The sequence below is a fragment of the Lacerta agilis genome, chromosome 14 (genome assembly GCF_009819535.1).
Source record: "Lacerta agilis isolate rLacAgi1 chromosome 14, rLacAgi1.pri, whole genome shotgun sequence".
Lineage (NCBI taxonomy): Eukaryota > Metazoa > Chordata > Lepidosauria > Squamata > Lacertidae > Lacerta > Lacerta agilis.
In genome coordinates, this window is record NC_046325.1 from 23,480,268 (window position 1) to 23,585,455 (window position 105,188).

Below are 105,188 nucleotides of genomic sequence, written 5' to 3' on the forward strand. Positions count from 1 at the left end.
TAACCACACTACTGATATTCATTATGACGTGAAGTTTTAGGTAAGAATAACTTTGTGAAGTAATGAGACATTTGGGAGCATGCCTAAAGGGAATAAGAAAGCAAAGAGTGTTTCTTTTTTTCTTTTTAAAAAATCACATACGAGACAAAGTTTTCTCAGATAAAAACTCTTGTTGATGAGGAAATAGTTATTTCTCCATCCATTTATATTGATGCTTGTAAGGGAATTACACTGCAGCATCTTACTTGCACTTTTTCCTTAGCCATTAGTACACAATTCTATATTTAAATTTACATCTGATTAAAGCACATTTTTATTAAGTAGGAAACTATTTCAAAGCAGGGCTTCTGACATTTGAAACACATTTATATTGGCTTAGGGGACATTTTTCATGATTTTTTAATTTTAAAATCAACTTGCTACAATTCAGATTAGAGATAAGAGTTATACCAATTAAGATAAGAATTCAAAAGACAGTTGGATATTGTCAGCCTAAAGGATGGTGATTTCTGCTGTGAAAAGGGCTTAAAAAGGCAAGTAGTGAATTTTCTTACTCATTACTGACCTCATTGCGATTATCTTTATTTTTTAATGAAGATATGTTTGAATTAATAAATTTTCATTAATTCCCCCTGTATGATTTATGCAAACATCTATTTTCCCTCCTCCCAGTTCTACATTAAAAACCCTGTATGGTCAGCCTGTTCAGTACAGCACCAGTTTCCATTTTGAAATCTAATACAGAGGGTTGAGAAAGCTTTGAGATACTGTGTAACAGAAGGTGGTGCAGGGGGCTGCTAGGGGTGTGAAAGTTGCCCCCCAAAAACAGCCTTCTTCCCTGTTTCACTAGCAAAAGTAATTTTCTTAATTTATCTTACAGTAGTTTATTAGTTTTTAATGGGCATTTTGCAGGAAACGCTTGGTTGATGTTTTTCTCATGCTAGAATAAGTGCAATCTAACTTTGGTCCACAATGATAAATATTATATAGATTTCCTCATGACACCCTTCTCGCTAGTCATGCCTTCCCTGTGGAATGCCTTCACATCAGATGTTAAGGAAATAAACATCTATTTTACTTTTAGAAGACATATTAAGGCTACCCTGTACTGGGAGGTTTTAAATGTTTCTTGGGTGTTTTTTAAATATTTTAATAGAAGCTGCCCAGAGTGGGTGGGGCAGTGCATTCAGATGAGGGGCATATAATTGTTGTTGTTGTTGTTGTCATAAGAGATATAAGTTGAGTTAACAAAAGCTATTTATTGAAATGCTTAAATATTTAATCGAAGAACTCGTAGAAACTGTTTTCCAATGCTGGAATCCTGTGATTTTTTTACCAGTGAGTAAGCAAGCTACAATGAAAACAATAGGATTTACTTCTGAGTAGATATGTGCTAGCTCATAATGTTTGTGTGGAGCAGAGGCATAACATAAAGAGAGGATTCATTTTCTTCTTTCCCCATCACCTGTTATTCTATATGCACCTATCTGAATTTTGCAGTGAAAACCTCAGTGTACAACCAAAAACTGTCTATAAAAATGCTATTACTGGGGAAAAGTATGCCTGAAAATGGACTCATTTGGGAAAATAGCATATTTGCACATTTGGCAAATGTGCATTCAATGTGCATTATAGAAGAATTCATACCAAATTGCTGATGAGTTTTTGTGAGGACTTTTGTTGCGAACTCCTAAAGCTGATGGGGGGGGCGGGGCATGAGAAACTTGGAACTGTTTCAGCCAGGCTCTTCTAATGTTCATATGACACACACATGGTAAATATTGGAAATGGTCCTTGAGCAGTTCATGCTAACTTGATGCAAGGAAGATTTCACATTTGCACTCTGGTGCCATTTTAGGAAGTTTAGCATACGTTCCATTTTGGTTGTGTGAGAGTCTGTCACACAAACGTTTTGCAAACTTCCATACCTATAAACTTGCATACCTTCCAAAGGAAAGCAAAATATATAGATCCTACCTGCTTCTCTACTATTCTCATCTATGAAAATCCCAGTGCACCTATATTTATTTTTTGGGGATGTGTTTGTGTGTTAATAAAGGCATGTAATTCTATGTGAGATTACAGTGTTAATAGTATTGTATGAAATTTATTGTATTTCAAATTTGAGGTTCAGGTAGAACTCTCCTCTCTGACACCACAATTTCTAAATGCATGGTGCTTTCTCTATATCCAACGATGTTCTCTGAAGTGATAGAGTCCTGGAAACATTTTGCAACCTCATCAGCTGTTTATGTGAACCCCGACTCCAAAGGAGACCAAAAGTACAACAACAGCAGCAGCAGCAGCAGCAGCAGCAGCAGCAACAACAACAACAACAACAACAACAACATATGGGTGGCATACATTGTTGTTATTATTTTCAAATTATTCACATTGTATTTTTCTTTTGCTACATTCCAGGTCAGCCTTTATGCAGGAAGTAGGTGAAAATGAGACAGCTGTGACTGAATTTATCCTCATCGGCTGGTCAGGTCGACCCAAGTCAAGGATGGTTTTAATGACAGTTTTTATAATTTCCTACTTCATAACAGTTCTTGGGAATGGACTTATTGTTGTGGTAGTCATATGCGACCCACGGCTCCACAACCCCATGTATTTTTTCCTCTGCAATTTGTCCATTATTGACCTCTGCCTCACAACAACATCACTCCCACAATCTATAGCCAACTGCTTAGTGGACAGGCCTGTAATGTCTCTTGCTGCATGCTATGCACAAATGTATTCTATTCTCTTATTTGGTACAACCGAATGTTTCTTCCTGGCTGTCATGGCTTATGACCGATACATTGCCATCTCCAATCCACTGCGCTACACACTCATCATTAATAGGACAGTGTGCATCTTGTTGGCCACTTCCACATGGATGGCAGCATTTCTTATAACAGTAGCCCCTTGTCTTGCTAAGCCAGCGAGGTTTTGTGGAAATAATGAGGTAGACCATATAGGATGTGAATTCAAATCTATGTTTAAGCTAATTTGTACGGATACCTCTATGAGCCAAATAAGCGTATACTTCACCAGTACTTTGTCACTAATTCTTCCCCTTAGTTTTATCCTTTTCTCCTATATGCGCATTCTAGCAGCCATTGTAAGAATGCACTCAGAAGGAGGCAGAATGAAGGCTTTCTCTACATGTGGGTCTCACCTGGCAGTAGTAACTATGTACTATGGCACAGCCATATTTGTCTACCTTTTCCCTCAGAATGAGAACACTCATGAGATGGAAAAAGTACTTGCAGCATTCAGTGCAGTGCTTACACCCATGTTTAACCCTTTAGTTTACACACTCAGAAACCAGGAAGTTTTGGGAGCACTGAAGAGACTTTTAGGTAACAAAAAGCCAGGCATCACATACTAAACTTGTTTATGCAGCTGTTTTAGTTGCATTGTTCCCTCGCAATGTGAAGCAACATTTCCCTGATTGTCCCATAGTGTCACTTCCTTTTACTGTTTTTGGCAATGAAACGGAAATACACTGCAAATGTAACAGGAATGTAAAATTAACATTCATGTTATGGCATATCTTATCCAAAAATATAATTACCTACAGAATGTGAACTTAGCTGTGGTGTTATTTTTATTCTCCCTGTCTTATAAACATATCAACAGCTTGATCTCTGGCTCAGTGGAGTCACAATATTGGTGGCCCATTCTTAAATGTAGAATGCCCAGAAATCTCAATTAATGGTCCTGTGATAAGAACACTTATTCCATCTTGGGTGCTTCACAAGTTGGACATAATGGTATAAACACTTGCTAGTTCAAGAACTGAAACTCAAAAATATACTTTTGGGGAAAATAGTGATTGCATCTCAGCAGCAGACGGACAGGCTGTTACCTGCTTTTGGCTCCCTCATAAGACTGGCTTCCTTTCATTTTAGTTGATAGGTACTATCAACTTGGGTGGGGAGCAGACATTTTGGCTGAATCCACAAAGTGAAATAATAGAGGAGAAATATGATTTTCGAGGGAGAAGGAGGGGGAATTACAATTGTCACAAAAAGATTTTGCAACAGTCATGCCTCATGATGGAAACATTGTTGCGTGGCAATGTCCGGCCGTCCCTATGGGAAATAAATGACATATGATACATAATATAAGGTTAAATGGGCAGGAAAAGGCCACAACTTTATTGGTTATAGATGCTGAGCGGTATTGGCTTAGGCATTGGACCCTAACCGACTATATCCGACCCCAGCCCGTGTGCTGGAAATCTGTGAAGGGTTAACCACCAGTAAAGGAGCCCCCGTGATGCGTATTGACTAGGAACTCCCCCTGGGGCCACTGATAGGGGCGTGCCTTTGGCCCTAAACTCCTTAGGCTTTGGACAGGGCCACGCCCCCGGAAACCTTTAACGGAATACCCTTCAAATTGAGGGCAGGTGATGGCTCAACCTCCCCACCACCCTTCTACAGAGATATTCCAATGCCTAACTGCCAAACCAAGAGTTGTGACGAATTGCTACGAGGTAGGCGAAAAACCAAATGGCTGGTGCCAATTTGCCAAGTGGAAAAAATCCCTACCAGGCCCCTCAATGGCACCCAACCAAGGTCCATAGCAAGGTCATAAGGGAAAACCTAAAGGGTGGGTGGGTGGGAAAACTGGTGCAGCTGGGGAGCAGGAACAAACAGGAAGGATTCCTGGCCGCATCCAGCTTAAGTAGCGCTGGTCACGCCCCCAGGGTGACCGGATTGGTCGACCTGGTGAGTGACGTGGCTGGGAATCCCCCTATCATACACGTGGCAGGGGCATGAATGCCTGCAATTCCACCTCCTCTTCAAGGGCGGAAGTGGTTTTGTCACCAATCCATGAGTACTATACAGATCATTAACAGGGTGGTTTGCATCATGTTGGTCACTGTTACTTGGATTTTCATAATTATTGTAATTCATGTCTTAATAAGACAGATAAATTGCTTGGAAAGAATGAGATTGACCGTGTAGGATATGAATTCAATCTATCTGCAAACGTATTTGTATGGATACCTTCTCAGAGTGACAAAAATTGTTCTGACATGGTTTCTGTTCTTTATCCCTATTACATACTTTTGGAAATGTAATGTTGACTGCCCTATTTTCGTTCAGCGTCATGCTCAGTCAATTAATTTATTGTACATAGCCAAAGGCCTTCACAATGAACAACAGAGGGCAACAGCAAGTCATTTCTCTAAAATCACACAGCATAAACCTTTAAAGTGTAAAAGCCTACAGCATAAAAATTTACAGCATAAAAATTTAGAATTACAATGCACTAACACAACTGGAGCAAAGCTTCTTATCTTCCAGACGAAATTTGGATACCAGTTTGTAGATATTTATTGGCTAAGCGTTAAACTATCACTTGGGGGGGGGGAGTAGATTGACCTGAAAATCAATAAAGAATACAAGATTAAAAAAAAATCTCTGAGCACTATTTATAAATTTATAAAAACAATGAACAGTACATTATATCCTCAACCTGATTACACCCATAAATGCATTTCCATTCCATATGAGCTATTCCAATGTATTTCCCCTCTAAATATGCTGAAGGCATCTGTTAAAACCTAAGTTCAACAAAGGCCCTATATAATTGTGAACCAGTCAGCCTTTCAAGGTAGTGAGGCCTTGAATTGTGATTCTTAATTTGAGGGTATCAAATAGAATAACAGGCAGCAAAAATGGATTTTTTTTTTAAAAAATGGGTTAACACCATAGTTGAAGTTCCAAGTTCTAAGTTCACATAAACTAAGCGATAAATATTTATTCATTTGGAGATTATAAAGCCTAAGATTGTCTTGACACTTCTCTGCCGAACTTCCTGTCCTTAGTTTCTCCAACCAGCAGAGCATGGTAAGAATATGGTCTTCAAAGGTCTACATCATTTAGGCTAGATCAATTACAGCTGCTAGCAAGGGAAGACACAACTCAGTTCTAAGATGAGCTGGCGGGGTCCCATGAGGTGACTGTAGGAGGCCCTGCAGGAGCCTGTTCATGACACTTAGCATGTGGTGGTGATCAAAACCTTGGGATTTACATGTTGAATGCTTAAAGTTTTAATTTTTAAATGTAAAACAAATTAGTCAATGGAGATTAGTTCATGTGGGAACCCACAAAGAAGAAATACAAGTCAGAACTAATAAAGTCATCTTCATCTTTACCTATTTGTGGAAATGACTGTGATTTACTTGTATTTATTTACTCACATGTAAACCTGAATCTATATTCTATAAATAAAAGCAGTCACATAAAACTATAGAAACATCAGACCAAGGGGAGGCAGGAACCATAATTGATGTAGCTAATCTCAGGCATTCATTGTGAGACTTTTATTTGAAGAGGATTTTTAAATGTATTGATAGATGAGCTAAGATAAGAACTGCTCAGAATTTTAGGGACATTTGTAAAGTACTAGTTTTTAACATGAGAAGAACTTCACTATCTCTTCAAATGTTCTGCCTTCCAAAACCTTTGGGTCATTTTGCAGATTTTTGCTAAATGGAACAGCATCCTTGACGTGGCTTTCTTTCTTTCTTTCTTTCTTTCTTTCTTTCTTTCTTTCTTTCTTTTTGCAGGGGAGGGCGAGAAATGCACAATGCTCTGAAGGATCTTTTCCGTGATTCCCCCTCCAATCTTCAGTGAGTAAAAAAAAAAACCCAACAATAAATAATAAGCTATTTTGTTTATTTTTTATGCATTTTTTAAATATTTGTGGTCACTTCATGGGGCTTACATTAATAAGTTTTTCACTGTTCCTGTATGAACTAGCATGTTTGTGCCATGAAGTATTCCAAATTACATCTTACACATTTATACATTTTAAAAGTCCATTTTTATTTTTATCAGAAATGTTAAGCACATTTCTAAATATTGACACAAAAGTCAGTGGGACCTTGTGTTTAACTATGGAAAATGCATGCAAGTTTGGATTGTTTTTTTTTAATATAATGAGAACACTTTTTTTACACAAATAATTTGTATTTTGGCAATTCACAGTGCTCTTTCTCTTAAGATCACCATTTCAGGGAAGCAGGTTAAATTATCTAAATTCAGAATGAGGGGGGATCAATTAAACAGCAGCCAGAAATGCTTTCAATCAATTGCAAATATTTCATTCTACATTCCTTGGAAATCTGTTGGTGGAAGGAAATAAATTTATCCCCCCCCCAAGTGAATTCAATATCCGTCCCATCCCCCCGCCATTAATGTGCTAGTGAAAGCAAATAAATCCACTAAATAATGGTGTGGAAGCATCCAGATATAATAATGAAATAAATGAATGCCATTCTATATTTTTCTACTTAGAAGTCCCTTTAAATTCAATGCTTGCTTGTAGAAAAGTTGATATAGTATTGGAGTCAGATAAAAAGTCCAGTTGTAAAGGTACTATTTAGTAGAATTAGACTGAATCAAACCTAAGATCATAGAATCATAGAGTTAGTCACATTTAGGTTTTGTTGAAATTCATGGCTGATGGCTAATTTTCCCCACTGAATTCAAAGTAACCCAAGTACTACTAACATATTCGACCTGACCAGGTTTTAATGATTTTATAACGGCTATAGAAATCCAAATGGCGTTTGATTTCTTTTGCTTCAGGTGACATCCTGATGCCAGAACTAGGAGAACTGAATAATACTGAGATAACTGAATTTGTCCTCATTGGATTCTCGGGGAAACCCAAGACAAGGATGGGTTTAATGAGCTTTCTTATCTTAGCCTACCTAGTGACAATAATCGGAAATGGACTCATTCTCTTTGTATACGTCGCTGAGCCCCGGCTTCATAATCCAATGTATTTTTTCCTTTGCAATTTGTCCGTACTAGATGTCTGTTACACTACAACTTCAGTCCCTCAAGCTATTGCCAACTGCTTGGTGGACAGACCGGTCATGTCCTTTAACATGTGCTACCTTCAAATGTACACTGGCTTATACCTTGGATCAACAGAATGCTTCCTGCTTGCTGTCATGGCTTATGACCGATATATTGCCATCTCCAATCCCTTACGTTATATGGTCATCATGAACTGGAAAGTTTGCATTTCTTTGGCAGTTGTCTCCTGGGTAGGTGCCTTCATGTTATCTATAGTTCCTTGTCTTGCTAACCCAGCACATTTTTGTGGACACAATGAAGTGGATCAGATAACATGTGAGCTCACAGCCCTCATGAAATTAATTTGCTCAGATAACGCTTTGGGTCAACTTGTTATGTATTTTACAAGCAGCTTCACTCTCCTCTTCCCCTTCTCTTTCATCCTCTTTTCCTATTTACGTATTATTGTGGCCATCCTAAGGATTCATTCATCAGGTGGGAGGTGGAAAGCTTTCTCCACCTGTGGATCCCACTTGACTGTAGTGTGCATCTACTATGGAACGTGCATATTCACCTATCTGAAACCTCAGTCTAAGGTGATGGAAGAAAAAGACAAAGTTATAACTGTGATTTATGGAACAGTTGTTCCTCTGTTAAACCCGCTAATCTACACACTGCGAAACCAAGAAGTGAAAGGTGCACTTAAAAGACTGATGGCTGGGAAGAAACAGAGATCTCAGCATTGAGTCTGAATTTACTTATGAGTGTGTATATATATATATATATATATATATATATATATATATATATAGTGCTTTTTCTAAAAATAAATAAATGGGGGTAGTCTCATTTTCTTACTCATATTGAAATACTGCCCCTCAATAAGGCCAAACTTAGATTCACAAAATGTTTAGGGGTATGCATATACCCGTGTCCACCCAGAAAAAAACACTGTATGTATATATTGTGTCCAATGTGGTTTCCGCTTTAGAAATACTATGTGGGATTTCAGCCTAAAGGTCATGAAAATGCCTGTCTTTTGTATTTCCTTAGGGCCAACATAGACCAGATGGGGTTGGCCATATTTATCGTTCTTGTGTCTGTCTTATTAGCAAACAAGGTGGGGGTGTGAAGTTTATTTTATGTGTGTTCTTGGTTTTATAGAGCTGAACCTTCCTCACCTTAGTTAACTTGACACACCAATTCTATTGCTTCGTACAAATCTCACTTCCAGTACATCAGCAATTTACTGGTGGAATCATAGGATGAATTATGGGGAGTGAGTGTGTGCGAGATGAGAAGGCTCAGTTCCATACTTCCATTCAATAGGTTTTAAACAGCCTCACTTTATATGATAATGAGCCAGACATGTACCAATTCACTTCACTCTTCTTCTATCTGCATTGGCCCTATTTCACATGATAATTTTGTCCTCAAAATAATATTTATTATTTCTCCCAAAATATATCAGCATCATGAGCATCATTATTGTAAAATTAGGAAAACTTATTTAAACATGATTTTCTGTATATATCTAAGTATTTTACTTTATTGGGTCTTGTGATATTATAGAATACTACTACTAAGCTGATAGAAATATAACTTTTCTCTGTCTTGATACACCAAAATGTAAGGAAGAAACAAACAAACAAACAAACAAACAAACAAACAAACAAACTGTAAGGAGCATTAACAGTCCCCCAATTATTATTATTATTGCATAGTTTCCAGGTACATGTATATATCTGCATATGTAATAAAATTATAACCTATCAAAAGTAACTTTGTTGAAATGAGTTTATCACAATCATATTTACACTTTGGGTTGGGGGACAGCAATCTAAGAACTAGTAATTGATTAAAGTAAAATATAGTATGAAATGTTTTTGTAACACCAGTCAGTCCTGAGTACAATACCAGTCAGTTGTTTTTTAAACTAATTGGGGTGGGAGACTCCTCCCCTCTCTTGGCCAATGTTAGGTGAAGCTGAAGTTCTCTCAGTCCCTCTGTGTCTGGGGCCGTTGCCTATAATGGATTGTGCCAAATCACCTTGATATTGTCATGATTGACTGTTGGTAATCACTGGTTATTCACTCTGCCACAAAAATCACATATTAATCACAGCTTTCAATAGTAGGTAGTAAACACACACTTCAAGCCTGCAACCTACACTACCACTCCTATGTGTCTTAACCAATGGTTAGAGATAATGAAGCAGTCCATAACTATAATATATAGTTACTGACTCACACTTGCATGAACAAAAGGGTTAACCTGCACCCTGAGTGACCCTGAGATTTCTATTGAGTGCATGCAAAGATCGTGTAATTCTTTTGTAAGGAAACAAAGTTACTTCTTTTTAGATGAATGATTAGCTCAGTTGGCAGAGCATGAGATTCTTAATCTCAAGGTTATGTGTTCGATCACCATGTTGGGTGAAATATTCCTGGGTGGAAGTTTCTGTCCTTAAACCAAGAAGGGAGTGCATGGGCCATAGAGATTCCAATGGTGTCCTACGGTATCAACTACATCTTGGAGTGGCCTTTAACTCAGGCATGACCATGTTCAAGCTTTCAGACAGGAGGCTGATTCAGGGTACACACTCCTTAATCCACAGTCTACCTACACCTGTAATCAATAAAGCTGTGGCCACTTTCAATTCCACAACATTGTTATGTCAATCATTTACCTATTACCGCCTCACCCCTACCCATTGGCAGAGAAACACTGTGTCTGGGGCACCCAGCTCAAGGATACCAAAGTGTGCTTCTGGTCTGAAAATCAGGCAGTGGTCTGGGTCATCTCCAAGCAATCAGCATGTTCAGAGCGCGTCATTCGGATCCGCTGCATCTTTGTCCAAGAATGCTTACAGCCACAATATTGTGGATGCTTTCTCTCACTTCCAGATGGACCGCTTCTGCAGCCTTGCTCCAGAAGTTGCCCAGCTACCAGGTTCCCTGCTGGACAACCTGTGGAAGGTTGGTCAAGAACAGTGGCACAAGGAGTATTAGAGGCACTAGCCTCAGCTACCCTTCAGGACTACACTAAGGTGTGGGTGGCCTTTGAGGCCTTTAGAGTAAATTCGGGGTCAAGCACCAGGCACCCAGCCTCCTGCAAGGCGATGTCCTGCAATATCTAGTTTTCATGAAGCGTAGGTGTCAGGCTGGAGCCAGCAAACGAGCAACAGCAGCTGCCAGACAAAGGGAGAATTGTTATGGGAAGACCAGAGGAAAGTACAGGGAAACACAGCCCAGAGAAACTCAGGAATTATCAGACAATAGCTTGTCTGAGCCAGTTTCCAAGCCTTTCAGCATGCAGGAACGCAGGAGAGGAGAGGTGCAAGAAAAGGGGAAATTGACATCACAGAAGCGATGGAAGAGATTCATTTTCATTCATTGTTTCCAGAGGAAGAGGAACAACGCTGAGGATTTAGTTGAGTCATCATCAGGGTAGCCATAAGTCACGGGGGCAGAGAGCTCCGGACAAGTGGCATGTTTTTTAATTGACTGTACGTGTTTACGTCTTGCTGCTGCTACAGTAGGATTTTTTCTATAAGAACGATTTGAGTAAATGTTTGTGGCTGCCTGATCCATGTAGCAGTTTTCATGTCAAGAAGCTGCTTGAAGGCTGGCGTAGGGTACATCCTCCTCCCCGCTGGACAGGAGAAGGCCTATCATGCTTGACGTGCTCCAGTCCATCTTGTCACGACTTTCTGAAGTATGTTGGTCTAGTTATGAGGTCTTGCTATTCCAAGCTGCTTATTCTCTCATCTTCTTTGTTGCTTTATGTATCAGGGAATGTGTTGCGGGTCCTGCATCAGCTCCTCACTCAGGATTGTGATATTCTGATGTACGCTAGGTTTCAAGTTCATTAAGAGTCAAAATTTGGTCATCAAAGACTGACCAATTGTGTAAGGGCACTCTGGTGACCCTGGATCCATCTGATCAGTCAGGCCCTTGTCTCGTTCATGACACTAGGAAGTTCTTAGCTGTATGACTGGACCACTGCAGCCTCTTCCTCATACACTCTAATAGGCTACCCTCGTCTAGGTGTCAATTTACAGCCATTCTGAGGAAGGTCATTACAGGATGCGGTGGTGACCCTGTTTACTTCTCTGGTCACTCATTCTGTACTGGGGCAGCAACTTCTGCTGCAACCTGGGGCCCGGATCCTGACCACATCAGGGTCATGGGCCAGTGGCATTCTGCAGCATACAGAGCATATGGCTGCCTGGGGTATCAGTCCTTTAAAAAAAAAAAAAAAGCAAGTTGAGTGCAAAGTGAATGTTTGGAAATTTAAATAGATCACAATGATTTGCATTTATTTATTTATTTATTTATTTATTTATTTATTTATTTATTTATGACAAACATTTGTAAACCTTTTACTAAGAAAAAGAAAAGGTGGTTTTCAAGAAACTCTTTAAAAATCGGTTAAAATGCCAATGAAAAGCCAAATATTGAAAAACAGGTTCTGTTAAACGAAATATAATTACAAATAAAAGAAGTATTTTTAGAACTCTTACACCTACTAAAATAACAGGACTACATAGGCTTTTTGGAACAAAAGCATTTTCAGCAAACACTAAAAATAAGTGTAGATGCTGCCATTTATATTTTATATGACTGAATTCATGAGGGGAAATCAAAGCAATCTTTGATTGCATTCTAGTGAACTAAGTGGAATTCATTTTGATTAAATGGGTGAGGGCTATTCTCTCTGTTTGAAACGTAGATGGTTTTGTGATCATTACTTCTGTTTTATATGTTGAATAGTTATCGGCATTTCTTCAGCAAATTAATCAGTAGAGATTATATCATGTGGGAATGAAGAAGGTTAAAGCAGAAATCAAGAACTAATATACGGTTACTCCTGTTTACCTGAAAGTAACAATGCTTCAAGATGCATTTTCACTCACATATAGATAGATGCAGCTGTTCAAGAATGGAAGATATGTTTCCTACATAGCTATGGTTATTGGGTGCCCAGATAACATATGAAAAATAACTTGTAAAGTAAATATGTTGTAGCTAGTTTGATACCTTCATTGCATAACTTTATTTTTAATTCGATAATAGTGGATCAAAAAGGATCAATAAAATGGATTCTTAAAATATATTGATATGAGTGCACTAGATTTGGAATAACTTTAAGGAGGAATTTAAAATATTTCTTTTTAATCTGTAAAAAAACTCCAACATAGCTTCAAAAGCTCTTTCTCTCATCTTTCCCAAGTCTCTTGAAATGATTTTTGCATCATCCTGCTGAAACTCTGAAAAAAGGGGAACTACTACATTGCACCAATTTTTTTTTCTAAGCATACAGTCTCAACTGAGTAGATTATTCTCAATATTTGGAAGAGGTTTTTTAAGGTAACTTTCTCTTTTAATTGAGCTTATTACTTGTATTCCACATATTATTGGGTGCCTAATTTTACATTAGGCGCTGAACCTCAGTTCAATAAAACCTCATTAGAAGAGTTTATGTTGTTTTTTATATTTATTTTATAAATTTTGTGTTGTTATGTTGCAAATCTCAGAAATCTTGGATGAAGGTAAGATGATGATGATGATGATAATAATAATAATAATAATAATAATAATAATAATAATAATAATAATAATAATAATATGCCCTACTTACATCTCTCTCACTGAAATCAATTGGACTTTTAAGTTTTTAACTTACACAAAGTCTTACCCAGTGAAATGATTTGGAAATAAAATAATATTGTGTCATTTTTCTGTATATGCATGCTTGTGCAATCTACAGTGTCATTTAGCTTGTAATTTTGCAGAAGTGGATAAGGAATCAACAACCTGCATCTGAAAAGGATAATAATCAACAAAATAATAAAGAGGGATACTAAAATAGAATACCAGTCAATTCAAAACAAAATATTGCTCATCTACTCTTAAAGATGTCTTAGAAGCCTGAAAATGTAACAAATTTAAAATGGGCACCTACGTAATTTGATTATCATGAACTGGTAAATTTGCATTGCATTGATGTTTGCTCCATGGTTTGTTGGTTGTTCCATGGATTTCCTATGTTCCCTTTTCCCAGCCTTGCCTAAGCCAGCAGGATGACTTGGAAACAATAGAATGCATCATGCAGTTTGTGATGTCAAAGCTTGCATTAAATGGGTGTGCTCAGCTGGTGCTATGGGTCACTTGGTTATGAAATACATTTACTGCTTTTCCCCCTTAGCAGGTAATATTGTGGCCATTCTGCAAAACTTTTCATCACATGGCAGGTGGGAAGCTCTCTCCCACTTGAACCCCACTTAGTTGTAGTGTGCATCTCTATGAAACTTGTGCATTCAAATATCTGAAAACCCAGTCTAATATCACACAAGACAGGCCTCAAAATTGCATTTTACTGACCAGTGATTTGTAGGTTAAACAACTTAATTGACATACTGCCATTTTTAAATTTATTTTTAAGTTTGAGAACTTTCCCCAAGTATGAGTCTTTTAGAAAGTTGAAAAAAAATAAAAGCAAAACTGACCATAAATTACATGTGGGTTATTGCCGTGGTGGTGGTGGTGGTGGTGGTGGTGAAATCTATTTAATGAGCTTAGAGTCCTTAGGGGCCAAAGAAAGAAAGGATGATTCCATACCTGTTTGCTTATTTCATTTGTAAGCAAGGAAGAACATGGCCGAGGAACTCCCTTGGCCTGTGGATGATTATGGTTGTGACTCAAGAGCATTTGAAAACTTTAATTACTTTTCTGTGGTATAATAAGGTCCATGTTTTGTAACCCTGTCTGGTTTAACCATTATGTCTGTGCTATAAATAATTCCAGTTACTATGTTCCACATATTCAGATACCTGTGGTTTATTTTATTTGGTTTTATTTTATTTCTGATTTCGTTTGACAGTGATCTATAATTGTATATGGACTATGTTTATTGTTGCCAACCCGTTTGATAATACTGTATTTTGCTGAATTTTGTATAACATTTATTTTTAAAATAAAATAAAAATAAAAATACAGGCTTTTTTCCTTTAATATATGTGATGCATAGAAATAACTGTTGACCTATTTCTCATTGAATAATTTACATATTTTTCCAACTTGGTTTTCTTTTATTCTGTACTGACCATTGGTTATAAAACTAAAAATTGATTTAATTTGACCTATGTAACCTGTTTGTGTGTGTCTATAATTCAGATTACAAACATTTTAATCTAATTATAAAATTATCAATTTCAATATCACGTTTCTACTTTTTTAAATAAATGCCTATATTATATGTAGCCAATACTTTCTCAAATATTACGCATTTTCTGTTTCTTCCCTTGATCACCAAAAGCAAATTCCTTATGCAGAAACTAGAAGAAATGAATGAGACTGACATCACTGAATTTGTCCTCATTGGATTTTCCGGACATCCCAAAATAAGAACAGGATTAGCAGCTTTAATGACCATCATCTATTTAGGAAATGTTGTTGGAAACGGACTCATTGTCTTCGTGGTCACAGCTGATCCTCGGCTTCACAATCCAATGTATTTTTTCCTTTGCAATCTGTCCATCATTGATATTGGTCTTTGTACTTTTTCAGTTCCACAATCTATTGCCAACTGTTTGGTGGACAGACCCGTCATGCCTTTTGCTAAATGTTACATTCAAATGTTTGCTGGCATATACCTAGGAGGAACGGAATGTTTCCTGTTAGCAGTCATGGCTTATGACCGGTATGTTGCCATCTCCAGTCCACTGCGTTATATGATTATCATGAACTGGAGAGTTTGCATTGTTTTGGCTATTGCATCATGGACAATGGCTTTCTTGCTAGCTATCGTTCCCTGTCTTGCAAAACCAGCCCACTTCTGTGGACACAATGAGGTGGATCATTTTGCGTGTGAGCTCACAGCCCTCATGAAGTTGATGTGTTCAGACATGGCTGTGAGCCAACTGATCATGTACTTTACCAGCACCTTCACAGTACTTTTCCCTTTCTGCTTGATCCTTTTTTCCTACGCACGTATAATTGTGACCATTTTGAGAATAGATTCATCTGGTGGCAGAAAGAAAGCTTTCTCTACTTGTGGATCTCACCTGGCTGTGGTGGTGGTTTTCTTTGGAAATGCTATAGTCCAATACATCAAGCCGCAATCTAAGGACAATCAGGATAGTGATAAAATTATTTTTGTCTTTAATGCAGCAATAATACCTATGTTAAACCCTTTAATCTATATACTGAGAAACCAAGATGTGCTCGGGGCACTTAAAAGACTGACATGGAGGAAAATGTAATCATATTGTTGACTGAACCTTAGGGTTTCTTTTAATACTTGAGAGTATGTTAAACTGAAATGATGCTTTAATCTTTGCATTTTCCTCAGGCCAAAGAGATGTGAAGGGGCCACATATATATTTATACAGTGCTCTCTTTTTATGTAGCCCTTTTAATGGGTTGTTAGTTGTGTTAATTAAGAATATGGAGATGTCTATCTTTTTTCTGAAAAAAACACAAAATTAATAATAATAATAATAAACACAAAATATGAAAATAAAGGAAATGTGCAGTTTCCCCTTCACATAATATATCTGCTGTATATAAGTACCTTAGCTGTGGCATATGAAGGCATCCAGTTTTGCTGCAACAGATGCGTCATGGCTTTTCTTCTCACTTCGCTCCTCCTTGTAGCCATTCCTCCTTTGGTCACTGCTATGGCAACACAACTTGTCTGTCTCTAGGCACTGTGGTGGTATACAAGGATTGATGTTCCCAGCCTTCAGGTCATGTATGCAGACATCTTTGTAACACAGAGTTAGTCTGCCAAAAGGCCTGGTGCCAGAAGCCAATCTCCACATAGAGCATGTCCTTGGGGATCCTGACATATTCTATACTGTGGACTTGGCCAAGCCAGTATAGGTATCACTGAGACAAGCATGTGAACCTAGTCAGATAATAAAAAATAAACATAATTATAAATTACTAATTAATTAATCAATCAATCAATCAATCCAAGAGGTTAGTCAGTTAACGACTCTATACAACATGAGTTCTGTTCAGTTAAGTATGCATCCTTTAATCAGGCTGTGTCAGGGACTGTTTGGATGAGGAGTGCGAGGAGCCTCCCACCCAGGAGCTCCCCAAGGAAGATGAGGACTTAGACCCCTGGTCCTGGTGGTGGGACAATGGGGTGGGTGGTGGTGGAAGCAGGAGAGTGGAGTGATCAAGGGGGGTTAGAAGGCCTTTCCAGGACAGGGCTGGAGGTTGAGCATTTTGATGTGAGTGCAGACACAGACAGGGAGGAATCAGAGAGTACACCTTCCATACCACAGCAGGGTAGTCTCAGTCCTGTTGGCTCTCCTTCTCTCTCGCACCCCTTTAGTAGAGTCCTACAAGTTGCCTAGCAATGAGCCAGACAGACCCAGAGGAGGAGGTCATCCCCACATCATAGTCTCTGTCTGTTGGGGAGGGCTCCAGAGTGACAGGCTAGAGGAGAATGGCAGGGCCAGAGCTCAAGTTTCCTGTAATGTCTCAAGCTGAAGGCGTTGAGCCCGGGAAAACTCACTGTGTTACTTTCTGTGAATAAAAAGTCAAGTGCATTCCAAGCCTCTGGCCTCTTTCTTATTGACCTGCGGGGCCCTGGCACTTCCCTGTTAGCCCTCATGACAGGCTGTAAGGCTAGTTAGAGAATGCAACATGGACACATTAATGGCAAAATGTGATATTGAATCAGCCTTTCACCTGCTACCTAGACATGTGGATGATTTCTACAGGTTAGGGTTACAGGTTTGGCCTTCAGGGAAGTGGTCACTATCTAGATGATTATGTATTAATGTGGCCAGCTTTATCGCAGGCTGTTTGGAAACTCATGGAGGAGTTCACCACTTTGACAGGGGAACTGTGCGTTGCGCGGTCAGGCGAAGTCCCCCCGCACCCCGGGGCAGCCCCTGAGGGAAATAAAGACTCATGACAACGTTCTATGGGATTAAATTGGCCACAACTTTATTAATATTTCAGATGTAGGAAGACCTTGGCTCAGGCATTGGGCGTTTATCCTTCCCAGCCCCCCAGCCGGGGTTCTGGGTACCTTCAGGGTTATCCAGCATGATTGGGAAGTGGGCTAGTCTGGAGAACATATGTTCAAGCAGATAGCCCACCCCCCTATGTTCGCTGCCGCTGGAAGGGGAGGGCATTGACGACCCTGGGCGTTTGGTCAATGCCTCCCCCTGAGACCCCTTTAACGGGAACCCTGTTATCGCCGCCACAATGGGGGCTGGGGTCACCGCCCCACGCCCCCCCAATCCTGGAAATGACTAAAGGATTCCGCCCAAGGCCTGCAACCGCCAAAGTTGTGACGAATTGCTACGGGAAAGGCGAAACCTGCCAATGCAGGAAAATTCCTTTCCGGCCCTTCAACAGCGACCTTGTCATAGCAGCGCCTGCGTGCCTGTGTGCCTGTGGAAAAAAGGTGGTTAAACCTGCAAAGTAAGCATCAGTTGAGGGAGTGGGGGGTGGGGAAGCTCTGATTCCAACGGCTGCTTCCCAGGTATGACTCAAAATCTATTGTGTGTAGTGCATAATCCCTCCCTCTACCTGGCCAATCCCCCTTTGGCAACACCTCCCAGCCGGGATTGGGCGGCTGCTAGCATAGGTGGAGTCCACAGGTATCCCAACCTGGGAAGGTGAAGCCAATCCAACTGCCAGGAGCTGCCTCCGTGATTCAAAGGGACCCCTCGCAACCCCGCAACATGCGCACCCAGTTTTGATGTGGGGAACGCTCATTCCACTGGCCACAGATAAGACCGGCGGTCCAGCCACCACACTTACCTATTTAGGGATATAATAAGATTCAGTGGCCCAGACTGAAAAGTTAGTCTGTAAGGTCTGATTGCTCAATTACTACAGCCAAAGAAGGCCACATCAAGGCAGGTGCAATCCCATCTCAGTCACCTGAACTTAACTTGCCAGGTTATAGCCCCAGGCAGAGCCTTTTGCATTTATCTAGCCCAACACTTCATGAGAAGAGAAGACTCCCTGGAAAAGACCCTGATGTTGGGAAAGATGGAGGGCACAAGGAGAAGGGGACGACAGAGGATGAGATAGTTGGACAGTGTTCTCGGAGTGACTTTGGCCAAACTGCGGGAGGCAATGGAGGATAAAGGTGCCTGGCATGCTCTGGTCCATGGGGTCACAAAGAGTCGGACACGAATGAACGACTGAACAACAACAACAATGAGCCCAACTCTAGCCCTCCTGCATATTGGCTCTCCATCATCATGTCAGTCTCACAAAAGCTTTCAAAGCTTATGTATTGGTTTGGCTAAAGTTCCTCCAGGATGATAGTACGGTGGTGATACTGGCCTAATATTTCTGGGCAGGAAGTTGCAAAGTGCCACCAGCACTTTAGAAGACTCTACAATTTTCTAGTAAACTTGGTGTGATTCCTTTTCATTAAATGGTTGAGGCCTAAACACTCTTTGTTAAACATACAGTGGTACCTTGGTTGTTGAATGGCTTGGCTCCCAAACAAATCGGCTCCCAAACACTGCAAACCCGGAAGTGAGTGTTCTGGTTTGCGAATGTTTTTCAGAAGCTGAATGTCTGACATAGCTTCAGCAGCTTCCGATTGAGTGCAGGAAGCTCCTGCAGCCAATCAGAAGCCACACCTTGGTTTTCGAACAGTTCCGGGAGTCGAACAGACTTCAGGAATGGATCAAGTTCAACAACCAAGATATTACTGTAAATAGTTTTGTGATGATAACTATATATTTATAAGACTAGTTATAGTTGATCCTTGAAAGCTTGCAAGTAAATTAGTCAATAGGGATTATTTCATATGGGAATGCAGACGGATATAGCTGAAATCAAGAATATAACATTATATATTTTTATCCAGATGAGACAATGCTTCAGTATATTTTTTCATTGAAATATAAATATACCTGATTAAGAACCAAATCTGTGTTACCTATACAAAGATAGCTATTGAAGGACCAGAGAGCATATGAAAAAGAATTCAGAAAGTACATGCCATATAGCCAGCTTTGAGACTTTAATTGTATTAGTTCATTTTTAATTTGATAAAGCTACTAAATCAAAAGGAATCAGTAAAAAGAATTCTGCAAACATATTGATATTAATGTGCTTGATCCAGAACAGTTCTGAATTTAAGGGATAATTAAAATATTACTTTTTAATTTGCAAAGAACTCCATCTGTAAAAATCCCCACTTTCTTTCCCAAAGTCTATTGAAATTGTTGTTGTGTTATCCTACCAAAACTATGGGTAAAATATTTGGAAATAACCAGAACACACTGAATGTTTTTAGAAAAAGCCTATTGTCACAACTGCATAGATTTCTCACCATAGTATGAAGACTATTTAAAAGGTAAGCTTTCATTTTTAATTAACTTCATGTATTTCACTTTATTATTCTTGGATATGCCAGCTTGTACATTAAATAGTACACCTCTGTTCTATAAAGCTTCATTAGAGGAGTTACATGCATAATTACATCTCTACCACTGACATGAATGGAAAAGTACATAAATTTTTCAAAGTCTTACCTGGTGTCCTGATCTAGAAATAAAATTATATTATATGGGATTCATATATTCAAATGTTTGAAATTTAACTTTAATATTGCACAAGAAATAGACAAAAATATTTTGCATTCTACTGACCTGTTATTTTTATGTTAAACCATTTTTTAGAGAATACACTTAGAAATCTTTTAAAAATGTGTTTTAGATGTTTTCCCAGATGTGGTGTGAAAACGCAGGAACATAGGAAAGAAAAAAAGGGAAACATCTAATAAGATATCAGGCTATTTCAATAAATTACCTGTGATGCATATAAATATTAGTTGATCTGTCTATCCAGGGAGTTTCTATAATTTTGATCCTACATATTTTTATCTAATCATAGCATTATCAATTTCAAGGTTTTCAACATTGATAGAAATGTCTAGTTTATATATAGTCAATTCTTTTACTTTCTCAAATATTAAGCAACTTTTATTTCTCCCCTGATCACCAAAGACAAAATCTTTATACAGGACTTAGAGGATATGAATGAGTCTGAAATCACTGAATTTGTCCTCATTGGATTTTCTGGACATCCCAAAACAAAGATAGGATTGGCGGCTTTAATGACCATCATCTACTTGGCAAACATAATTGGAAATGGACTCATTGTGTTTGTAGTCACAGCTGATCCTCGCCTCCATAATCCAATGTACTTCTTCCTTTGCAATCTGTCCATCATTGATATCTGTCTTTGTACATCTTCAGTTCCACAATCTATTGCCAACTGTTTGGTGGAAAGACCCGTCATGTCTTTTGCTAAATGTTACATTCAGATGTACACTGGTATATACCTTGGATCAACAGAATGTTTCCTGCTGGCAGTCATGGCTTACGACCGGTATGTTGCCATCTCCAATCCACTCCGTTATATGCTTATCATGAACTGGAAAGTTTGCATTGTTTTGGCTATTGTATCATGGACAGTGGCCTTTTTACTTGCTATTGTTCCCTGTCTTGCAAATCCTGCCCACTTCTGTGGACACAATGAGGTGGATCATTTTGCATGTGAGCTCACAGCCCTCATGAAATTGATTTGTTCTGACATGGCTGTGGGACAACTGACAATGTACTTCACCAGCACCTGCACAGTTCTTTTCCCCTTCTGTTTCATCCTTTTTTCCTATGCACGTATCCTTGTGGCCATTTTGAGAATCCATTCATCTGGAAGCAGACTGAAAGCTTTCTCTACTTGTGGATCTCACCTAGCTGTGGTGCTGGTGTTCTTTGGAAATGCTATAGCACTATACATCAAACCTCAGTCTAAAGACACTCAGGCTAGTGACAAAATTATTTATATCTTTAATCAAGCACTGGTACCCATGTTAAACCCTTTAATCTACACACTGAGAAACCAGGATGTGTTAGGAGCACTTAAAAAGCTGGTGGGGAAGAACCTGCATTCATAATCTTGGATGAATCTTGTGAGTTTTGATGGTGTTTTAAATTATCATAACAATGTCATATTTTAATAAGCTTTTAAAATGTTTTTTCCTTGTAAAGAACTTTATATTTCTGAAATGTGCAATAAAAAGAAATGAAAACATAATAATAAGAACCTAAAGCACAGGCTCTGTTGTCATAAAGTATGCACTCTATTTAAGTACCTCTTTATCTATCATCTCTCTGTATCTATCTATCCAGTTGTTCTGTAAGTCAGATCTTTGGACGATCCTACACAAAGGATTTAGTCTGTTCAATATATAAGAAAGATAAGCTATTTTTTTACTGATAAAGCAGAAATGGTGAATTGGTGGTCCTACAAATAATGTTTTATTCCTTCTCTCAGCAGCCTGAGCAACCATAATAAGTACTCAGGTATGATAGAAGCTTTAGTCCTGCAATATTTAGAAGTCCACAGGTACCTCATCCCTATGATAAAGCAAATAATTTGGAAACAAAAGGCCCAGTGATCAGATGAAATCTTCCTATAACCTACCAGTGGATCACCTCTGGTTTCTGGAACTAAATAAGCCCAGCAGAGATCTTATTTTGCTCTGCAAAGTCATGTTTTCTAAGTCAAGCCATGCCCCCCCACACCTGATGTAAAAAAATAAATAACTTCTGAGAAGTTATTTTGAATGTATAAAAATGTTCCAAATACTGGCCGAAAGTGTCAAGAAAAATGAAGGGACATTTTATCATGCTTGTCAAATACATATGCTGACACAGAGGATTTTGGAGATCAAGTTTCAATTGAAACTACAATTCTTCCTACTGGGACTAATGGACATAGAATTATAAAAAAGACTATGGAACTTTATTTCAATATGTAATTATAGCAGCAATACATTTATATGCACAGATACCTACAGCTGAGGAATAGTTATTAAAATTACTGGACTTAGCAGAGATGGTGAAATCAAAGTGCTTAATCAGAATTTTGTTGTTGTCGTTTAGTCGTGTCCGACTCTTCGTGACCCCATGGACCAGAGCATGCCAGGCACTCCTGTTTTCCACTGCCTCCCGCAGTTTGGTCAAACTCATGTTGGTAGCTTCAAGAACATTGTCCAACCATCTTGTCCTCTGTCATCCCCTTCTTGTGCCCTCCATCTTTCCCAACATCAGGGTCTTTTCCAGGGAGGCGGCCAAAGTATTGGAGCCTCAGCTTCAGGATCTGTCCTTCCAGTGAGCACTCAGGGCTGATTTGCTTAAGAATGGATAGGTTTGATCTTCTTGTAGTCCATGGGACTCTCAAGAGTCTCCTCCAGTACAATAATTCAAAATATTTACTAAAGATTGGAAACTTCTTATAGACTTTTTGCATGGAAAAGAAAATGAACTTGTAATATCTGACTTTGAAAACTGACGATAATGTTGGTTTATAGAAGGTGGATTTGCTGTTGGGTGTTATCTTGGAGTGGGTGTGTTGAATAATTTTCTATGTAGCTGGCAGATGAAGAATCAGAAGTTCTCTTTATTTTATTTTTATTCCCCCCTTTTCTCATTCATTTCCCCCTTCTTATCTCTATTTCTGCCCTGTGTTTTTATTTAGATTAACATTTTAGTCTTGATAAAAAGATATCTGATAGTCATATTTGTACCCCACCCCCAATTTCAATAACATTTACTCAAAAAAGAAAAATAAATAGGTAACTTTTAAAAATTAACAGATACAACTGCAATGTGATTTTTTTAGGCCAATGTACACCCTTGCCATATTTCCAGTTATTTCTTTGGACAAATGGGATACAGCATAATATAGACAACATTTATATGTTATGTAATAGAACAGAAGACCTATAAACATTTTACATGTCTAATATATTCTTTCAGAATACCAATGCAATGCAAAATAAACATTAATTTCAGGTGTTTGTGTGGGGGGGCATGTGTTTGTGTAAACTAGCATGTATAAAATCTGTATATATATATATATATATATATATATATATATATATATATATATATATATATATATATATTTTAAATAACACAACTTCTGGAGCACAAGAGTTAATAGCAGGCACCTAAACAATGCCATAATGTTGTCTGCCTAATATCTGTTGGTAGAAAGTTCTAAAGTGCCACCTACACTTTTTAAGACCAGACTCAGTCGATGCAGGAGGGGATCAGAATAATCCTTGAGTGTGTTCAAGTAATCTCAGTGGGATTAATTTTGCTCAAGTGGTTGAGGTCTACAGTTTTGTTGTGAAACTTAATTTTCTGATGATAACTTCAGATTTATAAACTGGATAGTTGTAGATATATTTTCAATGCTCTCAAACAAAGTAGTCAGTGGGGATTGTGTCATATGGGAATGCGGAAGGGCAAATCAGAAATCAAGAACTACCGTAATATAGCACTGTGTATCTTTAGCTGGATGTAACAATGCACACACACAAACACACCTACCTGTCTGTTTAGGAATTAACCTTATGCTACTTATATAAGGATAATTACTGAAGGCGTGGATAATATAAGAAAAATAATTAAGAAAGTAAAAGTGCTATACCCAGCTTTCAGACCTTCATTACTTTCCTTTCTTTTTAATATGATGAACATAGTGAGTCAAAAGGAATCAGTAACATGGATTCTGAAAATGTGTTGTTAGTAATATACTAGATCCAGAACTGTTTTGAATTTAAGGGAGAACGAAATATGTTTTTAATTTGCAAAGAATGCCACAATAGCTCCAAACTTCTTCCTCTTATTCTTGCATTATGTTACCAAATTTATATTTGCATTATGTTACCAAAATTGTGGGGGGGAAATCTACCACAATGAGCTGATGTTTAAAAAAGCATACTGTCACAACTGAGTAGATTTTTCAGCCTAGTTTGAAGAATTTTTTAAAAAGGTAAGCTCTTTTTTAATTGACCTGATTATATGGATTCCACTATTTGATTTGTATTGTAAACAACTCTGTGATCCTTGGATAAGGAGCAATATATGAATTTAATAATAATTATGAAAATAATATACCTCTGTTCTATAAAGCTTCATTAAAAGTGTCACAATGCATCCACCCAGCTGAAATCCCTGGAATGTTTAAAGATTTAACTTTGATGAAGCCTTACCCATTTTTAACCTGCATCTGAAAGGGACAAGAATCAATGAAATAATATTCAGGGATGCTTCCAGCCAACTGAAAACAGTCCCCTACCACCCTTCCTATTGCAACTGTTAAAAATGTTTTAGTAATGTGTTGGGGAATTTTAAAATATGCCTTAAATGAAAACATGTTTTTGTTTTTTATTAGTGTGCATTTGAACGTGTAGAAACCATCACATAGTTCTAGATAAAATGGAAGATAACATAACAAGAGAAAATAGCTTTAATAACCCCATTTCACATGTAAATTATAATTAGATAGCATAGCATAGTTACCTTATACTGAGTCATACCGTTAGGCCATTTAGCTCATTAGCTTCTAAACCGACTGACAGTGACTCTTTGGGGTTTCAGAAAGGGAGCGTTTTTGTCCCTATTTGAAGATGCCAGAGATTGAATCAAGATTATCTACACACAAAGCAGATACTCTTCCATTGAGCTGCAGCCCTCCTTCCTAAATTATCAGATATTTTGACATTAGGCATATGCAAATGAAATGGATGCCTATTGGTATCAATCGTTTTGGCTGAATAGTGTTTGTGTATTTGGTCTACTGCCTCTAGCACATTTTACTAACTTATTCCAAATGGAACTTTGCCACATTGTAGAAGCATTAACCATGTTGGACCAATTGTCCATGTAACTTTTTGTTTTGTTCTTCAAATGACGCATATTAAGCTACTGCTTGAGCTTTTGCAAGCAGGCATGATAGAGCCACCAATCCTCCTTCATTAGGTCCCAACACCCAGTGTTTACATACATAGTGTCTGTGTATTGTACCTCTTTCAAAGATGCTTAATAGCAGAGGCAGATTGACCATCATTTGGAGCAAGAAATCCATTGTATTTGGTGAAGTCCCAAGATGATATTTATTCATCTTCGGGTTTTTCAGTTTAGTCTGGTAGATCTATTGTACTGCTATTGTTAGAGTCAAATTTTAATTTTTAATTATCTCTAATAAATCCCTGTACAAAACCAGGTGCCATATGTAACTGAATTGGTTTCCTTTCTATTGAACAATTCAACAGTTGGAATTAGGAGAATTATACAGAAATATTTGTGTTTCACTGGATATTGGATATATTAAATTAACTGTATTGCTTTGGAATCAAGGCCAGAATGGGCTTCATGAATTTTCTGATCTTAGCCTCCTTGGTGACTATAATTATAAATGGACTCATGGTCTTAAGTAGTTGCTGAGTTGAATGCACATTTTCCATTTTCCCATAAATGACAGATTGTTTTACCACCACGTCATTCTCATAAGCTATTGCTGATTAGTGGACAGACCTATCATGTCATTAACCAGGTGTATGTAGCAATCTCCAGTTCCATACATTATATGATCATAAAGAAATAATATGTTTGCATTGCAATGCATGTCTCATGTACATCAACTTGCCTGGTGGCTGTGCCCTGTATTGTCTCATGCACTTCATATTTCCTACTGTTCCAAGCTTTGCTGAATCAGCAAATTAATTTGGACACAGTGATACATAATATGTAGCATATGAGTTTTCATTAAATGGATCTACTCAGCTAGCATATTGGACAAACTGGTTATGTATTTTATTTCTCCAGTCTCTTTTCCAACAATATCACTGGTTTATGTATATCAGTTATGTGATGCATATTATTATTATTATTATTATTATTATTATTATTATTATTATTATTATTCTACCTTATACCTGGAGGTCTCAGGGCGGTTCACAAAATAAAATCAAAATATAAAACCACAAAATACATAATCAAAACAAAAGCAACAGAAACCCAAAAAACCCACCCCAAAACCCCCACTTAACATACTTAGCTATCAGTTTCTATAGTTCAGAACCTTAAAATTGCTGGTGTGATTTAATGGTATCAATATCTTGGTTTGTAACATTCATATAAATTTTTAGATTATATATGGTTAATTATCGAGCTTTCTCAAATATTGAATATCTTTAATATCTTCCCTTGATCACCCCAAAAAATATTTCTGCAGAACGTATAAATGAATGAGACTGACATCACTGAATTTGTCCTTATTGGATTTTCTGGACATCCCAAAACAAAGATAGGATTGGCGGCTTTAATGACCATCATCTACTTGGCAAACATAATTGGAAATGGACTCATTGTGTTTGTAGTCACAGCTGATCCTCACCTCCATAATCCAATGTACTTCTTCCTTTGCAATCTGTCCATCATTGATATCTGTCTTTGTACATCTTCAGTTCCACAATCTATTGCCAACTGTTTGGTGGACAGACCCGTCATGTCTTTTGCTAAATGTTACATACAGATGTACACTGGTATATACCTTGGATCAACAGAATGTTTCCTGCTGGCAGTCATGGCTTACGACCGGTATGTTGCCATCTCCAATCCACTCCGTTATATGCTAATCATGAACTGGAAAGTTTGCATTGTTTTGGCTATTGTATCATGGACAGTGGCCTTCTTACTTGCTATTGTTCCCTGTCTTGCAAATCCTGCCCAATTCTGTGGACACAATGAGGTGGATCATTTTGCGTGTGAGCTCACAGCCCTCATGAAATTGATTTGTTCTGACATGGCTGTGGGACAACTGACAATGTACTTCACCAGCACCTGCACAGTTCTTTTCCCCTTCTGTTTCATCCTTTTTTCCTATGCACGTATCCTTGTGGCCATTTTGAGAATCCATTCATCTGGAAGCAGACTGAAAGCTTTCTCTACTTGTGGATCTCATCTGGTTGTAGTGCTGGTGTTCTTTGGAAATTCAATAATCACATATATCAAACCTCAATCTAAGGACAGTCATGCTATTGACAAAATTATTTATATCTTTAACGCAGCACTGATACCTATGTTAAACCCTTTAATCTACACACTGAGAAACCAGGATGTGTTAGGAGCACTTAAAAGGCTGGCAGAGAAGAACCTGTAGTCATAGTGTTGATTGAATCTAGTGTATTTAGACATTATTTTAAACTGTAATGACACTTATATTTTCAGTTTTCTTTGGGTGAAAGGGAGGGGGTAATGGATCTGCATTAATATTTTTTCTGAATAGAGTCAATAATATTGATAATAATAATAATAAGAAACAAAAATAAAAACATAGGTTTCATTTATATAACATTTCCACTGTATATACTCAAATTATTTATCTATCCAGTGGTTCTATAAATCAGATCTGTGGGCTATCCTACTCCAAGGATTTAATCTGATATATCCTGAGAGCAGAATATATTCAAATAATGAACAAATTCTCCACAGCAAATTAAGCACTGGGGAGAATGCACAATATTAACCTATGAGGACTTTTAAAAGAAAAATACATTCCAATACATAGGGATGAGAAAAATGTTTCAAAGGATATCCTCATGGGTAAAGCGTTCATTCTAGTCAACTTTATCTGTGCAAAAGCACTTACAGAACATAAATGAAGCAGCCCATAGGCAGGGCTTTTTCAGCTGGAACTCACCAGAACCCAGTTCCAGCACCTCTCAGGTGGGTACCATTGCCATTCTAGGAAGGTGTTCATGCTGAGTTCCGACACCTCTTTTTCTTAAAAAAAAATTAAAAAAATGGCACTGCCCATGGGCATGACCTTATCAATATACCAGCAGTGATTCAATTTGAAACCCTGCAGTCAGAAATCATCTGGATGCACAGGGGAGCAGGCAGAAATCAGATTCAGTCTCACATCAGGTGCATCAGGACCTGATCAACTTCACTGTGATAAAAAGAGGCACACCACACTGAGCATAATTTATGTGGGATTACATCATTCACAGACACCCCCGCCCCCCATCTAGGATATGACAGATTGTGAATTAACTTGCCCAGAGCCTTTTTGGGTATGATGACCAAAGTATGCACCTGAAAATCCCCTAGGGGTGGGTCCATGCAGGGGTCGACAATCCTGTCTGTGGCTCTCTCTCTCTCAGCAACAATGTTAGGATGCTCCCTGACTAAACTCTGGTTAGAGGCCTCATGGGAACTGTGCTCACCCATCACTGGGATCCTCAAACCTTTGGTGAAACCCTCCAAGATATATTGAGTGGCTTGATGGTTCACATTAAGTTAACACAGAGGGTATACAGACACTAACTTGATAGGTATGGGGGCTATACACTGGTCCTGAAAGACCTACATTGGCTCCCAGTACGTTTCTGAGCACAATTCAAAAGTGTTGGTACTGACTTTTAAAGACATAAAAGGCCTTGCTTCAGTATACCTGAAGGAGCGTCTCCACCCACATCATACAGCCGGACACTGAGATCCAGCTCCGACGGCCTTCTGGAGGTTCCCTCCCTGTGAGAAGTGAGGTTACAGGGCCTTCTTGGTAGCGGTGTCCACCCTGGTAGCGGTGTCCATCAGATGTCAAGGAAATACACAGCTATCTTACTTTTAGTTGATATGGATGGTGAGCTCCATGTGGGGGGCAGGAAGTGGGAAGAAGGTCACCATATATCAAACCCCAATCTAAGGACATTCATGCTAGTGACAAAATTATTTATATATTTAACATGGCACTGATACCCTTGCTGAATCCTTTAATTTATACACTAAGAAACCAAGAAGTCATAGGGGCACTTAAGCGACTGATGGGGGGAAACTGAACTACACACAGAGAGTGAATAAAAATAGTTTGCATTTGTGTTGCTTAACATATCTTGCTTTCTGTGGGAATTTGGGGAAAATAATCTTGCAAGGTGAAGATTATGTTGTTTCACCAGATCATGGTCTGCACTTAATTCAAAACTCATGCTACTCAGCTTTGAAAAGAAATCACTACAGTCTGGTTGTGATTGATGGAAATACCTGTATAGATGGGTGAGTGAGAAGCATAGAAGCATAGAGTTGCAGGGATGCCAAGAATCACAGAGTACACCCCCCCCCCACAATGCAGCAATCTCAATGAAAGCATCCATGACAGATGACCATCCAACCACTGCTTAAAAACCTCCATAGAAGGACCGCCCACCTGCTGAGGAAGTCTGTTCCACTGTTGAACAGCTCTTACATTCAGAAAGTTCTTCCTAATGTTTAGCCAGAATCTCCTTTTCTTTCCCTCCATTGCAGCTGTTCCAGCTTGTCAATATCCTTCTTAAACCGTGGTGCCCAGAACTGGACACAGTATTCCAGGTGTGGTCTGGCCAAGACAGAACAGAGCAGTACTATTTCTTCCCTTGATTGGGACACAATACTTTTGTTGATGCAGCTTAGAATGGCTCTCTCTCTCTCTCTCTCTCTCTCTCTCTCTTGCTGCTGCATCACACTGTTTAGCAATGTTATGCTTGTGGTCTACTAAGACACCTAGATCCTGTTCCTGTTGGTTATTGCTACCTAACCTAAGATATGTGATCTAATTTCTTCTAAATATCTGTGGATTTTTATGTACCCAAAGCAGCATTATCCACACATATTATACACAGAGGTATAAGTAGGCTTGAAGCAACCTTGTTTAGAGGAAACCTTGTTCTTTCTTTCTTTCTTTCTTCTTCTTCTTCTTCTTCTTCTTCTTCTTCTTCTTCTTCTTCTTCTTCTTCTTCTTCTTCGAAGTGTAGAAGGCAGGGTCTAACAGAGGGATACCAAAACACAGCCCTATGCTTAGTAGCTGCAGAATGTTGAGTGTCTGGTGGTGATTAATGGAATGGAGCTGAGGAAAGGGAATGGATTTGGGGAAAGGGGATGGTTAGTTGGTTGGAACCCTAACCTGGAGCACCCGGTATTACAGCTTATTCTTATAGGTGTCATTTGTATATTACTAGCAGAAGTGTTACACGAAAAACACACTTCTGCATACATGCATATGTATTTGAACCATTCCTGTCTCTCTGCTTTTTTCAAACACTACCAAGGAGCATGGAAGGCACTTGGGGTGGACTTTGGCTAAAGTTTGCTCCCATGCCCTCCATATATGTGCTAGGTTACACAGCTGAATACACTTGAATATACTTGTTGACTAGTTGCTACAGCTTTAAAATGCTGACATCATCATTTCCATTGGATGCACATGTTCAAGCTACACAATGCCTGCTGAATTCCTAAGCAGCCAAACTGCTCATTATTTCACATGATGTTGCTTGGGAGATTGCAAAGTGCATGCATGTTTGCAGTCTTAACCCCAGACAGCAGGTGGTATAATGGTTCTCATATCCATTTACCGGTATATGGAGAGCATTTAACATACATACAGTGGTACCCCGGGTTGCATACGTAATTGGTTCCGGGTTACAGTTCGTAACCTGAAAAGTACACAACCCAAACAAGCGTGCTATTTTCATTGGAGAAATGTTGGAGGGTATGGAGTTAACTGACTCCTGAGACATCTGAAGGCAACGTTGTATAGGGAAGGTTTTTTCCAAATGTTTAATGTTTTATTATGTTTATATATATGTTGGAAGCTGCCAAGAGTAGCTGGGGCAACCCAGTAAGATGTGTGGGGTATAAATATTAAAATTATCATTATGGAATGGGGCATCCCTATTTTAATTGGAGAAATGTTGGAGGGTATGCTGTTGCTTCCACACACATCCCATTGCCCCATCCTCAGCTGGCTCCACCCCACACTGCCCATGCACTGCAGAAATGTGTGCAACAGAGAAAGTGAGTTCACTCTAAGCTGGAAACTTGTTCATGCACAATCCTGTGTCATATGATGACCCTACATTTGAAGTGCAGACTCCATGTTTGTTTGTTTGTTTGTTTGTTTGTTTGTTTGTTTGTTTTTATTATTTAGCAAAATGTTTATACCACACTTCCTTAAAATTCCTGGGAGTCCATCTTAGTGAAGATCTTACTTGGAAGGTCAATACAGGCCAGGTGGTTAGAAAGGCCCAACAGAGACTTCATTTCCTTAGGGTCTTGCGAAAGAACAATGTTAGACAACAACTGATGATTTCCTTCTATCAGTCCACAATAGAAAGTGTTCTCTCATACTGTATTATGGTGTGGTACGCTGGTTTGACAGCCGTGGACAGAAAGTCCCTAGAGAGGGTGGTGAAGACAGCACACAACATCATGGGCTGTCCCCTGAGTCCACTAGATGTCATCTCAGGAGACCATTGCCTCAGAATAGCGAGGAACATTCTCAAGGATGACTCACACCCTGGCCAGCACCTTTTTAATCTCCTGCCTTTGGGCAGGAGATATAGAAGCCTGATAAGCCGCACCAACAGGTTAAATAACAGTTTCTACACATGTGCCATGAGCCTGCTGAATGGAAGACGGCAACATTGCAGCTGACATTTGGGGTCGGTGGTCATACAAAAGCACATAGAGTATAACAAGGACTGAGAGATTGGGGGGAGGGGGGCTCATTTAATCTCACTGTAGACAAGTGGTACAGTGACAATAAAGTATTTCTATTCAACAGAAGACTTCTAGGCAGTTTACAAGGAACAATCGAAACGATTCATTAAAAATATTGATACAACCAAACTTTAAAAAGGATCATTTACATTTTAAAATATAAACACACACACACACACACACACACACACACATAACCAATCTTTCACAATAAAATGGCATGTTGAAATTACATGCCTGGGGAGGCTTGTGGAAACAAAGAAAAAAAAGAGGTTTTCAGGAGGTGCCAAAAACAAGACTATGAAGGTGCTTGCCTGCTATTGTTGTTCAGACCAGCCCTTCCAACATGCAATTTAGTGAGAGCAACAGGGAATAGAGAGAGGCGATGGAACCTGAAAACACAAGTGTGCACTCTTTTCTTAAATGACTGCAGTTAGATGATGGTGAATGTCAGGATCCATATCGTCCCAGTATAAATTCTAAAAGTGACCCACTATGCCTCAATAGATATTAATGCAACACTTTAATGAATTTGATTACTAGCCCTGTTCACATTAGCACACATCCTAATCTGTAAATATCTTCAAATAAATAAAGGCAAAAATGAAGATGACGATTGTGCATAGACCATCCTATGGTCTCCTTTGGGAGAATGTTGACTCTCCTTCCATTGGTTTTTTTAAAGCCATTTGTCATTGATGCTTTATTTGAAATTCCTGCATCACAGAGGATTGGACTAGATGAACTTCTGGGTTACTTTCAACTCTACAATTTTATGATTCTATATTTCCATGTACATTCAGTAATTAAGGCTCTTAAACAAACAGTCTTTTGAATGCATGGATATTAGAAGCTCCTTTTCACTGTGTTCATTTTGACTCTAATTGCTCTATACACAGCAAAGAAGGACACAATGAGTTTCTAGATGGGACATCTTGTTTCCCAAAGAGGCTATGGGAGGCTCACCAGCAGGACCTGACCAACACAAGTCTTCCTTCAGATTAAGCATTGTGTAGGTCCATATTCCTGCAGAGTTGCATGAAAGTTTGTATTGTTTAAGAATATTCTTGAGAATGCTGATTCATTCTCCTGGGATTATGCACCAATGGGAGTGAAGAGGGAGAGTATTCATTAAAAATAGCAAGCAACTAAGGAACAAAGTCAAACAAAGTCCTATTGGGCTTTTTTTTTGCTGTTATATGGATGCATAACAACAACAACAAAATAGTTGGATTTTTGTTCTGTGGAATACAAAAGGAGACTTTATTAATGCAAGCATTTATTGTGGGGTTGCACATTTCAATGATGATGCCATCATGAAAGAGATGCAAAATGCATCTTCATATATGGTATCTAGTTTTACTTAATTTTCTTCTTATTATTATTTTTAAAATCTCATAAAAGTTTACATTGAATTAGTTTTCCTAGTTGCCATTCAAACATCTTAAGATTTTTCTCATTGTTTCACATACTTATTGGAGCAATTACCATGTAATTTAAAGAATGCTGCTTCTTGATTTGATAACAAATGCAGACACAGGACATCCACAGAGCCTTAAAGGGCAAAAACATTTAAAGGTATTGTTGTGTTTTCATTTCATTCTCTATTTCTCTTGCCAAATTTATCCAGCTGAAAGATGATGTGCTATATTTTGACAAACTGTGAGTATTCAAACTGCAATCAGATGAAGCAAAATCGCTTGGATCTAGATTTGCTTTTAGGCAATTCACATGTTGCAGTTTCTAGGGTATATAAAGTGAAATGCTTGAGTTCATCCAACAGGGATGTGTGTGTTTGTTTTGCAGTGGCAGGTGTCCAGAAAGTGAGAGATTCTCAGCAGAGTTTTACAGGTTTTTCTTGAAGGTATTCAAAACTAAATGACAAAAAATAGGCACATTTTAATGCTGCTGGTTGGGTTTCCTATTTTATACTCTATAAAATTCATGTCTGCCATTATAAAATAGTTTTTCGACTGAAATACTATATTGATTGTTATGCCAGTGCACTCATCTTAATACAATGGTTCATTTATTTTAATGGTTTCATGGTAGTGGTTTATTTTGTTATTGGTATTTCTCAATTTTCCCTTCACTTTTCCTGTAACTTATAGCTTTGGTTGTTGGGGGACCTTGGAAATATAGCTTTTTGTTTCAGGTTCAGAATATAAAATATGCTAAATCATTAAGCGATTCAAAGCACATCCCTGGACATATCTACTTAGAAGTAAGCTCCGTTTAGTTTGGCTGGACTTACTCTAAGGTAAGTGGGTATTGGATTGCAGCCTAAGTTGAAACATTTGCATGGTGATGAAACATCTGAGCTAAAACTCACCTTATGATTAATTTATCTTTCTCCACCTATGTTAAATGAGATACATCCAAATGACAGTAATAATAATAATAATAATAATAATAATAATAATAATAATAATAATAAAAGTGAATATGTTAGGACAGCTTTTGCACATATTTGATAGTTATGCCCACACATGGAATTATTTTGGAAATATTTTTATTTTATTTTTTTAAATGAACCATTAGATAAGAATTTTATTCATGATTACTTAAGTTTGTATTGTTGTGCCTTGGAAAACCTCACAATCCAATATAGGAATAATTGAGAAACAGCAACAACACTGGGATGTCATTAGTGAAACTGATATATTTCTCTAGAACTTAATTCATAAATAAAGATAGTAAGTTTACTGAAAGATTGTCCTTTTTGTAAATTAATGGAATAATAAAACCATAGCTAAGAAATGGTCATTTATTTTTTCTTAAGAAAGGGTAAATAATAAATACTGCATAATAATGTTATTTGTAGCTATATTTTTATCTTTATTAATCTTGTCTATTAATTTGAGTATGTTTTTTGCATTTTTGCAGGGTTTTTATATACAACACATTTATGAACTTAAAAAGCCGTAAACAAATACATTTTGGATTACATTTTATTGCGTTCAAAGTGTTGTTTTTCATAATTTAATCAAGAATCTTCTACACTCACTTGAATAAAAAGAATGCATGCAAAGAATTATACAATGTGACTTATTTAAATTATACAATGCGAATTATTTTTCCTATGATACTTGAAGAGAAGTAATATTTTCATGCTAACTTTATTAAATAAAATAAAATAAAATAAAGCATCATAAGAAAAAGTCATCCTCCCCTCTGACTGAAAGGCTTGCGTGCATAACGTTTTTGTAGTTTGATCATGGCCTTGATTTAGATTAATTCCTTTCTGTATGTCTTTGCAGATAATACTGAATTCAGGATATGGAAGAGGAAAATGAGACGACAGTGACTGAGTTTGTCCTCATTGGCTATTCTGGTAGACCAAAGACAAGGATAGGATTACTCGTTTTCATGACTGTTGTGTATTCTATAACAGTGGTGGGAAATGGCCTCATCATCTTGGTGATTGCAGGTGATCCTCGACTCCACAACCCAATGTACTTTTTCCTCAGTAACCTTTCCCTCCTTGACATTGGATATTCAACATCTTCAGTCCCACAGTCCATTGCAAACCTTCTGGTGGACAAGCCCACCATGTCCTATACAATGTGTTACTTGCAAATGAGCATTAGTGTTGGCTTGGGCGTGACTGAATGCTTCCTTTTGGCCATCATGGCTTATGATCGGTATATAGCCATTTCCAGTCCACTACATTACACACTAATAATGAGCAGGAAGTTTTGTATTCAGTTAGCAGCTGGGACATGGACAAGTGGCTTATTCTTGGGGGTAATCCCCATTTATACCATGCCAGCTCGCTTTTGTAAACAAAATGTGATTGACCATTTGACATGTGAACTCAAAGCAGTTTTGAAGTTGGTTTGCTCAGATACTTCCATGAACCAACTGGTGATGTTCTTAACTGGTGTTCTTACCTTGCTTGCCCCCTTTGCCTTTATCATTTTCTCATATTTGCGTATTGTTGTTGCAATTCTGAGAATTCATTCATCAGGTGGGAGACTGAAGGCTTTCTCCACATGTGCATCCCACTTGACAGTAGTAGCGATCTTCTATGGCACTGCTATATTCTCATATCTCCGACCACAAACTAAAAGTACCCATGAATTGGACAAGATAATTTCTGCCTTCTATGGAATAGTGACTCCCATGTTAAATCCACTCATATATACACTCAGGAATCAGGAAGTAAAAGGAGCATTAAAAAGACTTGTGGGAAGAAAAGAGAATTAATAATAATAATAATAAATTGAGCATAGAGATGGTGAACAGAATTAAGTTTTCATACGTGCTGCTGCTTTTGAACAAGCCTTTATCCACTGGTGTGTTCTACTTGATTGTGATAACATTTTTTTCAATGGCACCATTATATTCTATTATTTTCTACCCCCTAGTTAAATCTACAGAGGGTTTAGAATTAAGTTTATGTTGTGCAATGATCTCTGCAAGTGCAATTGAATTTTCCTTTCTTCTCTCCCCATGCTCTCTCCACACTCCTACCAGTTGACTCTGAAGGATTGGGGATAACCCTAAGCAAGTTTGTGGGGTGCACATGGGGAAGGAGAGGTTGGGACTTGCAAAAGTTGTTCCAGTCATGCAGTGATTGAGGTCACAGCCATACCATATATTAAAAGCTCATTGCTTCCCTCAAAGAAACATGGTAATTGTAGTTCCATTTCATTTGGAGTAGGACCCACTGAGCATAGTGGGCCTTACTACTAATTGAATAAGCATGCAGACAATTGCACTGTAAATTAATTAGAAGTGGACTTATAATGTTGGTTGTGAGTACTAACTCTTCACTTCACAAAATTATGTACTTTTTCTCATGAACTCTCCTCTTGTAGCTAGTATTTTTCACTTTTCAGAGCAAAGTTTCTATAAAACCTGTGATTTCATTTGACAAATGTGTTGCTCTAATAACCAGGGTGCTTTTCTAGGGCATAGCTCAAAGCAGTCAGAGATTATACGTAAACGTTTATGACAAGTATGCTTCTTTCTTTCCTTTAATTCCCTGTGTTATATATTCAATATGAATGTAAGAATCGGCAAACAGATGGTACAGGACTCAAGGACATGCCTTCTTGCTGTTGCTGGTTCTGTGTCAGTCAATGAAGTCTAATATTTTTGGGCACCATACTTCTGAGGCTCTTATACTTCTAAATCTCATATCTCAGTCTGTCAGCTGCTTGTATTTCATGCATCTCTCCCTTCTTGTTTCCCGATCCTTCCATTTTAACTCATGGAGATGTAATTGAAACTTGTAAAAGCGCTTGGAATTAGAATATGGTTACTCAGTAGTGCTCTTCAGAAGTTCATGCTTATGTGATTAGATTTGTGCAAGAAGGAGAGTGGGGAAAAGTCCATCTGCCCTGTTCCTTCATTGAATTCTAATCACTCAACTATATACCATTTCATGAACTGGGAGCTGAAATACAATGGGGAGATTACTATGCTCTCCACACAGTTTAGAATCCTGTACTTTAAGGGTCCTAAATCACAGTGGAGCCTACTAGGGGTGTTGAAGATGTGGAAATGACTGATATTCCCATATTCATCCTGTGTCCAGTATAGAAATCAACCCAATGACTAGAAATCGGTAATAACTGTTGTTATTTATTGCCACTGTGCAATGGATATGCAATGTATGACATACCCTGCTATTTAATTTGTGTGTCCACCCTTTGCATTGACAATAAATGTTGTAGAAATAAAGTATGCTATTTAAGTAAATTTGTAACTTGCATAACTGAAGTTTTAAAAATTATGTAAATTCATTGAATAGTGAATGAGACAAATAAAATTGACCCCTAGAGCCTACATAACAGATTCCAAGCTACAAAAGGTACCCCTCCAACACATTGAGGGTTGTGGAGCTGAGGCATGCTGGAAGGGTGGGACATTGGCTCATACCTGCTGCCCCCCAAATATGATTCTACTTGCACATGGGAGACGTGGAATTTTGATTATGTGTAGCAGCTTTCTTAGTTACCACCAATGACATTTTTAATGGTGAGCCCACATCTTTGAAATTCCCATTTGCCTTTATCCTTTTCTCATACTTGCGCATTATAATGGCCATCCTAAGAATTCATCCATCAGATGACAGGTAGAAGGCTTTCTCTACATGTGCTTCTCACCTGACTGTGGTAAGCATTTTCTATCACACTGCTATATTTTCATACCTCAAGCCCCAAAGTAAAGACACTCAAGAGCTGGAAAAAACTGTTTCTCTTTCTATGGGATAGTGACACCCATGTTAAAGCTCTTCATCTACACACTCAGAAATCAGGAAGTAAAAGGAGCATTAAGAAGACTTGTGGCAAGGGGAAAGGTGCCACAGTAAAAGTATATTTCAACAGGGAGCAATGTTTTATCTGGACCTGTTCTGTTAGTATTGCTAATAAAAGATTCTTGCAAAACTAGTTGACATGTCAATGGTAAACATTTTTAGGTAGAAGAAACTCCATCCATGTCATTCAATGACCAATCTATTCAAATTCTAAGGAAATGTAAGTAGATAATGGGAATTTGAAAATCAGCTCATCATGAAATGAAACAGTGAGGGGGAAGAGTTTGGAACTGCTGTGAAACATAGGTACATTGAAAGTCACTTTATACAAGCTCAGGCCACTGGTCCATGTGGTTCAGTATTATCCTCCTTGACTGGTGCCAGCTTTCCAGGATTTCAGGCAGGGAAATTTGCAACCCTACTTGGAGGTGTTGGGCAACATTTAGTGTACAATGTACTTTACTGCTGTGTTATGGACCACCCCCACATATAACACACATATTTCTTTATTTTTCTTTGCAATATGAGCAGGTACAGATGAAACTCTATTGCATGAGAGTGTTCTTGAGGCTGCTGAATCAATGAGGCTCCTGGGATTATGTACCCAACGGAATGCAGAATAAGGATGGATATTTAAAAATGTAAACTAACTGAGGAAAAACACTGAGAGAAGGGCTTTTCTTTCCCAGAACATATATCTACTGCCTTCTGCTCTGCCTTTCACTCTACTGGGGACATTTGAAACTTTCCAAGGATCAGAAATTGATACTCTATTAATGCAACCCTTTACCCTGTGTACACATAGTGTTATAAAACCTTCATAGACTCAGGATCCACCTTTACCTAAAATATAAATTTTTCAACCTTCTTCTTCTTCTTCTTCTTCTTCTTCTTCTTCTTCTTCTTCTTCTTCTTCTTCTTCTTCTTCACCTTCCATATTGGAAAGACTACTCTGGAGGACCATCTTTGGTCAGGCTGTGACTCATGAGTGATGATCCATCAGATGATCCATCAGATGAAGACCAGTGGTTAAAAAATGTCAACTCTCAGTTTAATAACAAATGCTGATGAAGGACATCCAAAATGCTATGAAGGTCAAAGGCATTTGAAGGTATTCACTGTCTATTTTAAAAGTATACTTCTATATATATTGAATGAGCAGCCGTCTCTTCTTAAAGGAGAAAATAAACCTGAAAGATGTATTCAGCTTGTTAAATATACTGGAAATATTAAACAAAAATTAAAAAATTCAAATGAGCAAACAGCAATTAATTCATCCGCATTTATTGGTTTGAGGATCCCTTGTAAGCACACACAAAATGCAGTCCCACAAATCATATTTGTCTGATCACTTTAAGACGAGCTTAGAGTATAACTGATTCAATTCAGTATGTTTTTACTTATGATTAGACATGGTGTTGGATGCAATCCTATATGAACAAGTCCCTTTCAACTCTGATGTTAGAAGGACTTAATTTGGAAGCTGCAATATAATTATATTGTTATGGAGGTTTGCAGAAGAACAGTTTTCTATCATCCTTCTGCAGCTCTTTTGGAGGGTCAGGGGAATTTCCTGAACAATGTATTGCTGAAAGGAAGTGGAAATTGTAACGTGAATCCTCAGTTACATGAACATAAGGAAGTTAGCATAGTAACTTTCTCCCATTAGTCCAATTGAATTAAGACAATATGAAGACTTCTGTATAAATTCAAAGTACAAGATTTACGGTAGTTATTAATTGGACTGTGAGATCCTTGCTGCATTCTCCAGAACAATTGAAAGTTGCCCCAAAGTTAACTGCTTGGGAATATTTAGCATTTTACAGTATGTTAATGACTGAAATACCTGAATACTATTGACTAGCAAGTTGGTTATGTCCTTTCTTTAGAAAATCCCATTCTCAGTGTCATTGAAGATAATACTTGATTCAGGGTATGGAAGATGAAAATGAGACTGCAGTGACTGAATTTGTCCTCATTGGCTATTCTGGTCGACCAAAGACAAGGATGGGATTAATAGCTTTCCTGACTGCTGTCTACTCTGTGACCATTGTGGGAAATGTTCTTATTATTTTGGGTACCATTGCTGATCCTCGACTCCACAACCCCATGTATTTTTTCCTTAGTAATCTGTCCTTCCTTGACATTGGATATTCAACAACTTCCATCCCACAAGCCATTGCAAATCTTCTGGAGGACAAACCTGCCATGTCCTTTGCAATGTGTTATTTGCAAATGAGCAGTGGTGTCTGGTTAGGTACGACTGAATGCTTTCTGTTGGCTGTCATGGCGTATGACAGGCTTATAGCCATTTCCAGCCCACTACATTACATGCTAATTATGAACAAGAGATTGTGCATTCAGTTAGCAGCTGGGACATGGTCAAGTGCCTTTTTTTAAGGGGTCATTCCCATTTATGCCATGCCAGCTCGCTTCTGTGGGAGAAATGTGATCAATCATTTTGCATGTGAAGTCATAGCTGTTATGAAGCTTGTTTGCTCAGATACCTCCGTGAGCCAACTGCTTATGTTCTTCACTGGATCCCTCTCATTGCTTGCTCCTTTTGCCTTTATCCTTTTCTCATATTTACGCATTATTGTGGCAGTTCTGAGAATCCATTCATCAGGTGGGAGACTGAAGGCTTTTTCCACATGTGCATCCCACTTGACTGTGGTAACTATTTTCTATGGCACTGCTATATTCTCATATATCCGACCTCAAACTAAAACCACAAATGAACTGGATAAGGCAATTTATCTCTTCTATGGAACTATGACTCCCATGTTAAACCCACTCATCTACACACTGAGAAATCAAGAAGTAAAAGGAGCCTTAAGAAGGCTTATGGTAAGGTAAAGAAATTATTTAAAAGTAACAAACAAATGGAATGAACTATGAAAAAACAACTAAATTATAGAAAGTTGTAGTCCGTCTTATTGAGGAATGGTTGATAAAATTATTGAACTTAGCTGATATAACAAACTTAACATGTTTAAGCAGGAAAAATCATTATAGACTTTTATTAAGGATTGGAAACTTCTTGTGAACTTTTTTCATGAAAGAGAAGATGAACTTTTAATATCTGGATTTGAAGATTGAAAAGAAATATTGGTTTATAGAAAATGAAATAGTTTGATGTCCATTTGAGTGAACACTTTGAACAACTAATTATATTTAGGTTACAAAGAATGAAAAATCTTTTAATCTTTTACTTTTTAATTCCCCCCTTTTCTCTCACCTTATTTTTTCCTTTTCTTTTTCTTTCTTCCATCTTTCTATCCTTCTTCCTTCTTTTTGCTCCTGATTCTTTTTAGATTATTTCTCCCTAACCCTTTATTCCAGTTTATTTTTTTAAAAAAATATTTGTGCTGGGTATAAACTTTTTTATATATTTTGAGGAGTATCAGTAAAAATAAAATGTTAAAACAAAAACTAATCCACAGGCAAATTCATGTACACAAACACAGTCAGTTTAAAAAAGTAAGTATGTAATAACTTAAAGTGAGCAACAGTGTAAATTGGTAAATGACAATAAAAAAGGCCCTGTCTCTTGACCCAGTAAATTCATTTATCTTGATCATGGGCCTATGAGCAATATCTCTCATGCTGATCTTAAGACCTGAGTACATTTATCTGTTAGCATATTGGCCTTCCTCAACCTGCAGATGGTTTTCAAAGTTCAATAGTAGCACTTTAAATTGTACCTAGATACGCCCAGTAAACCAAGGGCAATATTTAACATTGTCACTATTATCTAGGACACAGTAGCCCTTTGGGGATTTTATGTAACTTGGTTGTGAGAAATAATAGGGTCATGCCTTTAGACCCTGAGCCGCTGGCCCTGCCCTCAAGTGTCCAACTCTTGGACTATGACTAGGGAAAGGAACTCAGATCAAGGGTCCATATAACTCAGCATCCTGCTGTCACAGTGGGCAGCCATATGCTCATGTGAAATCCGCAAGCAGAACCTGGGCACAAGTGCACTCTATCCTCCTGCATTTTCCAGCAACTGGTATTCAGAAGTCTCTAACCATGGAGAGTCTACAGAGGTGTGGAACCTCAGATCCCAGGGCCGTATGCAATTCTCATGTTTGCTCTGTCTGGACTCTCACCATGCCACACCCCATAATGACCTTTCTCCTCAAATGCATGAATGTATTCTTCAACTTCCAGCTTTGATGGAAGAAAGAACTGTGCATGTAGAAGCCTTTGAAGGACCAGGTGCGCAGCCTCGGAGTCATTCTGGACTCACAGCTCTCCATGGAGGCGCAGGTTAATTCTGTGTCCAGGGCAGCTGTCTACCAGCTCCATCTGGTACGCAACCCTACCTGCCCTCAGACTGTCTCACCAGAGTGGTGCATGCTCTAGTTATCTCTCGCTTGGATTACTGCAATGTGCTCTATGTGGGGCTACCTTTGAAGGTGACCTGGAAACTGCAACTAATCCAGCGGCTGCTACACTTGTGACTGGGAGCAGCCGCCGAGACCACATAACATCGGTCTTGAAAAACCTACATTGGCTCCCAGTATGTTTCTGAGCACAATTCAAAGTGTCGGTGCTGACCTTTAAAGCCCTAAACAGCCTCGGTCCAGTGTACCTGAAGGAGCGTCTCCACCCCCATCATTCTTCCCGGACACTGAGGTCCACTGCCGAGGGCCTTCTGGCGGTTCCCTCGTTGCGAGAAGCCAAGTTACAGGGAACCAGGCAGAGGGCCTTCTTGGCAGTGGCACCCGCCCTGTTGAACACCTTCCCACCAGATGTCAAAGAGAAAACCAACTTCCAGACTTTTAGGAGACATCTGAAAGCAGCCCTATTTAGGGAAGCTTTTAATGTTTAATAGATTATTGTATTTTAACATTCTTTTGGAAGCCGCCCAGAGTGGCTGGGGAAAGCCAGCCAGATGTGTGGGGTATAAATAATAAATATATTATTATTATTATTATTATTATTATTATTATTATTATTATTATTATTATTATTATTTCATGGCAGAAACACAGCCTGTAGGAGAAAGACACGCATTTTGTATCTTGCTCCCCACACTTTTTGCCTCTGATCCTAACTGCTTTTGCCTTTGCCCTCACCACCTGTGGTATGTGATCCACCCCCCAGAAAGCTGTTCAAGTAAGAATGTGGATTTTCTAGTGGACAAACCCATCATGTCATTTGTGATGTGTTACTTGCAAATGAACAGTGGTGTCTGGTTAGGTACGACTGAATGGTTCCTATTGGCCATCATGGCTTATGATCAGTATACAGTAGTACCTTTTGTTACGTCCGTCTCTGGTTGTGTTTTTTCAGGATATGAATGTGGCAACCCCGGAATTGTATACTTCCAGGCTTCGCTGCACGTGCATGCGCAGAAGCAGTGTTCGCGTCTCACATATGTGCAGAAGTGCGCTGCACACCTTGCACGTACACAGAAATGCTCTATCACACCGCAGGTGTGATCAGAAGCAGAACTCTAGTTGCAGACTTTTTGGGGTGCAAACGGCACCCCGGAATGGATAGAGTTTGTAACTAGAGGAACCACTGTATAGCCATTTCCAGTCCACTGCACTACATGCAAATCATGAGCAAGAGATGTTGTATTCAGTTAGCAGCTGGAACATAGAGCAGTGGTGCATTTTTAGGGATATTCCCAATTTATGCAATGCCAGCTCACCTTTGCAGAAACAACCTGATTGACCATGTGACAAGTGAAAGCAGTTCTGAAGCTTACCTGCCCAGATAACTCTTTGAACCATCTGGTTATGTTCTCAACTGGGGTTCTCACATTTCTTGGCCCCTTTGCCTATATCCTTTTCTTATACTTGTGCATTTTAATGGTCATGCTAAGAATTCATTCATCAGGTGGCAGGATGAAGGCTTTCTCAAGCTGGCTTTTCCCACCTGACTGTGGTAAGCATTATTTATTTATTTTTGTTGGCACTGCTATATTTCCATGTCTCAAACTTCAAAGTAAAGACACACAAGAGCTGGATAAAACCATTTCTTATTTCTGTGGGCTAGAGACACCCTTGTTAAACCCCCTCATCTTCACACTCAGAAATCAGGAAGTAAAAGGAACATTAAGAAGACGTGTGGGAAGGAGAAAGGCACTACATTAAAAGTGGATGAATAATTGAACAACCATTGAAAAATCTATTTTAGGCATGGAGCAATGTTTTATCTGGACCTGTTCTGTTAATCTTGCTAATAAAAAATTCTTGCAAATCTAGTTGATGTGTCAAAGGTAAACATTTTATGGAAGAAGTATCTCCATCCATGTCATTGAATGGCCAATCTATTCAAATTTTAAGAAATGTATGTAGATACTGTAAAGGGAGTCTGGAAATCAGCTCATGATAGAATTTAAACATTGAGGGGGATGAGTTTGGAACTGCTGTGAAACATAGAAACATTAAAGGTCACTTTATACAAGCTCAGACCACTGGTCCATGTGGTTTAGTATTGTCTTCCTTGACTGGTAGCAGTTCTCCAGGATTTCAGGCAGGAGCTTTTCCCAGCCATACCTGGAGTTGTTGGGAACTTTTCATTTAAAATGTACTCAACTGCTGTGTTACGGACCACCCACAAATAAAATGCACATGATTTCTTTCTTTTTCTTTACCATATGAACAGGTACAGAATACATTCTGCATTGCAAGAGTGTGTTCTTGAGGCTGTTGAATAAATGAGGCTCCTGGGATTATGTACCCAAGGGAATGCAGAATAAAGATTTGTATTTAAAAATATAAACTAAGGAAAAATGCTGAGAGAAGGGCTCTTTTCCCCAGATATGAGCAAAACATATACCCACTGTCCTTCTCTCTACTTAGAACATTTCAAAACTCTCTAAAGGATCAGAAATTGATGGTTTATTAATGCAATCCTTTATCCCATAATATTATAAAACCTTTTCTGACTCAGGATCCACCTTTACCTCAAATATTCATTTTTCAAGCTGCTTCTTATTTTATTTTATTTTTACCATTCATATCTGAAAGACTGCTCTGGAGGGCCATCTTGGGTCTGGCTGTGACCCATGAGTGGATCATGATCCACCAGGTGAAGACTAGTGGTAAAAAATGTCAACTCACATTTTAGTAACAAATGCTGAAGAAGGACATCCAAAATGCTTTGAAGGTCAAAGGCATTTGAAGGTATTCACTTTCAATTTAAAAATATATTTCTATATATATTGAATGAGCAGCTCCCTCTTCGTAAGGGAGAAAATGAACTTGAATGATGTATTCATCTTGTTGTTTTTTTTTGGGAAGCATACAAAAAGGAAAACAAAAATTCAAAAGCAATTAATTCATCCACATTTATTGATTTGGGGGTGCATTGTAAGCACACAAAAATGCAGTCCCACAAATCATATTTGTTTGATCACCTCCAAATAAACTTACAGTATATGTGATTGAATTCAATATGTCTTTATGATTAGACATGGTGTTGGATGCAATCCTCTAGGAACTTACCTTCACAAGTCCTAGTGATATCTGATGTTAGCAGAACATACTTTGAAAGCAGCAATATACCGTAATTCTACTGTTATGGAGGTTTGCAGAAGAACAGTTTTCCATCATTCTTCTGCAGCTTTTTTGGAGGGTCAGGGACATTCCCTGAACAATGTACTGCTTTAGTGGCAGGGGAAATCACAAAAGTGTAACTTGAATCCTGAGTTAAATGAATTTAAGTAGGTTTGCATAGTAACTTTCTCCCATTAGTCCAATTGAATTAAGACAATGTGGAGACTTCTGCATAAATTCAAAGTACAAGATTTAGATATTAATTAGACTGTGTGATCCTTGCTGCATTCTCCAGAAGGATCGAAAGTTGCCCTCATTTTTAGCGCCTCTGCCCAATGCATCTGCCAGCAAATTCTTACACATATTACTTAAAAAAGCATTCATTCAGAATAAATTGCATCATTTCACTGTACTTCGACAACATTTTTATCTTTTCAAAAGATACTGGGAAAATTTACTTTTCTTGCTTAAAACTTGGGTGTGACCATAATTTCTGAATTATTAATGCAGTTTTTCTAACACACAAATTTTAGATTGTCTGTGGGAGATGCATGCTATACTATTAACAAGTCAGACCCCAATGTGTGCTGAGATTATGTCTCATCAGCCAGCCATTTGAAGAGGAGATTAAATCAGCAAGATACAGAAAAAGGAATGGCAGATTGATAGGGGATTTTCACAGTTTGCAATGCATTTATTGAAACTTTTCTTGTTTTGTTTTCTAGCTAAACTATTTCTCAGTTAAATAGGTTAAAATGTAAGCAAGTTAAAAGAGTGCGCACATCACTGCAATTTAGTATTTATGTATTATAAAAGGGAGCAATTTGTAAGATTTTAAAAGTAACTGTTTGTGATTCTTTAGTAACTTGGTTATGTCCTTTCTTTAGAAAACCCCATTCTCAGTGTCATTGAAGGTAATAATTGATTCAGGATATGGAAGATGAAAATGAGACTGCAGTGACTGAATTTGTCCTCATTGGCTATTCTGGTCGACCAAAGACAAGGATGGGATTAATAGCTTTCCTGACTGCTGTCTACTCTGTGACCATTGCGGGAAATGTTCTTATTATTTTGGGTACCATTGCTGATCCTCGACTCCACAACCCCATGTACTTTTTCCTCAGTAATCTGTCCTTCCTTGACATTGGCTATTCAACAACCTCCATCCCACAGGCCATTGCAAATCTTCTGGAGGACAAACCCACCATGTCCTTTGCAATGTGTTATTTGCAAATGAGCAGTGGTGTCTGGTTAGGTACGACTGAATGCTTCCTATTGGCTGTCATGGCTTATGACAGGCTTATAGCCATTTCCAGCCCACTGCATTACATGCTAATTATGAACAAGAGATTGTGCATTCAGTTAGCAGCTGGGACATGGTCAAGTGGCTTTTTTTTAGGGGTTATTCCCATTTATGCCATGCCAGCTCGCTTTTGTGGGAGAAATGTGATCAATCATTTCACATGTGAACTCATAGCTGTTATGAAGCTTGTTTGCTCAGATACCTCCATAAGCCAGCTGCTTATGTTCTTCTCTGGATCCCTCACATTGCTTGCTCCTTTTGCCTTTATCCTTTTCTCATATTTACGCATTATTGTGGCAGTTCTGAGAATCCATTCATCAGGTGGGAGACTGAAGGCTTTTTCCACATGTGCATCCCACTTGACTGTGGTAACCATTTTCTATGGCACTGCTATATTCTCATATATCCGACCTCAAACTAAAAAAACACATGAACTGGACAAGGCAATTTCTCTCTTCTATGGAACTGTGACTCCCATGTTAAACCCACTTATATACACACTGAGAAATCAAGAAGTAAAAGGAGCCTTAAGAAGACTTATCGTAAGGTAAATGAATCATTTAAAAGAAAAAAACAAATGGACTCAACTATGAAAAAACAACTAAATTATAGAAAGATATAGTCCCTCTTATTGAGAAATGGTTGATAAAATTATTGGACTTAGCTGAGATAAAAACTTAACATGTTTAATCAGGAAAAATCATTATAGACTTTTATTAAGGATTGGAAACTTCTTAAGAACTTTTTTCATGAAGGAGAACATGAACGTTTAATATCTGGATTAGATGATTGAAAAAAGAAATATTGGTTTATAGAAAATTTGTGTTCCATTTGAGTGAACACTTTGAGCAACTAATTATATTTAGGTTACAAAGAATAAAAAATCTTTTCATCTTTTACTTTTTAATTCCCCCCTTTTACTCTCACCTTATTTTTTCTTTTCTTTTTCTTTCTTCCATCTTTCTATCCTTCTTCCTTCTTTTTGCTCCTGATTTTTTTAATTTTTATTTTTTAAAGAATTTATTAGATTTTCCAATTAAAAAAACCCAATTAAAGCCAATACATTATAATACATGGTTAAACACTCCAAGCTCCCCCCTCTCCCACCGAGGGGAGCCATACGCACCAAACCCCCCTCTCACAGAGGTAGCAAAAGTCATTTTATATTTAACCACATACTTTCCAAAACACAACACGCTGACCCTCCTCCCGGGCCAGTCAATTAAATTCCAATCTTTATTCCTTTACAATGACTTCCTCAGTCCCCCTCTTACTGATTTCCATATTATTACATAGTTCCAGCTTTATTTACCTTTAAACTCAAATTTAAAATCCATCTCATCATTTTACCTATTGAACATTTCTCTACCTCCGCCTCAAAATACTTCTGTAATTTCTCATTATCTTAACCAAAAATTTTCATATTGCTCATGCACCTCCCTCCCTTATGGTCCCAATGTTTATCTTTCAAAACATTGTCCGTTATCGCAGTGTCCATATCCAATTGTCATAACCATAATGAAATACCATTTCGTTTTTAAATTCTGATATTTTACCCTATACCCTCCCTTTCAAAGAACCCGGCCCATGAGACATAAAAAAGAAAATCCTGTAACTGTCCAACTAATCGCAGGTCTGTAGTCTTTTCACAATCCAGTGGCAACAGGAACCAGTCTTTAACACTGTTAAATTCTTCTTGCCTAAAGGCTCCAATTGATGTATCCTGTTCCAGCTCCTCTTTTTCAGCATTGTCACTGTTCCCTTCTTCCTTCTCCTTCTGTTCCAATGTAAAGTCCTCCAAATTGTCCACAGTCTCAATCTCCAATTCTTTATGTGCCAATTGTGCAATGCTGTTGATTCCCACGGCTAGTTGCTGCAAAAGTTCCAAAGCTTGCTTTACAAACCGCGAGGACAGTTTTCCCTTTGTCATTTCAAGGTCGAGCTTCAAATTGCTAGTCACAACAATTTACTTCTTGCTACGTAGATCCTTACTGCATAAGTACGCCATTTTTATTTTTAATCATTGCTAAAGTTTGTAATATCCACTCCATCTGGACATCCGGGAAAGAGGAAAATAAATCCAATCCACTTTTAAAGCTAAAAAACACCCAAACAAAAGTTTCTTTGTTTCAATCGCATTGAAAATAGCTTCAGTTACAAAGTCACACTGTCTCTTAGTCTCAGCAGAGAGGGATTGACTTCCGTTTTTAGAATCCCCTCCGAAGCCAAATAAAATCAAATTACTTACAGTTTTCTCTTCAGATTTGTTCATTTGTCCATTTTTTATTCACTTGGAAGAATTGAAACGCTGTAGCCCCTCAGTATCGCAGCTTCGTGCAGGCAGGGAAAGTGGTATGTCCGATATGCCGGGGCTCCACTCCCTCGCTCTCGGGAGCTCAAAACAGAGCCTTACCGGGGAGGGAGGAGCACCCTTCTGGCAGCTGCCAGATGACCATGCCCCCAAAACTCTCGATTTGGGGTTCCTTGGGGGTTTTCTGTGCTGTAGAAGACACCCCGTCCCTGCCGCACTCAGGTTTGCTCAGCTGAGCGAAACCTGCGCTGATGGTGGCTCCGCGCTCAACCGGAAGCCCGGCTCCTGATTTTTTTTTAGATCATTCCTCCTCACACACTTTATTCCAGTTTATTTTAAAAAGATACTTTGTGCTGGGTATAAACTTTTTTATATATTTTGATGAGTATCAGTAAAAATAAAATGTAAAAACAAAAAAGAGTCCACAAGCGAGTTCATGTACTCAATGACAGTCAGTTTAAAAAAGGAAGTATGTAATAACTTAATGTGAGCAACAGTGTAAATTGGTAAATGACAATAAAAAGGCCCTGTCTCTTGATCCCAGTAAATTCATTTATCTTGATCATGGGCCTAAGAGCAAGATCTCTTATGCTGATCTTAAGACATGAGTACATTTGTCTGTTAGCATATTGGCCTTCCTCAACCTGCAGATGACTTTAAAACTTCAATAGCAGCACTATAAATTGTGCCTAGATAAGTCCAGTAAACCAAGGGCCATATTTAGCATTGTCACTATTAACTATGACACAGTAGCCCTTTGGATGTTTTAAGTAACTTGGTTGTGAGAAATAATAGGGTCATGCCTTTAGACTCTGAGCCGCTGGCCCTGCCCTCAAGTGTCCAACTCTTCGCCAATGACTAAGGAAAGGAACTCAGACCAAGGGTCCATATAACTCAGTATGCTGCTGTCACAGTGGGCAGCCATATGCTCATGTGAAATACCCAAGCATAACCTGGGCACAAGTGCACTCTCTCCTCCTGCATTTTCTAGCAACTGATACTCAGAAGCCTCTAACCATGGAGAGTCTACATGTATACAGAGGTGTGGAACCTCAGATCCCCGGGCCGTATGCAATTCTCATGTTTGCTCTGTCTGGTGTTTGGGACTCTCACCATGCCACACCCCATAATGACCTTTTTCTTCAAATGCATGAATGTATTCTTCAACTGCTAGCATTGATGGAAGAAAGAGCTGTGCATGTATAAGCCTTTGATTTTTTTTTCATGGCAGAAACACAGCCAATAGGAGAAAGGCTATATTTTGTATGTTGCTCCCCAAACTTTTTGCCTCTGAGCCCAACTGCATTTACCTTTGACCCTCACCACCCGTGGTATGTGATCCAGCCCCCAGAAAGCTGTTCAAGAAGAATGTGGATCTTCTGGTGGACAAACCCACCATTTGTGATGTGTTACTTGCAAACGAACAGTTGTGTCTGGTTAATTACGTCTGAATGCTTCCTCTTGGCCATCGTGGCTTATGACCAGTATATAGCCATTTCCAGTCCATTGCACTACATGCAAATCATGAGCAAGAGATGTTGTTTTCAGTTAGCAGCTGGAACATGGAGCAATGGTGTATTTTTAGGGATAGTCCCAATGTATGGAATGCCAGATCACTTTTGCAGAAACAACATGATTGACCATGTGGCATGTGAAGTGAAAGCAGTTTTGAAGCTTACCTGCCCAGATAGCTCTTTGAACTAACTGCTAATGTTGTTAACTGGGATTCTCTCATTTCTTGGCCCCTTTGTCTTTATCCTTTTCTTATACTTGTGCATTATAATGGTCATGTTAAGAATTCATTCATCAGGTGGCAGGTGGAAGGCTTTCTCAAGCTGGCTTTTCCCACCTGACTGTGGAAAGCATTTTATTTATTTATTTATTTATTTATTTATTTATTTGGCACTGCTATATTTCCATGCCTCAAACTTCAACATAAAGGCACATGAGAGCTGGATAAAACCAATTCTCTTTTTCTATCAGCTAGTGACACCCATGTTAAACCTCCTCATCTACACACTCAGAAATCAAGGAGTAAAAGAAGTATTAAGAAGACGTGTGGGAAGGAGAAAGGCACTATATTAAAAGAGGATGAATGATTCTACAACCATTGAAAAATCTATTTTAGACAGGGAGCAATGTTTTATCTGGACCTGTTCTGTTAATATTGCTAATAAAAGATTCTTGCAAATCTAGTTGATGTGTCAAAGGTAAATATTTTTAGGAAGACGTATCTCCATCCGTGTCATTAAATGGCCAATCTATTCAAATTCCAAGAAAAATATGTAAATAAAGGGTGTGTGGAAATCAGCTCTTCATGGAATTTAAACATTGAGGGGGATGAGTTTGGAACTGCTGTGAAACATAGGAACATTAAAGGTCACTTTATACAAGCTCAGACCACTGGTCCATGTGGTTTGGTATTGTCTTCCTTGACTGGTAGCAGTTCTCCAGGATTTCAGGCAGGAGCTTTTCCCAGCCATACCTGGAGTTGTTGGGAACTTTTCATTTAAAATGTACTCAACTGCTGTGTTACGGACCACCCACACATAAAATGCACATGATTTCTTCCTTTTTCTTTACCATATGAGCAGGTACAGAATAAATTCTGCACTGCAAGAGTGTTCTTGAGACTGCTAAATCAATGAGGCTCCTGGGATTATGTACCCAAGGGAATGCAGAATAAGGATGTGCATTTAAAAATATAAACTAAGGAAAAAGCTTAGAGAAGACCCAGTGTGGTGTAGTGGTTAAGAGCGGTAGACTTGTTATCTGAGGAACCGGGTTCGTGTCTGCACTCCTCCACATGCAGCTGCTGGGTGACCTTGGGCTAGTCACACTTCTTTGAAGTCTTTCAGCCCCAATTACCTCACAGAGTGTTTGTTGTGAGGGAGGAAGGGAAAGGAGAATGTTAGCCCCTTTGAGACTACTTCGGGTAGTGATAAAGCAGGATATCAAATCCAAACTCCTCATCTTCTTCTTCTTCTTCCCCCAGATATGAACAAAACATATACCCACTGCCTTCTGCACTGTCCTTCTCTCTACTTAGAACAAGGATCAGAAATTGATACTTTATTATTGCAATCCTTTATCCCATAATGTTATAAAACCTTTTCAGACTCAGGATCCACCTTTACCTCAAATATTAATTTTTCAAGCTGCTTATTTTTTTTACCTTCCATATCTGAAAGACTGCTCTGGAGGGCCATCTTGGGTCTGACTGTGATTATGATCCAACAGGTGAAGACCAGTGGTTAAAAAATGTCAACTCTCATTTTAGTAACATGCTGAAGAAGGACATCCAAAATGCTTTGAAGGTCACAAGCATTTGAAGGTATTCACTGTCTATTTTAAAAGTATATTTCTATATATATTGAATGATCAACCATCTCTTCTTAAATGAGAAAATGAACTTGAATGATGTATTCATCTTGTTAAGCCTTTTGGGAAAAATTAAAAAAAAGAAAAATTGAAATGCCCAAAAAAGCAATTAATTCACCTGCATTTATGGGTTTGGTCATCCACTGTAAGCACACACAATATGCAGTCCCACAAATCATATTTGTTTGATCACCTCCATATAATCTTTGAGTCCATCTGATTGAATTAAATATGCCTTTACTTATGATTAGACATGGTGTTGGATGCAATCCTCTAGGAACTTACCTTCACAACTCCTAGTGATCTCTGATGTTAGTGGGATTTAATTTCGAAGCAGCAATATAATTATATTGTTATGGAGGTTTGCAGAAGAACAGTTTTCCATCATCCTTCTCCAACTCTTTTGGAGGATCAGGGAGATTTCCTGAACAATGTACTGCTTTAGTGGCAGGGGAAATCACAAAAGTGTAACTTGAATCCTGAGTTAAATGAATTTAAGTAGGTTAGCATAGTAACTTTCTCCCATTTGTCCAATTGAATTAAGACAATATGGAGACTTCTGCATAAATTCAAAGTACAAGATTTAGTTATTAATTGGACTGTGTGATCCTTGCTGCATTCTTCAGAGGTATTGAAAGTTGCCCCTCATTTTTAGTGCCTCTGCCCAATGCATCTATCAGCAAATTCTTATACATATTACTTTAAAAAGCATTCATTCAGAATAAATTCCATCATTTCACTGTACTTAGGTGACATTTTTATCTTTTCAAATGATATTGGGAAATTTTCCTTCTCTTGCCTGAAAACCTGTGTGTGACCATAATTTCTGAATTATTAATGCAGCTTTTCTAAAACATATTTCAGATGGCCTGTGGGAGAAGTATGCTATACCATTAACAAGTCAGAACCCAATGTTTGCCAAGATTATGCCAGATCAGACAGCCATTTGATGATGAGATTAAACCATCTGAAGAAGAATTGGCAGATTGATAGGGGATTTCCATAGTTTGCAACGCATTTATACAAACCTTTTCCCCCACAACCAAATTATTTCTAATTTAAGGAGGATAGCATGTAAGCACTTTACAAGAGTGCCTGCATGGCTGCAATTTAGTTTTTATAAATTTAAAAAGGGAGCAAGATTTGTAAGGTTTTAAAAGTTAACTGCTGGTGATTTTTTAGCATTTCACAGTGTGTCAGTTATGGAAATACCTGAATACTATTAACTAGCAAGTTGGTTGTGTCCTTTCTTTAGAAAATCCCATTCTCAGTGTCATTGAATACTTGATTCAGGATATGGAAGATGAAAATGAGACTGCAGTGTCTGAATTTGTCCTCATTGGCTATTCTGGTCGACCAAAGACAAGGATGGGATTAATAGCATTCATGACTGCTGTCTACTCCGTAACCATTGCGGGAAATGTTCTTATTATTTTGGGTACCATTGCTGATCCTCGACTCCACAACCCCATGTACTTTTTCCTCAGTAATCTGTCCTTCCTTGACATTGGATATTCAACAACTTCCATCCCACAGGCCATTGCAAATCTTCTGGAGGACAAACCCACCATGTCCTTTGCAATGTGTTATTTGCAGATGAGCAGTGGTGTCTGGTTAGGTACGACTGAATGCTTCCTGTTGGCTGTCATGGCTTATGACAGGCTTATAGCCATTTCCAGCCCACTACATTACATGTTTATCATGAACAAGAGATTGTGCATTCAGTTAGCAGCTGGGTCATGGTCAAGTGCCTTTTTTTTAGGCGTTATTCCGAATTATGCCCTGCCAGCTCGCTTTTGTGGGAGAAATGTGATCAATCATTTCACATGTGAACTCATAGCTGTTATGAAGCTTGCTTGCTCAGATAGATCCATGAGGCAACTTCTTATGTTCTTCATTGGATCCCTCACATTGCTTGTTCCTTTTGCCTTTATCCTTTTCTCATATTTACGCATTATTGTGGCAGTTCTGAGAATCAATTCATCAGGTGGGGGACTGAAGGCTTTTTCCACATGTGCATCCCACTTGACTGTGGTAACAATTTTCTTCGGAACTGCTATATTCTCATATATCCGACCCCAAACTAAAACCACAAATGAACTGGATAAGGCAATTTCTCTCTTCTACGGAACTGTGACTCCCATGTTAAACCCACTCATCTACACACTCAGAAATCAAGAAGTAAAAGGAGCTTTAAGAAAGCTTATGGTAAGGTAAATGAATTATTTAAAAGAAACAAACGGAATCAACATTGGAAAAACAAGCAAGTTATGGAAAGATATAGTCCCTCTTATTGAAGAATGGTTTCTTTTTAGATTAGATTTTTTTTATTGTTCTGGTTTTTTTTATAAAAAAAAATACTTTTTTATATCTTTTTACTGAGTATCAGTAAAATTAAAGTGTAAAAAGAAAAAGAAACCCATAAGCAAGTTCATATACTCATACAGAATCATTTTAAAAAGTAAGGCTGTATCAAGTTAAAATGAGCAACAGTGTGAATTGGTCTCCCACGTTCAACCCCCTTAACTATGCCATGTTGAGTCAAAGTTGCTCAAAAATGAGTTGACAATAAAGAAGGTCCTGTCTCTTAGTCCCAGTGAATTCATTTATCTTTATCATGGGCCTATGAGCAGAATCTCTTATGCTGATCTTAAGACCTGAGTATATTTATCTGTTTGCATATTGGCCTTCCTCAATCTGCAGATGGTCTTAGAAATTCCATAGCAGCACTTTAAACTGTGCTTAGATACGCCCACTAAAGCAAGGGCCATATTTAACATTGACACTTTTATCTACGACACTGTACCCTTTGGAAGTTTTCTGTAACTCGGTTGTGGGAAATAACAGGGGCATGCCTTCAGGCCCTGAGCCTCTGGCCCTGCCCTCTAGTGTCCAACTCTTGGATCAGGCATAGGCAAACTTGTCCCTCTGGATGTTTTGGGACTAGAACTTCCCATCATCCTTAGCTGATTGGACCAGTGGTCAGGATGATTGGAATTGTAGTCTCAAAACATCTGGTGGGTTGAGTTTGCCTATGCCTGTCTTGGACTATTACTAGGGAAAGGAACTGAGACCAAGGGTCCATATAACCCACCATCCTGCTGTCACAGTGGCCAGCCATATGCTCATGGGAAATCTCCAAGCAGAACCTGGGCACAAGTGTACTCTCTCCTCCTGCATTTTCCAGCAACTGATATTCAGAAGCCTCTAACCGTGGAGAGTCTACATTTTTACGGAGGTGTGGAACCTCAGATCCAGGGGGCATATACAGTTCTCATGCTCATTCTATCTGGTGTTTGGGACTCTCACCATGCCAAACTCCTTTGCCTTTGAGAATGATCTTTCTCCTCAAGTGTATGAATGTATCATTGAACTGCTTGCTTTGATGGAAGAAAGAGCCATGCATGAATAAGCTTTTGATTATTATTTTTCATGGCAGGAATGCAGTCTTTAGGAGAAAGGCAAGTATTTTGTATGTTGCTCTCCAAACTTTTTGCCTCTGATCTCAACTGCTTTTATCTTGGCCCTCACCACCAGTAATATATGACACACACACCCCAAAAGCTGTTTGAGTAAGAATGTGGATCTCAGACTTAAAAAAAGCTTCCCCACCTCATCTCCTTTACACATGTTCCTAAATCCTGGACAGAGAGGGTGTGGGGTTTGTGAGGGGTACTTAGGATTTCTCTTCATGCTTGGCCACTTAGAAGTGGGGCGACTGGTCTTTATAGGTTTAATGTCTCCTTGATGAATGATTTGATCATTCTTGTTCTGCTATAATTTGTCCATCCTTCCTCCTGGTTAGCATCTTAGTCAAACACTTACCAGTAAATACAAGGTGTGAAAGGGAAATGTGAGGATGGTCAGTTAAGGGAATGGGTTTGGGGATGAAAGGTGAGGGTGATGACTTTGGAGTTGCTGAAAATTTGTTCAGTATTGGAAACATCTGAACTGTGTGAGATAACTATATTTGGCGGTGTACTGTGGGAAAGGTCAAATATAATTTGTATATAAAGATCAAGCTTTTCAATCATATGCTAGCAGCAGCAATTACAACATATCCCTGTGTCTATGATGGAACAATGCATGCTTGGAGATTTGCTATCCACTGTAAAATCAGATCCTCTTCACTGAGGGTACGCTTTGCGATCAGATCTCTGAGCACCCCAACCATCTGGCGTGGGCAGGGCTAAGCCCTGTCCCACTCCAGTTGGTCGTTTTGCAGTCACTTGGACCCTAAAGCCAATCACTTGGCTTGGGGGGTGGTCGCGAAACAATATAAGTCCTGTGCGATGTTTGCTGGACCTCTTTTCCCTCGCACAGTGGAACACCCACCCAACCACCCATTCCTTTGGTGTCTCCGGCCTTGCTATGGACTTTGTTGGTTGCCTGTTTTGGAAAGGGCACCTGGTAGGAATTTTTCCATCTGGCAGACTGGCAGGGCCATTTTTTTCCCACCTACCGCATAGCAATCGTCACAACTTTGTAAGGTTTGGCGGTTAGGCATTGGATCAGCGAAGTGTGGGGGAGGGGAGTTGTAGCCATTACCTGCCCCCTCCATGAATAAGGGTATTCCATTAAAGGAATCCAGCGGTTGGTCTGGATCTTGTCTGAAACTCCGTGGTAGGGGCTAGGGCCATGCCAGGACGCCATGGGGACACTGGGAGTAAGTTTGAGTTGGTTGCCACCGGCAGGGCTCCCTCTGGCAGTGTTTCACCATTAACAGACTCCCTCTGATGCACGTGGGAGTCTGATATAGTCTGTGGGATTCCAATGCCTAAGCCAATACCACTCACATTCTATATTTAATAAAGTTGAGGCCTAAAGTTTGCCCAATAACTTAAACTAAAATCCAGTGTCACTGTGTATAATTTTGGGGAGGTGTCTGGGGGTCTCAAAGCAAAAATGCCCCCTCTCCTAAAAGTTTTCCTCCTTGCCTCCCCACAACTTTTGAATAAATGGGACCTGGCATAAATAAGCAAGAGGGAAAGCTGAAAATGGCAAAATATCAATCAGACGTTGAAGGGGATTTTGGTTCAGTTTGAGAGAGATATTTGAACTACAGAAGGCCATTTCTGATGACCATTTCCCTGAATACATTTAAAGAAGAAAATAAACTTAATATATTTTCCCACTAAAGCAACAACTACGGTACATTATGAAGCATTTCTTAAGTTTCTTGGAGTGCTACATGTGCCCTGATGGGATTCAAAGTTAAGACCTAATTAGTGCTGTTGGGCTCCAGTGGGAAAACGTCTTTCTGCGAGAAATTAAAAGTACTCTGCTTCATAGTTTCTTACTCTGACTTGGAAGAATATCAGGGTACATGATGGGACCTAACAGATGTTCAAATCTCAACAAAGGCAAATTGGGAATACTGGAGCAATAAACTCATGCCACTGTTATTGAGGTTTTCATTCAATTTTTAAAAAGAAATAATATATTCATAGATCTATTTTTGTATTACTTTCAAGGCTGACACTAAAACTCCTATTAATGATGTAACAATATTAGATAGGTGAAATACTGATTGTGGAAGGAGATTTTGATAATACAAAGCATATCAACCCATCATATAAGTGTTTTGGCCAAAAAGAAAAAGTCAGTCCACCCCCCCCCCCCCGTTTGTTAGTTACCTGAAAGTAATTAAGCTCTCCATAGTGTTACTTGCCTAATTCCAATTTTGTTTTCAACAATCATACTTTTGCATCAAAAGGAACAGGAGAGAAATTTAATTTTGTTTGTATTGTAATGAGAAGCTGCCTAATTCACACCACTTGAACCAAAACACAAACCAAAGCACAACTATCTCTCAAAATTCCCATGCATCTGAATTTTGTGACACAGATCTCAAAGCAAATAAAATACATATATTAAACTGAGCATAAAACTTCATATATATTAATATATATGCATTACATTTGCGAAAATGCTTGCAAAAATGTGTGCCTTAATGAAAAATGCATAGCAAATGACTTTATTAGGAAAAATTTGTACTAAATGTTAATAAAAAATTGTACATGTGTACATTTCTTTCTGGCAATGAGTTTTTAATGAGAAATCACTGGGTTAAAGCTGACCGAAAGTCCAGAGGTAGCATGATTGTCAATTTACAATGGGGTGGAAGGTTTGGAGGCTATGAAGGACTTGCTCACTAATTTATTGACAGCTGCATGAATTATGATAGCTAGGATGTGGCAAGCAGAATCTAAAATGGAAGAATGGTATAAAGAGGTGTGTGATGTAGCTATTAATGATAAATTAACATATGCCATTAAGGTAAGATGAGGAATATGCAGGAGAAATGATTTTGAGGAGATATGGGAAGTGTTTGTAGAATTTGTAATGTTAAAACGGAAAGGGGTCAAACCATCCCAAAAGGTATTGGAATTTTGGGAGGTTGGATAGTTATAATGGAATGGTCTCGGTGGTGGAGTTCACATTTTTATTCTTATTCATTTATGATTTGTCAAGAATGGCTGTGTTATAACTGAGACAGAGGGAGAGCTGACTACAATCTGCCCTTCACAATGACGCCAAATTGTCGATGACAAGAGTAGCCTAAATATTATTTCATGGAACATAGCGGATTGGGCCAAAAAAGTGGGGAATTAGTCATTTTGTGAGTATATAATGCATTACAATGTGATAATGTTGCAGGAAACCTGGGCAACTGACTTATTAGAAATAAAGAAAACGACAGAAAGTGATGTAGAAATGCAAAGACCTGAACTTAAGATAGGAAAAAATGAGTAGAGAAAACCACATCTACAGATTTGTCCACCCCTGATTCATGTCAATATGGTCAATGGTCAGCAATGATAGTAGTTACAGTCCACATCTGGAGGCCATCATGTTGGCTACCCCTACACTAGATGAACATATGGAGAATGAAAGGACCTGACAGTATTATAACAGGAGATACAGAGGTTTCTCTGTCCCTGCTTAGCAGCTACATTGTAGCCTGTTTTACAAGCTGGCTGCATCTGAGGGAAATGGCAGACATTAAAGCACACTCCATCAATTCAGCTGAAACCAACTTCAGGGCCTCTTAAGTAAATTCAGCGCCCTGGCGCAAAGATCCCTCCGGTGCCCCTCGCGCTCTACCGGGCAGGGTCAGCAGGCAGCTGGAGGGCACGGCACGGTGAGTGGGGACACCGAACTCATGCTCCACCAGGCAAGGCCAGGCGCAGCAGGCAGCCAGAGGGAGCGGAGGAGTGGGCGGGGACGCTGCCAGCTGTGCTTTACCTCCGCCTCTGCCTGTTCGGCCGAAGCGGCAGTACAGCGCTGCCATCCAGGGAGCCCCGGCTGCAGCACCGATGGGAGGCTCGTCGGCGGTGGGTGCCCGAGAAGAGGTGGGCGAGAGCGGTGCTGGAGGGCGCAGATGCCCTCCTCAGGCCATGGCGCCTTGCACCAGTAGCCTCAATGGCTAAGACGTCCCTGACCAACTGTTTGCCTCCTTTCCTTGGTTTCAATTGACAATCATTCCATCTAACTTCATCTGAGAGGAGAGGTCCACCCAACAGCTTAGTTTTGACCAACTGCCATTTCGCTCCTCTTCTCCTGTTTCTATGTGCAGATATTTCCATTGGGTTGCAATCAAAGGAAGGGGAAAGGACAAAAAAAAGTTCACCTGCTTAGCTGGAATCAGTAACTGCCATTTTAGCTCCTTTTCTCCAACAATTGTCTCCCCTGTGCCAATTACAGTTGGTCACTGTAGGACCAGTTGTGAATACGGAACATTAACCTTTGGTATCTGAATTTACTCATTTTTCTCTTATCTATTGTGTCTGAATAACCTTTTTACTGATTATAATTAATGAGCCTAAGTTAATGATGTCCATCGACTTCAATGGATCTTCTCTGAGTTGGACTAGCATTGGATACAACCAAATACAAAGGGACTAGGAAATAGGGACATAATTGGAAAGGAAATACATTTTGGTTTTATGGTTAAGCCTACAGGCTGGTATTTTGTAGTTTAACTTCTGTACAGCATTTAGAAAATTGTAGTCACTTTAATCAATCAGTCATGGTCACCACCACCATTTCAATGATTTATATGCTAATGCAGAAATTCTAATCCGATAACTGCATTTTGTATTAGGTTGGTTTGTATTGTGCACATACATGACTTCCTTAGATTTAATCTCAAACAGTACACTTAAACACTATGAGAAATCACTTGCTTTGACATGAAAGAAGCTACTTTTAAAACAACAAATTTATCTTTAGTATATCAGTTATCTTTTCAAGGAGTCTTTATTTCTTTTTTTAACACAATACATTCAGATTTCCTAGTTTCAAATATATTCAGTAGCTGATTTGTGAAGGTTGTGATAATAACAGAAGCAATAACAGCAAGAGGCACAGAAAATATTTCAATCCTCAATATGATCAAGGTATCTTTTTCATGAATCCACTTTCTTTCCCACAAGTCTTCTCAAGGCCCCTAAAACTTCCTGATTTCTGAGAGTGTAGATTAATGGGTTTAACATGGGAGTCATTACTCCATAGAAAATAGAAATTATCTTGTCTACATCCTTTGTCGTCTTAGTTTGGGGGCGGAGATATGAGAACATGAAGGTGCCATAGAATATGGATACTACAGTCAAGTGGGAAGCACATGTGGAGAAGGCCTTCATCCTGCCCCCTGCTGAGTGGATTCTTATAATTGCCACAATTATGCGCAAATATGAGAAAAGGATAAAGCTGAAGGGACCAAGCAAAGTGACACTCCCAGTGAAGAACATAACCAGTTGGCTTATGGAAGTATCTGAGCAAACCAGCTTCATAACTGCTTTGACCTCACATGTCAAATAATCAATCACATTTTTCCCACAAAAGCGAGCTGGTATTGCATAAATGGGAATAACCCCTAAAAATAAGCCAATTGACCACGTCCCAGCTGCTAACTGAATGCACAATCTCTTGTTCATGATTAGCATGTAATGCAGTGGGCTGGAAATGGCTATAAGCCTATCATAAGCCATGACAGCCAATAAGAAACATTCGGTCACTGCTAAGTAGGCACCACCACTCATTTGGAAGTAGCATAGTGCAAAGGACGTGGTGGGCCGGTCCACCAGAAGGTTTGCAATGGACTGTGGGATTGAAGAAGATGCATAGCAAATATCAAGGAAGGACAAGTTACTGAGGAAAAAATACATGGGATTGTGAAGTCGAGGATCAGTTGTGGTCACCAAGATTATAATAAAATTTCCCACTACAGTGATAGCATATACAACAATCAGGAAAGCAATAAGTCCCATCCTTGTCTTTGGCCGACCCGAATAGCCAATGAGGATAAACTCAGTCAATTCAGTCTCATTTTCCTCTCTCATATCCTGATTCAAATATTATCTGCAATGACATAGAAAAAAGAAAGAAAGAGAAAGGGACCTCATTATGTAATATTTGCATGGCATTTGGCTAGAAGGTTTGGGAAGGCATGATACCGTAATAATGAGAACATATTAATGATGAGTTTCAAAAAATCTATTGAAGCTTCTCTTTGGTTTATTATAAACTATCAGCAAATCTAAGGAAACGGTATTGTACACTTGCTTTGGAGAAATCCAAACCCTTTGATGTTTTCTGTGTTGAAGATTCTTGCACTGAGCATGGGGTGGGGTGAGCCTAGAGGATCCGTTTTGGAAAGAAATAGATGAGCAAAAATGAAATAAACAATCAGAATAACTTCCACCATGATCAGTTACAAAAATAAAACTCAGACTTTGAAATTATCTCTCCAATTGAGCAACTTCACTATAACACATTATTTAAGAATTTTGTGTCCTACATTTAAATAACTGTTAAACAAACATATGCTCATTTTAATGGATAAACCATTTAGAGAAGCAAGGGTGACATTTTCTCCTTTTCGAATTTCAGAACAAATGCAATTGTTTCTTGAAGGTCCTGTATTTTTGGCTGTCCTTCTGATTCAGCACACTGAGCAAAATACAGGGCTGCAAAAAATACAGTATAGCTGAGCAGAAGAAGCTGTAGTGCTTCTTCTCCCCCCCCCCCGCTCCCAACATTATGTATTCTTCTAAGCAATACAAATGAACCAGATCAGAACGGAAGAACAGTCAGAGTTCGAGATGAAAATTCCACCAATGTTTCTTTAACTGCAATCATTTGTTAAGGTGGGGTAATGACAATAAAACTAACATGGCAAAGTATATAAACAACTAATACCTTTAAGTGCTTTCGTCTTTCCAAACTTCCTGAATGTCCTTAGTCAGCATTTGGTATTAAACTGAGATGCTGGATTCTTCAAACTGTACAGGAATTCTAGTAAGTCTTCAGAAGAGAAGAAGAAGAAGAGTTTGGATTTGATATCCCGCTTTTCACTACCCGAAGGAGTCTCAAAGCGGCTAACATTCTCCTTTCCCTTCCTCTCCCCACAACAAACACTCTGTGAGGTGAGTGGGGCTGAGAGACTTCAAAGAAGTGTGACTAGCCCAAGGTCACCCAGCAGCTGCATGTGGAGGAGCGGAGACGTGAACCCGGTTCCCCAGATTACGAGTCTACCACTCTTAACCACTACACCACACTGGCTCTCTCTTCAGTGTATTGGATGAGAAAGACTGAAATCATTTCAGTGGAAAATAAAAAGCAAGTTGTCAGCTCAGTATTCAGAAAAATAAAAATATGGAATATGAAGAAGGATTCATGTTGCATGTATCTCTGAAAAATAACGCACCAGAAAAGTTCAGGATAGCATCTGTATGTATACAATGCATGTTTCCTTTAATAACGTCTCATTTTATTTCCTGTGAAAAATTCAGGATGCTCTAGATATAGTGGAAAGCATTTAAGGAGGCATAGATTACTATTTTGTTCTCATGAAAACATGGAACTGAAAGAAAAGTCTGAGTGTTTTAGTGTGCTCAATTAGATGGGCAATATTTTAATACCACTTTCTCCATTGGTGGCATAATCCCAGGAGCACCATTGGTGGCATAATCCCAGGAGCATCAGTGATTCAGCACTCCTAGGGATGCCACATAATAAGAAAAGCATAATATAGAGCATAATATACACATCATAATAATGAAATAATCATAATAACTGCCCCCTCCCCATTTAACAGGCCATAGATTATTTAAAGAATTGGGATTATGAGAAATGCTTTTGCCTGTAACCTAAAGACATGTAATGATGGCTCCATGTGGGCCTCTCTTGGGGAACATTCCACAGATGGGGAGCCACCACAGAAAAGGCCCATTCTTGTGTTGTCATCCTCAGAACCTCTCGAGGAGCAGGGACATACAGTAGAGAAGATCATCAGAAAACAAGTGCAGGATCTGGGTCAGTTTGTATGGGGAGAAGAGGTCCTTAAGATATTGAAGTACTGAGCTATGTAAGACATACTGCATTAGCACGGAACTCTGAATTGGGCCCAATTATTAATTAGACTGTGTGATCCTTGCTGCATTCTCCAGAACGATCCATAGTTGCCCTTCATTTTTAGTGCCTCTTCCCACTGCATCCATTAGCAAATTCTTATATTCATTAATAAAAAAGCATCAATTCGGGATCAATTCCATCATTTCACTGTAGTTAGATGATATTTTTATCTTTTCAAATCATATTGGGAAAATTTCCGTATTTTGCTTGAAAACTTGTGTGTGACCATAATTTCTGAATTATTAATGCAGCTTTTCCAAAACACAAATTTCAGATTGTATGTGGAAGATGTATGCTGTACTATTAACAAGTCAGACACCAATGTGTGCCAAGATTATATGTGATCAGCCAGCCAATTGATGATGAGATTAAGCCAGCAAGATGCAGAAGAATGAATGGCACATCGATAGGGGATTTCCATAGTTTGCAATGCATTTATCCAAACTTTTTTCTTCTTCTAACCAAATTCTGGTCGACCAAAAAAAAAAAAAAAAAAAAAAGGAATGGGATTAATAGCATTCCCGACTGCTGCATACTCCATAACAATTGCAGGAAATGTTCTTACTACTTTGGGTACCATTGCTGATCCTCGACTCCACAACCCCATGTACTTTTTCCTTGGTAATATGTCCTTCCTCGACATTGGATATTCAACAACTTCCATCCCACAGGCCATTGCAAATCTTCTGGTGGGCAAACCAACCATGTCCTTTGCAATGTGTTACTTGCAAAGGGCAGTGGTGTCTGGTTAGGCACGTCTGAATACTTCCTGTTGGCTGTTACGGCTTATGACAGGCTTATAGCCATTTCCAGCCCATGAACAAGAGATTATGCATTCAGTTAGTAGCTGGGACATGGTCAAGTGCCTTTTTATAATGGGTTATTCCCATTTATGCCATCTTGCCTTTGTGGGAGCAAGACATGGTCTAGTGCCTTTTTTTTAAGGGGTTATTCCCATTTATGCCATGCCAGCTCGCTTTTGTGGGAGAAATGTGATCAATCATTTCACATGTGAACTCATAGCTGTTATGAAGCTTGCTTGCTCAGATAGCTCCATGAGGCAACTGCTTATGTTCTTAACTGGATCACTCACATTGCTTGTTCCTTTTGCATTTATCCTTTTCTCATATTTATTCATTATTGTGGCAGTTCTGAGAATCAATTCATCAGGTGAGGGACTGAAGGCTTTTTCCACATGTGCATCCCATTTGACTGTGGTAACCATTTCTTTGGAACTGCTATATTCTCATATATCCGACCCCCAAACTAAAACCACAAATGAACTGGATAAGGCAATTTCTCTCTTCTATGGAACTGTGACTCCCATGTTAAACCCATTCATCAACATACTCAGAAATCAAGAAGTAAAAGGAACCTTAAGAAGACTTATGATAAGGTAAAGGAATTATTTAAAAGAAACAAACAAATGGACTCAACAATGAAAAAAACAACCACGTTGTTCCTATTGAGGAATGGTTGATAAAATTATTGGACTTAGCTGAGATAACATATTTAATCAGGGGGGAAAAACATTATAGGCTTTTATTCAGGATTGAAAACTTCTTATGTACTTTTTGCATGAAAGAGAAGGTGAACCTTTAGTAACTGGATTTGAAGGTAGAAAAAATATATTGGTTCATAGAAAATAAAATAGTTTGATATCCATTAGAGTGGATAATTTGAAAAACTAATTGCATTTAGCTTACAGAGAATCAAAAGTCTTTTCATATTTTTTTTCTTTCCTCCCTTTTTATTCCCCCATAAAAATTTATTTTACTTTCCTCCATCTCTCTTTCCTTCTTCCTACTCTTTGCTCCTGTTTCTTTTTAGATTAGATTTTTTCTTTTCTTCTATTCCGGTTTATTTTAAAAAGATACTTTGTGCTAGGTATAAACTTTTGTATATCTTTTGATGTGTAACATTAAAAATAAAATGTAAAAACAATAACAAATGCACAAGGAAGTTCATATACTCATACACAGTTTAAAAAGTAAGGATGTATCAAGTTAATTGAGCAGCAGTATAAATTGGTAAATGACAATATAAAGAAGGCCCTGTCTCTTAGTCCCAGTGAATTCATTTATCTTGATCATGGGCCTATGAGCAGGATCTCTTATGCTGATCTTAAGACCTGAGTACATTTATCTGTTGGCATATTGGCATTCCTCAACCTGTAGATGGCTTTCAGAGTTCAATAGAAGCACTATAAATTGTGTTTATCTATGACACAGTAGCCCTTTGGGGGTTTTATGTAACTTGGTTGTGAGAAATAACAGAGTCATGCCTTTAGACCCGGAGCTGCTGGCCCTGCCCTCAAGTGTCCAACTCTTGGACTATGACTAGGGAAAGGAACTCAGATCAAGGGTCCATATAACTCAGCATCCTGCTGTCACAGTGGCCAGCCATATGCTCATGTAAAATCCTCAAGCAGAACCTGGGCACAAGTGTACTCTCTCCATCTGCATTTTCCAGCATCTGATATTGAGCTGCCTTCAACTATGGAGGGTCTACATGTACACAGAGGTGTGGAACCACATATCCAGGGGCCATATGCAGTTTTCAGGCTTGCTCTGTCTGGTGTTTGGGACTCTCACCATGCCACACCCCATAATGATCTTTCTCCTAAAGTGCATGAATGTATTCTTGAACTGCCTGCTTTGATGGAAGAAAGAGCTATGCATGTATAAACCTTTGAATTTTTTTTTCATGGCAGGAACACAGCCTATAGGAGAAAGACACGTATTTTGTATCTTGCTCCCCACACTTTTTGCCTCTGATCCTAACTGCTTTTACCTTTGCCCTCACTACCAGTGATGTGACCCTCCAAAAAGCTATTCAAGTAAGAATGTGGGTCTCAGACTTAAAAACCTTCCACACCTCTTCTCCTTTACAAATATTCCTCCAAATAGTGGGCAGTGAGGGTGTGGGGTTGGTGTGGCCATAAGGGGTAATGAGGATTTCGCTTCATGCTTTGCCACTTAGAACTGGGGCTACTGGTCTTTATAGGTTTAATGTCTCCTTGATGAATGATTTGATCATTCTTGTTCTGCTATAATTTGTCCATCCTTCCTCCTGGTTAGCATCTTAGTCAAACACTTACCAGTAAATACAAGGTGTGAAAGGGAAATGTGAGGATGGTCAGTTAAGGGAATGGGTTTGGGGATGAAAGGTGAGGGTGATGACTTTGGAGTTGCTGAAAATTTGTTCAGTATTGGAAACATCTGAACTGTGTGAGATAACTATATTTGGCGGTGTACTGTGGGAAAGGTCAAATATAATTTGTATATAAAGATCAAGCTTTTCAATCATATGCTAGCAGCAGCAATTACAACATATCCCTGTGTCTATGATGGAACAATGCATGCTTGGAGATTTGCTATCCACTGTAAAATCAGATCCTCTTCACTGAGGGTACGCTTTGCGATCAGATCTCTGAGCACCCCAACCATCTGGCGTGGGCAGGGCTAAGCCCTGTCCCACTCCAGTTGGTCGTTTTGCAGTCACTTGGACCCTAAAGCCAATCACTTGGCTTGGGGGGTGGTCGCGAAACAATATAAGTCCTGTGCGATGTTTGCTGGACCTCTTTTCCCTCGCACAGTGGAACACCCACCCAACCACCCATTCCTTTGGTGTCTCCGGCCTTGCTATGGACTTTGTTGGTTGCCTGTTTTGGAAAGGGCGCCTGGTAGGAATTTTTCCATCTGGCAGACTGGCAGGGCCATTTTTTTCCCACCTACCGCATAGCAATCGTCACAACTTTGTAAGGTTTGGTGGTTAGGCATTGGATCAGCGAAGTGTGGGGGAGGGGAGTTGTAGCCATTACCTGCCCCCTCCATGAATAAGGGTATTCCATTAAAGGAATCCAGCGGTTGGTCTGGATCTTGTCTGAAACTCCGTGGTAGGGGCTAGGGCCATGCCAGGATGTCTCCTGGCTGAATTATTTGATCGTTCTGCTTCTGTTATAACCTGAAAGGGAAAGTTGAGGATGGTCAGTTGAAGGAGTGGGTTTAGGGATGAAAACTCGGGGTGGTTGTTTTGGAGTTGCTGAAATTCTGTTCAATATTGGAAACATCTGAACTGTGTGAGATAACTATATTTGGGGGTGTACTGAGGGAAAGGTCAAATATAATTTGTATATAAAGATTAAGCCTTTCAATCATATGTTAGCAGCAGCAATTACAACATATTCCTGTGTCTATGATGGCACAACACATGCTTGGAGGCTTGCTATCCAAAGTCACCTGCCTCCTCTCCTAAAAATTTCCTCCTTGCCTACCCACAACGTTTGAATAAATGGCACCTGGAAGAAATCAGCAAGAAGGAAAGCTGAAAATGACCAAATCTCAGTCAGACTTTGAAGGGGGCTTTGGTTCAGCTTGAGAGAGATATTTGAACTGTAGGAGGCCATTTCTGATGACCATTTCCCTGAATACTTTTGAAGAAGAAAATAACTTTAATATATTTTCCCACTAAAGCACCAACTACATTATTAAGCAATTCTTAAGTTTCTTGGAGTGCTACATGTGCCCTGATGGGATTCAAAGTTAAGAACTAATTAGTGCTGTTGGGCTCCAGTGGAAAAATGTCTTTCTGAGGGAAATTAAAAGTACTCTGCTTCATAGTTTCTTACTCTGACTTGGAAGAATATCACGGTACATGATGGGACCTAACAGATGTTTAAATCTCAACAAAGGCAAATTGGGAATACCGGAGCAATAAACTCATGCCACTGTTATTGAGGTTTTCATTCATTTTTTTCAGAAAAAATATTCATAGATCTATACTTGTATTAGTTTCAAGGCTGGGTTACAAATAATGCTGACACTAATACTCCAATTAATATTACAACAATATTAGATAGGTGAAATCCTGATGGTCGATGGAGATTTCGATAAGACAAATCATATTAACCCATCATATAAGTGTTTTGGCAAAAAAGAAAAAGTCAGTCCCCCCACACCCCATTTGTTAGTTACCTGAAAGTAATTAAGCTCCCCATAGAGTTACTTGCCTAATTCCAATTTTGTTTTCAACAATTATACTTTTGCATCAATAAGAACAGGAGAGAAATCCTATTTTGTTTGTAATTAAATGAGAAGCTGTCTAATTCACACCTCTTGAACCAAAACACAAACCAAAGCACTACTATCCCACAAAATTCACGTGTATCTGAATTTTGTGACACAGGTCTCAAAGCAAACAAAATACGTATTTTTAACTGAGCATAAAACTCCATATATATTAATATATATGCATTACATTTGTGAAAATGCTTGCAAAAATGTGTGCCTTAGTGAAAACTGCATAGCAAATGACTTTATTAGGATAAATTTGGACCAAATGTTAATGAAAATTTGTACATATGTACATTTCTTTCTGGCAATGGGTTTTTAAGGAGAAATCACTGCATTAAAGCTGACCGAATGTCCAGAGGTAGCATGATTATCAATTTACAATGGGTTGAAAGGTTCGCAGGCTATGAAGGACTTGCTCACAAATTTATTGACAGCTGCATGAATTATGATAACTTGGAAGTGGCAAATAGAATATAAAATGGAAGAATGGTATAAAGAGGTGTGTGATGTAGCTATTAATGATAAATTAACATATGCCATTAAGGTAAGATGAGGAATATGCAGGAGAAATGATTTTGAGGAGATATGGGAAGTGTTTGTAGAATTTGTAATGTTAAAACGGAAAGGGGTCAAACCATCCCAAAAGGTATTGGAATTTTGGGAGGTTGGATAGTTATAATGGAATGGTCATGATGGTGGAGTTCACACTGTTAAAACAGAAAGGGGTCAAACCATCACAAGAGGTGTTGAAATTTTGGGAGGCCAACAAAGTAGGGAATGAGTCATTTTGTGAGTACATAACATGTTTCAATGTGGTAATGTTGCAGGAAACCTGGGCAACTGACTTATTAGAAATAAAGAAAATGACAGAAAGTGATGTAGAAATACAGAGACCTGAACATAAGATAGGAAAAAATGAGTAGAGAAAACCACATCTACAGATTTGTCCATCCCTGACTCATGTCAATATGGTCAATGGTCAGCAATGATAGTAGTTACATTCCACATCTGGAGGCCACCTTGTTGGCTACCCCTATACTAGATGAGCATATGGAGAATGAAAGGACCTGACAGTATTATAACAGGAGATACAGAGGTATCTCCGTCCCTGTTCAGCAGCTACATTGTAGCCTGTTTTTGAAGCTGGCTGCATTTGAGGGAGATGGCAGACATTAAACTACACTCCATCAATTCAGTTGAAACCAACTTTTTGCCTCCTTTCCTTGGTTTCAATTGACAATCATTCCACCTAGCTTCATCTGAAAGAGAGGATAAATTTACCTTTAGCCTATCAGTTATATTTTCAAGGAGCCTTTATTTCCTTTATACACAACACATTCAGCTTAACTAGTTTCAAATGTATTCAGCAGCTGTTATAGTTGTGATAATAACAGAAGCAATAACAGCAGGAGGCACAGAAAATTTTTCAATCCTCAATATGATCAAGATATCTTTTTCATGAATCCACTTTCTTTCCCACAAGTCTTCTCAAGGCCCCTATAACTTCCTGATTTCTCAGAGTGTAGATTAATGGGTTTAACATGGGAGTCACAGATCCATAGAAGAGAGAAATTATCTTGTCTATATCCTTTGTGGTCTTCGTTTGGGGGCGGAGATATGAGAACATGAAGGTGCCATAGAATATGGATACTACAGTCAAGTGGGAAGCACATGTGGAGAAAGCCTTCATCCTTCCCCCTGCTGAGTGGATTCTTATAATTGCCACAATTATGCGCAAATATGAGAAAAGGATAAAGCTGAAAGGACCAAGCAAAGTGACACTCCCAGTGAAGAACATAACCAGTTGGCTTATAGAAGTATCTGAACAAATCAGCTTCATAACTGCTTTGACTTCGCATGTGAAATGATTGACCAAATTTTTTCCACAAAAGCTAGCTGGTATGGCATAAATGGGAATAGCCCCTAAAAATAAGCCAATTGACCACGTCCCAGCTGCTAACTGAATGCACAATCTCTTGTTCATGATTAGCATGTAATGCAGTGGGCTGGAAATGGCTATAAGCCTGTCATAAGCCATGACAGCCAACAGGAAGCATTCGGTCACTGCTAAGTAGGAACCACTACTCATTTGGAAGTAACACATTGCAACGGTCATGGTGGGTTTGTCCACCAGAAGATTTGCAATGGCTTGTGGGATTGAAGAAGATGCATAGCAAATGTCAAGGAAGGACAAGTTACTGAGGAAAAAATACATGGGATTGTGAAGCCGAGGATCAGTTGTGGTCACCAAGATTATAATAAAATTTCCAACTGCAGTTGTAGCATATACAACAGTCAGGAAAATGATGAGTCCCATCCTTGTCTTTGGCCGACCAGAATAGCCAATGAGGATAAACTCAGTCAATTCAGTCTCATTTTCTTCTCTCATATTCTGATTCAAATATTACTGTATCTGCATTGACATACAAAAAGGAAAGAAAGAGAAAGGTACCTCATTATGTAATATTTTCATGGCATTTTGCTAGAAGGTTTGGGAATGTATGATACCATAATAATGAGAACATATTAATGATTAGTTTCAATAATCTATTGAAGCTTCTCTTTGGTTTATTAGCAGCTATCAGCAAATCTAAGGAAACGGTGTTGTACACTTGCTTTGGAGAAATTCAAACCCTTTGACGTTTTCTGTGTTGAAGATTCTTGCACTGAGCATGGGGTGGGGTGAGCCTAGAGGATCTGTTTTGGAAAGAAATAGATGAGCAAAAATGAAATAAACAATCAGAGTAACTTCCACCATGATCAGTTACAAAAATAAAACTCAGACTTTGAAATTATCTCTCCAATTGAACAACTTCACTATTACACATAATTTAAGAATTTTGTGTCCTACATTTAAATAACTGTTAAACAAACATATGCTCATTTTTATGGATAAACCATTTAGAGAAGCAAGGGTGACATTTTCTCCTTTCTGAATTTCAGAATAAATGCAATTGTTTCTTGAAGCTCCTGTATTTTTGGCTGTCCTTCTGATTCAGCACACTGAGCAAAATACAGGGCTGCAAAAAATACAGTATAGCTGAGCAGAAGAAGCTGTAGTGCTTCTTCTCCCCCCCCCCCCGCTCCCGACATTATGCATTCTTCTAACAAATACAAATAAACCACATCAGAACGGAAGAACAGTCAGAGTTCGAGATCAAAATTCCCCAAATGTTTCTTTAACTGCAATAATTTGTTAAGGTGGGGTAATGACAATAAAACTAACATGGCAAAGTATATAAACAACTAATACCTTTAAGCGCTTTGGTCTTTCTGAACTTCTTGAATGCCCTTTGTCAGCATTTGGTATTAAACTGAGATGCAGGATTCTTCAAACTGTACAGGAATTCTAGTAAGTCTTCAGTGTATCGGATGAAAAAGACTGAAATCATTTCAGTGGAATGTAAAAAAGCAAGTTGTCAGCTCACTATTAAAATTAAAATTAAAATATGGAATATGAAGAAGGATTCATGTTGCATGAATCTCTGAAAAATAACGCACCAAAAAAGTTCAGGATAGCATCTCTATGTATACAATACATGTTTCCTTTAATAAAGTCTCATTTTATTTTCTGTGAAAAATTCAGGATGCTCTTGATATAGTGGAAAGCATTTAATGAGGCATAGATTACTATTTTGTCCTCATGAAAACATGGAACTGAAAGAAAAGTCTAATTGTTTAAGTTAGCTCAATTAAATGGGCAATATTTTAAAACCACTTTCTCCATAATTCCCATTGGTGGCATAATCCCAGGAGCATCACCGATTCAGCACTCCTAGGGATGCCGCAAAATAAGAAAAGCATAATATAGAGCATAATATGCACATCATAATAATGAAATAATCATAATAACAGCCCCCCTCCCCATTTAACAGGCTATAGATTATTCAAAGAATTCGGATTATGAGAATTGCTTTTGCCTGGAACCTTAAGACATTTACTAATGGCTCCATTTGAGCCTCTCTCGGGGAACATTCCACAGATGGGGAGCCACCACAGAAAAGGCCCATTCTTGTGTTGTCATCCTCAGAACCTCTCGAGGAGCAGGGACATACAGTAGAGAAGATCATCAGATGACAAGTGCAGGATCTGGGTCAGTTTGTGTGGGGAGAAGAGGTCCTTAAGATATTGAAGTCCTGAGCTATGTAAGGACTACTACCTCAGCATTGCACTCTGAACTGGGTCCAGAATCTAATTGGCAGCTAGTGCAATTTGGCCAGGATGGGTGTTAAAGCTTAAACCATCTTGTTCTTGTGGGGAACCTGGCCATCAAATTTTGAACCAGCTGAAGTTTCTGAACCAAATTCAGAGGCAGACCCATGTATCACACATTATAGTAATCTAACCTAGAGGTTTACAGAGCATAAAGCACAGATGTTAGGCTATCCTTGTCCATAAAGCTAAAGCTGATAGAAGGTACTTCATGCCACCGAAGCCTCACATGATAGTAAAGGTTCCAGGAGAAAGCCAAGTTATGTACCTGTTACTTAAGAGGGAGTGTAGCCACCTCAAGAGCAGGCAATCTCCTACACATCTTGTCTAGTGACACCCACTAATAGTGTCTCTGTCTTATCTGGATTGAGCTTCAGTTTATTGGCTGCCATCCAGACACCTGTTCAGCCTATCCACTGCCACACCTGTAGATGTAAAGGAAAAATAGATCTGCGTGTCATCAACATACTACTGTCAACACACTCCAAAACTCTGGATGACTACACTAAGCAGCTTCATATAGCTATTAAACAACATGGGTGATGGAAATGAACCCTGAGGAACCCAACATTGAAGGCTCTTTTGTGCCAAAAATCATCACCTGCTGAAGATGACCATCCAAGTAGGAACAGAACCATTGCAAAGCATGGTCACCCACCCCCAATTTGGATAGCCTCTCAAAGGGGATACAGTGGTTGATGGTACTGAAAGCCACTGATAATTCAAGAAGGATTAACAGGGATACATTGCTCCTGTTTCCCGACAGAGGTCAACCAGGGTAGTTTCTGTGTCAAAGCCAGGCCACACCCTAGTTGAAATGGATCTAGAAAATTGGTCTCCTCCAAGAACGCCTGGATCTTAATCATGATAGAATCATAGTGTAAAGAAGGGCATGTTATCAGCTAATGTGACTTGGAAGTTCAAAAAGAAACAGGCCTTTAGTCTAAGGGCTAATCCACACTTTCCTGTTCAACCCCACATCCAGCTGTCTGCCCACAACTGAAGGAGATTATGATATTGTGAATGAGGTGTTTCCCATTTCACTCCTGAATTTCAAAACTCCAAGGAAGGATATTATGCTTAGACAAATTATGGTGGAGGCAAGTGTGTGAAAGAGTGCATGTAAAGGAGACAACATTAACTGAGCGGATAATCACAGGTTTCTATGCAAAGCAGTGTGTGTGTACAAGTGAGAGGTGGGACCATGCCTCTGTCAGAGGATGCACACTTGACATTTAATGGGATGCCCCATGTCCTTGTCTTCCTGGCTCTTACAATGAAATAATTGCATAGTTGTTTTCTGTTTCTATTACAAAGGGAAAAGGGGGAGAGGAAGGATTCCCCAGCCTAATTCTCCTGCCTGACAAACAAAACATCCTAGTAGAAGTCACTAAGGGACATAGTGATCTATGATACCTTTATAAAAAAAAGAAGGGAAATATTACAAATTGGGTGGGGGAAGAGATAGCATGTCTTCCAGAAGAGATCAAAACCTATGCAGGGCATTCCTGCATATCATGCAGTGCTGAATGGAAAACATAATTGTGAGTATAGAAACTAGAAGGACCCGAAAGCATGAGAAAGCTGAGCCTAGTGTAAATGGAGCCTAGTGTAAATGCATATTTAGTTCTCTTGAACTAGGCTCTCTTGTAGAATTTGAATCTGCCCCATTTTCATCTCATACAACAGAGAGTCAGCATTACCATCATTGAACATCTTTTCCTGTCATTGGGGTGCTTCCTGTTTTCCTTTTTGCTGGTGTTTTTTTAAACCTTTTTTTTACCCTTAGCATGCTGCTGCATCCTTTCCCCCCCTCAGGTAACAATCCTTATGCAGTTAAAATATCACCACCACAAGAGAGATACCACCAGGTTTAGGGGCACTACAATACAAAAGAAATACAAAAGTCTTGGGAGGTTGAACCCCACCCAAATGAATTCACTATTAGTATATATGATGTTGATATCTCATGTAAAGTAGCTGTGCTTGTGTGTATCTAAAAGCATGGGCCCTGTGGAAAAGGAAGCACTTTCCTAAGATGGAGAGGACAACACTTGTTTCATCCCTGAATATCAGGCTGATGGACCATAGGAGTAAGGATTCGCTAGATATGTGTATATAGTTTTAGTTCTATTAATGTTTAATGTTTTTCTAATTATTGCTTTTTCTATGATTTTAGTAATTGTTGCTTTTATCTGTAAGTTGCCTTAAGTCGGGTCAGTGGAAAATGCAGGGTAAAAATAAACATATAACAATTTTAATAATTATACTAATAACTGACTTGTTATTCATGTTGGCTGGGCCAATCCCAAGCAGAAGTCATTTCCATGCATGCAAATGGAGGCAGGTACCTCTGATTTCTGTCTTTTCTCCCCACATTTCTCCCACATTAAATGCTTTTTTGGAGGGTAACTCCAACTCTAAGGAGAAAATTTTCAGAGGCTTCAACTGCAACATATTGGTAGAAAAGCCTCATTCTATCCATTGATTTCCATCTGTGGTTCTTGGGAAGATAAAGAACTGGTCACAATCCACCAGCCACCTAAACATGCCTATTGATTTCAATTAATTTAGGTGTACTTAACTCTGTTCCAGTGTTCCCACACTGACAACAGACCTGGTGGCAGCTATTATTGTTGTTCCTTCTGTTTCCTCTAGATTAACTCCACATGGCATACCTAACCTCATGGAATGGGACCTCAGTCACTGAATTTTTGCTACTCGGATTCTCAGATACCCCTGAAATGCAGCACTTCCTGTTTGCTTTGTTTTTGATCTTCTACGTGGTTACACTTGCTACCAATTTCTTACTTTTGATCACTGTATCAACAGATCGTAGCTTGCACACACCAATGTATTTCTTCCTGGGTAACCTTTCCTTCCTTGAGATCATCTATACATCCAACATTGTTCCCAGGATGCTAACCGGTTTGATCTCTGAGGAGAAGACCATTTCTTTTATGGACTGCATGATTCAGTTTTATTTCTTTGGATCACTGGGTGGCACTGAATGTCTTCTCCTATCAGTGATGTCTTATGACCGCTATATCGCCATATGCAACCCTCTGCACTACACAACTGTTATGAACAGCAACATGTGTGTTTGGCTGGCTGCTAGCTCTTGGATCAGTGGCTTTCTGATAACCTTAATTACAGTGTTGCTAATGATAAGCTTGACCTTCTGTGGGCCCAATGAAATCAATCATTTCTTTTGTGATTTTTCTCCACTGCTGAAGCTTGCTTGCTCTGACACATACCTGTTTGAAAAGACTTCTTTCATTCTTTCTTCCAGTCTAACATTGATCCCATTCCTACTTACGGTTGTGTCTTACACTTATATATTGTCAGCTGTTATCAAACAGGCTTCTGGCACCAGGTCTAAAAAGGCAATTTCTACCTGCTCCACTCACCTCATAGTAGTTACAACTTTCTATGGGACGCTGATTACAATGTATGTTGTTCCTGCTGCTAAACACTCTGTAGACACAAGCAAGATCTTCTCAATCTTCTATACTATTGTGACTCCAATGATTAATCCCCTCATCTATAGCTTGAGGAACAAGAAGGTACGTGAAGCCTTGAAAAGGCTTGTAGATGCAAAACTTGTATTCTGGAAGTAGCAGAAATGGGTAAATGTAATGAAGCAGGTCAAGTTTGAACTCTTACTTATCTATTTACAGAAGGAGAAGCAAGCCTGTAGGCCTCCAGATATTGTTGGATTCCAGCTCCCATCAGCCCCAGTCAGTACTGCTGATGGTAATGGATGATGGGATTTGTAGTCCAGCAATATCTGGAGAGCTGCAGGTTAGCCACCTGCAATTTCCCAGAGCTATCTGCCTATTATGGAGCATATAATGTAACTTAACTAAATCACAGCAGGCACAAGTAATAACTGAGAGATGTCAGGGAAGTATAGGCAGTGAAATCCAAAGAGAGAAAAGGGGTCGGTGGGGGGGGGGGAGAGAACAAATTGTTCATCAGAATTATGGAACCCAGTAAATGAGTTGGAAATTGAACTGTGGTATGGATGGGCAGTTTGAATCTGGGGGAGGTGGGAGGAACAGCAAAGGAGCCATACAAGAATCAGAAATAATTGTAGCAACGTAGCTCTGCCCCAATCCACACAAATCACTTTCCCTACACCCCTATCACAGACCCTGTCTCTAAGTATCGTCCATCAAGCCTGCTTTTTTCACTCCTTTCCCTGCTAATCTTGTTTGCAAGTAGACTTTGGAGCAGAAATATGATTGCTAGGAAAGAGTGACATGGAAATTAGAACATCCAGCAGAGACTCCCACAGTATTCTGGCTTGAATGTATCTGCCAGTTTAGGAGCTTGCTAAAGAGAATGCTTCATCATGGAATGTAGACAGGGAGAAGGTTACCTGATTATGGTGTTTGTTCTGGGTGTGTGTGTGTGTGGCGATGGTGGTGTAGAAATGATGATTGTATAGAATCACCCGGAAGTCATTCTTAGAGCTCCATCAAATCCATGTACTGCTGCCAATTGTTCCTAGAAAGATTTTGGTCTATCGTTTTCACAGGTTTCTGATGGCATATGAGTGCATCTGAAATGTTTTAGAATTATCTCAGTTTTATTGGTGTTTAATATGTCTATATTTCTATTAATTAAGCTATATTATATTTGTACACCTTTATTTATTTATTGAAAAAAACAACTAACTGTTCCCATGAGTAAACATATTATATTTGGACAGCTCCATCATTTTGCTTTATTATTCAATATACAGAATTATGCATACCTTTTGTTTTTTTTATCAGTGCACACTTCACTTACCATTGCATATTTCATGATACCTTCTTCTGTATAACTTAAGTATTTTAAAATAAACAAACTAAGAAACCCCAGTTATTTCAATGAATAAGTCAATGTGTTGAGATTCCTGCATTGCAGAGGGTTGTACTAGATGCTTGAGGTTCCTTCCAACATTACAATTCTATTATTCTTATATCCACACAAATAATCAGAAACCTAAATGAGAAACTTATATGGAGTTAAATTTGCAGTGTTCTGAATTTTGCAGTGCAGTTACCCCATGAAGAAATATTGACAAAAAGGCATACACATGTACAGTAAAATTCATATATTTGTGACATTAACATACAAAAAATGCATTATATTAGGGCACATTATTTTCAAAAAATGTGTCTCTTAGGCAAAACCATATACAAATATGATGGATTTTCATGAGGATTGTTTTATAATGCAAACTGATGTGGACATGTGGGAAATGAATATAATTAAGATTAGAAAAATGAGAAATGGAGAGAAATTGAAATGGACAGATTCATACATCCCCAATGGTGATGTAACATTTTAGCTACTGCAGCACAAGTCATATTTCTCTATGTGCAGTTACCAAATATATTGAACAGGGATGAGAGGATTTCATTCAACTTGATATTTTTGTTCCTCTCGTCCATTCTTTCCATCTTGTTTCATAAATTCAATTGGGGAAATTTTCTTTTCTTTTATGAATGCATTAGGCAAAGTTCCAAACTAAGGTTTAAAACTGCCATATCCATTGAAGATCCACAACGGAAAAGAGGCTCTTCTTAACCCTTTCACTTCATGACATTGTATCACTGCCCACTATGCATATTTTCCTTCTCAGAAAAAAGTGGAAATCCATTTTCAAATGGCATAAAATCATAACGTGCATTTTCAGCAAACCAAAACAGCGGCAAGTAAAGGACTAAAGTCTATAAACTCTAAATCAAGCATAAAAAGTTAATGTTCTATTCCAGTTAACATACCTTATTTAATAATTACATTAGCAAAAGCTGGAAATAAATGTGTAAAAATCCATGTGTGGATTTTTGTTAAAACCACAAGAGGAATAAAAGAAATTTGAAGGGGGGAGACTCTTTATCAGAGTCTCTGTTTGATTTATTTTCAAAAGGAAGCCAGTTTAGATAATTAGTAGCAATGGAGACCGCCTCTCAGTTCCCTGACTCAACAGTGAAGTGGTAGACTAGAACTGAAAAACTTCAGCCCTTCAGGCATCCCTTTTTAGCTGCTGGGATTCTTCCCAGACTACACATCTCCTCATGGGGTGACCCTTCTATAAATGCATTTGCCTGGTTAAAATGTGATCTCAAAATATGATAATGCCTCTTAATTACTTGGATGGAGAATGGACAAATAAGTGGGAATGTGCACAACCCTCTAATTTTCAATGGCTGAAATGTGTCGGCATCCGGGGGTTGAACGGCCAGCTGGCTAGCCCCCAGCTGGATTGTCTCCTTCCATCTGGCATGCTGGAAGATCCCTCAACCCTGGTGTGACATAAATCAGTGACCCAAGTCTACGGACATGGGCACACTCTATTTAGCAGAGCAGACTGCGCAAAACAAAGAGGCTTGAGGCATACTAGGACTACGGATTTATTAATCATAAATCAGGAACGAAGAAACATGTTGTCACTCTCATTACGTCTCTTTCCAAAGAGAGAGAAAAGCAAAAGCAATACAGCAGAAGTTCCGCTCGTTCCAGCAAGCAGTGCTGGAATGTAAACAGACATGTGACACACAAGAATCCCATGTCTGCAACTAAAGGTGGAATGGAATTTTCCAACAAAATGTAGCCTATGTGCAAAGGTAAGGATCACATCTATTGTTTCATTCAGTTTGGAGTCGGTCCTCCCCATCACTGAACTGTGGCTAAGAAAGATCCACTAGATCTAATGCAGATGAAATTCATATACTGTATATCAATGGTGAAGTCCACACATGAAGTCAGTGATAGTGAGAAGATTTCCCCTTTCCTCTAAAATTTTTAATAAGTTCTCTGAAACATCTGGAATGTTTTTTTAATTGCTTCCTTTACCTCTTTGTTCCTCAAGCTGTACACAAGAGGATTGACTAGTGGGGTGAGCAAAGTGTAGAACAGAGAAAAGAGTTTCTTCAAGTCACTCAGTGAACTGATGTTTGGTAAGACATAGACTATCATCAGGGAGCCATAGAAGCAAGCAACCACAGTCAAGTGAGAGGAGCATGTAGAGAATGCCTTTTGTTTACCAGTGGTGGATGGGATTCTTAAAATGTTTTTGATGATGTAAACATAAGAGGACACAGTTATGATAAAGGGTGCCAGTGTACCTATGAAGGATATTATGAAGGCTGTAGTTTCAACCAGATTGGTATCATTGCATGAAAGTCTTATCATTGGGATCAAATCACAGAAGAAATGGTTGATTTTGTTGGGCCCACAGAATTGCAGCTGAGACACAAAAAATATTATGAGACTGATAAACAGTGATCCACTGATCCATGATCCAGCAATAAGCATGATACAAATTCTTCCATTCATGAGCATTACATAATGCAACGGTTTACAAATGGCTAAGTAACGATCATAAGACATCACTGCTAGAAAGTAACATTCTGTAGTTGCGAGATAACCAAAGAAATACAGCTGAGCAAAGCATCCGTTAATAGAAATGGTTCGGTCTCCAGTCAGAAAACTGACCAGCATCCTTGGCATGATGGTTGAGCTGTAGCAAGTCTCCAGGCATGACAGGTTTCCCAGGAAGAAATACATAGGCGTGTGAAGGTGCTGATTGAGGACTACTAGAATAATAATGAGAATGTTTCCAGCCATGGTCACAAGGTAGATAGGAAGAAAAAGTATGGAAAACAATGTCTGTAAGTCCTCACTATTAAAGTCCAAGAGGATGAATGCCACAGGAGCTGTTTGATTTTCCTCTTCTGTGTTGACATTCAGTTTCATCTAAGTAACATAGCTATATTTAGATCAAACATGTTGAAATCAATGGACTTTTTGTTATTATATCAACCTTCTATTGTTTTCTCTCCAAGAAGTGCAAGGTAATACACATTCTTCTCCCACCAGCTTCTATCCTCAAGGATTTGAAACTGGGTTTCCCCAGGCATGATGTTCTAATCACTAGTCCATTCTGGATTTCAAGACTAACTTAAGCCCCAATGAATTAAAAAATCCAGCAATGGTTTCTGGTGTATATCTATGAATGTTAAGCAACCCACCATAACTCTTTTTAACTATGTTATGAAACTAAGAATGCTTTGCATGTAAGTTCTTTTCTAAAGTTTCTAACAGTGATGGGCCACTATGGCTCTACTTATGTTATTGGACTACAAGTACCATTACTCTTGACCATTGACCACAATGAAAATGTATAGTGAGAGCTTGAGTCCAACATCTGATTTGCAGTATTCTTTCTTTCAAAAAATAATAATTGTTCCAATAAAAATCTGTAGCTTCTCAGGAAGTTACTAGCCAGCTCATCATTGCATGACAAAGAGGAAGAACAAAATTTACAGTCCCAAATATTTGACTAGGAATCTTGTCTACTAAGAAATACACCCTACTGAACTTAGTGTGGCTTGCTCCCAAATATAGTGTTTATATGATTACAATCTTAAAAGACTGAAAGCTGCTATGTTACCATAGATATAGCATATCAGTCTAAAATGTAGAATCCAAAAAGAAGTTATTTAAGTGATGATATCTAGATAACATAATTAGATTTTTCTTTCATATACATGAGTTCCGAACAAAAAGCATTAAATCAATGAAGAGACACAGGGGACTCCAACAGGCATATTTTAGGGAGTGCAGAACAAATAACAGCTAGATTGCTTTTAGAGCCACTGTGAATGGGGTCAGGTGTGAAATGCGAAGTCCTAAATCTTAAGTCCATTAAGTGGGCTGCTGACAAGCCAAAAAGTAACATGCCCCACTACAATGACAATTCTTTCAGCTCTGCCTTAGCACTTGTGGGTGATGGATCCCTCATTACATGATTCCAGTGTACTGTACAAGAGACTGGATTGGCCTATTATATTTTCATACTCATTTTTGGATCTTTTACATTCAACTGTTAGATTAATGCATTGAACTCTAAATGGACATTACAAAATCATAAACACTTTATTTGGATTGCAGAGCTTCAAATTGGTGCTAAAAGCTTTATTTCCATGGATCCTTACCTTAATGCCCGAATACATTAGATGATGAATCCCATAAAGTTCTGGATCAATCTACTTTTCAGTGTTGTATTCAGCACACATCTGCTCTCAAATGTAAATTGCATGGATGTCATCTTATTACTGACAATGCCTCAAACCATCCATCTAGAAAATGTCCTTGCATGTTTGACAATTCTCTGTTTATATTGAAAATATGAATGTCTATTCTTGGTTAATGTCATCTATTGCTGAAAATATCTTATATAAACTTATATAATGCACCTGAAAAGTCTCACTGATAAATGGAAGAAACATTTCAAAATCATTTGGGAAATCACCAACTCCCCCATGATCAGTGGGTTACCTTAATGATTCCAAATTCTCTGTAGTTCCCCCCACCCCTGAGGTCAAGAGCTATGAAGAAATTTACTAGAAAAATAATCCCTGCCAGTAAATCTTGTGTTCAGAGCTCTATATTATTTTGTATATTGTTTCCACTTTTCCTTTATTTTGAAAGTTGCAAATCCATCTACCAGCACTGAGATTGCCACTCAACGCAGGTTGTTATAATCAAGACAATGAATATATTATAGTTTAAATGCATGTTAGCAATTCCTGGGAAACATGTCATGTCTGGAGCCTTGCTCATTCTCCTGCTTGCTTTTAATGAACTTCTTCACCATACCCAACCTTGAGATGAGTCAATCCTCACTTCATGAACTTTGTCTTGTAAGTGCTTAAAGACTCTCTGCAATGTTTTCCTGAAAAAAGACTAACAGGACTCTGCAAAATTAATTAACATTGAAATGGACACACAGGAAGGTAATTTATTTGTAAATATTTTTTAAACCATCATTTGATGGCTGATATATGAACTTTTACTGTGTGCCATAATCAGTGCTTTTTTTCTAGGGGTACACATACCCCCAAACATTTTGTGAATCTTTGTACAGTGGACCCTCAGGATATGAATTAATTTCATTCCAGGGGTCCGTCAGCAACCCGAAAAGTCCATAGGCAGAGGTGCTGCTTCTGCGCATGCGTGCGCGGTGAAACCCAGAAATATACACTTCCAGGTTTGCCATGTTCGTAACCCGAAAGTTATGTATCCAGAGCAGTACGTAACTAGAAGATCCACTGTACTTTTGTACATTTACTGTATTTATTTTCCCTGATTTGAACTATAAAATGGTGCTTTTCTTGGATCAAAATGAGAGTACTCCAAAACACTTTTTTTAGGGGGGAAAGTGCAGGCTATAGTACATTCTTTTAAAGCAGGGTGAGGAACCTCAGGCCATGTATGCTCTCTAAGCTCCAGGCACACTTTCTCTCCAGGTCATCATGCCGTCTCATCCATAGAGGCCGGTGGCGCGGCGCACCAGGGCGCCGGGCACCCCAGGGGCGCCCCCTTGAGCCTGCCGGCTTACCGGGCTCCCCCTCCCCAACCCGCTCCCACCCCCATGGGCAGGCGGGCACTCACACCTGGAGCGCTGGAGCGGTGCGGGGCTTTGCGCGACCTTCCAGCACTCCAGCTGGGGCTCTGGGAGGCGAGGGCGGCCGGCTTGCAGCCCGCCCGCCCACCGGTGCGCGAGCGCCCGCCCGCCCGCCCCTCATCCTCCGCCCGCCAGCGCTCGAGCGCCCGCTACAACGCCACATCCCCCGCTCGCCCACCCCCCCTCCCGAGGGGCGGCCAGCGCGGGAGGGAGGCGGGCGGAGAGGCGGCAGGCTGGGGGCGCCGAGGGATCGCTGCGCCAGGGCGGCCGATCCCTCTAAGACGGGCCTGCAGGTCATACCCCTCACTTGTCCTGCTTCATACCCTCTTCCAGTTCCTGGAAGGTCTCCCTGAACTCTAATAAAGCCCCTTGCCTGCTGGGTTTGAGAGATGTCCATGAAGAAACATCTGGCATTTATGAAAAAATTCCCCCCACTTTGGTTTTAAATAATGAATAGCCAATGTGGCTGGTACTTAGAACAATAGAAACAAAGAAATAAAAAGTGGTCAAAGACATATATTGTGGTTGGAAGAATGCCTCCTGTTTAATGTCTTTCCAACTTCAGTGTCAACAAGAGCTACAAAGCAGACAATTTTCCAGGTTCCTGCCTCTAAAATTATGATTTAACAACATGCATTAATATCACTTCCTTTATTAGTCAGCATAAAGCGTTCACATTCTGAAGGTAAAAAGTTTTCTCTTAATAATAATACCTCTGAAGCATCTTGCATGTTTTTTTAATTGCTTCCTTTACCTCTTTGTTCCTCAAGCTGTACACAATGGGATTGACTAGTGGGGTGAGCAAAGTGTAGAACAGAGCTAAGAGTTTCTTCACGTCACTCAGTGAACTCATGTTTGGTAAGACATAGACTATCATCAGTGAACCATAGAAGCAAGCAACCACAGTCAAGTGAGAGGAGCATGTAGAGAATGCCTTTTGTTTACCAGTGGTGGATGGGATTCTTAAAATGTTTTTGATGATGTAAACATAAGAGGACACAGTTATGACAAAGGGTGCCAGAATACCTATGAAGGACATTATGAAGGCAGTAGTTTCAACCAAATCAGTCTCATTGCAGGAAAGTCTTACCACGGGGGTGAAATCACAGAAGAAATGGTTTATTTTGTTGGGTCCACAGAAATTCAGTTGAGACATGAAGAATATTATTGGACTCATTGCCAGAAAAGCAATGATCCATGGTCCGACAATCAGCAGAATGCAGATTCTGTCATTCATAAGTATTGTGTAATGCAATGGTTTGCATATTGCTAAATAGCGATCATATGACATCACTGCTAGAAAGTAACATTCTGCAGCTGCAAGAGAACCAAAGAAATACAGCTGTGTAAAGCATCCTTTAATAGAAATAGTTCTGTCTCCAGTCAGAAAACTGACCAGAATCCTTGGCATGATGGTTGAGCTGTAGCAAGTCTCCAGGCATGACAGGTTTCCCAGGAAGAAATACATAGGCGTGTGAAGATGCTGATTGAGGACTACTAGAATAATAATGAGAATGTTTCCTGTCATGGTCATAAGGTAGATAGGAAGAAAAAGTATGGAAAACAATGTCTGTAAGTCCTCACTATTAAAGTCCAAGAGGATGAATGCCACAGGAGCTGTTTGATTTTCCTCTTCTGTGTTGACATTCAGTTTCATCTAAGTAACATAGCTATATTTAGATCAAACATGTTGAAATCAATGGACTTTTTGTTATTATATCAACCTTCTATTGTTTTCTCTCCAAGAAGTGCAAGGTAATACACATTCTTCTCCCACCAGCTTCTATCCTCAAGGATTTGAAACTGGGTTTCCCCAGGCATGATGTTCTAATCACTAGTCCATTCTGGATTTCAAGACTAACTTAAGCCCCAATGAATTAAAAAATCCAGCAATGGTTTCTGGTGTATATCTATGAATGTTAAGCAACCCACCATAACTCTTTTTAACTATGTTATGAAACTAAGAATGCTTTGCATGTAAGTTCTTTTCTAAAGTTTCTAACAGTGATGGGCCACTATGGCTCTACTTATGTTATTGGACTACAAGTACCATTACTCTTGACCATTGACCACGATGAAAATGTATAGTGAGAGCTTGAGTCCAACATCTGATTTGCAGTATTCTTTCTTTCAAAAAAAAAAAATTGTTCCAATAAAAATCTGTAGCTTCTCAGGAAGTTACTAGCCAGCTCATCATTGCATGGCAAAGAGGAAGAACAAAATTTATAGTCCCAAATATTTGACTAGGAATCTTGTCTACTAAGAAATACACCCTACTGAACTTAGTGTGGCTTGCTCCCAAATATAGTGTTTATATGATTACAATCTTAAAAGACTGAAAGCTGCTATGTTACCATAGATATAGCATATCAGTCTAAAATGTAGAATCCAAAAAGAAGTTATTTAAGTGATCATATCTAGATAACATAATTAGATTTTTCTTTCATATACATGAGTTCCGAACAAAAAGCATTAAATCAATGAAGAGACATAGGGGACTCCAACAGGCATATTTTAGGGAGTGCAGAACAAATAACAGCTAGATTGCTTTTAGAGCCACTGTGAATGGGGTCAGGTGTGAAATGCGAAGTCCTAAATCTTAAGTCCATTAAGTGGGCTGCTGATAAGCCAAAAAGTAACATAGCCCACTACAATGACAATTCTTTCAGCTCTGCCTTAGCACTTGTAGGTGATGGAAACCTCATTACATGATTCCAGTGTACTGTACAAGAGACTGGATTGGCCTATTATATTTTCATACTCATTTTTAGATCTTTTACATTCAACTGTCAGATTAATGCATTGAACTCTAAATGGACATTACAAAATCCTAAACACTTTATTTGGATTGCAGAGCTTCAAATTGGTGCTAAAAGCTTTATTTCCATGGATCCTTACCTTAATGCCAGAACACATTAGATGAAGAATCCCATAAAGTTCTGGATCAATCTACTTTTCAGTGTAGTATTCAGCACACATCTGCTCTCAAATGTAAATTGCATGGATGTCATCTTATTACTGACAATGCTTCAAACCATCCATATAGAAAATGTCCTTGCATGTTTGACAATTCTCTGTTTATATTGAAAATATGAATGTCTATTCTTGGTTAATGTCATCTATTGCTGAAAATATCTTATATAAACTCTCACTGATAAATGGAAGAAACATTTCAAAATCATTTGGGAAATCACCGACTCCCCCATGATCAGTGGGTTACCTTAATGATTCCAAATTCTCTGTAGTTCCCCCCACCCCTGAGGTCAAGAGCTATGAAAAATAATCCCTGCCAGTAAATCTTGTGTTCAGAGCTCTATATTATTTTGTATATTGTTTCCACTTTTCCTTTATTTTGAAAGTTGCAAATCCATCTACCAGCACTGAGATTACCACTTAACCCAGGTTGTTATAATCAAGACAATGAATATATTATAGTTTAAATGCATGTTAGCAATTCCTGGGAAACATGTCATGTCTGGAGCCTTGCTCATTCTCCTGCTTGCTTTTAATGAACTTCTTCTCCATACCCAACCTTGAGATGAGTCAATCCTCACTTCACGAACTTTGTCTTTTAAGTGCTTAAAGACTCTTTGCAATGTTTTCCTGAAAAAAGACTAACAGGCCTCTGCAAAATTAATTAACATTGAAATGGACACACAGGAAGGTAATTTATTTCTAAATATTTTTAAACCATCATTTGATGGCTGATATATGAACTTTTACTGTGTGCTATAATCAGTGCATAACCCTAAACTTTTTGTGAATCTTTGTACAGTGGAATCCTCCGGATATGAATTAATTTCATTCCAGGGGTCCGTCTGCAACCCAAAAAGTCCATAGGCAGAGGCGCTGCTTCTGCGCATGTGTGCATGGTGAAACCCAGAAGTATACACTTCCAGGTTTGCCATGTTCGTAACCCGAAAGTTATGTATCCACTGTACTTTTGTACATTTACTGTATTTATTTTCCCTGATTTGAACTATAAATGGTCCTTTTCTTGGATCAAAATGAGAGTACCCCAAAACAATTTTTTTAGGGGGAAAAGTGCTGGCTATAGTACATTCTTTTAAAGCAGGTGAGGCACCTCAGGCCATGTATGCTCTCTAAGCTCCAGGCACACTTTCTCTCCAGGTCATACCCCTCACTTGTCCTGCTTCATACCCTCTTCCAGTTCCTGGAAGTTCTCCCTGAACTCTAATAAAGCCCCTTGTTGCTGGGTTTGAGAGGTGTCCATGAAGAAACATCTGGCATTTATGAAAAAAATACCCCCACTTTGGTTTTAAATAATGAATAGCCAATGTGGCTGGTACTTAGAACAATAGAAACAAAGAAATAAAAAGTTGGAAGGGGACCTGAAGTTGGAGGGTCATCTAATGCAACCCCCTGCAGTGCAGGAATCTTTTGCCCCTAAGTCTCACACTCTACTTATTGACCCATTGTTTGAATGCCAACAGGAAGCTTAACTAAATAACAATTGAAAAGAGGCTACTTTCCAGGGTCCTGTGTCCAAAGTTTAGACTATTACAAAATATATAAAGTTTCTTTATTAGACCCAGACACCAGAAACATTCATATTGAGGATATAGAATGGTATCTACTTCATTTCTTATTATGCACTTCCCCCCATTTCTCCTTAAATTTCATTGAGTTCTATGAAACATCTTGAACATTTTTTTTCATGCCATTGTTCTTCAAACTGCATATAAGGGGTTGACCAAGTGGTCAAAGACATATATTGTGGTTGGAAGAATGCATCCTGATAGTTGTGTCAGTGTTTAATGTCTTTCCAACTTCAGTGTCAACAAGAGCTATAAAGCAGACAATTTTCCAGGTTCCTGCCTCTAAAATTATGATTTAACAACATGCATTAATATCACTTCCTTTATAAAGCATAAAGCATTCACATTCTGAAGGTAAAAAGCTTTCTCTTAATAATAATACCTCTGAAGTATCTTGCATGTTTTTTTAATTGCTTCCTTTACCTCTTTGTTCCTCAAGCTGTACACAATGGGATTGACTAGTGGGGTGAGCAAAGTGTAGAACAGAGCGAAGAGTTTCTTCAAGTCACTCAGTGAACTCATGTTTGGTAATACATAGACTATCATCAGTGAACCATAGAAGCAAGCAACCACAGTCAAGTGAGAGGAGCATGTAGAGAATGCCTTTTGTTTACCAGTGGTGGATGGGATTCTTAAAATGTTTTTGATGATGTAAACATAAGAGGACACAGTTATGACAAAGGGTGCCAGAGTACCTATGAATGACATTATGAAGGCAGTAGTTTCAACCAAATCGGTCTCATTACAGGAAAGTCTTACCAAGGGGGTGAAATCACAGAAGAAATGGTTGATTTTGTTGGGTCCACAGAAATTCAGTTGAGACATGAAGAATATTATTGGACTAATTGCCAGAAACGCAATGATCCATGGTCCGACAATCAGCAGAATGCAGATTCTGTCATTCATAAGTATTGTGTAATGCAATGGTTTGCATATTGCTAAATAGCGATCGTATGACATCACTGCTAGAAAGTAGCATTCTGCAGCTGCAAGAGAACCAAAGAAATACAGCTGTGTAAAGCATCCTTTAATAGAAATACTTCTGTCTCCAGTCAGAAAACTGACCAGCATCCTTGGCATGATGGTTGAGGTGTAGCAGGTCTCCAGGCAGGACAGATTTCCCAGAAAGAAATACATGGGTGTGTGAAGATGCTGATTGAGGACTACTAGTATAACAATGAGGATGTTCCCAGCCATGGTCACAAGGTAAACAGGCAGAAACAGTATGGAAAATAACACCCACAGATCTTCATTATTGAAGTCCAAGAGGATAAACATTATGGGCTCTGTTTGATTTCCATCTCTATCATTGTTTTTCAGTTGCATCTATATAAATAAGACAATATCAAGAAAGAATTCAACTTGAGTATTTGATGCTGGGTTCACTTTAATTCATAGGATTATATCTTTTTTTTAAAGAAGAATTTATTAATTTTCCATAAAAGAATAAAACAATACAAACATAAAAATACAAAAAGAAAAAAGAAAAACAATATAAAAAATACAAAAAAACCTAATCAATTATCTAATTCTTATTTTGAATCTTCTTCAGGGGACTTCCCCCATCCTCTCTTCTGCGTTCAGTTCTAATTTACTTTAGTAACTTTGTAACTACTTTACAATCATTCACCATAATGATTCATAGGATTATATCAATGACATGCAAAAGGCTGGGGGTTTGTACACAGCCCATATTTAAGCAAACAAAACTCTCTTTTTCTGTTTCAGGATACATAACAACACTGATAACAATGATTCAACAATGATATGATTGATACATGCTATTCACTGCTATTTTTAGAATTAAATCTCTGACACATTTACAGTGTAATCCAATCCAAATCATATCTATTCTTAAGAAAATCACATTGAATTCAATGTCAATATGTGCAGCAGTCGGTAGAGGTTCTAATCCAAAAACAAATCCAGCAGAATCTGAGCCACTGGGTGGATGAGAGGGGCTGTGTAAAGCTTTCAGTGAAGTATGTGCCTTAGCTTCTTAGAGCTACATTTTAAAAAAAAAAAAAAAAGCTGAAATCCTATGTTCACTTAACTTGGGGTAAGTCTAACTGCAGTTAGCGAAATGTACTATTCAATCAATCAATCAATCAATTTTATTACAGCAAGAGCCAATAATACAAAACAACATAAGTTAAAACAAAACAAAACAGCAACACTCCCACAGGAGATCAAAATCCCAAGATCCAGGACAAAAGATCAATGGTGCAAAAGAACTTTATAATGTATTTTTTATTAAAAGAGATTTTTGTTTTTTAATAGCTAAGGTGCAAAATTTGGCCACAGCGTAAGATACTGAGCTCAGAGTCTTCCAAAAGGAATTTGCGTAGAATTTCGGGGCTGAATTCCAAATAATATTGCAAAGGTATAAATTTTGATAAAAGGGGTAATATGAGTCGAGACTGTTCTTCACAGTAAAGTTCACAAAACAGGAGAATGTGAGTAACAGATTCCACCTTATTGGTCAAGCATAGACATAAGCGCTCGTGAATTGGAACCTGCAGGAATTTACCGTATCATACAGTTGTAGGTAGTGCCTCAAATCGGGCTCTGGAGAATGCCCATCTATAAGATTCATAAGTAATATTAGATAAATAAGGGGCAGCTGAAAAGCTGGGCCAAATTTTAGACACCTGTAGTTCTCAGGGAGTAAAGCATCTCCTTTTTGCAATTCGATGTCAAGGAGCCTCTGAGTGATAGTTGTTTTTGCCTTATTCAGGGTGCCATTAAAGAGGTCTTCAGGGTTTAGACAAATTTGTTTGATCTTGTTAGCAAATTTGCGAAAGCCAAGGTGGATAAGGGGCTGCAGCCAGGAAATGAGATAACATTCCCTTTGGGTTATAATGAATTTTCAACCAGAGGGCTATTGCCTGATCCCAAACTTTTAGCTCAACTCTGGGAAGGCCTGCCTCTTGTCTTAATATTACATTAGAAGTACTCTTAGGAGTGCCAAATAAGGCTCTAAGAAATTTTGATTGAACTGTTTCAAGAATCTTAAGATTGGCAGAGAGACCAATATGTGAGCCATATAAAAGTTGGGCCAGAGATTTTGCCTGAAAGACTTTTAAAGCCACAGGAAGGAAGCCAGCACCTTTCCTTCTAAATAATCTAAGGATGGCATTTGCGCCTCTCTCTGCTGAAGTGGCTGAAGTGGTCAGATGTGCTGAAAATATGGCATTGTAAGAGAAGGTTATGCCTAAATATTGGAAGTTCTTAATTTGATCTATGGCATTTCCCTTCATATTCCAATTGTATTTCCTGAAAGAATGGCCAAAACGAACAATTTTAGTTTTAGAAAAAATTATTGTTAACAATTCGGTGTTACATTGGTCATTAAATTTCTCTAAAGCTTGTTTCAAGCCAACTTTAGTTTGAGAAAGAAGTACAGCATCATCAGCATACATTAATTTGGAACTTTTCTGCCACTAGAGAACATAGGGGCATGAATATCAACTACATGGAAGCATGTAATCAGAGAATTGACATGAATGTTAAATAAAAATGGAGCCAATAAACATCCTTGTCTGACCCCTTTTTGAACTGGGATTTCTTTGGAAAGTCTGACATCCTGTGCAAGTCTTATCTGAAGGGTATTGTTTTCATGTAGTTTAATTAACAGAAGTAATAACCTTCTGTTAATACCCATGCCAGCCAATTTAGTCCAAAGCCTTCCTCTAGACACAGAATCAAATGCTGCCTTTAGGTCCACAAAAGTACTATTGAAGAAACTTATAGAGGATTTTGTCTGGAAGAGTTTCATGCACTCCTTACCTTCATGTGCCCCTTACCTTGAAGCCAGAATTCACCAGATTCTTGATGGATTCTGAGTTTTCCTCTGTATCACCCAAAATTGTAGATTATGGAAATAATTGCACAAGTATCATTATTTATTTCCACAGGGCATCAACTTAATGTATGTCCTGCTAGTAACAGTCCTACATCCAGATTGTTTCAATATGTATCAGGAAAATTTTGTGATCATCTACTGCTTCTCTGAAAATGTGGATTATGGATATGGGTCAGCTACTGCTGAATGCCATTACCAGTAATCTATAGCTTATGTTAATATTCACATCTATCCACCTGCTTGTAAAATCTCAAAGAAGAATGAACACGGAGAAGACACCAGACTCATGAGGGAAATTAGCGGCACTCCTTTGTCTACCGTCATAGCTGTCTTCCTGGAAAATCACTGATGGATTTGTTGAGATCCAAGAAGCACCCACTTATCTAGTAATGAGGAGCAGCATAATCAATTTGCGAACCAAGCCACAGTGGGACATTATGCTGTGAACACAATTTGTTTAAGTTAATTTTAAAGCTTTGTTTAGGTTGATTAAAACATACAATATGAATGTTTTATTTATATATAACAGGAAGCATAAGGGTATTGGTTCCAGACAGGAAACGCTGGCTCTCTTGGCCTGTGAAACGAGATGAGCACCGCAACCCCAGAGGCATTCGCGACTGGACTTCACTGTCTGGGGTCCTTTGCATACATACATACATACATACATACATACATGTGTGTGTGTGTGTGTGTGTGTGTGTGTGTGTCTGAATCAGGTGGTAAAGAGTTTTTGGGTGTCATTACCTTAAAGCCAGAATGCCCTCAAAACTTGATTTCTTGTTGTTTTTCGTATTACAAAAAACTTCTGGATCATAGACTTCGTTGCAAAAACAGCTTCTTTAGCACATAACAACTCTCAAATTTATGATAAACTAAAGAAGTGGCTTTGTCATGCTGGCCACATGACCTGGAAGCTGTCTGCGAACAAACGCTGGCTCCCTCAGCCTACAGAGCGAGATGAGCGCCGCAACCCCAGAGTTGGACACGACTGGGGTCCCTTTACCTTTAAAGTAGTCCTATTAGGGACAATCCTCCAAAACATCCATCTATCTGAAAGATTTTCTTGAAGATTTTGGAATCTTCTGTTATAATAAATATGTAGATAGCTGTCTTCTTCAGCGGAGCCATCCATTACTCAATATAATCTATAACACAAATTAACCTCTCTGTTCAATTTATAAATCTGAAAAATATCACTGGGATATCAACACGGAGAAGAAAACACAGGAAGCCCAAGGGAAATCAATGATTCCCGTTTGATTTCTGGCATATTCTCTTGGGCAATCTGGAATGAATTCCATGAAGAAATCTGTTCGAAACGCACATCATCCAATTTAGATCAGGATTCCATCCATGTGAGATCTGTTATTTTTTATGCAAGCCAGGTTGCTCAAACCAGGAAGAAGCTACTGATCATTCTGCATGCTTAAGATATTTGCTTTACCTTTTTATTTATTTTACTTGCCACTATTCATATTTTACCCCCTGATAAATCTAAGGGATCACCATACACTATTGCATGTAGAGGTCCCCAAGGCCACCCCCCAAAATTAACTAACACCACACACAGGAATTTTGTTTAAGGTTAATGGTGTAATTTTTGGCCACAACTTTTTTTATTATTAAATTACAAAATGTAAGTGGTTGCTTAGGCATTGGTTCGACTATCTGTCCCCTCCTGGGGACAGACTGACATCCGCCCACTTAGCGGAAGTCAGCAAAGGGAAAACACAATGGGGAGAGAATGGGGTCAGGGGGCCCGGGACCCTCGCCTGTCCCCTAATATTCCCAGGGGCTCTTGCATGGCCCTAGCCCCTGACCAGGGGAACGGAGAAAAGCATGGAGAGCCCCTGGATACCTTTAACAGAATTCCCCACACAGCAGCAGCATTGGAGGGGCAAGCACAGCCAACCACTTCCCCTCCACCAACCAATTGAATAACCAATGCCTAACCGCAACCTTACAAGTTGTGACTAATTGCTATGCAGTAGGCGAAAACCAAATGGAACAGCCAATCAGCCAGATGGAAAAATTCCTACCAGGCCCCTGCCCCAAAGCAGACGACCCCATGACAGGCATAGCAAGGTCAACGCACAAGCTTAGGTAAGGGGGGGGAGTATGGTGATCCGGTGCACGCAGCAAAGAGGGGCTGATGCTGCGAGCACCAAGAATATATAACCCCTGAACTGTCTATCAAAAATTGATACATACAAATCTCCCCAACGACCCAAGAGACCCTATCGCCTGCCCTGGCTATCTATTTGAGTCCCACCCAGCGACAGAGGGGTGTCCTGCTAGGCCCCAACCGCAACACATGCTCTCCATGAAGGAGAACTTGCTTTGTTGAAACATACATACAGAATACACACAGCCTCTTCCTACAGATAATCCATGCAGATAATCTGAGGAAGGAAGTTATTGCCCTGTTTGTGCTCATGGAAAGAGGGAGTTGATTATCAAATAGGAAATTATTTCCACTACCATCACAGTGGTGGGTTTTATCTACTGCAGCACCATAACTGGAAAATAAATCATTCAGTCACAGTTTCCAAATTTCCCAGACATAGCTTCAGTTTCCCAAAATTCCACATCAGTTTACAATTTAATTTTAAGAAGTCTCATTGACAATAGAACTTGTGGACATCCTATGAAACTGAATGTTTGAAGGTTCAGGAGAAATAAAAGAAATCACTTCTTTCTGCAGCATGTAGTTACTCGCTTCCACAGGATGTAATGATACCCACCAAAATGGGTGGCTTTAAAAGTGAATTAGACAAATTCATGCTTTCACAGTTGGAGGCATCAATGCTTCTGAATATCACTTGCTGGAAACCATAGGTGAGGTCAATCTTGCTTGGTGCATTCCTACAGGCAACTGGTTGGCCACCGTGAGAACAGGATGCTGGACTAGATGCCAGAGGCCTGATCCAGCAGGCTCTTCTTATCTTCTTAAAATTATTGAGAATTATTCAAAATACAAACATTTTTGTATGCAATTATCTCTAACATACAAATTTTTGCAAATAAATCACTCCTAACATAATGCATATTTTCACTAATATATGCCTTCTTGTATACATTATGTGATGTCAGAAGTGCATTGTAAAATTCAAAGAAGGGAAAAATTTTAAAGATAGCAATGTTTTGGTTCATGTATTATTTCAGAAAGGGTTAATTCGGTAAGCTCACATTTAAATGAGAATCAAAATGAATTATTCCCTCACCAAAATTATGGGACTTTTGAGGGCCAGAAATTAATTGCTTCAGGTCTTGGATCAAACCTGCATATTGAAGTTTCATACACCTCTTCCTTCATTGTAAAAGCCCCAATTCTTAGAAGTCCATAAAGAATTTCCATAAAGTGCCTGTAAATAGTTCAAGGCGTGTGTGTGTGTGTGTGTGTGTGTGTGTTCCTTAGCTTAACAGAAGGGAGGGAACAGACTCTTGAACCCATTGTCTACAAGGAGTTTGGTCTGATCCATCATAACTCTTCTTATGTTTTTAGTAATTTCCCTTCCATTTTCAGAACCACCTATTTTTCATGTTCTCAACCTTTTACATGCTCTCCCTCTGAATTCCTTATATGTGTAGGTGCCTGTGCATTTTGTTATGAAAGATTATTGTATTATTTCAGGATCACTTAAAAGTTCTTATTCATACTAATCGTTCCTCCTTTATTTTACATTTAACAGTTGACAGATCTTATCCTTTCCAACCACACATATTGCCAACAAATGATGTGCATTTGATGCTTGCTTGGAATTACACATTGATCCTTCCTGCAGTCAAAAAGTCAACAACAATCTGTATATGCCCCTAAACTTCCTGTTTCTTGGCTGAACAAAGCCAGCTTGAATAGCATCACATATGATAGGTGTTTATATTTCTTGAATTATATGTTAAATGTTTGGGAACCACCATAGTGCCTGAAAATTTGGACTCCATATTGTTCACCTTCCTTTGTTGTCTCAGGGAAAATTTGTGATGTGCTCTGAGATTGTTCTTTCTTTCACTGCAAAACACAGCAATGCTGCATTCAAAAACCAATATGAAACAAAACTGTAAAATTCATGTCAAGTAAAAGTTTTTTTTTTCCTTCCTTGATAAAAAAAAAGTTAGAGGCAAAATACATTACTTAAGTACATAAATAACCTGTTTTCGTAAGCATTCATATTGTGAAGCCAGTGCTATCAATGTTCTGCACACCTTTTAACCTGAATTCTAATCAATTCTCTGAAGCAGCTTAAAAGTTTTCTTTGCTGCATCCTTTACCTCTTTGTTCCTCAAACTGTATATAATGGGGTTGACTAGTGGGGTGAGCAGAGTGTAGAATAGAGAAAAAACTTTTTTCAAATCACTCAATGCTCTTAAATTTGGTAAGACATAAACTATCATCAGCGAACCATAGAAGCAAGCAACCACAATCAGGTGAGAGGAGCATGTGGAGAATGCCTTTTGTTTACCAGTGGTAGATGGTATTCTTATAATTCTTCTGATAATGCAAACATAAGATGACACAGTGATTAGAAGAGGGGGTAGTATGGCTACAAAGGAGACAATGAAGGCTGTCTTTTCAACCAAATCAGTGTCATTGCAGGAAAGTCTTACCATGGGGGTTAAATCACAGAAAAAATGATTGATTTTGTTGGGCCCACAGAATCTCAGCTTAGATACGAAATATAGTACAATGTTCATACCCAATAGGCCACTGATCCAAGACCCAGCAATGAGCATGATGCAAATTCTGCCATTCATGAGCATCACGTAATGCAGTGGCCTACATATTGCTAAATAGCGATCATATGACATCACTGCTAGTAAGTAACATTCTGCAGCTGCAAGAGACCCAAAGAAATACAGCTGTGTAAAGCACCCTTTAATGGAAATAGTTCTGTCTCCAGTCAGAAAACTGACCAGCATCCTTGGCATGATGGTTGAGCTGTAGCAAATCTCCAGGCAGGACAGGTTTCCCAGAAAGAAATACATGGGTGTGTGAAGATGCTGATCAAGAATCACTAGAATAACAATGAGGATGTTCCCAGCCATGGTCACAAGGTAAACAGGCAGAAACAGTATGGAAAATAAAACCCACAGATCTTCATTATTAAAGTCCAATAGGATAAACATTATGGGCTCTGTTTGATTTCCATCTCTATCATTGTTTATGAGTTGCATCTAAATGAATAAGACAATATCAAGAAAGAATTCAACTTGAGTATTTGATGCTGGATTCACTTTAATTCATAGGATTATATCAATGACATGCAAAATGCTGGGAGTTTGTACACAGCCCATATTTAAGCAAACAAAACTCTCTTTTTCTGTTTTGGGATACATCACAACACTGACAACAATGATTCAACAATGATATGATTGATACATGCTATTCACTGCTATTTTTAGTATTAAATTTCTGACACATTTACAGTGTAATGCAATTGATATCTATTCTTAAGCAAATCACATTGAATTCAATGTCAATATGTGCAGCAGTCGGTAGAGGTTCTAATCCAAAAACAAATCCAGCACAATCTGTGCCACTGGGTGGATGAGAGAGGCTGCGTAAAGTTTTCAGGGAAATATGTGCCTTAGTTTTTTAGAGCTACATTAAAATAAAATAAAATAAAAGGCTGAAACCCTATGCTCACTTAATTTGCGGTAAGTCTCAATGCTGTTAACAGAACTTAGTATTGAGAAAACCTATAGTGGATTTTGCCAAGAAAATTTTCATGTGCCCCTTACCTTGAAGCCAGAATTCACCAGATTCTTGATGAATTCTGAGTTTTCCTCTGTATCACCCAAAATTGTAGATCATGGAAATAATTGCACAAGTATCATTATTTATTTCCACAGGGCATCAACGTAATGTATGTCTTGCTAGTAGCATCCACTATTTTCGATATCTCTCTCTAAGATTTTGTGACCATCTAGTGCTGCTCTGAAAGTGTGCATACATTTCTTGTGGCTATGGGACAACTATTACTGAATACCTTCAATCTATAGCTTATATTAACATTCACACCTATCCATCTGCTTGTAAAATCTCAAAGGAGAATGAACACAGAGAAAACACCCAACTCATGAGGGAAATTAGAGGCATTCCTACTATCATAGCTTTCCTCCAGGGAAATCACTGATGGATTTGTTGAGATGCAAGAAACACCCAGTTTTCTAGTAATGAAAAGCAGCATAATCTGTGCCTTGTCCTGGGGGGGGGGGGTTACCCTATGTGCCTGCCCCAGGCAGTGGGAACATTTACTCCAGCACTGCTGTGAACACAATTTGTTTAAGCTAATTTGTTTAAGAGGTGTTTAAGATTGATATAAACATACAATATGAAGGGTTTCTTTATATATAACAGGAAGCATAAGGGTATTGGTTCCAGACAGGAAATGGGGAGTAGTGATAAGTCTCATATGCAAGCCTGGCTTGTCTATGAAGGATGTTAAAAAACAGATAGATGTTTTTTATTCCCATGTTGAATTGGGCTAAGGAGGACCAACTAGGAATGAACAAAACATTCAGTTTTTGTTTCTCTCCATTTCTCATTTTTCCATTCTTAACTCCACTGGCCAAAGCAGTTTGTATTTTAAAAGCAGAACAAATAATATGTTCTGATGAAAATGCTTAAGAATTGTAGTGTGACTCTCTCTAAATAAACACATTTTTGCATGCAATCTTCTCTAACATGACAGATTTCTGCAAAGCACTTTTCTCTAATATAATAAACATTTCCATCTTATGTTTTTTACTAATGAATGTCTTTTTTTACATATTACTTGGTGAAGGTCCTGCAATGCAATATTTGGAGATGTGCTAATTTTCATAGACAGCTACGTTTTTTTAAGTGTCAGCTGTTATTATTATTATTTATTTAATTTGTATACTGCCCTATACCCGAAGGTATATCTGGAAGATTTTGTGACCATCTAGTGGTGCTCTGAAAATGTGGATGCATCCCTTGTGGATATGTATCAGCTATTGCTGAATGCCATCAATCTATAGCTTATGTTAACATTCACATCCAACATCAGCTGAACCGAAAGTGTATATGTTGCATATTGTACGCAGAAAATTCCAAGTTCAGTTCTTGCCATCTGCTGATATTCTTAAGCAAATCACATTGAATTCAATGTCAATTTGTGCAATAGTTGGTAGAGCTTTCTAATCCAAAAACAAATCTAGCACAATCTGAGCTACTGGGTGGATGAGAGGGGCTGTGTAAAGCTTTCAGGGAAGTATGGGCCTTAGTTTCTTAAAGGTACATTTTTTTTTTAGAAAAAGCTGAAATCCAATGCTCACTTAACTTGGGGTAAGTCTCACTGCAGTTAGCGAAACGTACTATTGAAGAAACTTATAGATGATTTTGCCTGGAAGAGTTTCATGTGCTCCTTACCTTAAAGGCAAAATTCACCAGATTCCTGATGAATTATGAATTTTCCTCTGATTTACCCAAAATTGTAGATAATGGACATAATTGCACAAATATCATTATTTCCACAGGGCATCAACTTAACTTACGTCCTGCTAGTAACAGTCCTACATCCAGTATGTTTCAATGTATATCTGGAAGATTTCGTGATCATCTAGCACTGCTCTGAAAATGTGGATTATGGATATGTGGATATGTATTAGCTGCTGCTGGATACCATCAATCTAAAGCTTTTGTTAACATTCACATCTATCCATCTGCTTGTAAAATCTCAAAGGAGAATGAACACAGAGGAGAAACAAGACTCATGACGGAAATTAATGGCACTCCTATGTCTACTATCATAGCTTTCTTCCAGGGAAATCACTGATGGATTTGTTGAGATCAAAGAAACTCCCAGTTCTCTAATAATGAGGAGCAGCATAAAAAATTGTTTTGTGAACTGCAGACTTCCTTTTCACCTTGTCTCCTTGGGGGGCCACCCCATCCACCTGCCCCAGGCAGTGGGACCTTACATTCCACCACTGCTGTGAACACAATTTGTTTAAGGTAATTTTGTTTGAGCTAAAACAAAATAAAAATTAAAAAAAATTCCTTCCAGTAGCACATAAGAAACCAACTAAGTTTGTTCTTGATATGAGCTTTCGTGTGCATGCACACTTCTTCAGATACTGTTTGAGATATTGTTTGAGCTAATTTTATTTCAGCAATTTTGTTTAAGCTTTGTTTAAGATTGGTTAAAACATATAATATGAATTCCTGTTATATATATAACAGGAACCATAAGGGTATTGGTTCAAGACAGGAATGGGGAGTAGTGATCAGTCACATATGCAAGTCTGACCTGTGTACGAAGGAGGTTAAAAAATAGAAAAAATGATTTTTTTATTCCCATGCTGAATTGGGCTAAGGAGGATCAACTCTAGGACCTGTTCCATTGTCTCTGAAACCAGCAAAAATGGGTGAAAAAATGTGTTCAGGAGTGAAAATATTTGCCACATATACACACACCCTTACACACAAATCCCTTCTCTTCAGATAATCCATGCAGATAATAGGAGAGGGGTTGATACTACTGTACTCCCTTTTCACTCAGAAAATGATGAGATGACCAGAGAGATAGCAATTTTCATCTTCATCAGCTCCACTTGCCCCAGCATTATGAAGAGGAATGAGCAAAACATTCATTTTTTGTTTCTCTCAGTTTCTCATTTTCCCATTCTTAACTTCAGTGGCCAAAGCAGTTTGTATTGAAACAGAAAAATAATAATATGTACCGTAAAGGTGGTGTCTCCCCTCCACATTAACACTCCAGCTTGATATCTACAGTCTTTATTACACATGTACAAGAAAAGCTACAGTTCAGAATTATGCATCCAAACTCATTGAGTCAGATTCGGGGAGTGGCTTCCTTCGATTTCCCCACCAACAAAGTAGGTGGGGGAATTATCCGAGACATCTTTGGCCCTTAAGTTTCATTTCCCTCCTTGTCTGTGGTGATTTGAAAGCCCCCTCCCTTCTGGAGTCTGACCTCCCTTCCCGGGCCTCAGGTCTGTGTGGCTAATCTCCACTAGCTCTTCTGTTTCCTCTGTCCCTTGGCGGTGTAAGGGCTCTCCAGCATCCCCGAGCCCCTACTCCGCCTCTTCTGCCACTTGCTCCTCCGAATTCTCCCTTACATGTACTCATGAAAATGTTTAAGAATTGTAGTGTGACTCTCTCTAAATAAAACACTTTTGCATGCAGTCTTCTCTGACATAACATATTTTTGAAAAATAAAGGTAAAGGTAAAGGGACCCCTGGCCATTAGATCCAGTCGTGTCCGACTCTGGGGTTGCAGCACTCATCTTGCATTACTGGCTGAGGGAGCCGGCGTACAGCTTCCAGGTCATGTGGCCAGCATGACAAAGCCGCTTCTGGCAAACCAGAGCAGTGCACAGAAATGCCATTTATCTTCTCGCCAGAGCAGTACCTATTTATCTACTTGCACTTGACATGCTTTCGAACTGCTAGGTTGGCAGGAGCAGGGACTGAGCAATGGGAGCTCACCCCGTTGCAGGGATTCAAACCGCCAACCTTCTGATCAGCAAGCCTTAGGCTCTGTGGTTTAACCCAGTGTTTTTCAACCTTTTTTGGGCAAAGGCACACTTGTTTCATGAAAAAAATCACGAGGCACACCACCATTAGAAAATGTTAAAAAAATTAACTCTGTGCCTATATTGACTATATATAAAGTAATTTTCCCACGGCACACCAGGCAACATCTCGCGGCACACTAGTGTGCCACGGAACAGTGGTTGAAAAACACTGGTTTAACCCACAGCACCACCTGCATCCCTTTATTTTTGCAAAGTACTTTTCCCTAATATAATAAACATTTCCACCTTATTTTTACAAATGTATTTATTTTTGTACACATTACGTGGTGAAAGGCCTGCATTGCAAAATTTGGTGATGTGCTAATTTTGATAGACAGCTACTTTTTTAAATGTTTCAGTTAGGTATATATGTTGAGTATTGGGGAGGACCATAGTTCAATGGTTGTATGCAGGAAATCCCAAGCTCAGTTTCTGGCATCTGCTGGTAACTCTTGCAGAGAGTCCTGCCTTAAATTCTGGAGAGCTGCATTCAGTCTGTATTGGCAACACAATGGAACAATGGGCTGATGACATGTTGGATGCTCCTAACCGAGGGTCCATGTTGCACGCTGCCCCGGGACTCCCCCCCCCCCCAGCCTGGAGGCGTTGCTTTGTTCCGACCTGGGCCGGTGGTATCATAATCGCGCCACTGCTTCTTGGCTTGGTGGGGTGATTTTGGGGATTTGTTTTAAGCGGCAGCGCGACCTGGGGAAGCCCTCTTGTTTCATGCTGCTGATCCCTCTTGTTAGGATTGTGTCTGGCCTTGCTTTGTACTTTGGTTGGTCACCTGGTTTGCAACGGGGGCAGGGTAGGATTTTTTTTTTCTCCATTGTGGCAGATTGGGAGTGGCCACTTGGTTTTTGCCTACGTCTTAGCAATCATCACAACTTTGTAAGGTTTGGCGGTTAGGCATTGATTTAGGGAAATGTGGGGAGGGAAGGTGCGGGCCATCACCTGACCCTCCATTTGATAGGGTATTCTGTTAAAGGAATCTGGGGGTCTGGATATCGTTTGAAGCCCGGGGAGGGGCTAGGACCATGCCAGGACCCCCGGGAACCCCAGGGATGAGCACCAGTCAATAGCCATTGTTGGAGCTCCCTCTGCTGCTAGTTTACCCTTTTCAGGCTCCCTGCTGGGTGGGCTGGAGCCAGTTATTGTCATTAGATACCAATGCCTAAGCCAATACCAGTCACACTTGTGTATTCAATAAAGTTGTGGCCTAAATTTGCCCATTAACCTTTAAACTAAATTCTGTCTCCTTGGTTTGTTTCTTCCATGGGGGCAGGTTTCGGGGCTTAACACGCAAATGTTTCAGTTTCCTCTTTTCTTTTTAGGTAGTTTTATGGTGCACTGTGAGGTTGTGCTTGTAAATCACAACTACAGTTTGACATATTTCTAAATCCTTTCTCTTGATGCTGGACTCAATATCAATATGAAGCTAAACTATAATATTAATACAAGGTCGAACTCCTGCTTTGATAAAGAAGGCAGGGGCAAAATATGTTAATTGATTACCTTCAGAATCAGTCCCAGTAAAACATTCACATCATAAAGCCAATAGCACCAGTGGTCTCCCCAACATTTTTGACAGAATTTTAGTGAGCTCTCTGAAGCAGCTTGAAAGTTTTCTTTGCTGCATCCTTTACCTCTTTGTTCCTCAAACTATATATAATGGGGTTGACCAGTGGGGTGAGAAGGGTGTAGAACAGAGAAAAAAGTTTTTTCAATTCACTCAAGGAACTCATATTTGGTAAAACATAGACTATCATCAGCGAACCATAGAAGCAAGCAACCACAGTCAGGTGAGAGGAGCATGTAGAGAATGCCTTTTGTTTACCAGTGGTAGATGGGATTCTTATAATGTTTTTGATGATGCCAACATAAGATGATATGGTGATTAGAAGAGGTGGAAGAGTGCCTATAGAGGAGATGATGAAAGCTGTCATTTCCACTAAATCAGTCTTGTCACAAGAGAGTCTTATCACAGGTGTTAAATCACAGAAAAAATGATTGATTTTGTTGGGCCCACAGAATTTCAACTGAGATACCAAAAATATTATGATGCTGATACCCAATGAACCACTGATCCAAGACCCAGCAATGAGCATGATGCAAATTCTGCCATCCATGAGCATCACGTAATGCAGTGGCCTGCAAATTGCTAAGTAACGATCATAAGACATCACTGCTAGAAAGTAACATTCTGTAGCAGCAAGAAACCCAAAGAAATACAGCTGAGCAAAGCATCCATGAACAGAAATGGATCTGTCCCCAGAAAGAAAACTGACCAGCATTCTTGGCATGATGGTTGAGCTGTAGCAGGTCTCCAAGCAGGACAGGTTTCCCAGAAAGAAATACATGGGTGTGTGAAGATGCTGATCGAGGACTACTAGTATAACAATGAGGATGTTCCCAGCCATGGTCACAAGGTAAACAGGCAGAAACAGTATGGAAAATAAAACCCACAGATCTTCATTATTAAAGTCCAAGAGGATAAATATTATGGGCTCTGTTTGATTTCCATCTCTTTCATTGTTTTTCAGTTGCATCTATATGAATAAGACAATATCAAGAAAGAATTCGACTTGAGTATTTGATGCTGGATTCACTTTAATTCATAGGATTATATCAATGACATGCAAAATGCTGGGAGTTTGTACACAGCCCATATTTAAGCAAACTAAACTCTCTTTTTCTGTTTTGGGATACATCACAACACTGACAACAATGTTTCAGCTATGATATTATTGATACATGCTATTCACTGCTATTTTTAGTATTAAATCTCTGACACATTTACAGTGTAATCCAATCCAATACATATCCATTCTTAAGCAAATCACATTGAATTCAATGTCAATTTCTGCAACAGTCGGTAGAGCTTCTAATCCAAAAACAAATCCAGCACAATCTGAGCCACTGGGTGGATATAAAGGGTTTTGCAAAGCTTTCAGGGAAGTATGTGCCTTAGTTTCTTAGAGCTACATTATTATTATTATTATTATTATTATTATTATTATTATTATTATT

General features: G+C 38.8%; 16 protein-coding genes and 2 pseudogenes across 16 annotated transcripts; 11 read left to right on the forward strand and 7 right to left on the reverse strand.

The window, feature by feature from the left end:
* The first annotated feature begins 2,431 nt into the window (after positions 1-2,431).
* On the forward strand, positions 2,432-3,379 carry LOC117057816 (olfactory receptor 13H1-like). The gene has a single exon (XM_033168657.1). It carries the CDS (start codon positions 2,432-2,434, stop codon positions 3,377-3,379), a length of 948 nt encoding a protein of 315 aa, XP_033024548.1.
* Positions 3,380-7,690: 4,311 nt separating this feature from the next.
* LOC117057817 (olfactory receptor 13H1-like) lies at positions 7,691-8,560 on the forward strand. Its single transcript, XM_033168658.1, has one exon. It carries the CDS (start codon positions 7,691-7,693, stop codon positions 8,558-8,560), a length of 870 nt encoding a protein of 289 aa, XP_033024549.1.
* Positions 8,561-15,387: 6,827 nt separating this feature from the next.
* LOC117057818 (olfactory receptor 2A12-like) lies at positions 15,388-16,080 on the forward strand. The gene has a single exon (XM_033168659.1). The coding sequence runs from the start codon at positions 15,427-15,429 to the stop codon at positions 16,078-16,080; it is 654 nt and encodes a 217-aa protein (XP_033024550.1). The 5' UTR covers positions 15,388-15,426.
* Positions 16,081-20,852: 4,772 nt separating this feature from the next.
* Positions 20,853-21,776, forward strand: LOC117057819 (olfactory receptor 13H1-like). The gene has a single exon (XM_033168661.1). The coding sequence runs from the start codon at positions 20,853-20,855 to the stop codon at positions 21,774-21,776; it is 924 nt and encodes a 307-aa protein (XP_033024552.1).
* Positions 21,777-26,920: 5,144 nt separating this feature from the next.
* On the forward strand, positions 26,921-27,838 carry LOC117057820 (olfactory receptor 13H1-like). The gene has a single exon (XM_033168662.1). The coding sequence runs from the start codon at positions 26,921-26,923 to the stop codon at positions 27,836-27,838; it is 918 nt and encodes a 305-aa protein (XP_033024553.1).
* Positions 27,839-35,493: 7,655 nt separating this feature from the next.
* LOC117057821 (olfactory receptor 13H1-like) lies at positions 35,494-36,423 on the forward strand. The gene has a single exon (XM_033168663.1). It carries the CDS (start codon positions 35,494-35,496, stop codon positions 36,421-36,423), a length of 930 nt encoding a protein of 309 aa, XP_033024554.1.
* Positions 36,424-40,417: 3,994 nt separating this feature from the next.
* LOC117057822 lies at positions 40,418-41,338 on the forward strand (annotated as a pseudogene).
* A 5,594-nt stretch (positions 41,339-46,932) lies between these two features.
* On the forward strand, positions 46,933-47,853 carry LOC117057823 (olfactory receptor 13H1-like). The gene has a single exon (XM_033168664.1). The coding sequence runs from the start codon at positions 46,933-46,935 to the stop codon at positions 47,851-47,853; it is 921 nt and encodes a 306-aa protein (XP_033024555.1).
* Positions 47,854-54,290: 6,437 nt separating this feature from the next.
* LOC117057824 (olfactory receptor 13H1-like) lies at positions 54,291-55,211 on the forward strand. The gene has a single exon (XM_033168665.1). It carries the CDS (start codon positions 54,291-54,293, stop codon positions 55,209-55,211), a length of 921 nt encoding a protein of 306 aa, XP_033024556.1.
* Positions 55,212-61,368: 6,157 nt separating this feature from the next.
* On the reverse strand, positions 61,369-62,310 carry LOC117059312 (olfactory receptor 13H1-like). Its single transcript, XM_033170942.1, has one exon. It carries the CDS (start codon positions 62,264-62,266, stop codon positions 61,406-61,408), a length of 861 nt encoding a protein of 286 aa, XP_033026833.1. The 5' UTR covers positions 62,267-62,310; the 3' UTR covers positions 61,369-61,405.
* Positions 62,311-65,038: 2,728 nt separating this feature from the next.
* On the forward strand, positions 65,039-65,812 carry LOC117057825 (annotated as a pseudogene).
* Positions 65,813-70,943: 5,131 nt separating this feature from the next.
* On the reverse strand, positions 70,944-71,876 carry LOC117057826 (olfactory receptor 13H1-like). Its single transcript, XM_033168667.1, has one exon. It carries the CDS (start codon positions 71,874-71,876, stop codon positions 70,944-70,946), a length of 933 nt encoding a protein of 310 aa, XP_033024558.1.
* Positions 71,877-76,368: 4,492 nt separating this feature from the next.
* On the forward strand, positions 76,369-77,319 carry LOC117057827 (olfactory receptor 10A7-like). Its single transcript, XM_033168668.1, has one exon. The coding sequence runs from the start codon at positions 76,369-76,371 to the stop codon at positions 77,317-77,319; it is 951 nt and encodes a 316-aa protein (XP_033024559.1).
* Positions 77,320-80,497: 3,178 nt separating this feature from the next.
* On the reverse strand, positions 80,498-81,451 carry LOC117057828 (olfactory receptor 6B1-like). The gene has a single exon (XM_033168669.1). It carries the CDS (start codon positions 81,449-81,451, stop codon positions 80,498-80,500), a length of 954 nt encoding a protein of 317 aa, XP_033024560.1.
* A 3,413-nt stretch (positions 81,452-84,864) lies between these two features.
* LOC117057829 (olfactory receptor 2AP1-like) lies at positions 84,865-85,821 on the reverse strand. The gene has a single exon (XM_033168670.1). It carries the CDS (start codon positions 85,819-85,821, stop codon positions 84,865-84,867), a length of 957 nt encoding a protein of 318 aa, XP_033024561.1.
* Positions 85,822-89,092: 3,271 nt separating this feature from the next.
* LOC117057830 (olfactory receptor 2AP1-like) lies at positions 89,093-92,518 on the reverse strand. Its single transcript, XM_033168671.1, has 4 exons — positions 92,513-92,518; positions 92,067-92,166; positions 91,254-91,306; positions 89,093-90,049 (listed from the first exon to the last, which is right to left on the reverse strand). Exons 1-4 carry the CDS (start codon positions 92,516-92,518, stop codon positions 89,093-89,095), a joined length of 1,116 nt encoding a protein of 371 aa, XP_033024562.1.
* A 4,294-nt stretch (positions 92,519-96,812) lies between these two features.
* Positions 96,813-97,718, reverse strand: LOC117057831 (olfactory receptor 6P1-like). The gene has a single exon (XM_033168672.1). It carries the CDS (start codon positions 97,716-97,718, stop codon positions 96,813-96,815), a length of 906 nt encoding a protein of 301 aa, XP_033024563.1.
* Positions 97,719-103,753: 6,035 nt separating this feature from the next.
* On the reverse strand, positions 103,754-104,707 carry LOC117057832 (olfactory receptor 2AP1-like). Its single transcript, XM_033168674.1, has one exon. It carries the CDS (start codon positions 104,705-104,707, stop codon positions 103,754-103,756), a length of 954 nt encoding a protein of 317 aa, XP_033024565.1.
* Positions 104,708-105,188: the final 481 nt, after the last annotated feature.

Excerpts from the sequence above, each read along its gene's own strand:
- LOC117057816 (XM_033168657.1), top strand. The coding sequence starts at position 2,432 with ATGCAGGAAGTAGGTGAAAATGAGACAGCTGTGACTGAATTTATCCTC.
- LOC117057817 (XM_033168658.1), top strand. The coding sequence starts at position 7,691 with ATGGGTTTAATGAGCTTTCTTATCTTAGCCTACCTAGTGACAATAATC.
- LOC117057818 (XM_033168659.1), top strand. The coding sequence starts at position 15,427 with ATGCCTTTTGCTAAATGTTACATTCAAATGTTTGCTGGCATATACCTA.
- LOC117057819 (XM_033168661.1), top strand. The coding sequence starts at position 20,853 with ATGAATGAGTCTGAAATCACTGAATTTGTCCTCATTGGATTTTCTGGA.
- LOC117057820 (XM_033168662.1), top strand. The coding sequence starts at position 26,921 with ATGAATGAGACTGACATCACTGAATTTGTCCTTATTGGATTTTCTGGA.
- LOC117057821 (XM_033168663.1), top strand. The coding sequence starts at position 35,494 with ATGGAAGAGGAAAATGAGACGACAGTGACTGAGTTTGTCCTCATTGGC.
- LOC117057823 (XM_033168664.1), top strand. The coding sequence starts at position 46,933 with ATGGAAGATGAAAATGAGACTGCAGTGACTGAATTTGTCCTCATTGGC.
- LOC117057824 (XM_033168665.1), top strand. The coding sequence starts at position 54,291 with ATGGAAGATGAAAATGAGACTGCAGTGTCTGAATTTGTCCTCATTGGC.
- LOC117059312 (XM_033170942.1), bottom strand. The coding sequence starts at position 62,266 with ATGGGACTTATTGCTTTCCTGATTGTTGTATATGCTATCACTGTAGTG.
- LOC117057826 (XM_033168667.1), bottom strand. The coding sequence starts at position 71,876 with ATGAGAGAAGAAAATGAGACTGAATTGACTGAGTTTATCCTCATTGGC.
- LOC117057827 (XM_033168668.1), top strand. The coding sequence starts at position 76,369 with ATGGCATACCTAACCTCATGGAATGGGACCTCAGTCACTGAATTTTTG.
- LOC117057828 (XM_033168669.1), bottom strand. The coding sequence starts at position 81,451 with ATGAAACTGAATGTCAACACAGAAGAGGAAAATCAAACAGCTCCTGTG.
- LOC117057829 (XM_033168670.1), bottom strand. The coding sequence starts at position 85,821 with ATGAAACTGAATGTCAACACAGAAGAGGAAAATCAAACAGCTCCTGTG.
- LOC117057830 (XM_033168671.1), bottom strand. Across the intron at positions 91,307-92,066 it reads AGAGAAATTTAATGACCAAT|ATGGGCATTCTCCAGAGCCC; the intron begins GTAACACCGAAT and ends TGAATCTTATAG. Across the intron at positions 90,050-91,253 it reads ACCTACAACTGTATGATACG|ATGCAACTGAAAAACAATGA; the intron begins GTAAATTCCTGC and ends TTATTTATATAG.
- LOC117057831 (XM_033168672.1), bottom strand. The coding sequence starts at position 97,718 with ATGTTTATCCTATTGGACTTTAATAATGAAGATCTGTGGGTTTTATTT.
- LOC117057832 (XM_033168674.1), bottom strand. The coding sequence starts at position 104,707 with ATGCAACTGAAAAACAATGAAAGAGATGGAAATCAAACAGAGCCCATA.